A 115,162-nucleotide genomic window follows, 5' to 3' on the forward strand; every position below is an offset into this window, starting at 1 on the left:
TTATTAAATGTTTTTTCACTAATCCCAGTCATCTGTCTCTCTCAGCATCTGTCTGTCTCAGCATCTGTCTGTCTCAGCATCTGTCTGTCTCAGCATCTGTCTGTCTCAGCATCTGTCTGTCTCAGCATCTGTCTGTCTCAGCATCTGTCTCAGCATCTGTCTGTCTCAGCATCTGTCTGTCTCAGCATCTGTCTGTCTCAGCATCTGTCTGTCTGAGCATCTGTCTGTCTCAGCATCTGTCTGTCTCAGCATCTGTCTGTCTCAGCATATGTCTGTCTCAGCATCTGTCTGAGCATCTGTCTGTCTCAGCATCTGTCTGTCTCAGCATCTGTCTGAGCATCTGTCTGTCTCAGCATCTGTCTGTCTCAGCATCTGTCTGTCTCAGCATCTGTCTGTCTCAGCATCTGTCTGTCTCAGCATCTGTCTGAGCATCTGTCTGTCTCAGCATCTGTCTGTCTCAGCATCTGTCTGTCTCAGCATCTGTCTGAGCATCTGTCTGTCTCGGCGTCTGTCTGTCTCGGCGTCTGTCTGTCTCAGCATCTGTCTGTCTCAGCATCTGTCTCAGCATCTGTCTGTCTCAGCATCTGTCTGTCTCAGCATCTGTCTGTCTCAGCATCTGTCTGTCTGAGCATCTGTCTGTCTCAGCATCTGTCTGTCTCAGCATCTGTCTGTCTCAGCATATGTCTGTCTCAGCATCTGTCTGGGCATCTGTCTGTCTCAGCATCTGTCTGTCTCAGCATCTGTCTGAGCATCTGTCTGTCTCAGCATCTGTCTGTCTGTCTCAGCATCTGTCTGTCTCAGCATCTGTCTGTCTCAGCATCTGTCTGTCTCAGCATCTGTCTGAGCATCTGTCTGTCTCAGCATCTGTCTGTCTCAGCATCTGTCTGTCTCAGCATCTGTCTGAGCATCTGTCTGTCTCAGCATCTGTCTGAGCATCTGTCTGTCTCAGCATCTGTCTGTCTCAGCATCTGTCTGTCTCAGCATTTGTCTGTCTGAGCATCTGTCTGTCTCAGCATCTGTCTGAGCATCTGTCTGTCTCAGCATCTGTCTGTCTCAGCATCTGTCTGAGCATCTGTCTGTCTCAGCGTCTGTCTGTCTCGGCGTCTGTCTGTCTCGGCGTCTGTCTGTCTCGGCGTCTGTCTGTCTCGGCGTCTGTCTGTCTCGGCGTCTGTCTGTCTCGGCGTCTGTCTGCCTCGGCGTCTGTCTGTCTCTGCGTCCGTCTGTCTCGGCATCCGTCTGTCTCGGCATCCGTCTGTCTCGGCATCCGTCTGTCTCGGCATCCGTCTGTCTCGGCATCCGTCTGTCTCGGCGTCTGTCTGTCTCGGCATCCGTCTGTCTCGGCATCTGTTTGTCTCGGCGTCTGTCTGTCTCGGCATCTGTCTGTCTCAGCATCTGTCTGTCTCAGCATCTGTCTGTCCCAGTCATCTGTCTGTCTCAGAGAGACATCTGTCTGTCTCGGCGTCTGTCTTTTTTCGGCGTCTGTCTGTCTCGGCGTCTGTCTGTCTCGGCGTCTGTCTGTCTCGGCGTCTGTCTGTCTCGGCGTCTGTCTGTCTGAGCGTCTGTCTGTCTGAGCGTCTGTCTGTCTGAGCGTCTGTCTGTCTGAGCATCTGTCTGTCTCAGCATCTGTCTGTCTCAGTATCTGTCTGTCTCGGCGTCTGTCTGTCTCGGCGTCTGTCTGTCTGAGCATCTGTCTGAGCATCTGTCTGTCTGAGCATCTATCTGTCTCAGCATCTGTCTGTCTCAGCATCTGTCTGTCTCAGCATCTGTCTGTCTCAGCATCTGTCTGTCTCAGCATCTGTCTGTCTCAGCATCTGTCTGTCTGAGCATCTGTCTGTCTGAGCATCTGTCTGTCTCAGCATCTGTCTGTCTGAGCATCTGTCTGTCTGAGCATCTGTCTGTCTCAGCATCTGTCTCAGCATCTGTCTGTCTGAGCATCTGTCTGTCTGAGCATCTGTCTGTCTCAGCATCTGTCTGTCTCAGCATCTGTCTGTCTCAGCATCTGTCTGAGCATTTGTCTGTCTGAGCATCTGTCTGTCTCGGCGTCTGTCTGTCTCGGCGTCTGTCTGTCTCGGCGTCTGTCTGTCTCGGCGTCTGTCTGTCTCGGCGTCTGTCTGTCTCGGCGTATGTCTGTCTCGGCATCTGTCTGTCTCGGCGTCTGTCTGTCTCGGCGTCTGTCTGTCTCGGCGTATGTCTGTCTCGGCGTATGTCAGTATTGTTCTTAATGTCACTGTTAGTTACTGTATTACACTATGTTATTTTATTTATCTCTTTCACACGACTGATCGCCTGCAAGTGGATTCACCTTCCATCTGGTTGTATATATCCTTTTTATTTAGTGTGTCTTAGTGCCACACACACTCACACAGTTACACTGTAACACACACACTCACACAGTTACACTGTAACACCCACCCACAGTTACACTGTAACACCCACCCACCCACACAAAGTTACACTGTAATACACACACAATTACACTGTAACACACACACTCACACAGTTACACTGTAACACACACACTCACACAGTTACACTGTAACACACACACAAACACAGTTACACTGTAACACACACGCACACAGTTACACTGTAACACACCCACAATTACACTGTAACACACACACTCACACAGTTACACTGTAACACACCCACACAGTTACACTGTAACACACACACACACACTCACACAGTTACACTGTAACACACACTCACACTGTAACACACACTCACACAGTTACACTGTAACACCCACACAGTTACGCTGTAACACACACACTCACACAGTTACACTGTAACACCCACACCAACACAGTTACACTGTAACACACACACACACACACTCACACACACACACACACACACACACACACACACACACACACACACACACACAGTTACAGTACACTGTAACACACACACTCACACAGTTACACTGTAAAACACACACACAAACAGATACACTGTAACACACACACACACACACACACACACACACACACACACACACACACACACACACACACACTCACACACAGTTACACTGTAACAAACACACTCACACAGTTACACTGTAACACACACACCCACACAGTTACACTGTAACACACACACCCACACAGTTACACTGTAACACACCCACACAGTTACACTGTAACACACACACTCACACCGTTACACTGTCACACCCACACACACACAGTTACACTGTAACACACACAGTTACACTGTAACACACACAATTACACTGTAACACACACACACAGTTACACTGTAACACACAGTTACACACACACACACACACACACACACACACACACACACACACACACACACACACACACACACACACACACAGTTACACTGTAACACACACACTCACACAGTTACACTGTAACACTCACACAGTTACACTGTAACACACCCACACAATGTAAGCAAAGTACTTTGACAGAAATCTGTGCTGGTCCCAGATCCATCTTATCCTATACTGCTCCCTGCTGGTCTCAGCAGCACACAGCGCGCGGGGGGTGCTGGGAGTTGTAGTCCTTTCCCAGGAAGAAGAACTCTGCCGCCTGGTGCCGCAGGACTCCACGTCCCAGCATGCAGCGGGGCTCCTCCTCTATCCCCTGATGTCTTAATGCTGGGAACTCACAGATCCATCTACAGCAGCTCAGGGGGAGCACCATGTCTGCAGGGGGGAAGGTGAGGGGGAGCACCGTGTCTGCAGGGGGAGCACCGTGTCTGCAGGGGGGAAGGTGAGGGGGAGCACCATGTCTGCAGGGGGGAAGGTGAGGAGGGGGGAGACCCATGTTTGCAGGGGGGAAAGTGAGGGGGAGCACCGTGTCTGCAGGGGGGAAGGTGAGGGGGGGGGGAGCACCATGTCTGCAGGTGAGGAGGGGGGAGCACCATGTCTGCAGGGGGGAAGGTGAGGGGGAGCACCGTGTCTGCAGGGGGGAAGGTGAGGGGGGAGCACCATGTCTGCAGGGGGGAAGGTGAGGAGGGGGGAGACCCATGTTTGCAGGGGGGAAAGTGAGGGGGAGCACTATGTCTGCAGGGGGGAAGGTGAGGGGGGGGGGGGGGAGCACCATGTCTGCAGGTGAGGAGGGGGGAGCACCATGTCTGCAGGGGGGAAGGTGAGGGGGGAGCACCATGTCTGCAGGGGAGAAGGTGAGGGGGGAGCACAATGTCTGCAGGGGGGAAGGTGAGGGGGGTGCACCATGTCTGCAGGGGGGAAGGTGAGGGGGAGCACCATGTCTGCAGGGGGGAAGGTGAGGGGGGAGCACCATGTCTGCAGGGGCGAAGGTGAGGGGGGGAGCACCATGTCTGCAGGGGGGAAGGTGAGGGGGGGAGCACCATGTCTGCAGGGGGGAAGGTGATGAGGGGGGGAGCACCATGTCTGCAGGGGGGAAGGTGATGGGGGGGGGGAGCACCATGTCTGCAGGGGGGAAGGTGAGGGGGGGAGCACCATGTCTGCAGGGGGGAAGGTGAGGGGGAGCACCGTGTCTGCAGGGGGGAAGGTGAGGGGAGGGAGCACCGTGTCTGCAGGGGGGGAGCACCGTGTCTGCAGGGGGGAAGGTGAGGGGGGAGCACAATGTCTGCAGGGGGGAAGGTGAGGGGGGTGCACCATGTCTGCAGGGGAGAAGGTGAGGGGGGAGCACAATGTCTGCAGGGGGGAAGGTGAGGGGGGTGCACCATGTCTGCAGGGGGGAAGGTGAGGGGGAGCACCATGTCTGCAGGGGGGAAGGTGAGGGGGGGGAGCACCATGTCTGCAGGGGGGAAGGTGAAGGGGGGGGAGCACCATGTCTGTAGGGGGGAAGGTGAGGGGGGGGAGCACCGTGTCTGCAGGGGGGAAGGTGAGGGGGAGCACCATGTGCACCATGCCTGCAGCGGGGAAGGTGAGGGGGGGAGCACCATGTCTGCAGGGGGGAATGTGAGGGGGGGAGCACCATGTCTGCAGGGGGGAAGGTGAGGGGGGGGGAGCACCATGTCTGCAGGGGGGAAGGTGAGGGGGGGGAGCACCATGTCTGCAGGGGGGAAGGTGAGGGGGGGGAGCACCATGTCTGCAGGGGGGAAGGTGAGGGGGGGGAGCACCATGTCTGCAGGGGGGAAGGTGAGGGGGGGGAGCACCATGTCTGCAGGGGGGAGGTGAGGGGGGGAGCACCATGTCTGCAGGGGGGAGGTGAGGGGGGGAGCACCATGTCTGCAGGGGGGAAGGTGAGGGGTGGAGCACCATGTCTGCAGGGGGGAAGGTGAGGGGGGGGAGCACCATGTCTGCAGGGGGGAAGGTGAGGGGGGGGAGCACCATGTCTGCAGGGGGGAAGGTGAGGGGGGGGAGCACCATGTCTGCAGGGGGGAGGTGAGGGGGGGAGCACCATGTCTGCAGGGGGGAGGTGAGGGGGGGAGCACCATGTCTGCAGGGGGGAAGGTGAGGGGTGGAGCACCATGTCTGCAGGGGGGAAGTGAGGGGGTGAGCACCATGTCTGCAGGGTGAAGGTGAGGGGGGGGAGCACCATGTCTGCAGGGGGGAAGGTGATGGGGGGGGGAGCACCATGTCTGCAGGGGGGAAGGTGAGGGGGGGAGCACCATGTCTGCAGGGGGGAAGGTGAGGGGGGGGGAGCACCGTGTCTGCAGGGGGGGAGCACCGTGTCTGCAGGGGGGAAGGTGAGGGTGAGGGTGGGAGCACCATGTCTGCAGGGGGGAGGTGAGGGGGGGAGCACCATGTCTGCAGGGGGGAAGGTGGGGGGGAGCACCATGTCTGCAGGGGGGAAGGTGAGGGGGGGAGCACCATGTCTGCAGGGGGGAAGGTGGGGGGGAGCACCATGTCTGCAGGGGGGAAGGTGAGGGGGGGAGCACCATGTCTGCAGGGGGGAAGGTGGGGGGGAGCACCATGTCTGCAGGGGGGAAGGTGGGGGGGAGCACCATGCCTGCAGGGGGGAAGGTGGGGGGGAGCACCATGCCTGCAGCGGGGATGGTGAGGGGGGGAGCACCATGTCTGCTAACGGGAAGGAGAACCAAGACAAGTGTCCCAGAGTCTGTGGGGGGTCTGTATGCGCTGGAAGTTGGGCCCGTCCTCTGTGGTTCCTGCCGCTGGGCCCCTGCTCCCCGCCGCTGGGCCCCTGCTCCCCGCCGCTGGGCCCCTGCTCCCCGCCGCTGGGCCCCTGCTCCCCGCCGCTGGGCCCCTGCTCCCCGCCGCTGGGCCCCTGCTCCCCGCCGCTGGGCCCCTGCTCCCCGCCGCTGGGCCCCTGCTCCCCGCCGCTGGGCCCCTGCTCCCCGCCGCTGGGCCCCTGCTCCCCGCCGCTGGGCCCCTGCTCCCCGCCGCTGGGCCCCTGCTCCCCGCCGCTGGGCCCCTGCTCCCCGCCGCTGGGCCCCTGCTCCCCGCCGCTGGGCCCCTGCTCCCCGCCGCTGGGCCCCTGCTCCCCGCCGGTTCCTGCCGCTGGGCCCCTGCTCCCGGGCCCCTGCTCCCGGGCCCCTGCTCCCGGGCCCCTGCTCCCGGCTGGTTCCCGCCGCTGGGCCCCTGCTCCCGGGCCCCTGCTCCCGGGCCCGTGCTCCCGAGCCCCTGCTCCCAAGCTTCCTGCTCCCGGCTGGTTCCCGCCGCTGGGCCCCTGCTCCCGGGCCCCTGCTCCCGAGCTCCCTGCTCCCGAGCTCCCTGCTCCCGAGCTCCCTGCTCCCGAGCTCCCTGCTCCCGAGCTCCCTGCTCCCGGCTGGTACCCGCCGCTGGGCCCCTGCTCCCGCCGCTGGGCCCCTGCTCCCGCCGCTGGGCCCCTGCTCCTGGCTGGGCCCCGCCGCTGGGCCCCGCCGCTGGGCCCCGCCGCTGGGCCCCTGCTCCCGGCTGGTTCCCGCCGCTGGGCCCCTGCTCCCGGCTGGTTCCCGCCGCTGGGCCCCTGCTCCCCGCCGCTGGGCCCCTGCTCCCCGCCGCTGGGCCCCTGCTCCCCGCCGCTGGGCCCCTGCTCCCCGCCGCTGGGCCCCTGCTCCCCGCCGCTGGGCCCCTGCTCCCCGCCGCTGGGCCCCTGCTCCCCGCCGCTGGGCCCCTGCTCCCCGCCGCTGGGCCCCTGCTCCCCGCCGGTTCCTGCAGCTGGGCCCCTGCTCCCGGGCCCCTGCTCCCGGGCCCCTGCTCCCGGGCCCCTGCTCCCGGCTGGTTCCCGCCGCTGGGCCCCTGCTCCCGGGCCCCTGCTCCCGGGCCCCTGCTCCCGAGCCCCTGCTCCCAAGCTTCCTGCTCCCGGCTGGTTCCCGCCGCTGGGCCCCTGCTCCCGGGCCCCTGCTCCCGAGCTCCCTGCTCCCGGCTGGTACCCGCCGCTGGGCCCCTGCTCCCGGCTGGTACCCGCCGCTGGGCCCCTGCTCCCGGCTGGTACCCGCCGCTGGGCCCCTGCTCCCGCCGCTGGGCCCCTGCTCCCGCCGCTGGGCCCCTGCTCCTGGCTGGTTCCCGCCGCTGGGCCCCGCCGCTGGGCCCCGCCGCTGGGCCCCTGCTCCCGGCTGGTTCCCGCCGCTGGGCCCCTGCTCCCGGCTGGTTCCCGCCGCTGGGCCCCTGCTCCCCGCCGCTGGGCCCCTGCTCCCCGCCGCTGGGCCCCTGCTCCCCGCCGCTGGGCCCCTGCTCCCCGCCGCTGGGCCCCTGCTCCCCGCCGCTGGGCCCCTGCTCCCGGCTGGTTCCCGCCGCTGGGCCCCTGCTCCCGGGCCCCTGCTCCCGGGCCCCTGCTCCCGAGCCCCTGCTCCCAAGCTTCCTGCTCCCGGCTGGTTCCCGCCGCTGGGCCCCTGCTCCCGGGCCCCTGCTCCCGAGCTCCCTGCTCCCGAGCTCCCTGCTCCCGAGCTCCCTGCTCCCGGCTGGTACCCGCCGCTGGGCCCCTGCTCCCGGCTGATACCCGCCGCTGGGCCCCTGCTCCCGGCTGGTACCCGCCGCTGGGCCCCTGCTCCCGGCTGGTACCCGCCGCTGGGCCCCTGCTCCCGGCTGGTACCCGCCGCTGGGCCCCTGCTCCCGCCGCTGGGCCCCTGCTCCCGGCTGGTTCCCGCCGCTGGGCCCCGCCGCTGGGCCCCGCCGCTGGGCCCCTGCTCCCGGCTGGTTCCCGCCGCTGGGCCCCTGCTCCCGGCTGGTTCCCGCCGCTGGGCCCCTGCTCCCGGCTGGTTCCCGCCGCTGGGCCCCTGCTCCCGGCTTGTTCCCGCCGCTGGGCCCCTGCTCCCGCCGCTGGGCCCCTGCTCCCGGCTGGTTCCCGCCGCTGGGCCCCTGCTCCCGGCTGGTTCCCGCCGCTGGGCCCCTGCTCCCGGCTGGTTCCCGCCGCTGGGCCCCTGCTCCCGCCGCTGGGCCCCTGCTCCCGCCGCTGGGCCCCTGCTCCCGGCTGGGTCACCCAGAAGTCAGAACCAGCTTCCGGCGCACACCGGCGGGAGAGAGAGGCCGATGTGAGGAGAGCCGGGAGCTGGTGCCAAGAGGCGGCAGCCAGTGGTAATTGTATTTTGGGTGGGATCCGGGGGTAGTAGTGGTAATTGAATCTGGGGGGGGCAGTGGTAGTTGTATCTGGGGGACAGTGGTGTTTGCATCTGGGGGGGCAGTAGTGTTTGTATCTGGGGGGGCAGTGGTGTTTGTATCTGGGGGGGCAGTGGTGTTTGTATCTGGGGGGGCAGTGGTGTTTGTATCTGGGGGGGCAGTGGTGTTTGTATCTGGGGGGGCAGTGGTGTTTGTATCTGGGGGGGCAGTGGTGTTTGTATCTGGGGGGGCAGTGGTGTTTGCATCTGGGGGGGCAGTGGTGTTTGTATCTGGGGGGGCAGTGGTGTTTGTATCTGGGGGGGCAGTGGTAATTGAATCTGGGGGGGCAGTGGTGTTTGTATCTGGGGGGGCAGTGGTGTTTGTATCTGGGGGGGCAGTGGTGTTTGTACATGGGGGAAAAGTGGTAATTGAATCTGGGGTGGCAGTGGTGTTTGTATCTGGGGGGGCAGTGGTGTTTTGTATCTGGGGTGGGGGGCAGTGGTGTTTTGTATCTGGGGTGGGGGGCAGTGGTGTTTTGTATCTGGGGGGGCAGTGGTGTTTTGTATCTGGGGGGGGCAGTGGTGTTTTGTATCTGGGGGGGCAGTGGTGTTTTGTATCTGGGGGGGCAGTGGTGTTTTGTATCTGGGGGTGCAGTGAACCTGAACTGCAGGGACAGGTAAGAATTTATATTTAGTAATTACTAAATTGTTTTGCTTGACTTGTTTTCACATTAATCAGCGCTTTGTCGCACAGTTTTATATTTTCTTTCGAAGATAATAGTACAGACTGAAAAAACTTAAATGCATGCTTGCTAATGCAAGAAGCCTGACAGATAAAATGGGGGAGCTGGAATTAATAGCTGCAAGGGAGCAGTATGATATCATAGGCATTACTGAAACATGGTGGGATGAAACTCATGACTGGACAGTTAATTTAGAGGGTTATTCTCTTTTTCGGAAGGATCGAACAAATAGAAGAGGAGGTGGAGTATGTCTATATGTAAACCAGATCTAAAACCTATTATAAGGGGTGATGTCTATGAAGGGAATGATGAAAATGTAGAGACCTTGTGGATAGAAATTAGCAGTGGAGATAAAAGTATAAAGAAAATGTTTGTGGGAATATGCTATAAACCACCAAATATCTGTGAGATTGAGGAAGCTAAAATACTTTTGCAAATGGAGAAGGCATCAAAACTGGGTCATGTTTGCATAATGGGGGATTTTAATTATCCAGACAGACTGCGGCAATGAGATTAGCATTTTAATGAAAGGAAACAGGTTTTGGGTTGCTTAAAGACAATTATATGACCCAAATTATTGAGGAACCAACCAGGAGAGGGGCAGTTCTGGATTTGGTCATATCAAACAATGTAGAAGTAATAACAAATATTCAAGTCCTGGAACATTTGGGTAACATTGATCATAACATGGTCTCATTTCAAATAAATTATCAAAAAACAGATTACTTGGGTTCAACAAAGACTTTAAACTTTGGAAAGGTAGATTTTAATAAACTGAGGTCTAATCTAGTAGTAAAAACCAATGTGGCTAAATAAACAGGTAGGGGAGGAAATGGACAAGAAGAGGAAGGCGTTTAGATTCTTTAAGTCAGAAGGGACAGAGACATCGTATCAGAATTATAAGGAATGCAACAAAAATTGCAAAAGGGCAATCAAATTAGCAAAAATGGATAATGAAAAAAGGATTGCAATAGAAAGTAAGGTCAACCCTAAAAAATTCTTTAAGTACCTTAATAACAAAAAAATGAGAAAAGAAAATATAGGACCCTTTCAGTTTGAGATGGGTAGGCAGATTATTGGAGATAAGGAAAAAGCTGAGGTATTAAACAAATTCTTTGCCTCTGTGTTTACCAGGGAAGAATCAAGTTCAATAGTAGTGCCGCAGGAGGAAGCCACAACCTCCATATTAATGAACAATTGGTTAACTGAGGAAGAAGTTCATAGACCAGGGTAATGCAGTTGATGTGGTCTACTTAGATTTTGCAAAGGCTTTTGATACGGTTTTACACGAGGTTGGTGTACAAAATAAAGAAAATTGCACTCAGTAATAATATATGCACTTGGATTGAAAACTATTTAAAGGACAGAAAATAGAGAGTTGTAATAAATGGAACTTTTTCAGGTTGGGCTAAAGTCGTGAGTGGAGTACCTCAGGGATCGGTACTGGGACCCCTGCTTTTTAACTTGTTTATTAATGACCTTGAGGTTGGCATCGAGAGCAAAGTCTCCATCTTTGCTGATGACACTAAATTGTGTAAGGTAATAGAATCAGAGCAGGATGTAATTTCTCTTCAGAAGGACTTGGAGAGACTGGAAATGTGGGCAGGTAAATGGCAGATGAGGTTTAATACGGATAAATGTAAGGTTATGCATTTGGGAAATAAGAATAAAGTTTGCACACCCCTGACTTAGAGCACAAAAATTTGGAGAAAGCTTTGTATCACTCGTCCAAATGATGACATGCCCAGGGCCTTTGTAACAGCTAATGTGCTAAACTCGGATCCCGTTTTGCTGCAGCGGTGCTCAAGGCAGGGATGCCCACTCTCCCCAGTGCTATTTAACCTGGCGATAGACCCTCTAATACGACATCTTGAATAGATGGACAATTTTAAGGGCATACACATAGGCAGTGTTCGACAAATCCATTAAAATACAGGCCCGTGGCGACTGGATTTGACCCAGTGGCGACCTCCTCATGGCCAACTCCAAGCAGGGCGGGATTGGGAGCGGGACTAGGTGGCGAGTAGATTTTTTGGTTTGGCGAGTAGATTTTTGGGTGATTTGTCAACCACTGCACATAGGGAATCAGGGACTAAAAATAGCAGCTTTTGCTGATGATATGCTCCTTTTTTTTTATCTCAAACCCCAAAAAATCAATACCAGCCATCATTGAGAAAATACAGACATTCAGCAACATTTCTTATAACCATAAACTATAAACGATATAACCATAAACTTTGAAAAGTCAGAAACATTAGTGCTCTTTGACAAAAAGGAGACGAGGTAGAGGGTCCCTTTCCTTTGGGTGAATGGGTGAAAAAGCACATACAATTCCTAGGCACCCTCCTGCGTAATGACATGCAACAAGTGTGTGCAACGAATAAATAAGCAAATAGAAAAAGAATGAGGCCGCTAGTGTAATTATCTACAATATATTGGTTGAGTCTCAATTCCCTAAAGCAAGAGTAATACGAATAAACACCCAGCGCATGAGATTTTACCTATTAATTGAAACCTTGATGTTCGTTAGAAGCAATTTGTACCCGGATTTCAAAGAACAAAAGAATATGCAGATTCAAAATATAAAATGTAATAAAAAGCAATTTTACAAACATTGATAATGACAGACACCAAGCGTATGGTTTGGCTGTACCGAAGCCTGGTTCAAACCTGAACACAATTATTCACTGACAACAGCAACCAACAGATAAAACAAACATCGCATGACCTTCGTAATCACAGGAGGACCAGTACATGCAATTGTGTGGCACGTGGAAAATTAATTCCCAACATAGTCCTCACTGTTTGAAGATTTGTATGTTTGGCCCTATGACTCAATGTTAAAAGTATCAAATGTGAAAATGCCATTTCTTTCCACTTTGTGTTTCTGAATTGCAGTTTGTTTCCACTTTATCTTCAAAAAGGGGTTTAATTCCCTCTTTCCTGATTGTAGGGGAATAGGTGTTTTCATTTATTATGTTGTATAATTATACCTTGTGGTTATATTATAAGGTTCAGTGTGTTAGACTGCTTTTTTTTATGTCCAATTTGTAATATACAGTGGTGTGAAAAAGAAAGCTTTACTTTAGTACTTTAGGGTATTTGAGACATATGGTGGTGTGAAAAAGAAAGTACACCCTCTCTGAATTCCATGGTTTTACATATCAGAACATAATAACAATCATATGTTCCTTAGCAGGTCTTAAAATTAGGTAAATACAACCTCAGATGAACAACAACACGTGACATATTACACCGTGTGTGTGTGTGTGTGTGTGTGTGTGTGTGTACACACATGACATATTACACCGTGTCATGATTTATCTAACAACAATAAAGCCAAAATGTCACTATTTTTTCACGTAGCAGTTTTCACATCATGACACCCACTCCGTTGCCGTTCTACACTATAATTGTGTGTGTGTGTGTGTGTGTGTGTGTGTGTGTTACATACAGCAGTCATGAAGGGTAAAGGAACAGGGTCCCACGGATTTCTAGATGTAGCCGTGTCCCCTGATTCACCCCATTGAGCGGGAGGTGGTGTTTTATACATCATTAGATATTATTATTCATATTAGGTACCGGTTGGGTTACTGCTACTGGTCACTCCGTTAATATTGTTGCTTGCTGTCTATCCCTGACATCAATGTATTAGATGGTAATGTCAAAGACTTGGTTTGTTCTGTCATTGTCCTTTTCTATTATATGGCAGATATACCCTCCAGTTTATAATTATATGGTTATTGTGTGTTTGATAGATATACCCATTGTATGCTAACCATCATGTTTTATTCTGTTCTGTTGTTATGTTGCTGATACATGACGCGGTATATGAAATACTTTACTGCGCATGTCCGGGACCTTATAATGGTACCATGTACCTTTAAATCTTTTCCCATAAATACACGGACACACAGGGACTTTATTCATTCAATTTACCCCTGAGGAAGGAGGCAGAGGCTTCCGAAACGCGTTGGGTGGTCCCTGGTATCACTGAGACTGTCCTGATCCCGGCAAACCGTGCCGTGCGGCTGCTCCACCAAAGCATCTTTTGAATTTGCCGCCATAGATCTACACGCGACCGCGAGGAGCTGGTGAATCTGCGGCTTAATCCTCCTGGTGCCGGGCGCTTCTGCGCATGTCCAAACCACGGAGGACAGAGACACAGCATTCAGACAGCTTCCCCTGCTCCTGCGACAGCGTGGGCGGATGCTCTTTCCACTGACGGTATACACCACACGTGGCAGGCGCCGGAGAGACGTGCAGGAGCTGTGCCAGCGGTATGTGAGAGGGGATACTCTCTGAGTATCCACTGCCCATTACCATCCAGGCTCCGGTAAGCGGGCATTTCGGCCAGTTACAGGATATCGTTGGGACCTTTAACTTTGTCATATTTGTCTTATATGGTTTTATAACATATTAAATGTTTTTTATTAGTCATCTGTGTGATCAGCAACATTGTTAGTCATTGTCTGTGTGTTTGTCTTGAGTATGTTACAGTATTATACTATGTTTTCTTTTTCTTATATTTCATGGTTGATCACCATCTGCTGAGATCATCATTGAATTTTCCAATCGCCATCTGGTCGTATATATTTTATATTATATATATTTTTGATAGCGCCATTGATACCATTACAGTCCATTGCTCTGATCTTAATTTCCTTGTTATATATATATATATATATATATATATATATATATATATAACCTATTCTTATTAGCGCTACCTATTGTGTTTTACTTTCTTTACATCAGGTGACTGCCCAGGAGCTCATGGGAGTTGTAGTTTCTCCACGGAGCCTCTCTGCCTTAATCTGCACAGACACACAGCTATTACATCAGCCACTGCCTGTCTGACTCTGCTCTAACACACTGCAACACTGTTGCAGACACTCCACAGGCCTCTCACTGAACAGAGTCAAACACCAACTGAACACACATATGAGGTTCCTACCACATTCTTACATTCTCCCCCTTGCAGAATCCAACGACCCCGCTTGGGCTACACCTACATAACTATACACAGAATGTTATATAACCAAAAATAACGCAACACAGTACATCTTACTTATTGCTCTATATTAAATTGCACAGTTCAGTGAACATTACCACTACCGACTGTACTCTGCGGCGAGCCCACTGCTGAGCCTCATAATGGGGTACCCCAAATAGATCATAAGCCATCCTCATTGGAGGTTGACCAGCTCTTTGGCTTCTGCGAATTTGTTCTTCAGCTACCTCCTCTGGAGAGTAGCAATTCCCATTTGGCATTTCCAACTCTGCCCTTGAGGGGCTTGATAAGTCTACAAAGTCTTTGTGGCACAAAGCACGGGCTCTGTGGATCTAGCGGCTGGCTCATTGGAGTCAGCGTCTCTGTCGTTGGACCAAGGGGCTCTTTACCCGTAGCTCCTTCGGGAGATGCCCCCACGGCCGGAAGGCCCCTTTGAGAGGTTCCCTCCATAGGATTCTCAGAGGTGGCATTTATTACAGTCTCTGGGCCAACCTCTGTATTTTCATCTTCTCCATCTATTGAAACAGTGGGCACTTCCAATTCGTTGTCCCCTACTTGAGGTATGGGGAGCAGGTGATTCCTTTGCCATACCTTTACCCGGCCTTCTGAATCCTTGATGCGGTACACCGGGAGGCCAGGCATCTGTGATTCTACCTGATACACCCCATTTCTCCACCGATCAGCCAGTTTGTGCTTCCCAGGAATGCCTAAATTACGAAGAAGAACAGCATCCCCCGGGCAAATCTCTTTATGCCTCACCTTGTGGTCATAGCGTCTTTTGTTGCTTGCATTTAATTGCGCCGCCGTCTTTTCCGCCAATTTATAGGCCTGCTGTAGACTGTCTTGTAGTCTTTGTACATATCGGAAATGCGTCCTGTTGGATACCCCATCGGTAGATATCCGCAGTCGCACATCCACGGGCAGTCTAGCTTCCCTTCCAAACATCAAGAAGTATGGAGTATACCCGGTAGACTCGTGGCGAGTACAGTTATATGCATGCACCAGTGTCTCCACATGCTTGCTCCACTCCGTCATCTGAGAGCCTGTTAGTGTTCCCAGCATGTCAAGTAGCGTGCGGTTGAACCGTTCAGTCATAGCATCCCCTTCTGGGTGGTACGGGGTCGTTCGTGACTTAGTTATATTTAACAACTTCAGCAGTTCTCTAATGAGAGTGCTCTCGAAATCTCGGCCTTGATCCGAATGTAGCTGGTTCGGTAATCCATAATGAATGAAGTATTTTTCCCATAATACTCTAGCCACAGTCACCGCCCGTTGATCTTTGGTGGGGAATGCTTGGGCGTATCTTGTGTAGTGGTCCGTAATCACTAGTACATTACCGATGCCCCGGGAGTCCGGCTCGATGCATAAGAAGTCCATGCACACCAAATCCATGGGGCCGAGCTTTTCAAATGTGCCATGGGGTCAGCCCGAGTGGGGAGAGTCTTCCTCTGTATGCAGCGGGTACACTGTCGGCAATGCAATTCCACGGATTCTCTCATCTTCTTCGGCCAGTAGAATCGGTCCCGAAGTAACCCAAATCTTTTGTCGACACCCAGATGGCCATGATCATCATGTAGGGCGCTGAGGACCATATTCCGCAGAATCTTGGGCAGGAATAGCTGTCGCCGGTCGGGATGATTATGGTAGGGTATGACCCGATACAGGAGGCAATTGTCCAGTTCGAATTTCTCGAACTCGTTCAACAAGAGTTTCACCAATTCTCTGGGGGCTTACTTAAGAATAGAGGGGTTTCCTTGCTGCAGGGCTTGGCGAGCTAATTCTACCACAGGGTCTTGAATTTGATGCTGCACTAGCTCGTTCCAGGAGATAATTTTGTCTTCCGTGAGGTTCATTCCCTCCAAGCCTCGGTAGGCCCGAGGGACAGCACTGGATTGACACCCTAATGAATCGGCTACTCTTAGCTCCGAGAATGCGACCTGATCGTCGACTACTGCGGCTATGGAGCATAGAGCACGTATACCAGGCCCCGGAATTTCTTCCCACACCTCCTCATCCAGGACAGGCTGGAGCCCCGGTCTTCGTGACAAAGCATCGGCCCCTACGTTGGTGGGCCCTGGTTTATACTTGAGGTTGAAACGGTAGTTGGCCAGCGCCGCCAACCACCGATGACCTGTCGCATCTAATTTGGCGGACGTGTTAATGTACGTCATTGGATTATTGTCTGTCCGGACTTCAAACTGTACCCCATACAAGTAATCGTGTAACTTGTCCACTACTGCCCATTTGAGGACTAGGAACTCCAGCTTGTGGACAGGATAGTTCTGTTCACTTGGGGTCAAGCTTCGACTCGCATACGCCACGGGGCGGAGCCCTGTGTCATGTTTCTGGTGCAACACTGCTCCCAGTCCACTAAAACTGGCATCCACGTGTAGCACGTATTTGTGGTCAGGATCGGCATAGGCCAGTACTGGGGCCTGCGTTAGACTGGCTTTCAGTTTCAAGAATGCTTGCTCACAAGCAGGGGTCCATTTCTCTCCAAAGGGCGTGTGCGCCGTGATGTTTTTCTTGCCCGTATCCTCAGGATAGATCTTTAAAAGGTTATTCAGGAGCTTAGCTTTGCTTGAGTAGCCCTCCACGATGCGCCGGTAGTAGCCACAGAACCCCAGGAAGGATCGGAGTTCTTGGACGTTACTGGGCCTGGGCCAATTCACTACGGCCTCTATCTTCCCCGGGTCGGTGGATATCCCTTCAGCTGATACAATGTGGCCCACATAAGTCACGGACGTGCGGCAAAATTTACATTTATCCAGGGACAGTTTGAGTCCCTCCTTCTGAAGTCGATCCAACACCATTAACCGCTCCTCGTGCTTCTCCAACGTTTTCCCGAACACTATAATGTCATCCAAGTACACTAAGCATTCTTGCGGGTTCATGTCTCCCAGGGTCTGTTCCATTAACCTCTGAAAGGTGGCAGGGGCCCCGCAGATCCCTTGTGGCATGCGGGTGAACTGGTATAACCCTAGCGGACAGATGAAGCCTGTTCTCTCCTGGTCTTCCAGATCCATGGGCACTTGATAGCATCCCGACCTCAAATCTAGTACACTGAACCATTTACTTCCCGTCAAGGCGTTCAGAAGGTCCTCAATGCGTGGGAGGGTATACTGATCAGGTACCGTACGATTGTTCAGTGTCTTATAGTCTACGCATTCTTCGTGCGGACCACCACGATGGCAATTTCTTTCGTTCCAAGGACAATTTCTTTCATTTCCTTATCCCAGTGAGTGTGGTTTTAAGTGTATTCTGCAGTGTGTTTGTCTATTAAGGAAATAAATCACAATTTATTTTGCCACCTGTTCAATCAAGTACCCAGAAATATAAATGTATTGATAAAAGTTGATGTCATCGTGACAACTATGAGATCTGTATTGATTGGCTGTGGGGTTTTATTGTGAATACCAGTTACTTGTGAATTAGTATTATTGATTTGTTGTTGGTGGGGTGTGAGCTGGTTATTATATTATTGATTTGTTGTTGGTGGGGTGTGAGCTGGTTATTATATTATTGATTTGTTGTTGGTGGGGTGTGAGCTGGTTATTATATTATTGATTTGTTGTTGGTGGGGTGTGAGCTGGTTATTATATTATTGATTTGTTGTTGGTGGGGTGTGAGCTGGTTATTATATTATTGATTTGTTGTTGGTGGGGTGTGAGCTGGTTATTATATTATTGTATTGGCTTTCTCCCCCTTGTGTTTTCTTTTATACTTTGAATATTGGACACCAGGTTCTCAGCAGGTTAAGTCTCTGTGTTATAAAATGGCGGCTGTGTGGGACGTGGCTCCTTCTCTGTGTTATATAATGGCGGCTGTGTGGGATGTGGCTCCTTCTCGGTGTTATATAATGGCGGCTGTGTGGGACGTGGCTCCTTCTCTGTGTTATATAATGGCGGCTGTGTGGGACGTGGCTCCTTCTCTGTGTTATATAATGGCGGCTGTGTGGGACGTGGCTCCTTCTCTGTGTTATATAATGGCGGCTGTGTGGGACGTGGCTCCTTCTCGGTGTTATATAATGGCGGCTGTGTGGGACGTGGCTCCTTCTCTGTGTTATATAATGGCGGCTGTGTGGGACGTGGCTCCTTCTCTGTGTTATATAATGGCGGCTGTGTGGGACGTGGCCCCTTCTCTGTGTTATATAATGGCGACTCTGTGGGACGTGGCTCCTTCTCTGTGTTATATAATGGCAGCTGTGTGGGACGTGGCTCCTTCTCTGTGTTATATAATGGCGACTGTGTGGAACGTGGCTCCTTCTCTGTGTTATATAATGGCGACTGTGTGGGACGTGGCTCCTTCTCTGTTATGTAATGGTGGCTGTGTGGGACGTGGCTCCTTCTCTGTGTTATATAATGGCGACTGTGTGGAACGTGGCTCCTTCTCTGTGTTATATAATGGCGACTGTGTGGGACGTGGCTCCTTCTCTGTTATGTAATGGTGGCTGTGTGGGACGTGGCTCCTTCTCGGTGTTATATAATGGCGGCTGTGTGGGACGTGGCTTCTTCTCTGTGTTATATAATGGCGACTGTGTGCGACGTGGCTCCTTCTCTGTGTTATATAATGGCGGCTGTGTGGGACGTGGCTCCTTCTCGGTGTTATATAATGGTGGCTGTGTGGGACGTGGCTCCTTCTGTGTTATATAGTGGCGGCTGTGTGGGACGTGGCTCCTTCTCTGTGTTATATGAGATCTGTATTGATTGGCTGTGGGGTTTTATTGTGAATACCAATTACTTGTGAATTTGTATTATTGATTTGTTGTTGGTGGGGTGTGAGCTGGTTATTATATTATTGATTTGTTGTTGGTGGGGTGTGAGCTGGTTATTGTATTATTGATTTGTTGTTAGTGGGGTGTGAGCTGGTTATTGTATTATTGATTTGTTGTTGGTGGGGTGTGAGCTGGTTATTGTATTATTGATTTGTTGTTGGTGGGGTGTGAGCTGGTTATTGTATTATTGATTTGTTGTTGGTGGGGTGTGAGCTGGTTATTGTATTATTGATTTGTTGTTGGTGGGGTGTGAGCTGGTTATTGTATTATTGATTTGTTGTTGGTGGGGTGTGAGCTGGTTATTGTATTATTGATTTGTTGTTGGTGGGGTGTGAGCTGGTTATTGTATTATTGATTTGTTGTTGGTGGGGTGTGAGCTGGTTATTGTATTATTTATTTGTTGTTGGTGGGGTGTGAGCTGGTTATTGTATTATTGATTTGTTGTTGGTTGGGTGTGAGCTGGTTATTATATTATTGATTTGTTGTTGGTGGGGTGTGAGCTGGTTATTGTATTATTGATTTGTTGTTGGTGGGGTGTGAGATGGTTATTGTATTATTGATTTGTTGTTGGTGGGGTGTGAGCTGGTTATTGTATTATTGATTTGTTGTTGGTGGGGTGTGAGCTGGTTATTATATTATTGATTTGTTGTTGGTGGGGTGTGAGCTGGTTATTGTATTATTGATTTGTTGTTGGTGGGGTGTGAGCTGGTTATTATATTATTGATTTGTTGTTGGTGGGGTGTGAGCTGGTTATTATATTATTGATTTGTTGTTGGTGGGGTGTGAGCTGGTTATTATATTATTGATTTGTTGTTGGTGGGGTGTGAGCTGGTTATTATATTATTGATTTGTTGTTGGTGGGGTGTGAGCTGGTTATTGTATTATTGATTTGTTGTTGGTGGGGTGTGAGCTGGTTATTATATTATTGATTTGTTGTTGGTGGGGTGTGAGCTGGTTATTATATTATTGTATTGGCTTTCTCCCCCTCGTGTTTTCTTTTATACTTTGAATATTGGACACCAGGTTCTCAGCAGGTTAAGTCTCTGTGTTATAAAATGGCGGCTGTGTGGGACGTGGCTCCTTCTCTGTGTTATATAATGGTGGCTGTGTGGGACGTGGCTCCTTCTCTGTGTTATATAATGGCGGCTGTGTGGGACGTGGCTCCTTCTCTGTGTTATATAATGGCGGCTGTGTGGGACGTGGCTCCTTCTCTGTGTTATATAATGGCGGCTGTGTGGGACGTGGCTCCTTCTCTGTGTTATATAATGGCGGCTGTGTGGGACGTGGCTCCTTCTCTGTGTTATATAATGGCAGCTGTGTGGGACGTGGCTCCTTCTGTTATATAATGGCGGCTGTGTGGGACGTGGCTCCTTCTGTTATATAATGGCGGCTGTGTGGGACGTGGCTCCTTCTGTTATATAATGGCGACTGGTTGGGACGTGGCTCCTTCTCTGTGTTATATAATGGTGGCTGGTTTGGACGTGGCTCCTCTGTGTTATATAATGGCGGCTGTGTGGGATGTGGCTCCTTCTCTGTGTTATATGATGGCGGCTGTGTGGGACGTGGCTCCTTCTCGGTGTTATATGATGATGGCTGTGTGGGACGTGGCTCCTCTGTGTTATATAATGACGGCTGTGTGGGACGTGGCTCCTTCTCTGTGTTATATAGTGGCGGCTGTGTGGGACGTGGCTCCTTCTCTGTGTTATATAGTGGCGGCTGTGTGGGACGTGGCTCCTTCTCTGTGTTATATAATGGTGGCTGTGTGGGACGTGGCTCCTTCTCTGTGTTATATAATGGCGGCTGTGTGGGACGTGGCTCCTTCTCTGTGTTATATAATGGCGGCTGTGTGGGACGTGGCTCCTTCTCGGTGTTATATAATGGCGGCTGTGTGGGACGTGGCTCCTTCTCTGTGTAATATAATGACGCTGTGTGGGACGTGGCTCCTTCTCTGTGTTATATAATGGCGGCTGTGTGGGACGTGGCTCCTTCTCTGTGTTATATAAGGGCGGCTGTGTGGGACGTGGCTCCTTCTCTGTGTTATATAATGGCGGCTGTGTGGGACGTGGCTCCTTCTCTGTGTTATATAATGGCGGCTGTGTGGGACGTGGCTCCTTCTCTGTGTTATATAAGGGCGGCTGTGTGGGACGTGGCTCCTTCTCTGTTATATAATGGCGGCTGTGTGGGACGTGGCTCCTTCTCTGTGTTATATAATGGCGGCTGTGTGGGACGTGGCTCCTTCTCTGTGTTATATAATGGCGGCTGTGTGGGACGTGGCTCCTTCTCTGTGTTATATAATGGCGGCTGTGTGGGACGTGGCTCCTTCTCTGTGTTATATAATGGCGGCTGTGTGGGACGTGGCTCCTTCTCTGTGTTATATAATGACGGCTGTGTGGGACGTGGCTCCTTCTCTGTGTTACAGTATATAATGGCGGCTGTGTGGGACGTGGCTCCTTCTCTGTGTTATATAATGGCGGCTGTGTGGGACGTGGCTCCTTCTCTGTGTTATATAATGACGGCTGTGTGGGACGTGGCTCCTTCTCTGTGTTATATAATGGCGGCTGTGTGGGACGTGGCTCCTTCTCTGTGTTATATAATGGCGGCTGGTTTACATGCTGCAGCGCTGGGTAATGAGAGCAGCCCAAGTGATATATGTACGTGTGTCAGCGCTGCTTCACTCTCTGGCAGTTACCTGGGATTGAGCAGACGTAAAACGAGAAGACGGGCCCCAAGGTGACGAGGGCCCCCAGGTGACGAGGGGCCCCCAGGTGACGAGGGGCCCCCAGGTGACGAGGGGCCCCGGGGCAGGGTCTCTGTTTACCTTTTACTTTCTGCTCCTCTGCGCACTGAGTGTGCCTTATTTCCCCGTATTGTCATGGTTTGAGGCGCTGCCTATACTATATAAATACACGTCTGAGTACATACATGTGCTGTGTGTGTGTTGCAGGGGCCGGTGACGTTTGAGGACGTCGCGGTGCGTTTCTCGGAGGAGGAGTGGGAGTATTTAGAAGAATGGCAGAAGCAGCTTTATAAGGAGGTCATGGTGGACAATTACCAGACCCTCGACTCTCTGGGTAAGGGGAGGAGGTGTGTGTGTGTGTGTGTGTGTGTGTGTGTGTGTGTGTGTGTGTGTGTGTGTGTGTGTGTGTGTGTGTGTGTGTGTGTGTGTGTATCTGTCTCTCTGGGTGAGGAGGTGTGTGTGTGTCTCTGGGTGAAAAGATAGTGTGTGTGTTTGTGTGTGTCTGGGTCAGGAGGTGTGTGTCTGGGTCATGAGGTGTGTGTGTGTCTGTGTCTGTCTCTCTGGGTGAGGAGGTGTGTGTGTCTCTGGGTGAAAAGGTAGTGTGTGTGCCTGTGTCTGGGTGAGGTGTGTGGATGAGGAGGTCTGTCTGTCTGGGTGAGGAGGTGTGTGTGTGTCTCTGGGTGAGGAGGTGTGTGTGTGTGTCTCTGGGTGAGGTGTGTGTGTGTCTGGGTGAGGAGGTGTGTGTGTGAGGGTGTGTGTGTGTGTGTGTGTCTCTGGGTGAGGTGTGTGTGTGTGTGTGTGTATGTGTGTCTCTGGGTGAGGAGGTGTGTGTGTGTCTCTCTGGGTGAGGAGGTGTGTGTGTGTGTGTGTGTGTGTGTGTGTCTGGGTGTGTGTCTGGGTGTGTGTCTGGGTGTGTGTCTGGGTGTGTGTCTGGGTGAGGAGGTGTGTGTGTGTGTGTGTGTGTGTGTCTCTGGGTGAGGTGTGTGTGTGTGTGTGTGTGTGTGTGTGTTTCTATGGGTGAGGATCTGTGTGTGTGTCTCTGGGTGAGGATCTGTGTGTGTGTCTCTGGGTGAGGATCTGTGTGTGTGTCTATGGGTGAGGGTGTGTGTGTGTGTGTGTGTCTATGGGTGAGGAGGTGTGTGTCTATGGGTGAGGATGTGTGTGTGTGTGTGTGTGTGTGTGTGTGTGTGTGTGTGTGTGTGTGTGTGTGTGTGTGTGTGTGTGTGTGTATCTGTCTCTCTGGGTGAGGAGGTGTGTGTGTGTCTCTGGGTGAAAAGATAGTGTGTGTGTTTGTGTGTGTCTGGGTCAGGAGGTGTGTGTCTGGGTCATGAGGTGTGTGTGTGTCTGTGTCTGTCTCTCTGGGTGAGGAGGTGTGTGTGTCTCTGGGTGAAAAGGTAGTGTGTGTGCCTGTGTCTGGGTGAGGTGTGTGGATGAGGAGGTCTGTCTGTCTGGGTGAGGAGGTGTGTGTGTGTCTCTGGGTGAGGAGGTGTGTGTGTGTGTCTCTGGGTGAGGTGTGTGTGTGTCTGGGTGAGGAGGTGTGTGTGTGAGGGTGTGTGTGTGTGTGTGTGTGTCTCTGGGTGAGGTGTGTGTGTGTGTGTGTGTGTGTGTGTGTCTCTGGGTGAGGAGGTGTGTGTGTGTCTCTCTGGGTGAGGAGGTGTGTGTGTGTGTGTGTGTGTGTGTGTGTGTGTGTGTCTGGGTGTGTGTCTGGGTGTGTGTCTGGGTGTGTGTCTGGGTGAGGAGGTGTGTGTGTGTGTGTGTGTCTCTGGGTGAGGTGTGTGTGTGTGTGTGTGTGTGTGTGTGTGTGTGTGTGTGTGTGTGTTTCTATGGGTGAGGATCTGTGTGTGTGTCTCTGGGTGAGGATCTGTGTGTGTGTCTCTGGGTGAGGATCTGTGTGTGTGTCTATGGGTGAGGGTGTGTGTGTGTGTGTGTGTGTCTATGGGTGAGGAGGTGTGTGTCTATGGGTGAGGATGTGTGTGTGTGTGTGTGTGTGTGTGTGTGTGTGTCTATGGGTGAGGATGTGTGTGTGTGTGTGTTTCTATGGGTGAGGATCTGTGTGTGTTTCTATGGGTGAGGATCTGTGTGTGTGTCTCTGGGTGAGGATCTGTGTGTGTGTCTCTGGGTGAGGATCTGTGTGTGTGTCTCTGGGTGAGGATCTGTGTGTGTGTCTATGGGTGAGGGTGTGTGTGTGTGTGTGTGTGTGTGTGTGTGTCTATGGGTGAGGAGGTGTGTGTCTATGGGTGAGGAGGTGTGTGTGTGTGTGTGTGTGTGTGTGTGTGTGTGTGTGTGTGTGTGTGTGTCTATGGGTGGGGATCTGTGTGGGTCTCTTGGTATTCTGTTCTTCACATACACGCCACGTTGGGTCCTGAGTCTGTGAAGTGTAAATGTGTCTGACCTAGCTATTTTGCTGCAGACTGAAGCAGTGAAACCGGATTTGCCTGTAATTTATAATAAGGTGTGAGCTCAGGTCACTTCTCCCAAATATTACCTGTGTGCAAGGTGTGAGCTCAGGTCACTTCTCCCAACTATTACCTGTGTGCAAGGTGTGAGCTCACGTCACTTCTCCCAACTATTACCTGTGTGCAAGGTGTGAGCTCAGGTCACTTCTCCCAAATATTACCTGTGTGCAAGGTGTGAGCTCAGGTCACTTCTCCCAACTATTACCTGTGTGCAAGGTGTGAGCTCAGGTCACTTCTCCCAACTATTACCTGTGTGCAAGGTGTGAGCTCACGTCACTTCTCCCAACTATTACCTGTGTGCAAGGTGTGAGCTCAGGTCACTTCTCCCAACTATTACCTGTGTGCAAGGTGTGAGCTCAGGTCACTTCTCCCAAATATTACCTGTGTGCAAGGTGTGAGCTCAGGTCACTTCTCCCAACTATTACCTGTGTGCAAGGTGTGAGCTCAGGTCACTTCTCCCAACTATTACCTGTGTGCAAGGTGTGAGCTCAGGTCACTTCTCCCAAATATTACCTGTGTGCAAGGTGTGAGCTCACGTCACTTCTCCCAACTATTACCTGTGTGCAAGGTGTGAGCTCACGTCACTTCTCCAAACTATTACCTGTGTGCAAGGTGTGAGCTCAGGTCACTTCTCCCAACTATTACCTGTGTGCAAGGTGTGAGCTCAGGTCACTTCTCCCAACTATTACCTGTGTGCAAGGTGTGAGCTCAGGTCACTTCTCCCAAATATTACCTGTGTGCAAGGTGTGAGCTCAGGTCACTTCTCCCAAATATTACCTGTGTGCAAGGTGTGAGCTCAGGTCACTTCTCCCAAATATTACCTGTGTGCAAGGTGTGAGCTCAGGTCACTTCTCCCAACTATTACCTGTGTGCAAGGTGTGAGCTCGGGTCACTTCTCCCAACTATTACCTGTGTGCAAGGTGTGAGCTCAGGTCACTTCTCCCAACTATTACCTGTGTGCAAGGTGTGAGCTCAGGTCACTTCTCCCAAATATTACCTGTGTGCAAGGTGTGAGCTCAGGTCACTTCTCCCAAATATTACCTGTGTGCAAGGTGTGAGCTCACGTCACTTCACCCAAATATTACCTGTGTGCAAGGTGTGAGCTCAGGTCACTTCTCCCAAATATTACCTGTGTGCAAGGTGTGAGCTCAGGTCACTTCTCCCAACTATTACCTGTGTGCAAGGTGTGAGCTCAGGTCACTTCTCCCAAATATTACCTGTGTGCAAGGTGTGAGCTCACGTCACTTCTCCCAAATATTACCTGTGTGCAAGGTGTGAGCTCAGGTCACTTCTCCCAACTATTACCTGTGTGCAAGGTGTGAGCTCAGGTCACTTCTCCCAAATATTACCTGTGTGCAAGGTGTGAGCTCACGTCACTTCTCCCAACTATTACCTGTGTGCAAGGTGTGAGCTCACGTCACTTCTCCCAACTATTACCTGTGTGCAAGGTGTGAGCTCAGGTCACTTCTCCCAAATATTACCTGTGTGCAAGGTGTGAGCTCAGGTCACTTCTCCCAACTATTACCTGTGTGCAAGGTGTGAGCTCAGGTCACTTCTCCCAAATATTACCTGTGTGCAAGGTGTGAGCTCAGGTCACTTCTCCCAAATATTACCTGTGTGCAAGGTGTGAGCTCACGTCACTTCTCCCAACTATTACCTGTGTGCAAGGTGTGAGCTCACGTCACTTCTCCCAACTATTACCTGTGTGCAAGGTGTGAGCTCAGGTCACTTCTCCCAAATATTACCTGTGTGCAAGGTGTGAGCTCAGGTCACTTCTCCCAACTATTACCTGTGTGCAAGGTGTGAGCTCAGGTCACTTCTCCCAACTATTACCTGTGTGCAAGGTGTGAGCTCAGGTCACTTCTCCCAACTATTACCTGTGTGCAAGGTGTGAGCTCAGGTCACTTCTCCCAACTATTACCTGTGTGCAAGGTGTGAGCTCAGGTCACTTCTCCCAACTATTACCTGTGTGCAAGGTGTGAGCTCAGGTCACTTCTCCCAAATATTACCTGTGTGCAAGGTGTGAGCTCAGGTCACTTCTCCCAACTATTACCTGTGTGCAAGGTGTGAGCTCAGGTCACTTCTCCCAAATATTACCTGTGTGCAAGGTGTGAGCTCAGGTCACTTCTCCCAACTATTACCTGTGTGCAAGGTGTGAGCTCGGGTCACTTCTCCCAACTATTACCTGTGTGCAAGATGTGAGCTCAGGTCACTTCTCCAAACTATTACCTGTGTGCAAGGTATGAGCTCAGGTCACTTCACCCAAATATTACCTGTGTGCAAGGTGTGAGCTCAGGTCACTTCTCCCAAATATTACCTGTGTGCAAGGTGTGAGCTCAGGTCACTTCTCCCAACTATTACCTGTGTGCAAGGTGTGAGCTCAGGTCACTTCTCCCAACTATTACCTGTGTGCAAGGTGTGAGCTCAGGTCACTTCTCCCAAATATTACCTGTGTGCAAGGTGTGAGCTCAGGTCACTTCTCCCAAATATTACCTGTGTGCAAGGTGTGAGCTCAGGTCACTTCTCCCAAATATTACCTGTGTGCAAGGTGTGAGCTCACGTCACTTCTCCCAAATATTACCTGTGTGCAAGGTGTGAGCTCACGTCACTTCTCCCAAATATTACCTGTGTGCAAGGTGTGAGCTCAGGTCACTTCTCCCAACTATGACCTGTGTGCAAGGTGTGAGCTCAGGTCACTTCTCCCAACTATTACCTGTGTGCAAGGTGTGAGCTCACGTCACTTCTCCCAACTATTACCTGTGTGCAAGGTGTGAGCTCACGTCACTTCTCCAAACTATTACCTGTGTGCAAGGTGTGAGCTCAGGTCACTTCTCCCAAATATTACCTGTGTGCAAGGTGTGAGCTCAGGTCACTTCTCCCAACTATTACCTGTGTGCAAGGTGTGAGCTCAGGTCACTTCTCCCAAATATTACCTGTGTGCAAGGTGTGAGCTCAGGTCACTTCTCCCAAATATTACCTGTGTGCAAGGTGTGAGCTCAGGTCACTTCTCCCAAATATTACCTGTGTGCAAGGTGTGAGCTCAGGTCACTTCTCCCAACTATTACCTGTGTGCAAGGTGTGAGCTCGGGTCACTTCTCCCAACTATTACCTGTGTGCAAGGTGTGAGCTCAGGTCACTTCTCCCAACTATTACCTGTGTGCAAGGTGTGAGCTCAGGTCACTTCTCCCAAATATTACCTGTGTGCAAGGTGTGAGCTCAGGTCACTTCTCCCAAATATTACCTGTGTGCAAGGTGTGAGCTCACGTCACTTCACCCAAATATTACCTGTGTGCAAGGTGTGAGCTCAGGTCACTTCTCCCAAATATTACCTGTGTGCAAGGTGTGAGCTCAGGTCACTTCTCCCAACTATTACCTGTGTGCAAGGTGTGAGCTCAGGTCACTTCTCCCAAATATTACCTGTGTGCAAGGTGTGAGCTCAGGTCACTTCTCCCAAATATTACCTGTGTGCAAGGTGTGAGCTCAGGTCACTTCTCCCAACTATTACCTGTGTGCAAGGTGTGAGCTCAGGTCACTTCTCCCAAATATTACCTGTGTGCAAGGTGTGAGCTCACGTCACTTCTCCCAACTATTACCTGTGTGCAAGGTGTGAGCTCACGTCACTTCTCCCAACTATTACCTGTGTGCAAGGTGTGAGCTCAGGTCACTTCTCCCAAATATTACCTGTGTGCAAGGTGTGAGCTCAGGTCACTTCTCCCAACTATTACCTGTGTGCAAGGTGTGAGCTCAGGTCACTTCTCCCAAATATTACCTGTGTGCAAGGTGTGAGCTCAGGTCACTTCTCCCAACTATTACCTGTGTGCAAGGTGTGAGCTCAGGTCACTTCTCCCAACTATTACCTGTGTGCAAGGTGTGAGCTCAGGTCACTTCTCCCAACTATTACCTGTGTGCAAGGTGTGAGCTCAGGTCACTTCTCCCAACTATTACCTGTGTGCAAGGTGTGAGCTCAGGTCACTTCTCCCAACTATTACCTGTGTGCAAGGTGTGAGCTCAGGTCACTTCTCCCAAATATTACCTGTGTGCAAGGTGTGAGCTCACGTCACTTCTCCCAAATATTACCTGTGTGCAAGGTGTGAGCTCACGTCACTTCTCCCAACTATTACCTGTGTGCAAGGTGTGAGCTCAGGTCACTTCTCCCAAATATTACCTGTGTGCAAGGTGTGAGCTCACGTCACTTCTCCCAACTATTACCTGTGTGCAAGGTGTGAGCTCAGGTCACTTCTCCCAAATATTACCTGTGTGCAAGGTGTGAGCTCAGGTCACTTCTCCCAACTATTACCTGTGTGCAAGGTGTGAGCTCAGGTCACTTCTCCCAACTATTACCTGTGTGCAAGGTGTGAGCTCAGGTCACTTCTCCCAACTATTACCTGTGTGCAAGGTGTGAGCTCAGGTCACTTCTCCCAACTATTACCTGTGTGCAAGGTGTGAGCTCAGGTCACTTCTCCCAAATATTACCTGTGTGCAAGGTGTGAGCTCAGGTCACTTCTCCCAACTATTACCTGTGTGCAAGGTGTGAGCTCAGGTCACTTCTCCCAAATATTACCTGTGTGCAAGGTGTGAGCTCAGGTCACTTCTCCCAACTATTACCTGTGTGCAAGATGTGAGCTCAGGTCACTTCTCCAAACTATTACCTGTGTGCAAGGTGTGAGCTCAGGTCACTTCTCCCAAATATTACCTGTGTGCAAGGTGTGAGCTCAGGTCACTTCTCCCAAATATTACCTGTGTGCAAGGTGTGAGCTCAGGTCACTTCTCCCAAATATTACCTGTGTGCAAGGTGTGAGCTCAGGTCACTTCTCCCAAATATTACCTGTGTGCAAGGTGTGAGCTCAGGTCACTTCTCCAAACTATTACCTGTGTGCAAGGTGTGAGCTCAGGTCACTTCTCCCAAATATTACCTGTGTGCAAGGTGTGAGCTCAGGTCACTTCTCCCAAATATTACCTGTGTGCAAGGTGTGAGCTCAGGTCACTTCTCCCAAATATTACCTGTGTGCAAGGTGTGAGCTCAGGTCACTTCTCCCAAATATTACCTGTGTGCAAGGTGTGAGCTCAGGTCACTTCTCCCAACTATTACCTGTGTGCAAGGTGTGAGCTCAGGTCACTTCTCCCAACTATTACCTGTGTGCAAGGTGTGAGCTCAGGTCACTTCTCCCAAATATTACCTGTGTGCAAGGTGTGAGCTCAGGTCACTTCTCCCAACTATGACCTGTGTGCAAGGTGTGAGCTCAGGTCACTTCTCCCAAATATTACCTGTGTGCAAGGTGTGAGCTCAGGTCACTTCTCCCAAATATTACCTGTGTGCAAGGTGTGAGCTCAGGTCACTTCTCCCAAATATTACCTGTGTGCAAGGTGAGTAATGCTCTTTATAGCACAGTAACTGACCAATCTTTTTATTTTATTTTTACATACCAGTTTTTTATTTTATTCAGGCCAAAAAGTGTCCACAGGGCAGTGTCACTAACCCTAACCCAGCTCCTAGTGATGGTACAGGCAGCGTCACTAACCCTAACCCAGCTCTTAGTGATGGTACAGGGCAGTGTCCCTAACCCTAACCCAGCTCCTAGTGATGGTACAGGCAGCGTCCCTAACCCTAACCCAGCTCCTAGTGATGGTACAGGCAGTGTCCCTAACCCAGCTCCTAGTGATGGTACAGGCAGCGTCCCTAACCCAGCTCCTAGTGATGGTACAGGCAGCGTCCCTAACCCTAACCCAGCTCCTAGTGATGGTACAGGCAGTGTCCCTAACCCAGCTCCTAGTGATGGTACAGGCAGCGTCCCTAACCCTAACCCAGCTCCTAGTGATGGTACAGGCAGTGTCCCTAACCCAGCTCCTAGTGATGGTACAGGCAGCGTCCCTAACCCTAACCCAGCTCCTAGTGATGGTACAGGCAGTGTCACTAACCCAGCTCCTAGTGATGGTACAGGCAGCGTCCCTAACCCAGCTCCTAGTGATGGTACAGGCAGTGTCACTAACCCTAACCCAGCTCCTAGTGATGGTACAGGCAGTGTCACTAACCCTAACCCAGCTCCTAGTGATGGTACAGGCAGTGTCACTAACCCTAACCCAGCTCCTAGTGATGGTACAGGCAGTGTCCCTAACCCAGCTCCTAGTGATGGTACAGGCAGTGTCCCTAACCCAGCTCCTAGTGATGGTACAGGCAGTGTCACTAACCCAGCTCCTAGTGATGGTACAGGCAGTGTCCCTAACCCTAACCCAGCTCCTAGTGATGGTACAGGCAGTGTCCCTAACCCTAACCCAGCTCCTAGTGATGGTACAGGCAGTGTCCCTAACCCAGCTCCTAGTGATGGTACAGGCAGTGTCCCTAACCCAGCTCCTAGTGATGGTACAGGCAACGTCCCTAACCCTAACCCAGCTCCTAGTGATGGTACAGGCAGTGTCCCTAACCCTAACCCAGCTCCTAGTGATGGTACAGGCAGTGTCACTAACCCTAACCCAGCTCCTAGTGATGGTACAGGCAGTGTCCCTAACCCAGCTCCTAGTGATGGTACAGGCAGCGTCCCTAACCCTAACCCAGCTCCTAGTGATGGTAAAGGCAGTGTCACTAACCCAGCTCCTAGTGATGGTACAGGCAGCGTCCCTAACCCAGCTCCTAGTGATGGTACAGGCAGCGTCCCTAACCCTAACCCAGCTCCTAGTGATGGTACAGGCAGCGTCACTAACCCTAACCCAGCTCCTAGTGATGGTACAGGCAGTGTCACTAAACCTAACCCAGCTCCTAGTGATGGTACAGGCAGTGTCACTAACCCTAACCCAGCTCCTAGTGATGGTACAGGCAGTGTCCCTAACCCTAACCCAGCTACTAGTGATGGTACAGGCAGCGTCCCTAACCCTAACCCAGCTCCTAGTGATGGTACAGGCAGTGTCCCTAACCCAGCTCCTAGTGATGGTACAGGCTGCGTCCCTAACCCTAACCCAGCTCCTAGTGATGGTAAAGGCAGTGTCACTAACCCAGCTCCTAGTGATGGTACAGGCAGCGTCCCTAACCCAGCTCCTAGTGATGGTACAGGCAGCGTCCCTAACCCTAACCCAGCTCCTAGTGATGGTACAGGCAGTGTCCCTAACCCAGCTCCTAGTGATGGTACAGGCAGCGTCCCTAACCCTAACCCAGCTCCTAGTGATGGTACAGGCAGTGTCCCTAACCCAGCTCCTAGTGATGGTACAGGCAGCGTCCCTAACCCTAACCCAGCTCCTAGTGATGGTACAGGCAGTGTCACTAACCCAGCTCCTAGTGATGGTACAGGCAGCGTCCCTAACCCAGCTCCTAGTGATGGTACAGGCAGTGTCACTAACCCTAACCCAGCTCCTAGTGATGGTACAGGCAGTGTCCCTAACCCAGCTCCTAGTGATGGTACAGGCAGTGTCCCTAACCCAGCTCCTAGTGATGGTACAGGCAGTGTCACTAACCCAGCTCCTAGTGATGGTACAGGCAGTGTCCCTAACCCTAACCCAGCTCCTAGTGATGGTACAGGCAGTGTCCCTAACCCTAACCCAGCTCCTAGTGATGGTACAGGCAGTGTCCCTAACCCAGCTCCTAGTGATGGTACAGGCAGTGTCCCTAACCCAGCTCCTAGTGATGGTACAGGCAGCGTCCCTAACCCTAACCCAGCTCCTAGTGATGGTACAGGCAGTGTCCCTAACCCTAACCCAGCTCCTAGTGATGGTACAGGCAGTGTCACTAACCCTAACCCAGCTCCTAGTGATGGTACAGGCAGTGTCCCTAACCCAGCTCTTAGTGATGGTACAGGCAGCGTCCCTAACCCTAACCCAGCTCCTAGTGATGGTAAAGGCAGTGTCACTAACCCAGCTCCTAGTGATGGTACAGGCAGCGTCCCTAACCCAGCTCCTAGTGATGGTACAGGCAGCGTCCCTGACCCTAACCCAGCTCCTAGTGATGGTACAGGCAGTGTCCCTAACCCTAACCCAGCTCCTAGTGATGGTACAGGCAGCGTCCCTAACCCTAACCCAGCTCCTAGTGATGGTACAGGCAGTGTCCCTAACCCAGCTCCTAGTGATGGTACAGGCAGCGTCCCTAACCCAGCTCCTAGTGATGGTACAGGCAGTGTCACTAACCCTAACCCAGCTCCTAGTGATGGTACAGGCAGTGTCACTAACCCTAACCCAGCTCCTAGTGATGGTACAGGCAGTGTCCCTAACCCAGCTCCTAGTGATGGTACAGGCAGTGTCCCTAACCCAGCTCCTAGTGATGGTACAGGCAGTGTCACTAACCCAGCTCCTAGTGATGGTACAGGCAGTGTCCCTAACCCTAACCCAGCTCCTAGTGATGGTACAGGCAGTGTCCCTAACCCTAACCCAGCTCCTAGTGATGGTACAGGCAGTGTCCCTAACCCAGCTCCTAGTGATGGTACAGGCAGTGTCCCTAACCCAGCTCCTAGTGATGGTACAGGCAGCGTCCCTAACCCAGCTCCTAATGATGGTACAGGCAGCGTCCCTAACCCTAACCCAGCTCCTAGTGATGGTACAGGCAGTGTCACTAACCCTAACCCAGCTCCTAGTGATGGTACAGGCAGCGTCACTAACCCTAACCCAGCTCTTAGTGATGGTACAGGGCAGTGTCACTAACCCTAACCCAGCTCCTAGTGATGGTACAGGGCAGTGTCACTAACCCTAACCCAGCTCCTAGTGATGGTACAGGCAGTGTCCCTAACCCAGCTCCTAGTGATGGTACAGGCAGTGTCACTAACCGTAACCCAGCTCTTAGTGATGGTACAGGGCAGTGTCCCTAACCCAGCTCCTAGTGATGGTACAGGCAGCGTCACTAACCCTAACCCAGCTCCTAGTGATGGGAGAGGCAGTGTCACTAAACCTAACCCAGCTCCTAGTGATGGTACAGGCAGTGTCCCTAACCCTAACCCAGCTCCTAGTGATGGTACAGGCAGCGTCCCTAACCCTAACCCAGCTCCTAGTGATGGTACAGGCAGTGTCCCTAACCCAGCTCCTAGTGATGGTACAGGCAGCGTCCCTAACCCTAACCCAGCTCCTAGTGATGGTACAGGCAGTGTCACTAACCCAGCTCCTAGTGATGGTACAGGCAGCGTCCCTAACCCAGCTCCTAGTGATGGTACAGGCAGTGTCACTAACCCTAACCCAGCTCCTAGTGATGGTACAGGCAGTGTCACTAACCCTAACCCAGCTCCTAGTGATGGTACAGGCAGTGTCCCTAACCCAGCTCCTAGTGATGGTACAGGCAGCGTCCCTAACCCTAACCCAGCTCCTAGTGATGGTAAAGGCAGTGTCACTAACCCAGCTCCTAGTGATGGTACAGGCAGCGTCCCTAACCCTAACCCAGCTCCTAGTGATGGTACAGGCAGTGTCCCTAACCCTAACCCAGCTCCTAGTGATGGTACAGGCAGCGTCCCTAACCCTAACCCAGCTCCTAGTGATGGTACAGGCAGTGTCCCTAACCCAGCTCCTAGTGATGATACAGGCAGCGTCCCTAACCCTAACCCAGCTCCTAGTGATGGTACAGGCAGTGTCACTAACCCTAACCCAGCTCCTAGTGATGGTACAGGCAGTGTCCCTAACCCAGCTCCTAGTGATGGTACAGGCAGTGTCACTAACCCAGCTCCTAGTGATGGTACAGGCAGTGTCCCTAACCCTAACCCAGCTCCTAGTGATGGTACAGGCAGTGTCCCTAACCCTAACCCAGCTCCTAGTGATGGTACAGGCAGTGTCCCTAACCCAGCTCCTAGTGATGGTACAGGCAGTGTCCCTAACCCAGCTCCTAGTGATGGTACAGGCAGCGTCCCTAACCCAGCTACTAATGATGGTACAGGCAGTGTCCCTAACCCTAACCCAGCTCCTAGTGATGGTACAGGCAGTGTCACTAACCCTAACCCAGCTCCTAGTGATGGTACAGGCAGCGTCCCTAACCCTAACCCAGCTCCTAGTGATGGTAAAGGCAGTGTCACTAACCCAGCTCCTAGTGATGGTAAAGGCAGTGTCACTAACCCAGCTCCTAGTGATGGTACAGGCAGCGTCCCTAACCCAGCTCCTAGTGATGGTACAGGCAGCGTCCCTAACCCTAACCCAGCTCCTAGTGATGGTACAGGCAGTGTCCCTAACCCTAACCCAGCTCCTAGTGATGGTACAGGCAGCGTCCCTAACCCTAACCCAGCTCCTAGTGATGGTACAGGCAGTGTCCCTAACCCAGCTCCTAGTGATGGTACAGGCAGCGTCCCTAACCCTAACCCAGCTCCTAGTGATGGTACAGGCAGTGTCACTAACCCAGCTCCTAGTGATGGTACAGGCAGCGTCCCTAACCCAGCTCCTAGTGATGGCACAGGCAGTGTCACTAACCCTAACCCAGCTCCTAGTGATGGTACAGGCAGTGTCCCTAACCCAGCTCCTAGTTATGGTACAGGCAGTGTCCCTAACCCAGCTCCTAGTGATGGTACAGGCAGTGTCCCTAACCCAGCTCCTAGTGATGGTACAGGCAGTGTCACTAACCCAGCTCCTAGTGATGGTACAGGCAGTGTCCCTAACCATAACCCAGCTCCTAGTGATGGTACAGGCAGTGTCCCTAACCCTAACCCAGCTCCTAGTGATGGTACAGGCAGTGTCCCTAACCCAGCTCCTAGTGATGGTACAGGCAGTGTCCCTAACCCAGCTCCTAGTGATGGTACAGGCAGCGTCCCTAACCCAGCTCCTAATGATGGTACAGGCAGCGTCCCTAACCCTAACCCAGCTCCTAGTGATGGTACAGGCAGTGTCACTAACCCTAACCCAGCTCCTAGTGATGGTACAGGCAGCGTCACTAACCCTAACCCAGCTCTTAGTGATGGTACAGGGCAGTGTCACTAACCCTAACCCAGCTCCTAGTGATGGTACAGGCAGTGTCCCTAACCCTAACCCAGCTCCTAGTGATGGTACAGGCAGTGTCCCTAACCCAGCTCCTAGTGATGGTACAGGCAGTGTCCCTAACCCAGCTCCTAGTGATGGTACAGGCAGCGTCCCTAACCCAGCTCCTAGTGATGGTACAGGCAGTGTCACTAACCCTAACCCAGCTCCTAGTGATGGTACAGGCAGCGTCCCTAACCCTAACCCAGCTCCTAGTGATGGTAAAGGCAGTGTCACTAACCCAGCTCCTAGTGATGGTACAGGCAGCGTCCCTAACCCAGCTCCTAGTGATGGTACAGGCAGCGTCCCTAACCCTAACCCAGCTCCTAGTGATGGTACAGGCAGTGTCCCTAACCCTAACCCAGCTCCTAGTGATGGTACAGGCAGCGTCCCTAACCCTAACCCAGCTCCTAGTGATGGTACAGGCAGTGTCCCTAACCCAGCTCCTAGTGATGGTACAGGCAGCGTCCCTAACCCTAACCCAGCTCCTAGTGATGGTACAGGCAGTGTCACTAACCCAGCTCCTAGTGATGGTACAGGCAGCGTCCCTAACCCAGCTCCTAGTGACGGTACAGGCAGTGTCACTAACCCTAACCCAGCTCCTAGTGATGGTACAGGCAGTGTCACTAACCCTAACCCAGCTCCTAGTGATGGTACAGGCAGTGTCCCTAACCCAGCTCCTAGTGATGGTACAGGCAGTGTCCCTAACCCAGCTCCTAGTGATGGTACAGGCAGTGTCACTAACCCAGCTCCTAGTGATGGTACAGGCAGTGTCCCTAACCATAACCCAGCTCCTAGTGATGGTACAGGCAGTGTCCCTAACCCTAACCCAGCTCCTAGTGATGGTACAGGCAGTGTCCATAACCCAGCTCCTAGTGATGGTACAGGCAGTGTCCCTAACCCAGCTCCTAGTGATGGTACAGGCAGCGTCCCTAACCCAGCTCCTAATGATGGTACAGGCAGCGTCCCTAACCCTAACCCAGCTCCTAGTGATGGTACAGGCAGTGTCACTAACCCTAACCCAGCTCCTAGTGATGGTACAGGCAGGGTCACTAACCCTAACCCAGCTCTTAGTGATGGTACAGGGCAGTGTCACTACCCCTAACCCAGCCCCTAGTGATGGTACAGGCAGTGTCACTAACCCTAACCCAGCTCCTAGTGATGGTACAGGCAGCGTCACTAACCCTAACCCAGCTCTTAGTGATGGTACAGGGCAGTGTCACTAACCCTAACCCAGCTCCTAGTGATGGTACAGGGCAGTGTCACTAACCCTAACCCAGCTCCTAGTGATGGTACAGGCAGTGTCCCTAACCCAGCTCCTAGTGATGGTACAGGCAGTGTCACTAACCCTAACCCAGTTCTTAGTGATGGTACAGGGCAGTGTCCCTAACCCAGCTCCTAGTGATGGTACAGGCAGCGTCACTAACCCTAACCCAGCTCCTAGTGATGGTACAGGGCAGTGTCACTACCCCTAACCCAGCCCCTAGTGATGGTACAGGCAGTGTCACTAACCCTAACCCAGCTCCTAGTGATGGTACAGGCAGCGTCACTAACCCTAACCCAGCTCTTAGTGATGGTACAGGGCAGTGTCACTAACCCTAACCCAGCTCCTAGTGATGGTACAGGGCAGTGTCACTAACCCTAACCCAGCTCCTAGTGATGGTACAGGCAGTGTCCCTAACCCAGCTCCTAGTGATGGTACAGGCAGTGTCACTAACCCTAACCCAGCTCTTAGTGATGGTACAGGGCAGTGTCCCTAACCCAGCTCCTAGTGATGGTACAGGCAGTGTCCCTAACCCAGCTCCTAGTGATGGTACAGGCAGCGTACCTAACCCAGCTCCTAGTGATGGTACAGGCAGCGTCCCTAACCCTAACCCAGCTCCTAGTGATGGTACAGGCAGTGTCCCTAACCCAGCTCCTAGTGATGGTACAGGCAGCGTCCCTAACCCTAACCCAGCTCCTAGTGATGGTACAGGCAGTGTCCCTAACCCAGCTCCTAGTGATGGTACAGGCAGCGTCCCTAACCCTAACCCAGCTCCTAGTGATGGTACAGGCAGTGTCACTAACCCAGCTCCTAGTGATGGTACAGGCAGCGTCCCTAACCCAGCTCCTAGTGATGGTACAGGCAGTGTCACTAACCCTAACCCAGCTCCTAGTGATGGTACAGGCAGTGTCACTAACCCTAACCCAGCTCCTAGTGATGGTACAGGCAGTGTCACTAACCCTAACCCAGCTCCTAGTGATGGTACAGGCAGTGTCCCTAACCCAGCTCCTAGTGATGGTACAGGCAGTGTCCCTAACCCAGCTCCTAGTGATGGTACAGGCAGTGTCACTAACCCAGCTCCTAGTGATGGTACAGGCAGTGTCCCTAACCCTAACCCAGCTCCTAGTGATGGTACAGGCAGTGTCCCTAACCCTAACCCAGCTCCTAGTGATGGTACAGGCAGTGTCCCTAACCCAGCTCCTAGTGATGGTACAGGCAGTGTCCCTAACCCAGCTCCTAGTGATGGTACAGGCAACGTCCCTAACCCTAACCCAGCTCCTAGTGATGGTACAGGCAGTGTCCCTAACCCTAACCCAGCTCCTAGTGATGGTACAGGCAGTGTCACTAACCCTAACCCAGCTCCTAGTGATGGTACAGGCAGTGTCCCTAACCCAGCTCCTAGTGATGGTACAGGCAGCGTCCCTAACCCTAACCCAGCTCCTAGTGATGGTAAAGGCAGTGTCACTAACCCAGCTCCTAGTGATGGTACAGGCAGCGTCCCTAACCCAGCTCCTAGTGATGGTACAGGCAGCGTCCCTAACCCTAACCCAGCTCCTAGTGATGGTACAGGCAGCGTCACTAACCCTAACCCAGCTCCTAGTGATGGTACAGGCAGTGTCACTAAACCTAACCCAGCTCCTAGTGATGGTACAGGCAGTGTCACTAACCCTAACCCAGCTCCTAGTGATGGTACAGGCAGTGTCCCTAACCCTAACCCAGCTCCTAGTGATGGTACAGGCAGCGTCCCTAACCCTAACCCAGCTCCTAGTGATGGTACAGGCAGTGTCCCTAACCCAGCTCCTAGTGATGGTACAGGCAGCGTCCCTAACCCTAACCCAGCTCCTAATGATGGTACAGGCAGTGTCACTAACCCAGCTCCTAGTGATGGTACAGGCAGCGTCCCTAACCCAGCTCCTAGTGATGGTACAGGCAGTGTCACTAACCCTAACCCTGCTCCTAGTGATGGTACAGGCAGTGTCCCTAACCCAGCTCCTAGTGATGGTACAGGCTGCGTCCCTAACCCTAACCCAGCTCCTAGTGATGGTAAAGGCAGTGTCACTAACCCAGCTCCTAGTGATGGTACAGGCAGCGTCCCTAACCCAGCTCCTAGTGATGGTACAGGCAGCGTCCCTAACCCTAACCCAGCTCCTAGTGATGGTACAGGCAGTGTCCCTAACCCAGCTCCTAGTGATGGTACAGGCAGCGTCCCTAACCCTAACCCAGCTCCTAGTGATGGTACAGGCAGTGTCCCTAACCCAGCTCCTAGTGATGGTACAGGCAGCGTCCCTAACCCTAACCCAGCTCCTAGTGATGGTACAGGCAGTGTCACTAACCCAGCTCCTAGTGATGGTACAGGCAGCGTCCCTAACCCAGCTCCTAGTGATGGTACAGGCAGTGTCACTAACCCTAACCCAGCTCCTAGTGATGGTACAGGCAGTGTCACTAACCCTAACCCAGCTCCTAGTGATGGTACAGGCAGTGTCACTAACCCTAACCCAGCTCCTAGTGATGGTACAGGCAGTGTCCCTAACCCAGCTCCTAGTGATGGTACAGGCAGTGTCCCTAACCCAGCTCCTAGTGATGGTACAGGCAGTGTCACTAACCCAGCTCCTAGTGATGGTACAGGCAGTGTCCCTAACCCTAACCCAGCTCCTAGTGATGGTACAGGCAGTGTCCCTAACCCTAACCCAGCTCCTAGTGATGGTACAGGCAGTGTCCCTAACCCAGCTCCTAGTGATGGTACAGGCAGTGTCCCTAACCCAGCTCCTAGTGATGGTACAGGCAGCGTCCCTAACCCTAACCCAGCTCCTAGTGATGGTACAGGCAGTGTCCCTAACCCTAACCCAGCTCCTAGTGATGGTACAGGCAGTGTCACTAACCCTAACCCAGCTCCTAGTGATGGTACAGGCAGTGTCCCTAACCCAGCTCCTAGTGATGGTACAGGCAGCGTCCCTAACCCTAACCCAGCTCCTAGTGATGGTAAAGGCAGTGTCACTAACCCAGCTCCTAGTGATGGTACAGGCAGCGTCCCTAACCCAGCTCCTAGTGATGGTACAGGCAGCGTCCCTAACCCTAACCCAGCTCCTAGTGATGGTACAGGCAGTGTCCCTAACCCTAACCCAGCTCCTAGTGATGGTACAGGCAGCGTCCCTAACCCTAACCCAGCTCCTAGTGATGGTACAGGCAGTGTCCCTAACCCAGCTCCTAGTGATGGTACAGGCAGCGTCCCTAACCCAGCTCCTAGTGATGGTACAGGCAGTGTCACTAACCCTAACCCAGCTCCTAGTGATGGTACAGGCAGTGTCACTAACCCTAACCCAGCTCCTAGTGATGGTACAGGCAGTGTCCCTAACCCAGCTCCTAGTGATGGTACAGGCAGTGTCCCTAACCCAGCTCCTAGTGATGGTACAGGCAGTGTCACTAACCCAGCTCCTAGTGATGGTACAGGCAGTGTCCCTAACCCTAACCCAGCTCCTAGTGATGGTACAGGCAGTGTCCCTAACCCTAACCCAGCTCCTAGTGATGGTACAGGCAGTGTCCCTAACCCAGCTCCTAGTGATGGTACAGGCAGTGTCCCTAACCCAGCTCCTAGTGATGGTACAGGCAGCGTCCCTAACCCAGCTCCTAATGATGGTACAGGCAGTGTCCCTAACCCTAACCCAGCTCCTAGTGATGGTACAGGCAGTGTCACTAACCCTAACCCAGCTCCTAGTGATGGTACAGGCAGCGTCCCTAACCCTAACCCAGCTCCTAGTGATGGTAAAGGCAGTGTCACTAACCCAGCTCCTAGTGATGGTACAGGCAGCGTCCCTAACCCAGCTCCTAGTGATGGTACAGGCAGCGTCCCTAACCCTAACCCAGCTCCTAGTGATGGTACAGGCAGTGTCCCTAACCCTAACCCAGCTCCTAGTGATGGTACAGGCAGCGTCCCTAACCCTAACCCAGCTCCTAGTGATGGTACAGGCAGTGTCCCTAACCCAGCTCCTAGTGATGGTACAGGCAGCGTCCCTAACCCTAACCCAGCTCCTAGTGATGGTACAGGCAGTGTCACTAACCCAGCTCCTAGTGATGGTACAGGCAGCGTCCCTAACCCAGCTCCTAGTGATGGTACAGGCAGTGTCACTAACCCTAACCCAGCTCCTAGTGATGGTACAGGCAGTGTCACTAACCCTAACCCAGCTCCTAGTGATGGTACAGGCAGTGTCCCTAACCCAGCTCCTAGTGATGGTACAGGCAGTGTCACTAACCCAGCTCCTAGTGATGGTACAGGCAGTGTCCCTAACCATAACCCAGCTCCTAGTGATGGTACAGGCAGTGTCCCTAACCCTAACCCAGCTCCTAGTGATGGTACAGGCAGTGTCCATAACCCAGCTCCTAGTGATGGTACAGGCAGTGTCCCTAACCCAGCTCCTAGTGATGGTACAGGCAGCGTCCCTAACCCAGCTCCTAATGATGGTACAGGCAGCGTCCCTAACCCTAACCCAGCTCCTAGTGATGGTACAGGCAGTGTCACTAACCCTAACCCAGCTCCTAGTGATGGTACAGGCAGCGTCACTAACCCTAACCCAGCTCTTAGTGATGGTACAGGGCAGTGTCACTACCCCTAACCCAGCCCCTAGTGATGGTACAGGCAGTGTCACTAACCCTAACCCAGCTCCTAGTGATGGTACAGGCAGCGTCACTAACCCTAACCCAGCTCTTAGTGATGGTACAGGGCGGTGTCACTAACCCTAACCCAGCTCCTAGTGATGGTACAGGGCAGTGTCACTAACCCTAACCCAGCTCCTAGTGATGGTACAGGCAGTGTCCCTAACCCAGCTCCTAGTGATGGTACAGGCAGTGTCACTAACCCTAACCCAGCTCTTAGTGATGGTACAGGGCAGTGTCCCTAACCCAGCTCCTAGTGATGGTACAGGCAGCGTCACTAACCCTAACCCAGCTCCTAGTGATGGTACAGGCAGCGTCCCTAACCCTAACCCAGCTCCTAGTGATGGTACAGGCAGTGTCCCTAACCCAGCTCCTAGTGATGGTACAGGCAGCGTCCCTAACCCAGCTCCTAGTGATGGTACAGGCAGCGTCCCTAACCCTAACCCAGCTCCTAGTGATGGTACAGGCAGTGTCCCTAACCCAGCTCCTAGTGATGGTACAGGCAGCGTCCCTAACCCTAACCCAGCTCCTAGTGATGGTACAGGCAGTGTCCCTAACCCAGCTCCTAGTGATGGTACAGGCAGCGTCCCTAACCCTAACCCAGCTCCTAGTGATGGTACAGGCAGTGTCACTAACCCAGCTCCTAGTGATGGTACAGGCAGCGTCCCTAACCCAGCTCCTAGTGATGGTACAGGCAGTGTCACTAACCCTAACCCAGCTCCTAGTGATGGTACAGGCAGTGTCACTAACCCTAACCCAGCTCCTAGTGATGGTACAGGCAGTGTCACTAACCCTAACCCAGCTCCTAGTGATGGTACAGGATGTGTCCCTAACCCAGCTCCTAGTGATGGTACAGGCAGTGTCCCTAACCCAGCTCCTAGTGATGGTACAGGCAGTGTCACTAACCCAGCTCCTAGTGATGGTACAGGCAGTGTCCCTAACCCTAACCCAGCTCCTAGTGATGGTACAGGCAGTGTCCCTAACCCTAACCCAGCTCCTAGTGATGGTACAGGCAGTGTCCCTAACCCAGCTCCTAGTGATGGTACAGGCAGTGTCCCTAACCCAGCTCCTAGTGATGGTACAGGCAACGTCCCTAACCCTAACCCAGCTCCTAGTGATGGTACAGGCAGTGTCCCTAACCCTAACCCAGCTCCTAGTGATGGTACAGGCAGTGTCACTAACCCTAACCCAGCTCCTAGTGATGGTACAGGCAGTGTCCCTAACCCAGCTCCTAGTGATGGTACAGGCAGCGTCCCTAACCCTAACCCAGCTCCTAGTGATGGTAAAGGCAGTGTCACTAACCCAGCTCCTAGTGATGGTACAGGCAGCGTCCCTAACCCAGCTCCTAGTGATGGTACAGGCAGCGTCCCTAACCCTAACCCAGCTCCTAGTGATGGTACAGGCAGCATCACTAACCCTAACCCAGCTCCTAGTGATGGTACAGGCAGTGTCACTAAACCTAACCCAGCTCCTAGTGATGGTACAGGCAGTGTCACTAACCCTAACCCAGCTCCTAGTGATGGTACAGGCAGTGTCCCTAACCCTAACCCAGCTCCTAGTGATGGTACAGGCAGCGTCCCTACCCCTAACCCAGCTCCTAGTGATGGTACAGGCAGTGTCCCTAACCCAGCTCCTAGTGATGGTACAGGCAGCGTCCCTAACCCTAACCCAGCTCCTAATGATGGTACAGGCAGTGTCACTAACCCAGCTCCTAGTGATGGTACAGGCAGCGTCCCTAACCCAGCTCCTAGTGATGGTACAGGCAGTGTCACTAACCCTAACCCTGCTCCTAGTGATGGTACAGGCAGTGTCCCTAACCCAGCTCCTAGTGATGGTACAGGCTGCGTCCCTAACCCTAACCCAGCTCCTAGTGATGGTAAAGGCAGTGTCACTAACCCAGCTCCTAGTGATGGTACAGGCAGCGTCCCTAACCCAGCTCCTAGTGATGGTACAGGCAGCGTCCCTAACCCTAACCCAGCTCCTAGTGATGGTACAGGCAGTGTCCCTAACCCAGCTCCTAGTGATGGTACAGGCAGCGTCCCTAACCCTAACCCAGCTCCTAGTGATGGTACAGGCAGTGTCCCTAACCCAGCTCCTAGTGATGGTACAGGCAGCGTCCCTAACCCTAACCCAGCTCCTAGTGATGGTACAGGCAGTGTCACTAACCCAGCTCCTAGTGATGGTACAGGCAGCGTCCCTAACCCAGCTCCTAGTGATGGTACAGGCAGTGTCACTAACCCTAACCCAGCTCCTAGTGATGGTACAGGCAGTGTCACTAACCCTAACCCAGCTCCTAGTGATGGTACAGGCAGTGTCACTAACCCTAACCCAGCTCCTAGTGATGGTACAGGCAGTGTCCCTAACCCAGCTCCTAGTGATGGTACAGGCAGTGTCCCTAACCCAGCTCCTAGTGATGGTACAGGCAGTGTCACTAACCCAGCTCCTAGTGATGGTACAGGCAGTGTCCCTAACCCTAACCCAGCTCCTAGTGATGGTACAGGCAGTGTCCCTAACCCTAACCCAGCTCCTAGTGATGGTACAGGCAGTGTCCCTAACCCAGCTCCTAGTGATGGTACAGGCAGTGTCCCTAACCCAGCTCCTAGTGATGGTACAGGCAGCGTCCCTAACCCTAACCCAGCTCCTAGTGATGGTACAGGCAGTGTCCCTAACCCTAACCCAGCTCCTAGTGATGGTACAGGCAGTGTCACTAACCCTAACCCAGCTCTTAGTGATGGTACAGGGCAGTGTCACTAACCCTAACCCAGCCCCTAGTGATGGTACAGGCAGTGTCACTAACCCTAACCCAGCTCCTAGTGATGGTACAGGGCAGTGTCACTAACCCTAACCCAGCTCCTAGTGATGGTACAGGCAGTGTCCCTAACCCAGCTCCTAGTGATGGTACAGGCAGTGTCCCTAACCCAGCTCCTAGTGATGGTACAGGCAACGTCCCTAACCCTAACCCAGCTCCTAGTGATGGTACAGGCAGTGTCCCTAACCCTAACCCAGCTCCTAGTGATGGTACAGGCAGTGTCACTAACCCTAACCCAGCTCCTAGTGATGGTACAGGCAGTGTCCCTAACCCAGCTCCTAGTGATGGTACAGGCAGCGTCCCTAACCCTAACCCAGCTCCTAGTGATGGTAAAGGCAGTGTCACTAACCCAGCTCCTAGTGATGGTACAGGCAGCGTCCCTAACCCAGCTCCTAGTGATGGTACAGGCAGCGTCCCTAACCCTAACCCAGCTCCTAGTGATGGTACAGGCAGCGTCACTAACCCTAACCCAGCTCCTAGTGATGGTACAGGCAGTGTCACTAAACCTAACCCAGCTCCTAGTGATGGTACAGGCAGTGTCACTAACCCTAACCCAGCTCCTAGTGATGGTACAGGCAGTGTCCCTAACCCTAACCCAGCTCCTAGTGATGGTACAGGCAGCGTCCCTAACCCTAACCCAGCTCCTAGTGATGGTACAGGCAGTGTCCCTAACCCAGCTCCTAGTGATGGTACAGGCAGCGTCCCTAACCCTAACCCAGCTCCTAATGATGGTACAGGCAGTTCACTAACCCAGCTCCTAGTGATGGTACAGGCAGCGTCCCTAACCCAGCTCCTAGTGATGGTACAGGCAGTGTCCCTAACCCAGCTCCTAGTGATGGTACAGGCTGCGTCCCTAACCCTAACCCAGCTCCTAGTGATGGTAAAGGCAGTGTCACTAACCCAGCTCCTAGTGATGGTACAGGCAGCGTCCCTAACCCAGCTCCTAGTGATGGTACAGGCAGCGTCCCTAACCCTAACCCAGCTCCTAGTGATGGTACAGGCAGTGTCCCTAACCCAGCTCCTAGTGATGGTACAGGCAGCGTCCCTAACCCTAACCCAGCTCCTAGTGATGGTACAGGCAGTGTCCCTAACCCAGCTCCTAGTGATGGTACAGGCAGCGTCCCTAACCCTAACCCAGCTCCTAGTGATGGTACAGGCAGTGTCACTAACCCAGCTCCTAGTGATGGTACAGGCAGCGTCCCTAACCCAGCTCCTAGTGATGGTACAGGCAGTGTCACTAACCCTAACCCAGCTCCTAGTGATGGTACAGGCAGTGTCACTAACCCTAACCCAGCTCCTAGTGATGGTACAGGCAGTGTCACTAACCCTAACCCAGCTCCTAGTGATGGTACAGGCAGTGTCCCTAACCCAGCTCCTAGTGATGGTACAGGCAGTGTCCCTAACCCAGCTCCTAGTGATGGTACAGGCAGTGTCACTAACCCAGCTCCTAGTGATGGTACAGGCAGTGTCCCTAACCCTAACCCAGCTCCTAGTGATGGTACAGGCAGTGTCCCTAACCCTAACCCAGCTCCTAGTGATGGTACAGGCAGTGTCCCTAACCCTAACCCAGCTCCTAGTGATGGTACAGGCAGTGTCCCTAACCCAGCTCCTAGTGATGGTACAGGCAGCGTCCCTAACCCTAACCCAGCTCCTAGTGATGGTACAGGCAGTGTCCCTAACCCTAACCCAGCTCCTAGTGATGGTACAGGCAGTGTCACTAACCCTAACCCAGCTCCTAGTGATGGTACAGGCAGTGTCCCTAACCCAGCTCCTAGTGATGGTACAGGCAGCGTCCCTAACCCTAACCCAGCTCCTAGTGATGGTACAGGCAGTGTCCCTAACCCTAACCCAGCTCCTAGTGATGGTACAGGCAGCGTCCCTAACCCTAACCCAGCTCCTAGTGATGGTACAGGCAGTGTCCCTAACCCAGCTCCTAGTGATGGTACAGGCAGCGTCCCTAACCCAGCTCCTAGTGATGGTACAGGCAGTGTCACTAACCCTAACCCAGCTCCTAGTGATGGTACAGGCAGTGTCACTAACCCTAACCCAGCTCCTAGTGATGGTACAGGCAGTGTCCCTAACCCAGCTCCTAGTGATGGTACAGGCAGTGTCCCTAAACCAGCTCCTAGTGATGGTACAGGCAGTGTCACTAACCCAGCTCCTAGTGATGGTACAGGCAGTGTCCCTAACCCTAACCCAGCTCCTAGTGATGGTACAGGCAGTGTCCCTAACCCTAACCCAGCTCCTAGTGATGGTACAGGCAGTGTCCCTAACCCAGCTCCTAGTGATGGTACAGGCAGTGTCCCTAACCCAGCTCCTAGTGATGGTACAGGCAGCGTCCCTAACCCAGCTCCTAATGATGGTACAGGCAGCGTCCCTAACCCTAACCCAGCTCCTAGTGATGGTACAGGCAGTTTTACTAACCCTAACCCAGCTCCTAGTGATGGTACAGGCAGCGTCACTAACCCTAACCCAGCTCTTAGTGATGGTACAGGGCAGTGTCACTAACCCTAACCCAGCTCCTAGTGATGGTACAGGGCAGTGTCACTAACCCTAACCCAGCTCCTAGTGATGGTACAGGCAGTGTCCCTAACCCAGCTCCTAGTGATGGTACAGGCAGTGTCACTAACCGTAACCCAGCTCTTAGTGATGGTACAGGGCAGTGTCCCTAACCCAGCTCCTAGTGATGGTACAGGCAGCGTCACTAACCCTAACCCAGCTCCTAGTGATGGGAGAGGCAGTGTCACTAAACCTAACCCAGCTCCTAGTGATGGTACAGGCATTGTTTCTAACCCTAACCCAGCTCCTAGTGATGGTACAGGCAGTGTCCCTAACCCTAACCCAGCTCCTAGTGATGGTACAGGCAGCGTCCCTAACCCTAACCCAGCTCCTAGTGATGGTACAGGCAGTGTCCCTAACCCAGCTCCTAGTGATGGTACAGGCAGCGTCCCTAACCCTAACCCAGCTCCTAGTGATGGTACAGGCAGTGTCACTAACCCAGCTCCTAGTGATGGTACAGGCAGCGTCCCTAACCCAGCTCCTAGTGATGGTACAGGCAGTGTCACTAACCCTAACCCAGCTCCTAGTGATGGTACAGGCAGTGTCACTAACCCTAACCCAGCTCCTAGTGATGGTACAGGCAGTGTCCCTAACCCAGCTCCTAGTGATGGTACAGGCAGCGTCCCTAACCCTAACCCAGCTCCTAGTGATGGTAAAGGCAGTGTCACTAACCCAGCTCCTAGTGATGGTACAGGCAGCGTCCCTAACCCTAACCCAGCTCCTAGTGATGGTACAGGCAGTGTCCCTAACCCTAACCCAGCTCCTAGTGATGGTACAGGCAGCGTCCCTAACCCTAACCCAGCTCCTAGTGATGGTACAGGCAGTGTCCCTAACCCAGCTCCTAGTGATGATACAGGCAGCGTCCCTAACCCTAACCCAGCTCCTAGTGATGGTACAGGCAGTGTCACTAACCCTAACCCAGCTCCTAGTGATGGTACAGGCAGTGTCCCTAACCCAGCTCCTAGTGATGGTACAGGCAGTGTCACTAACCCAGCTCCTAGTGATGGTACAGGCAGTGTCCCTAACCCTAACCCAGCTCCTAGTGATGGTACAGGCAGTGTCCCTAACCCTAACCCAGCTCCTAGTGATGGTACAGGCAGTGTCCCTAACCCAGCTCCTAGTGATGGTACAGGCAGTGTCCCTAACCCAGCTCCTAGTGATGGTACAGGCAGCGTCCCTAACCCAGCTACTAATGATGGTACAGGCAGTGTCCCTAACCCTAACCCAGCTCCTAGTGATGGTACAGGCAGTGTCACTAACCCTAACCCAGCTCCTAGTGATGGTACAGGCAGCGTCCCTAACCCTAACCCAGCTCCTAGTGATGGTAAAGGCAGTGTCACTAACCCAGCTCCTAGTGATGGTAAAGGCAGTGTCACTAACCCAGCTCCTAGTGATGGTACAGGCAGCGTCCCTAACCCAGCTCCTAGTGATGGTACAGGCAGCGTCCCTAACCCTAACCCAGCTCCTAGTGATGGTACAGGCAGTGTCCCTAACCCTAACCCAGCTCCTAGTGATGGTACAGGCAGCGTCCCTAACCCTAACCCAGCTCCTAGTGATGGTACAGGCAGTGTCCCTAACCCAGCTCCTAGTGATGGTACAGGCAGCGTCCCTAACCCTAACCCAGCTCCTAGTGATGGTACAGGCAGTGTCACTAACCCAGCTCCTAGTGATGGTACAGGCAGCGTCCCTAACCCAGCTCCTAGTGATGGCACAGGCAGTGTCACTAACCCTAACCCAGCTCCTAGTGATGGTACAGGCAGTGTCCCTAACCCAGCTCCTAGTGATGGTACAGGCAGTGTCCCTAACCCAGCTCCTAGTGATGGTACAGGCAGTGTCCCTAACCCAGCTCCTAGTGATGGTACAGGCAGTGTCACTAACCCAGCTCCTAGTGATGGTACAGGCAGTGTCCCTAACCATAACCCAGCTCCTAGTGATGGTACAGGCAGTGTCCCTAACCCTAACCCAGCTCCTAGTGATGGTACAGGCAGTGTCCCTAACCCAGCTCCTAGTGATGGTACAGGCAGTGTCCCTAACCCAGCTCCTAGTGATGGTACAGGCAGCGTCCCTAACCCAGCTCCTAATGATGGTACAGGCAGCGTCCCTAACCCTAACCCAGCTCCTAGTGATGGTACAGGCAGCGTCACTAACCCTAACCCAGCTCTTAGTGATGGTACAGGGCAGTGTCACTAACCCTAACCCAGCTCCTAGTGATGGTACAGGCAGTGTCACTAACCCTAACCCAGCTCCTAGTGATGGTACAGGCAGCGTCACTAACCCTAACCCAGCTCTTAGTGATGGTACAGGGCAGTGTCACTAACCCTAACCCAGCTCCTAGTGATGGTACAGGCAGTGTCCCTAACCCTAACCCAGCTCCTAGTGATGGTACAGGCAGTGTCCCTAACCGAGCTCCTAGTGATGGTACAGGCAGTGTCCCTAACCCAGCTCCTAGTTATGGTACAGGCAGCGTCCCTAACCCAGCTCCTAATGATGATACAGGCAGTGTCCCTAACCCTAACCCAGCTCCTAGTGATGGTACAGGCAGTGTCACTAACCCTAACCCAGCTCCTAGTGATGGTACAGGCAGCGTCCCTAACCCTAACCCAGCTCCTAGTGATGGTAAAGGCAGTGTCACTAACCCAGCTCCTAGTGATGGTACAGGCAGCGTCCCTAACCCAGCTCCTAGTGATGGTACAGGCAGCGTCCCTAACCCTAACCCAGCTCCTAGTGATGGTACAGGCAGTGTCCCTAACCCTAACCCAGCTCCTAGTGATGGTACAGGCAGCGTCCCTAACCCTAACCCAGCTCCTAGTGATGGTACAGGCAGTGTCCCTAACCCAGCTCCTAGTGATGGTACAGGCAGCGTCCCTAACCCTAACCCAGCTCCTAGTGATGGTACAGGCAGTGTCACTAACCCAGCTCCTAGTGATGGTACAGGCAGCGTCCCTAACCCAGCTCCTAGTGACGGTACAGGCAGTGTCACTAACCCTAACCCAGCTCCTAGTGATGGTACAGGCAGTGTCACTAACCCTAACCCAGCTCCTAGTGATGGTACAGGCAGTGTCCCTAACCCAGCTCCTAGTGATGGTACAGGCAGTGTCCCTAACCCAGCTCCTAGTGATGGTACAGGCAGTGTCACTAACCCAGCTCCTAGTGATGGTACAGGCAGTGTCCCTAACCATAACCCAGCTCCTAGTGATGGTACAGGCAGTGTCCCTAACCCTAACCCAGCTCCTAGTGATGGTACAGGCAGTGTCCATAACCCAGCTCCTAGTGATGGTACAGGCAGCGTCCCTAACCCAGCTCCTAATGATGATACAGGCAGTGTCCCTAACCCTAACCCAGCTCCTAGTGATGGTACAGGCAGTGTCACTAACCCTAACCCAGCTCCTAGTGATGGTACAGGCAGCGTCCCTAACCCTAACCCAGCTCCTAGTGATGGTAAAGGCAGTGTCACTAACCCAGCTCCTAGTGATGGTACAGGCAGCGTCCCTAACCCAGCTCCTAGTGATGGTACAGGCAGCGTCCCTAACCCTAACCCAGCTCCTAGTGATGGTACAGGCAGTGTCACTAACCCAGCTCCTAGTGATGGTACAGGCAGCGTCCCTAACCCAGCTCCTAGTGACGGTACAGGCAGTGTCACTAACCCTAACCCAGCTCCTAGTGATGGTACAGGCAGTGTCACTAACCCTAACCCAGCTCCTAGTGATGGTACAGGCAGTGTCCCTAACCCAGCTCCTAGTGATGGTACAGGCAGTGTCCCTAACCCAGCTCCTAGTGATGGTACAGGCAGTGTCACTAACCCAGCTCCTAGTGATGGTACAGGCAGTGTCCCTAACCATAACCCAGCTCCTAGTGATGGTACAGGCAGTGTCACTAACCCTAACCCAGCTCTTAGTGATGGTACAGGGCAGTGTCACTAACCCTAACCCAGCCCCTAGTGATGGTACAGGCAGTGTCACTAACCCTAACCCAGCTCCTAGTGATGGTACAGGGCAGTGTCACTAACCCTAACCCAGCTCCTAGTGATGGTACAGGCAGTGTCCCTAACCCAGCTCCTAGTGATGGTACAGGCAGTGTCCCTAACCCAGCTCCTAGTGATGGTACAGGCAACGTCCCTAACCCTAACCCAGCTCCTAGTGATGGTACAGGCAGTGTCCCTAACCCTAACCCAGCTCCTAGTGATGGTACAGGCAGTGTCACTAACCCTAACCCAGCTCCTAGTGATGGTACAGGCAGCGTCCCTAACCCTAACCCAGCTCCTAGTGATGGTAAAGGCAGTGTCACTAACCCAGCTCCTAGTGATGGTACAGGCAGCGTCCCTAACCCAGCTCCTAGTGATGGTACAGGCAGCGTCCCTAACCCTAACCCAGCTCCTAGTGATGGTACAGGCAGCGTCACTAACCCTAACCCAGCTCCTAGTGATGGTACAGGCAGTGTCACTAAACCTAACCCAGCTCCTAGTGATGGTACAGGCAGTGTCACTAACCCTAACCCAGCTCCTAGTGATGGTACAGGCAGTGTCCCTAACCCTAACCCAGCTCCTAGTGATGGTACAGGCAGCGTCCCTAACCCTAACCCAGCTCCTAGTGATGGTACAGGCAGTGTCCCTAACCCAGCTCCTAGTGATGGTACAGGCAGCGTCCCTAACCCTAACCCAGCTCCTAATGATGGTACAGGCAGTTCACTAACCCAGCTCCTAGTGATGGTACAGGCAGCGTCCCTAACCCAGCTCCTAGTGATGGTACAGGCAGTGTCCCTAACCCAGCTCCTAGTGATGGTACAGGCTGCGTCCCTAACCCTAACCCAGCTCCTAGTGATGGTAAAGGCAGTGTCACTAACCCAGCTCCTAGTGATGGTACAGGCAGCGTCCCTAACCCAGCTCCTAGTGATGGTACAGGCAGCGTCCCTAACCCTAACCCAGCTCCTAGTGATGGTACAGGCAGTGTCCCTAACCCAGCTCCTAGTGATGGTACAGGCAGCGTCCCTAACCCTAACCCAGCTCCTAGTGATGGTACAGGCAGTGTCCCTAACCCAGCTCCTAGTGATGGTACAGGCAGCGTCCCTAACCCTAACCCAGCTCCTAGTGATGGTACAGGCAGTGTCACTAACCCAGCTCCTAGTGATGGTACAGGCAGCGTCCCTAACCCAGCTCCTAGTGATGGTACAGGCAGTGTCACTAACCCTAACCCAGCTCCTAGTGATGGTACAGGCAGTGTCACTAACCCTAACCCAGCTCCTAGTGATGGTACAGGCAGTGTCACTAACCCTAACCCAGCTCCTAGTGATGGTACAGGCAGTGTCCCTAACCCAGCTCCTAGTGATGGTACAGGCAGTGTCCCTAACCCAGCTCCTAGTGATGGTACAGGCAGTGTCACTAACCCAGCTCCTAGTGATGGTACAGGCAGTGTCCCTAACCCTAACCCAGCTCCTAGTGATGGTACAGGCAGTGTCCCTAACCCTAACCCAGCTCCTAGTGATGGTACAGGCAGTGTCCCTAACCCTAACCCAGCTCCTAGTGATGGTACAGGCAGTGTCCCTAACCCAGCTCCTAGTGATGGTACAGGCAGCGTCCCTAACCCTAACCCAGCTCCTAGTGATGGTACAGGCAGTGTCCCTAACCCTAACCCAGCTCCTAGTGATGGTACAGGCAGTGTCACTAACCCTAACCCAGCTCCTAGTGATGGTACAGGCAGTGTCCCTAACCCAGCTCCTAGTGATGGTACAGGCAGCGTCCCTAACCCTAACCCAGCTCCTAGTGATGGTACAGGCAGTGTCCCTAACCCTAACCCAGCTCCTAGTGATGGTACAGGCAGCGTCCCTAACCCTAACCCAGCTCCTAGTGATGGTACAGGCAGTGTCCCTAACCCAGCTCCTAGTGATGGTACAGGCAGCGTCCCTAACCCAGCTCCTAGTGATGGTACAGGCAGTGTCACTAACCCTAACCCAGCTCCTAGTGATGGTACAGGCAGTGTCACTAACCCTAACCCAGCTCCTAGTGATGGTACAGGCAGTGTCCCTAACCCAGCTCCTAGTGATGGTACAGGCAGTGTCCCTAACCCAGCTCCTAGTGATGGTACAGGCAGTGTCACTAACCCAGCTCCTAGTGATGGTACAGGCAGTGTCCCTAACCCTAACCCAGCTCCTAGTGATGGTACAGGCAGTGTCCCTAACCCTAACCCAGCTCCTAGTGATGGTACAGGCAGTGTCCCTAACCCAGCTCCTAGTGATGGTACAGGCAGTGTCCCTAACCCAGCTCCTAGTGATGGTACAGGCAGCGTCCCTAACCCAGCTCCTAATGATGGTACAGGCAGCGTCCCTAACCCTAACCCAGCTCCTAGTGATGGTACAGGCAGTTTTACTAACCCTAACCCAGCTCCTAGTGATGGTACAGGCAGCGTCACTAACCCTAACCCAGCTCTTAGTGATGGTACAGGGCAGTGTCACTAACCCTAACCCAGCTCCTAGTGATGGTACAGGGCAGTGTCACTAACCCTAACCCAGCTCCTAGTGATGGTACAGGCAGTGTCCCTAACCCAGCTCCTAGTGATGGTACAGGCAGTGTCACTAACCGTAACCCAGCTCTTAGTGATGGTACAGGGCAGTGTCCCTAACCCAGCTCCTAGTGATGGTACAGGCAGCGTCACTAACCCTAACCCAGCTCCTAGTGATGGGAGAGGCAGTGTCACTAAACCTAACCCAGCTCCTAGTGATGGTACAGGCATTGTTTCTAACCCTAACCCAGCTCCTAGTGATGGTACAGGCAGTGTCCCTAACCCTAACCCAGCTCCTAGTGATGGTACAGGCAGCGTCCCTAACCCTAACCCAGCTCCTAGTGATGGTACAGGCAGTGTCCCTAACCCAGCTCCTAGTGATGGTACAGGCAGCGTCCCTAACCCTAACCCAGCTCCTAGTGATGGTACAGGCAGTGTCACTAACCCAGCTCCTAGTGATGGTACAGGCAGCGTCCCTAACCCAGCTCCTAGTGATGGTACAGGCAGTGTCACTAACCCTAACCCAGCTCCTAGTGATGGTACAGGCAGTGTCACTAACCCTAACCCAGCTCCTAGTGATGGTACAGGCAGTGTCCCTAACCCAGCTCCTAGTGATGGTACAGGCAGCGTCCCTAACCCTAACCCAGCTCCTAGTGATGGTAAAGGCAGTGTCACTAACCCAGCTCCTAGTGATGGTACAGGCAGCGTCCCTAACCCTAACCCAGCTCCTAGTGATGGTACAGGCAGTGTCCCTAACCCTAACCCAGCTCCTAGTGATGGTACAGGCAGCGTCCCTAACCCTAACCCAGCTCCTAGTGATGGTACAGGCAGTGTCCCTAACCCAGCTCCTAGTGATGGTACAGGCAGCGTCCCTAACCCTAACCCAGCTCCTAATGATGGTACAGGCAGTTCACTAACCCAGCTCCTAGTGATGGTACAGGCAGCGTCCCTAACCCAGCTCCTAGTGATGGTACAGGCAGTGTCCCTAACCCAGCTCCTAGTGATGGTACAGGCTGCGTCCCTAACCCTAACCCAGCTCCTAGTGATGGTAAAGGCAGTGTCACTAACCCAGCTCCTAGTGATGGTACAGGCAGCGTCCCTAACCCAGCTCCTAGTGATGGTACAGGCAGCGTCCCTAACCCTAACCCAGCTCCTAGTGATGGTACAGGCAGTGTCCCTAACCCAGCTCCTAGTGATGGTACAGGCAGCGTCCCTAACCCTAACCCAGCTCCTAGTGATGGTACAGGCAGTGTCCCTAACCCAGCTCCTAGTGATGGTACAGGCAGCGTCCCTAACCCTAACCCAGCTCCTAGTGATGGTACAGGCAGTGTCACTAACCCAGCTCCTAGTGATGGTACAGGCAGCGTCCCTAACCCAGCTCCTAGTGATGGTACAGGCAGTGTCACTAACCCTAACCCAGCTCCTAGTGATGGTACAGGCAGTGTCACTAACCCTAACCCAGCTCCTAGTGATGGTACAGGCAGTGTCACTAACCCTAACCCAGCTCCTAGTGATGGTACAGGCAGTGTCCCTAACCCAGCTCCTAGTGATGGTACAGGCAGTGTCCCTAACCCAGCTCCTAGTGATGGTACAGGCAGTGTCACTAACCCAGCTCCTAGTGATGGTACAGGCAGTGTCCCTAACCCTAACCCAGCTCCTAGTGATGGTACAGGCAGTGTCCCTAACCCTAACCCAGCTCCTAGTGATGGTACAGGCAGTGTCCCTAACCCTAACCCAGCTCCTAGTGATGGTACAGGCAGTGTCCCTAACCCAGCTCCTAGTGATGGTACAGGCAGCGTCCCTAACCCTAACCCAGCTCCTAGTGATGGTACAGGCAGTGTCCCTAACCCTAACCCAGCTCCTAGTGATGGTACAGGCAGCGTCCCTAACCCTAACCCAGCTCCTAGTGATGGTACAGGCAGTGTCCCTAACCCAGCTCCTAGTGATGGTACAGGCAGCGTCCCTAACCCAGCTCCTAGTGATGGTACAGGCAGTGTCACTAACCCTAACCCAGCTCCTAGTGATGGTACAGGCAGTGTCACTAACCCTAACCCAGCTCCTAGTGATGGTACAGGCAGTGTCCCTAACCCAGCTCCTAGTGATGGTACAGGCAGTGTCCCTAACCCAGCTCCTAGTGATGGTACAGGCAGTGTCACTAACCCAGCTCCTAGTGATGGTACAGGCAGTGTCCCTAACCCTAACCCAGCTCCTAGTGATGGTACAGGCAGTGTCCCTAACCCTAACCCAGCTCCTAGTGATGGTACAGGCAGTGTCCCTAACCCAGCTCCTAGTGATGGTACAGGCAGTGTCCCTAACCCAGCTCCTAGTGATGGTACAGGCAGCGTCCCTAACCCAGCTCCTAATGATGGTACAGGCAGCGTCCCTAACCCTAACCCAGCTCCTAGTGATGGTACAGGCAGTTTTACTAACCCTAACCCAGCTCCTAGTGATGGTACAGGCAGCGTCACTAACCCTAACCCAGCTCTTAGTGATGGTACAGGGCAGTGTCACTAACCCTAACCCAGCTCCTAGTGATGGTACAGGGCAGTGTCACTAACCCTAACCCAGCTCCTAGTGATGGTACAGGCAGTGTCCCTAACCCAGCTCCTAGTGATGGTACAGGCAGTGTCACTAACCGTAACCCAGCTCTTAGTGATGGTACAGGGCAGTGTCCCTAACCCAGCTCCTAGTGATGGTACAGGCAGCGTCACTAACCCTAACCCAGCTCCTAGTGATGGGAGAGGCAGTGTCACTAAACCTAACCCAGCTCCTAGTGATGGTACAGGCATTGTTTCTAACCCTAACCCAGCTCCTAGTGATGGTACAGGCAGTGTCCCTAACCCTAACCCAGCTCCTAGTGATGGTACAGGCAGCGTCCCTAACCCTAACCCAGCTCCTAGTGATGGTACAGGCAGTGTCCCTAACCCAGCTCCTAGTGATGGTACAGGCAGCGTCCCTAACCCTAACCCAGCTCCTAGTGATGGTACAGGCAGTGTCACTAACCCAGCTCCTAGTGATGGTACAGGCAGCGTCCCTAACCCAGCTCCTAGTGATGGTACAGGCAGTGTCACTAACCCTAACCCAGCTCCTAGTGATGGTACAGGCAGTGTCACTAACCCTAACCCAGCTCCTAGTGATGGTACAGGCAGTGTCCCTAACCCAGCTCCTAGTGATGGTACAGGCAGCGTCCCTAACCCTAACCCAGCTCCTAGTGATGGTAAAGGCAGTGTCACTAACCCAGCTCCTAGTGATGGTACAGGCAGCGTCCCTAACCCTAACCCAGCTCCTAGTGATGGTACAGGCAGTGTCCCTAACCCTAACCCAGCTCCTAGTGATGGTACAGGCAGCGTCCCTAACCCTAACCCAGCTCCTAGTGATGGTACAGGCAGTGTCCCTAACCCAGCTCCTAGTGATGATACAGGCAGCGTCCCTAACCCTAACCCAGCTCCTAGTGATGGTACAGGCAGTGTCACTAACCCTAACCCAGCTCCTAGTGATGGTACAGGCAGTGTCCCTAACCCAGCTCCTAGTGATGGTACAGGCAGTGTCACTAACCCAGCTCCTAGTGATGGTACAGGCAGTGTCCCTAACCCTAACCCAGCTCCTAGTGATGGTACAGGCAGTGTCCCTAACCCTAACCCAGCTCCTAGTGATGGTACAGGCAGTGTCCCTAACCCAGCTCCTAGTGATGGTACAGGCAGTGTCCCTAACCCAGCTCCTAGTGATGGTACAGGCAGCGTCCCTAACCCAGCTACTAATGATGGTACAGGCAGTGTCCCTAACCCTAACCCAGCTCCTAGTGATGGTACAGGCAGTGTCACTAACCCTAACCCAGCTCCTAGTGATGGTACAGGCAGCGTCCCTAACCCTAACCCAGCTCCTAGTGATGGTAAAGGCAGTGTCACTAACCCAGCTCCTAGTGATGGTAAAGGCAGTGTCACTAACCCAGCTCCTAGTGATGGTACAGGCAGCGTCCCTAACCCAGCTCCTAGTGATGGTACAGGCAGCGTCCCTAACCCTAACCCAGCTCCTAGTGATGGTACAGGCAGTGTCCCTAACCCTAACCCAGCTCCTAGTGATGGTACAGGCAGCGTCCCTAACCCTAACCCAGCTCCTAGTGATGGTACAGGCAGTGTCCCTAACCCAGCTCCTAGTGATGGTACAGGCAGCGTCCCTAACCCTAACCCAGCTCCTAGTGATGGTACAGGCAGTGTCACTAACCCAGCTCCTAGTGATGGTACAGGCAGCGTCCCTAACCCAGCTCCTAGTGATGGCACAGGCAGTGTCACTAACCCTAACCCAGCTCCTAGTGATGGTACAGGCAGTGTCCCTAACCCAGCTCCTAGTGATGGTACAGGCAGTGTCCCTAACCCAGCTCCTAGTGATGGTACAGGCAGTGTCCCTAACCCAGCTCCTAGTGATGGTACAGGCAGTGTCACTAACCCAGCTCCTAGTGATGGTACAGGCAGTGTCCCTAACCATAACCCAGCTCCTAGTGATGGTACAGGCAGTGTCCCTAACCCTAACCCAGCTCCTAGTGATGGTACAGGCAGTGTCCCTAACCCAGCTCCTAGTGATGGTACAGGCAGTGTCCCTAACCCAGCTCCTAGTGATGGTACAGGCAGCGTCCCTAACCCAGCTCCTAATGATGGTACAGGCAGCGTCCCTAACCCTAACCCAGCTCCTAGTGATGGTACAGGCAGCGTCACTAACCCTAACCCAGCTCTTAGTGATGGTACAGGGCAGTGTCACTAACCCTAACCCAGCTCCTAGTGATGGTACAGGCAGTGTCACTAACCCTAACCCAGCTCCTAGTGATGGTACAGGCAGCGTCACTAACCCTAACCCAGCTCTTAGTGATGGTACAGGGCAGTGTCACTAACCCTAACCCAGCTCCTAGTGATGGTACAGGCAGTGTCCCTAACCCTAACCCAGCTCCTAGTGATGGTACAGGCAGTGTCCCTAACCGAGCTCCTAGTGATGGTACAGGCAGTGTCCCTAACCCAGCTCCTAGTTATGGTACAGGCAGCGTCCCTAACCCAGCTCCTAATGATGATACAGGCAGTGTCCCTAACCCTAACCCAGCTCCTAGTGATGGTACAGGCAGTGTCACTAACCCTAACCCAGCTCCTAGTGATGGTACAGGCAGCGTCCCTAACCCTAACCCAGCTCCTAGTGATGGTAAAGGCAGTGTCACTAACCCAGCTCCTAGTGATGGTACAGGCAGCGTCCCTAACCCAGCTCCTAGTGATGGTACAGGCAGCGTCCCTAACCCTAACCCAGCTCCTAGTGATGGTACAGGCAGTGTCCCTAACCCTAACCCAGCTCCTAGTGATGGTACAGGCAGCGTCCCTAACCCTAACCCAGCTCCTAGTGATGGTACAGGCAGTGTCCCTAACCCAGCTCCTAGTGATGGTACAGGCAGCGTCCCTAACCCTAACCCAGCTCCTAGTGATGGTACAGGCAGTGTCACTAACCCAGCTCCTAGTGATGGTACAGGCAGCGTCCCTAACCCAGCTCCTAGTGACGGTACAGGCAGTGTCACTAACCCTAACCCAGCTCCTAGTGATGGTACAGGCAGTGTCACTAACCCTAACCCAGCTCCTAGTGATGGTACAGGCAGTGTCCCTAACCCAGCTCCTAGTGATGGTACAGGCAGTGTCCCTAACCCAGCTCCTAGTGATGGTACAGGCAGTGTCACTAACCCAGCTCCTAGTGATGGTACAGGCAGTGTCCCTAACCATAACCCAGCTCCTAGTGATGGTACAGGCAGTGTCCCTAACCCTAACCCAGCTCCTAGTGATGGTACAGGCAGTGTCCATAACCCAGCTCCTAGTGATGGTACAGGCAGCGTCCCTAACCCAGCTCCTAATGATGATACAGGCAGTGTCCCTAACCCTAACCCAGCTCCTAGTGATGGTACAGGCAGTGTCACTAACCCTAACCCAGCTCCTAGTGATGGTACAGGCAGCGTCCCTAACCCTAACCCAGCTCCTAGTGATGGTAAAGGCAGTGTCACTAACCCAGCTCCTAGTGATGGTACAGGCAGCGTCCCTAACCCAGCTCCTAGTGATGGTACAGGCAGCGTCCCTAACCCTAACCCAGCTCCTAGTGATGGTACAGGCAGTGTCCCTAACCCTAACCCAGCTCCTAGTGATGGTACAGGCAGCGTCCCTAACCCTAACCCAGCTCCTAGTGATGGTACAGGCAGTGTCCCTAACCCAGCTCCTAGTGATGGTACAGGCAGCGTCCCTAACCCTAACCCAGCTCCTAGTGATGGTACAGGCAGTGTCACTAACCCAGCTCCTAGTGATGGTACAGGCAGCGTCCCTAACCCAGCTCCTAGTGACGGTACAGGCAGTGTCACTAACCCTAACCCAGCTCCTAGTGATGGTACAGGCAGTGTCACTAACCCTAACCCAGCTCCTAGTGATGGTACAGGCAGTGTCCCTAACCCAGCTCCTAGTGATGGTACAGGCAGTGTCCCTAACCCAGCTCCTAGTGATGGTACAGGCAGTGTCACTAACCCAGCTCCTAGTGATGGTACAGGCAGTGTCCCTAACCATAACCCAGCTCCTAGTGATGGTACAGGCAGTGTCCCTAACCCTAACCCAGCTCCTAGTGATGGTACAGGCAGTGTCCATAACCCAGCTCCTAGTGATGGTACAGGCAGTGTCCCTAACCCAGCTCCTAGTGATGGTACAGGCAGCGTCCCTAACCCAGCTCCTAATGATGGTACAGGCAGCGTCCCTAACCCTAACCCAGCTCCTAGTGATGGTACAGGCAGTGTCACTAACCCTAACCAGCTCCTAGTGATGGTACAGGCAGCGTCACTAACCCTAACCCAGCTCTTAGTGATGGTACAGGGCAGTGTCACTACCCCTAACCCAGCCCCTAGTGATGGTACAGGCAGTGTCACTAACCCTAACCCAGCTCCTAGTGATGGTACAGGCAGCGTCACTAACCCTAACCCAGCTCTTAGTGATGGTACAGGGCAGTGTCACTAACCCTAACCCAGCTCCTAGTGATGGTACAGGGCAGTGTCACTAACCCTAACCCAGCTCCTAGTGATGGTACAGGCAGTGTCCCTAACCCAGCTCCTAGTGATGGTACAGGCAGTGTCACTAACCCTAACCCAGCTCTTAGTGATGGTACAGGGCAGTGTCCCTAACCCAGCTCCTAGTGATGGTACAGGCAGCGTCACTAACCCTAACGCAGCTCCTAGTGATGGTACAGGCAGCGTCCCTAACCCAGCTCCTAGTGATGGTACAGGCAGCGTCCCTAACCCTAACCCAGCTCCTAGTGATGGTACAGGCAGTGTCCCTAACCCTAACCCAGCTCCTAGTGATGGTACAGGCAGCGTCCCTAACCCTAACCCAGCTCCTAGTGATGGTACAGGCAGTGTCCCTAACCCAGCTCCTAGTGATGGTACAGGCAGCGTCCCTAACCCAGCTCCTAATGATGGTACAGGCAGCGTCCCTAACCCTAACCCAGCTCCTAGTGATGGTACAGGCAGTGTCACTAACCCTAACCCAGCTCCTAGTGATGGTACAGGCATCGTCACTAACCCTAACCCAGCTCTTAGTGATGGTACAGGGCAGTGTCACTAACCCTAACCCAGCTCCTAGTGATGGTACAGGCAGTGTCACTAACCCTAACCCAGCTCCTAGTGATGGTACAGGCAGCGTCACTAACCCTAACCCAGCTCTTAGTGATGGTACAGGGCAGTGTCACTAACCCTAACCCAGCTCCTAGTGATGGTACAGGCAGTGTCCCTAACCCTAACCCAGCTCCTAGTGATGGTACAGGCAGTGTCCCTAACCCAGCTCCTAGTGATGGTACAGGCAGTGTCCCTAACCCAGCTCCTAGTGATGGTACAGGCAGCGTCCCTAACCCAGCTCCTAGTGATGGTACAGGCAGCGTCCCTAACCCAGCTCCTAGTGATGGTACAGGCAGTGTCCCTAACCCTAACCCAGCTCCTAGTGATGGTACAGGCAGCGTCCCTAACCCTAACCCAGCTCCTAGTGATGGTACAGGCAGTGTCCCTAACCCAGCTCCTAGTGATGGTACAGGCAGCGTCCCTAACCCTAACCCAGCTCCTAGTGATGGTACAGGCAGCGTCCCTAACCCAGCTCCTAGTGATGGTACAGGCAGTGTCACTAACCCTAACCCAGCTCCTAGTGATGGTACAGGCAGTGTCACTAACCCTAACCCAGCTCCTAGTGATGGTACAGGCAGTTTCCCTAACACAGCTCCTAGTGATGGTACAGGCAGTGTCCCTAACCCAGCTCCTAGTGATGGTACAGGCAGTGTCACTAACCCAGCTCCTAGTGATGGTACAGGCAGTGTCCCTAACCCTAACCCAGCTCCTAGTGATGGTACAGGCAGTGTCCCTAACCCAGCTCCTAGTGATGGTACTGGCAGTGTCCCTAACCCAGCTCCTAGTGATGGTACAGGCAGCGTCCCTAACCCAGCTCCTAATGATGGTACAGGCAGCGTCCCTAACCCTAACCCAGCTCCTAGTGATGGTACAGGCAGTGTCACTAACCCTAACCCAGCTCCTAGTGATGGTACAGGCAGCGTCCCTAACCCAGCTCCTAGTGATGGTACAGGCAGCGTCCCTAACCCTAACCCAGCTCCTAGTGATGGTACAGGCAGCGTCCCTAACCCAGCTCCTAGTGATGGTACAGGCAGTGTCACTAACCCTAACCCAGCTCCTAGTGATGGTACAGGCAGTGTCACTAACCCTAACCCAGCTCCTAGTGATGGTACAGGCAGTTTCCCTAACACAGCTCCTAGTGATGGTACAGGCAGTGTCCCTAACCCAGCTCCTAGTGATGGTACAGGCAGTGTCACTAACCCAGCTCCTAGTGATGGTACAGGCAGTGTCCCTAACCCTAACCCAGCTCCTAGTGATGGTACAGGCAGTGTCCCTAACCCAGCTCCTAGTGATGGTACTGACAGTGTCCCTAACCCAGCTCCTAGTGATGGTACAGGCAGCGTCCCTAACCCAGCTCCTAATGATGGTACAGGCAGCGTCCCTAACCCTAACCCAGCTCCTAGTGATGGTACAGGCAGTGTCACTAACCCTAACCCAGCTCCTAGTGATGGTACAGGCAGCGTCACTAACCCTAACCCAGCTCTTAGTGATGGTACAGGCAGTGTCACTAACCCTAACCCAGCTCCTAGTGATGGTACAGGGCAGTGTCACTAACCCTAACCCAGCTCCTAGTGATGGTACAGGCAGTGTCCCTAACCCAGCTCCTAGTGATGGTACAGGCAGTGTCACTAACCCTAACCCAGCTCTTAGTGATGGTACAGGGCAGTGTCCCTAACCCAGCTCCTAGTGATGGTACAGGCAGCGTCACTAACCCTAACCCAGCTCCTAGTGATGGTACAGGCAGCGTCCCTAACCCAGCTCCTAGTGATGGTACAGGCAGCGTCCCTAACCCTAACCCAGCTCCTAGTGATGGTACAGGCAGTGTCTCTAACCCTAACCCAGCTCCTAGTGATGGTACAGGCAGCGTCCCTAACCCTAACCCAGCTCCTAGTGATGGTACAGGCAGTGTCCCTAACCCAGCTCCTAGTGATGGTACAGGCAGCGTCCCTAACCCTAACCCAGCTCCTAGTGATGGTACAGGCAGTGTCACTTACCCAGCTCCTAGTGATGGTACAGGCAGTGTCCCTAACCCAGCTCCTAGTGATGGTACAGGCAGCGTCACTAACCCTAACCCAGCTCCTAGTGATGGTACAGGCAGCGTCCCTAACCCAGCTCCTAGTGATGGTACAGGCAGCGTCCCTAACCCTAACCCAGCTCCTAGTGATGGTACAGGCAGTGTCCCTAACCCTAACCCAGCTCCTAGTGATGGTACAGGCAGCGTCCCTAACCCTAACCCAGCTCCTAGTGATGGTACAGGCAGTGTCCCTAACCCAGCTCCTAGTGATGGTACAGGCAGCGTCCCTAACCCTAACCCAGCTCCTAGTGATGGTACAGGCAGCGTCCCTAACCCAGCTCCTAGTGATGGTACAGGCAGTGTCACTAACCCTAACCCAGCTCTTAGTGATGGTACAGGGCAGTGTCCCTAACCCAGCTCCTAGTGATGGTACAGGCAGCGTCACTAACCCTAACCCAGCTCCTAGTGATGGTACAGGCAGCGTCCCTAACCCAGCTCCTAGTGATGGTACAGGCAGCGTCCCTAACCCTAACCCAGCTCCTAGTGATGGTACAGGCAGTGTCCCTAACCCTAACCCAGCTCCTAGTGATGGTACAGGCAGCGTCCCTAACCCTAACCCAGCTCCTAGTGATGGTACAGGCAGTGTCCCTAACCCAGCTCCTAGTGATGGTACAGGCAGCGTCCCTAACCCAGCTCCTAATGATGGTACAGGCAGCGTCCCTAACCCTAACCCAGCTCCTAGTGATGGTACAGGCAGTGTCACTAACCCTAACCCAGCTCTTAGTGATGGTACAGGGCAGTGTCACTAACCCTAACCCAGCTCCTAGTGATGGTACAGGCAGTGTCACTAACCCTAACCCAGCTCCTAGTGATGGTACAGGCAGCGTCATTAACCCTAACCCAGCTCTTAGTGATGGTACAGGGCAGTGTCACTAACCCTAACCCAGCTCCTAGTGATGGTACAGGCAGTGTCCCTAACCCTAACCCAGCTCCTAGTGATGGTACAGGCAGTGTCCCTAACCCAGCTCCTAGTGATGGTACAGGCAGTGTCCCTAACCCAGCTCCTAGTGATGGTACAGGCAGCGTCCCTAACCCAGCTCCTAGTGATGGTACAGGCAGCGTCCCTAACCCAGCTCCTAGTGATGGTACAGGCAGTGTCCCTAACCCTAACCCAGCTCCTAGTGATGGTACAGGCAGCGTCCCTAACCCTAACCCAGCTCCTAGTGATGGTACAGGCAGTGTCCCTAACCCAGCTCCTAGTGATGGTACAGGCAGCGTCCCTAACCCTAACCCAGCTCCTAGTGATGGTACAGGCAGCGTCCCTAACCCAGCTCCTAGTGATGGTACAGGCAGTGTCACTAACCCTAACCCAGCTCCTAGTGATGGTAAAGGCAGTGTCACTAACCCTAACCCAGCTCCTAGTGATGGTACAGGCAGTTTCCCTAACACAGCTCCTAGTGATGGTACAGGCAGTGTCCCTAACCCAGCTCCTAGTGATGGTACAGGCAGTGTCACTAACCCAGCTCCTAGTGATGGTACAGGCAGTGTCCCTAACCATAACCCAGCTCCTAGTGATGGTACAGGCAGTGTCCCTAACCCTAACCCAGCTCCTAGTGATGGTACAGGCAGTGTCCCTAACCCAGCTCCTAGTGATGGTACTGGCAGTGTCCCTAACCCAGCTCCTAGTGATGGTACAGGCAGCGTCCCTAACCCAGCTCCTAATGATGGTACAGGCAGCGTCCCTAACCCTAACCCAGCTCCTAGTGATGGTACAGGCAGTGTCACTAACCCTAACCCAGCTCCTAGTGATGGTACAGGCAGCGTCACTAACCCTAACCCAGCTCTTAGTGATGGTACAGGGCAGTGTCACTAACCCTAACCCAGCCCCTAGTGATGGTACAGGCAGTGTCCCTAACCCTAACCCAGCTCCTAGTGATGGTACAGGCAGCGTCCCTAACCCTAACCCAGCTCCTAGTGATGGTACAGGCAGTGTCCCTAACCCAGCTCCTAGTGATGGTACAGGCAGCGTCCCTAACCCAGCTCCTAATGATGGTACAGGCAGCGTCCCTAACCCTAACCCAGCTCCTAGTGATGGTACAGGCAGTGTCACTAACCCTAACCCAGCTCTTAGTGATGGTACAGGGCAGTGTCACTAACCCTAACCCAGCTCCTAGTGATGGTACAGGCAGTGTCACTAACCCTAACCCAGCTCCTAGTGATGGTACAGGCAGCGTCATTAACCCTAACCCAGCTCTTAGTGATGGTACAGGGCAGTGTCACTAACCCTAACCCAGCTCCTAGTGATGGTACAGGCAGTGTCCCTAACCCTAACCCAGCTCCTAGTGATGGTACAGGCAGTGTCCCTAACCCAGCTCCTAGTGATGGTACAGGCAGTGTCCCTAACCCAGCTCCTAGTGATGGTACAGGCAGCGTCCCTAACCCAGCTCCTAGTGATGGTACAGGCAGCGTCCCTAACCCAGCTCCTAGTGATGGTACAGGCAGTGTCCCTAACCCTAACCCAGCTCCTAGTGATGGTACAGGCAGCGTCCCTAACCCTAACCCAGCTCCTAGTGATGGTACAGGCAGTGTCCCTAACCCAGCTCCTAGTGATGGTACAGGCAGCGTCCCTAACCCTAACCCAGCTCCTAGTGATGGTACAGGCAGCGTCCCTAACCCAGCTCCTAGTGATGGTAGAGGCAGTGTCACTAACCCTAACCCAGCTCCTAGTGATGGTACAGGCAGTGTCACTAACCCTAACCCAGCTCCTAGTGATGGTACAGGCAGTTTCCCTAACACAGCTCCTAGTGATGGTACAGGCAGTGTCCCTAACCCAGCTCCTAGTGATGGTACAGGCAGTGTCACTAACCCAGCTCCTAGTGATGGTACAGGCAGTGTCCCTAACCATAACCCAGCTCCTAGTGATGGTACAGGCAGTGTCCCTAACCCTAACCCAGCTCCTAGTGATGGTACAGGCAGTGTCCCTAACCCAGCTCCTAGTGATGGTACTGGCAGTGTCCCTAACCCAGCTCCTAGTGATGGTACAGGCAGCGTCCCTAACCCAGCTCCTAATGATGGTACAGGCAGCGTCCCTAACCCTAACCCAGCTCCTAGTGATGGTACAGGCAGTGTCACTAACCCTAACCCAGCTCCTAGTGATGGTACAGGCAGCGTCACTAACCCTAACCCAGCTCTTAGTGATGGTACAGGGCAGTGTCACTAACCCTAACCCAGCCCCTAGTGATGGTACAGGCAGTGTCACTAACCCTAACCCAGCTCCTAGTGATGGTACAGGGCAGTGTCACTAACCCTAACCCAGTTCCTAGTGATGGTACAGGCAGTGTCCCTAACCCAGCTCCTAGTGATGGTACAGGCAGCGTCACTAACCCTAACCCAGCTCCTAGTGATGGTACAGGCAGCGTCCCTAACCCAGCTCCTAGTGATGGTACAGGCAGCGTCCCTAACCCTAACCCAGCTCCTAGTGATGGTACAGGCAGTGTCTCTAACCCTAACCCAGCTCCTAGTGATGGTACAGGCAGCGTCCCTAACCCTAACCCAGCTCCTAGTGATGGTACAGGCAGTGTCCCTAACCCAGCTCCTAGTGATGGTACAGGCAGCGTCCCTAACCCAGCTCCTAGTGATGGTACAGGCAGTGTCACTAACCCAGCTCCTAGTGATGGTACAGGCAGTGTCCCTAACCCAGCTCCTAGTGATGGTACAGGCAGTGTCACTAACCCTAACCCAGCTCCTAGTGATGGTACAGGCAGTGTCACTGACCCTAACCCAGCTCCTAGTGATGGTACAGGCAGTATCCCTAACCCAGCTCCTAGTGATGGTACAGGCAGCGTCCCTAACCCTAACCCAGCTCCTAGTGATGGTACAGGCAGTGTCCCTAACCCAGCTCCTAGTGGTGGTACAGGCAGTGTCCCTAACCCAGCTCCTAGTGATGGTACAGGCAGCGTCCCTAACCCAGCTCCTAATGATGGTACAGGCAGCGTCCCTAACCCTAACCCAGCTCCTAGTGATGGTACAGGCAGTGTCACTAACCCTAACCCAGCTCCTAGTGATGGTACAGGCAGTGTCACTAACCCAGCTCCTAGTGATGGTACAGGCAGCGTCCCTAACCCAGCTCCTAGTGATGGTACAGGCAGTGTCACTAACCCTAACCCAGCTCCTAGTGATGGTACAGGCAGTGTCACTAACCCTAACCCAGCTCCTAGTGATGGTACAGGCAGTGTCCCTAACCCAGCTCCTAGTGATGGTACAGGCAGCGTCCCTAACCCTAACCCAGCTCCTAGTGATGGTACAGGCAGCGTCACTAACCCTAACCCAGCTCCTAGTGATGGTACAGGCAGCGTCCCTAACCCAGCTCCTAGTGATGGTACAGGCAGCGTCCCTAACCCTAACCCAGCTCCTAGTGATGGTACAGGCAGCGTCACTAACCCTAACCCAGCTCCTAGTGATGGTACAGGCAGCGTCCCTAACCCAGCTCCTAGTGATGGTACAGGCAGCGTCCCTAACCCTAACCCAGCTCCTAGTGATTGTACAGGCAGTGTCATTAACCCTAACCCAGCTCCTAGTGATGGTACAGGCAGTGTCCCTAACCCTAACCCAGCTCCTAGTGATGGTACAGGCAGTGTCCCTAACCCTAACCCAGCTCCTAGTGATGGTACAGGCAGCGTCACTAACCCTAACCCAGCTCCTAGTGATGGTACAGGCAGTGTCCCTAACCCTAACCCAGCTCCTAGTGATGGTACAGGCAGTGTCACTAACCCTAACCCAGCTCCTAGTGATGGTACAGGCAGAGTCCCTAACCCAGCTCCTAGTGATGGTACAGGCAGTGTCCCTAACCCAGCTCCTAGTGATGGTACAGGCAGCGTCCCTAACCCAGCTCCTAGTGATGGTACAGGCAGCGTCACTAACCCTAACCCAGCTCCTAATGATGGTACAGGCAGTGTCACTAACCCTAACCCAGCTCCTAGTGATGGTACAGGCAGTGTCACTAACCCTAACCCAGCTCCTAGTGATGGTACAGGCAGTGTCCCTAACCCAGCTCCTAGTGATGGTACAGGCAGCGTCCCTAACCCTAACCCAGCTCCTAGTGATGGTACAGGCAGTGTCACTAACCCAGCTCCTAGTGATGGTACAGGCAGCGTCCCTAACCCAGCTCCTAGTGATGGTACAGGCAGCGTCCCTAACCCTAACCCATCTCCTAGTGATGGTACAGGCAGCGTCCCTAACCCTAACCCAGCTCCTAGTGATGGTACAGGCAGTGTCACTAACCCAGCTCCTAGTGATGGTACAGGCAGCGTCCCTAACCCAGCTCCTAGTGATGGTACAGGCAGTGTCACTAACCCTAATCCAGCTCCTAGTGATGGTACAGGCAGTGTCACTAACCCTAACCCAGCTCCTAGTGATGGTACAGGCAGTGTCCCTAACCCAGCTCCTAGTGATGGTACAGGCAGCGTCCCTAACCCAGCTCCTAGTGTTGGTACAGGCAGTGTCACTAACCCAGCTCCTAGTGATGTTACAGGCAGCGTCCCTAACCCAGCTCCTAGTGATGGTACAGGCAGCGTCCCTAACCCTAACCCAGCTCCTAGTGATGGTACAGGCAGTGTCCCTAACCCAGCTCCTAGTGATGGTACAGGCAGCGTCCCTAACCCTAACCCAGCTCCTAGTGATGGTACAGTCAGTGTCCCTAACCCAGCTCCTAGTGATGGTACAGGCAGCGTCCCTAACCCTAACCCAGCTCCTACTGATGGTACAGGCAGTGTCACTAACCCAGCTCCTAGTGATGGTACAGGCAGCGTCCCTAACCCAGCTCCAAGTGATGGTACAGGCAGTGTCACTAACCCTAACCCAGCTCCTAGTGATGGTACAGGCAGTGTCCCTAACCCAGCTCCTAGTGATGGTACAGGCAGTGTCACTAACCCTAACCCAGCTCCTAGTGATGGTACAGGCAGTGTCCCTAACCCAGCTCCTAGTGATGGTACAGGCAGTGTCACTAACCCTAACCCAGCTCCTAGTGATGGTACAGGCAGTGTCACTAACCCTAACCCAGCTCCTAGTGATGGTACAGGCAGTGTCACTAACCCAGCTCCTAGTGATGGTACAGGCAGCGTCCCTAACCCAGCTCCTAGTGATGGTACAGGCAGCGTCCCTAACCCTAACCCAGCTCCTAGTGATGGTACAGGCAGTGTCCCTAACCCTAACCCAGCTCCTAGTGATGGTACAGGCAGCGTCCCTAACCCTAACCCAGCTCCTAGTGATGGTACAGGCAGTGTCCCTAACCCAGCTCCTAGTGATGGTACAGGCAGCGTCCCTAACCCTAACCCAGCTCCTAGTGATGGTACAGGCAGTGTCACTAACCCAGCTCCTAGTGATGGTACAGGCAGCGTCCCTAACCCAGCTCCTAGTGATGGTACAGGCAGTGTCACTAACCCTAACCCAGCTCCTAGTGATGGTACAGGCAGTGTCACTAACCCTAACCCAGCTCCTAGTGATGGTACAGGCAGTGTCCCTAACCCAGCTCCTAGTGATGGTACAGGCAGCGTCCCTAACCCTAACCCAGCTCCTAGTGATGGTACAGGCAGTGTCACTAACCCAGCTCCTAGTGATGGTACAGGCAGCGTCCCTAACCCAGCTCCTAGTGATGGTACAGGCAGCGTCCCTAACCCTAACCCAGCTCCTAGTGATGGTACAGGCAGTGTCCCTAACCCTAACCCAGCTCCTAGTGATGGTACAGGCAGCGTCCCTAACCCTAACCCAGCTCCTAGTGATGGTACAGGCAGTGTCCCTAACCCAGCTCCTAGTGATGGTACAGGCAGCGTCCCTAACCCTAACCCAGCTCCTAGTGATGGTACAGGCAGTGTCACTAACCCAGCTCCTAGTGATGGTACAGGCAGCGTCCCTAACCCAGCTCCTAGTGATGGTACAGGCAGTGTCACTAACCCTAACCCAGCTCCTAGTGATGGTACAGGCAGTGTCCCTAACCCAGCTCCTAGTGATGGTACATGCAGCGTCCCTAACCCTAACCCAGCTCCTAGTGATGGTACAGGCAGTGTCACTAACCCAGCTCCTAGTGATGGTACAGGCAGCGTCCCTAACCCAGCTCCTAGTGATGGTACAGGCAGCGTCCCTAACCCTAACCCAGCTCCTAGTGATGGTACAGGCAGTGTCCCTAACCCTAACCCAGCTCCTAGTGATGGTACAGGCAGCGTCCCTAACCCTAACCCAGCTCCTAGTGATGGTACAGGCAGTGTCCCTAACCCAGTTCCTAGTGATGGTACAGGCAGCGTCCCTAACCCTAACCCAGCTCCTAGTGATGGTACAGGCAGTGTCACTAACCCAGCTCCTAGTGATGGTACAGGCAGCGTCCCTAACCCAGCTCCTAGTGATGGTACAGGCAGTGTCACTAACCCTAACCCAGCTCCTAGTGATGGTACAGGCAGCGTCACTAACCCTAACCCAGCTCTTAGTGATGGTACAGGGCAGTGTCACTAACCCTAACCCAGCCCCTAGTGATGGTACAGGCAGTGTCACTAACCCTAACCCAGCTCCTAGTGATGGTACAGGCAGCGTCACTAACCCTAACCCAGCACTTAGTGATGGTACAGGGCAGTGTCACTAACCCTAACCCAGCTCCTAGTGATGGTACAGGGCAGTGTCACTAACCCTAACCCAGCTCTTAGTGATGGTACAGGGCAGTGTCCCTAACCCAGCTCCTAGTGATGGTACAGGCAGCGTCACTAACCCTAACCCAGCTCCTAGTGATGGTACAGGCAGCGTCCCTAACCCAGCTCCTAGTGATGGTACAGGCAGCGTCCCTAACCCTAACCCAGCTCCTAGTGATGGTACAGGCAGTGTCACTAACCCTAACCCAGCTCCTAGTGATGGTACAGGCAGTGTCACTAACCCTAACCCAGCTCCTAGTGATGGTACAGGCAGTGTCCCTAACCCAGCTCCTAGTGGTGGTACAGGCAGTGTCCCTAACCCAGCTCCTAGTGATGGTACCGGCAGCGTCCCTAACCCAGCTCCTAATGATGGTACAGGCAGCGTCCCTAACCCTAACCCAGCTCCTAGTGATGGTACAGGCAGTGTCACTAACCCTAACCCAGCTCCTAGTGATGGTACAGGCAGTGTCACTAACCCAGCTCCTAGTGATGGTACAGGCAGCGTCCCTAACCCAGCTCCTAGTGATGGTACAGGCAGTGTCACTAACCCTAACCCAGCTCCTAGTGATGGTACAGGCAGTGTCACTAACCCTAACCCAGCTCCTAGTGATGGTACAGGCAGTGTCCCTAACCCAGCTCCTAGTGATGGTACAGGCAGCGTCCCTAACCCTAACCCAGCTCCTAGTGATGGTACAGGCAGCGTCACTAACCCTAACCCAGCTCCTAGTGATGGTACAGGCAGCGTCCCTAACCCAGCTCCTAGTGATGGTACAGGCAGCGTCCCTAACCCTAACCCAGCTCCTAGTGATGGTACAGGCAGCGTCACTAACCCTAACCCAGCTCCTAGTGATGGTACAGGCAGCGTCCCTAACCCAGCTCCTAGTGATGGTACAGGCAGCGTCCCTAACCCTAACCCAGCTCCTAGTGATGGTACAGGCAGTGTCATTAACCCTAACCCAGCTCCTAGTGATGGTACAGGCAGTGTCCCTAACCCTAACCCAGCTCCTAGTGATGGTACAGGCAGTGTCCCTAACCCTAACCCAGCTCCTAGTGATGGTACAGGCAGTGTCCCTAACCCTAACCCAGCTCCTAGTGATGGTACAGGCAGTGTCCCTAACCCTAACCCAGCTCCTAGTGATGGTACAGGCAGTGTCACTAACCCTAACCCAGCTCCTAGTGATGGTACAGGCAGAGTCCCTAACCCAGCTCCTAGTGATGGTACAGGCAGTGTCCCTAACCCAGCTCCTAGTGATGGTACAGGCAGCGTCCCTAACCCAGCTCCTAGTGATGGTACAGGCAGCGTCACTAACCCTAACCCAGCTCCTAATGATGGTACAGGCAGTGTCACTAACCCTAACCCAGCTCCTAGTGATGGTACAGGCAGTGTCACTAACCCTAACCCAGCTCCTAGTGATGGTACAGGCAGTGTCCCTAACCCAGCTCCTAGTGATGGTACAGGCAGCGTCCCTAACCCTAACCCAGCTCCTAGTGATGGTACAGGCAGTGTCACTAACCCAGCTCCTAGTGATGGTACAGGCAGCGTCCCTAACCCAGCTCCTAGTGATGGTACAGGCAGCGTCCCTAACCCTAACCCATCTCCTAGTGATGGTACAGGCAGCGTCCCTAACCCTAACCCAGCTCCTAGTGATGGTACAGGCAGTGTCACTAACCCATCTCCTAGTGATAATACAGGCAGCGTCCCTAACCCAGCTCCTAGTGATGGTACAGGCAGTGTCACTAACCCTAATCCAGCTCCTAGTGATGGTACAGGCAGTGTCACTAACCCTAACCCAGCTCCTAGTGATGGTACAGGCAGTGTCCCTAACCCAGCTCCTAGTGATGGTACAGGCAGCGTCCCTAACCCTAACCCAGCTCCTAGTGTTGGTACAGGCAGTGTCACTAACCCAGCTCCTAGTGATGTTACAGGCAGCGTCCCTAACCCAGCTCCTAGTGATGGTACAGGCAGCGTCCCTAACCCTAACCCAGCTCCTAGTGATGGTACAGGCAGTGTCCCTAACCCTAACCCAGCTCCTAGTGATGGTACAGGCAGCGTCCCTAACCCTAACCCAGCTCCTAGTAATGGTACAGTCAGTGTCCCTAACCCAGCTCCTAGTGATGGTACAGGCAGCGTCCCTAACCCTAACCCAGCTCCTAGTGATGGTACAGGCAGTGTCACTAACCCAGCTCCTAGTGATGGTACAGGCAGCGTCTCTAACCCAGCTCCAAGTGATGGTATAGGCAGTGTCACTAACCCTAACCCAGCTCCTAGTGATGGTACAGGCAGTGTCCCTAACCCAGCTCCTAGTGATGGTACAGGCAGTGTCACTAACCCTAACCCAGCTCCTAGTGATGGTACAGGCAGTGTCACTAACCCAGCTCCTAGTGATGGTACAGGCAGCGTCCCTAACCCAGCTCCTAGTGATGGTACAGGCAGCGTCCCTAACCCTAACCCAGCTCCTAGTGATGGTACAGGCAGTGTCCCTAACCCTAACCCAGCTCCTAGTGATGGTACAGGCAGCGTCCCTAACCCTAACCCAGCTCCTAGTGATGGTACAGGCAGTGTCCCTAACCCAGCTCCTAGTGATGGTACAGGCAGCGTCCCTAACCCTAACCCAGCTCCTAGTGATGGTACAGGCAGTGTCACTAACCCAGCTCCTAGTGATGGTACAGGCAGCGTCCCTAACCCAGCTCCTAGTGATGGTACAGGCAGTGTCACTAACCCTAACCCAGCTCCTAGTGATGGTACAGGCAGTGTCACTAACCCTAACCCAGCTCCTAGTGATGGTACAGGCAGTGTCCCTAACCCAGCTCCTAGTGATGGTACAGGCAGCGTCCCTAACCCTAACCCAGCTCCTAGTGATGGTACAGGCAGTGTCACTAACCCAGCTCCTAGTGATGGTACAGGCAGCGTCCCTAACCCAGCTCCTAGTGATGGTACAGGCAGCGTCCCTAACCCTAACCCAGCTCCTAGTGATGGTACAGGCAGTGTCCCTAACCCTAACCCAGCTCCTTGTGATGGTACAGGCAGCGTCCCTAACCCTAACCCAGCTCCTAGTGATGGTACAGGCAGTGTCCCTAACCCAGCTCCTAGTGATGGTACAGGCAGCGTCCCTAACCCAGCTCCTAGTGATGGTACAGGCAGTGTCACTAACCCAGCTCCTAGTGATGGTACAGGCAGCGTCCCTAACCCAGCTCCTAGTGATGGTACAGGCAGTGTCACTAACCCTAACCCAGCTCCTAGTGATGGTACAGGCAGTGTCCCTAACCCAGCTCCTAGTGATGGTACATGCAGCGTCCCTAACCCTAACCCAGCTCCTAGTGATGGTACAGGCAGTGTCACTAACCCAGCTCCTAGTGATGGTACAGGCAGCGTCCCTAACCCAGCTCCTAGTGATGGTACAGGCAGCGTCCCTAACCCTAACCCAGCTCCTAGTGATGGTACAGGCAGTGTCCCTAACCCTAACCCAGCTCCTAGTGATGGTACAGGCAGCGTCCCTAACCCTAACCCAGCTCCTAGTGATGGTACAGGCAGTGTCCCTAACCCAGCTCCTAGTGATGGTACAGGCAGCGTCCCTAACCCTAACCCAGCTCCTAGTGATGGTACAGGCAGTGTCACTAACCCAGCTCCTAGTGATGGTACAGGCAGCGTCCCTAACCCAGCTCCTAGTGATGGTACAGGCAGTGTCACTAACCCTAACCCAGCTCCTAGTGATGGTACAGGCAGTGTCCCTAACCCAGCTCCTAGTGATGGTACAGGCAGCGTCCCTAACCCAGCTCCTAGTGATGGTACAGGCAGTGTCACTAACCCAGCTCCTAGTGATGGTACAGGCAGCGTCCCTAACCCAGCTCCTAGTGATGGTACAGGCAGCGTCCCTAACCCTAACCCAGCTCCTAGTGATGGTACAGGCAGTGTCCCTAACCCTAACTCAGCTCCTAGTGATGGTACAGGCAGCGTCCCTAACCCTAACCCAGCTCCTAGTGATGGTACAGGCAGTGTCCCTAACCCAGCTCCTAGTGATGGTACAGGCAGCGTCCCTAACCCTAACCCTAACCCAGCTCCTAGTGATGGTACAGGCAGTGTCACTAACCCAGCTCCTAGTGATGGTACAGGCAGCGTCCCTAACCCAGCTTCTAGTGATGGTACAGGCAGTGTCACTAACCCTAACCCAGCTCCTAGTGATGGTACAGGCAGTGTCCCTAACCCAGCTCCTAGTGATGGTACAGGCAGCGTCCCTAACCCTAACCCAGCTCCTAGTGATGGTACAGGCAGCGTCACTAACCCAGCTCCTAGTGATGGTACAGGCAGCGTCCCTAACCCTAACCCAGCTCCTAGTGATGGTTCAGGCAGCGTCCCTAACCCAGCTCCTAGTGATGGTACAGGCAGCGTCCCTAACCCTAACCCAGCTCCTAGTGATGGTACAGGCAGTGTCACTAACCCAGCTCCTAGTGATGGTACAGGCAGCGTCCCTAACCCAGCTCCTAGTGATGGTACAGGCAGCGTCCCTAACCCTAACCCAGTTCCTAGTGATGGTACAGACAGTGTCCCTAACCCTAACCCAGCTCCTAGTGATGGTACAGGCAGCGTCCCTAACCCTAACCCAGCTCCTAGTGATGGTACAGGCAGCGTCCCTAACCCTAACCCAGCTCCTAGTGATGGTACAGGCAGTGTCCCTAACCCAGCTCCTAGTGATGGTACAGGCAGCGTCCCTAACCCTAACCCAGCTCCTAGTGATGGTACAGGCAGTGTCACTAACCCAGCTCCTAGTGATGGTACAGGCAGCGTCCCTAACCCAGCTCCTAGTGATGGTACAGGCAGTGTCACTAACCCTAACCCAGCTCCTAGTGATGGTACAGGCAGCGTCCCTAACCCAGCTCCTAGTGATGGTACAGGCAGTGTCACTAACCCTAACCCAGCTCCTAGTGATGGTACAGGCAGTGTCACTAACCCTAACCCAGCTCCTAGTGATGGTACAAGCAGTGTCCCTAACCCAGCTCCTAGTGATGGTACAGGCAGCGTCCCTAACCCTAACCCAGCTCCTAGTGATGGTACAGGCAGTGTCACTAACCCAGCTCCTAGTGATGGTACAGGCAGCGTCCCTAACCCAGCTCCTAGTGATGGTACAGGCAGCGTCCCTAACCCTAACCCAGCTCCTAGTGATGGTACAGGCAGTGTCCCTAACCCTAACCCAGCTCCTACTGATGGTACAGGCAGCGTCCCTAACCCTAACCCAGCTCCTAGTGATGGTACAGGCAGTGTCCCTAACCCAGCTCCTAGTGATGGTACAGGCAGTGTCACTAACCCTAACCCAGCTCCTAGTGATGGTACAGGCAGTGTCCCTAACCCTAACCCTGCTCCTAGTGATGGTACAGGCAGTGTCCCTTACCCAGCCCCTAGTGATGGTACAGGCAGCGTCCCTAACCCAGCTCCTAGTGATGGTACAGGCAGCGTCCCTAACCCAGCTCCTAGTGATGGTACAGGCAGCGTCCCTAACCCAGCTCCTAGTGATGGTACAGGCAGCGTCCCTAACCCAGCTCCTAGTGATGGTACAGGCAGTGTCCCTAACCCAGCTCCTAGTGATGGTACAGGCAGTGTCACTAACCCAGCTCCTAGTGATGGTACAGGCAGTGTCACTAACCCAGCTCCTAGTGATGGTACAGGCAGTGTCACTAACCCTAACCAAGCTCCTAGTGATGGTACAGGCAGCGTCCCTAACCCAGCTCCTAGTGATGGTACAGGCAGCGTCACTAACCCAGCTCCTAGTGATGGTACAGGCAGCGTCCCTAACCCAGCTCCTAGTGGTGGTACAGGCAGCGTCACTAACCCTAACCCAGCTCCTAGTGATGGTACAGGCAGTGTCACTAACCCTAACCCAGCTCCTAGTGATGGTACAGGCAGTGTCACTAACCCAGCTCCTAGTGATGGTACAGGCAGCGTCCCTAACCCAGCTCCTAGTGATGGTACAGGCAGTGTCCCTAACCCTAACCCAGCTCTTAGTGATGGTACAGGCAGCGTCCCTAACCCAGCTCCTAGTGATGGTACAGGCAGTGTCCCTAACCCTAACCCAGCTCCTAGTGATGGTACAGGCAGCGTCCCTAACCCTAACCCAGCTCCTAGTGATGGTACAGGCAGTGTCCCTAACCCAGCTCCTAGTGATGGTACAGGCAGCGTCCCTAACCCAGCTCCTAGTGATGGCACAGGCAGTGTCCCTAACCCAGCTCCTAGTGATGGTACAGGCAGTGTCCCTAACCCTAACCCAGCTCCTAGTGATGGTACAGGCAGCGTCCCTAACCCTAACCCAGCTCCTAGTGATGGTACAGGCAGTGTCCCTAACCCAGCTCCTAATGATGGTACAGGCAGCGTCCCTAACCCAGCTCCTAGTGATGGCACAGGCAGTGTCCCTAACCCAGCTCCTAGTGATGGTACAGGCAGTGTCCCTAACCCAGCTCCTAGTGATGGCACAGGCAGTGTCCCTAACCCAGCTCCTAGTGATGGTACAGGCAGTGTCCCTAACCCTAACCCAGCTCCTAGTGATGGTACAGGCAGCGTCCCTAACCCAGCTCCTAGTGATGGTACAGGCAGTGTCCCTAACCCTAACCCAGCTCCTAGTGATGGTACAGGCAGCGTCCCTAACCCTAAACCAGCTCCTAGTGATGGTACAGGCAGTGTCCCTAACCCAGCTCCTAGTGATGGTACAGGCAGCGTCCCTAACCCAGCTCCTAGTGATGGCACAGGCAGTGTCCCTAACCCAGCTCCTAGTGATGGTACAGGCAGCGTCCCTAACCATAGCCCAGCTCCTAGTGATGGTACAGGCAGTGTCCCTAACCCAGCTCCTAGTGATGGTACAGGCAGCGTCCCTAACCCTAACCCAGCTCCTAGTGATGGTACAGGCAGCGTCACTAACCCTAACCCAGCTCCTAGTGATGGTACAGGCAGCGTCCCTAACCCAGCTCCTAGTGATGGTACAGGCAGCGTCCCTAACCCTAACCCAGCTCCTAGTGATGGTACAGGCAGCGTCACTAACCCTAACCCAGCTCCTAGTGATGGTACAGGCAGCGTCCCTAACCCAGCTCCTAGTGATGGTACAGGCAGCGTCCCTAACCCTAACCCAGCTCCTAGTGATGGTACAGGCAGTGTCATTAACCCTAACCCAGCTCCTAGTGATGGTACAGGCAGTGTCCCTAACCCTAACCCAGCTCCTAGTGATGGTACAGGCAGTGTCCCTAACCCTAACCCAGCTCCTAGTGATGGTACAGGCAGTGTCCCTAACCCTAACCCAGCTCCTAGTGATGGTACAGGCAGTGTCCCTAACCCTAACCCAGCTCCTAGTGATGGTACAGGCAGTGTCACTAACCCTAACCCAGCTCCTAGTGATGGTACAGGCAGAGTCCCTAACCCAGCTCCTAGTGATGGTACAGGCAGTGTCCCTAACCCAGCTCCTAGTGATGGTACAGGCAGCGTCCCTAACCCAGCTCCTAGTGATGGTACAGGCAGCGTCACTAACCCTAACCCAGCTCCTAATGATGGTACAGGCAGTGTCACTAACCCTAACCCAGCTCCTAGTGATGGTACAGGCAGTGTCACTAACCCTAACCCAGCTCCTAGTGATGGTACAGGCAGTGTCCCTAACCCAGCTCCTAGTGATGGTACAGGCAGCGTCCCTAACCCTAACCCAGCTCCTAGTGATGGTACAGGCAGTGTCACTAACCCAGCTCCTAGTGATGGTACAGGCAGCGTCCCTAACCCAGCTCCTAGTGATGGTACAGGCAGCGTCCCTAACCCTAACCCGTCTCCTAGTGATGGTACAGGCAGCGTCCCTAACCCTAACCCAGCTCCTAGTGATGGTACAGGCAGTGTCACTAACCCATCTCCTAGTGATAATACAGGCAGCGTCCCTAACCCAGCTCCTAGTGATGGTACAGGCAGTGTCACTAACCCTAATCCAGCTCCTAGTGATGGTACAGGCAGTGTCACTAACCCTAACCCAGCTCCTAGTGATGGTACAGGCAGTGTCCCTAACCCAGCTCCTAGTGATGGTACAGGCAGCGTCCCTAACCCTAACCCAGCTCCTAGTGTTGGTACAGGCAGTGTCACTAACCCAGCTCCTAGTGATGTTACAGGCAGCGTCCCTAACCCAGCTCCTAGTGATGGTACAGGCAGCGTCCCTAACCCTAACCCAGCTCCTAGTGATGGTACAGGCAGTGTCCCTAACCCTAACCCAGCTCCTAGTGATGGTACAGGCAGCGTCCCTAACCCTAACCCAGCTCCTAGTGATGGTACAGTCAGTGTCCCTAACCCAGCTCCTAGTGATGGTACAGGCAGCGTCCCTAACCCTAACCCAGCTCCTAGTGATGGTACAGGCAGTGTCACTAACCCAGCTCCTAGTGATGGTACAGGCAGCGTCTCTAACCCAGCTCCAAGTGATGGTATAGGCAGTGTCACTAACCCTAACCCAGCTCCTAGTGATGGTACAGGCAGTGTCCCTAACCCAGCTCCTAGTGATGGTACAGGCAGTGTCACTAACCCTAACCCAGCTCCTAGTGATGGTACAGGCAGTGTCACTAACCCAGCTCCTAGTGATGGTACAGGCAGCGTCCCTAACCCAGCTCCTAGTGATGGTACAGGCAGCGTCCCTAACCCTAACCCAGCTCCTAGTGATGGTACAGGCAGTGTCCCTAACCCTAACCCAGCTCCTAGTGATGGTACAGGCAGCGTCCCTAACCCTAACCCAGCTCCTAGTGATGGTACAGGCAGTGTCCCTAACCCAGCTCCTAGTGATGGTACAGGCAGCGTCCCTAACCCTAACCCAGCTCCTAGTGATGGTACAGGCAGTGTCACTAACCCAGCTCCTAGTGATGGTACAGGCAGCGTCCCTAACCCAGCTCCTAGTGATGGTACAGGCAGTGTCACTAACCCTAACCCAGCTCCTAGTGATGGTACAGGCAGTGTCACTAACCCTAACCCAGCTCCTAGTGATGGTACAGGCAGTGTCCCTAACCCAGCTCCTAGTGATGGTACAGGCAGCGTCCCTAACCCTAACCCAGCTCCTAGTGATGGTACAGGCAGTGTCACTAACCCAGCTCCTAGTGATGGTACAGGCAGCGTCCCTAACCCAGCTCCTAGTGATGGTACAGGCAGCGTCCCTAACCCTAACCCAGCTCCTAGTGATGGTACAGGCAGTGTCCCTAACCCTAACCCAGCTCCTAGTGATGGTACAGGCAGCGTCCCTAACCCTAACCCAGCTCCTAGTGATGGTACAGGCAGTGTCCCTAACCCAGCTCCTAGTGATGGTACAGGCAGCGTCCCTAACCCAGCTCCTAGTGATGGTACAGGCAGTGTCACTAACCCAGCTCCTAGTGATGGTACAGGCAGCGTCCCTAACCCAGCTCCTAGTGATGGTACAGGCAGTGTCACTAACCCTAACCCAGCTCCTAGTGATGGTACAGGCAGTGTCCCTAACCCAGCTCCTAGTGATGGTACATGCAGCGTCCCTAACCCTAACCCAGCTCCTAGTGATGGTACAGGCAGTGTCACTAACCCAGCTCCTAGTGATGGTACAGGCAGCGTCCCTAACCCAGCTCCTAGTGATGGTACAGGCAGCGTCCCTAACCCTAACCCAGCTCCTAGTGATGGTACAGGCAGTGTCCCTAACCCTAACCCAGCTCCTAGTGATGGTACAGGCAGCGTCCCTAACCCTAACCCAGCTCCTAGTGATGGTACAGGCAGTGTCCCTAACCCAGCTCCTAGTGATGGTACAGGCAGCGTCCCTAACCCTAACCCAGCTCCTAGTGATGGTACAGGCAGTGTCACTAACCCAGCTCCTAGTGATGGTACAGGCAGCGTCCCTAACCCAGCTCCTAGTGATGGTACAGGCAGTGTCACTAACCCTAACCCAGCTCCTAGTGATGGTACAGGCAGTGTCCCTAACCCAGCTCCTAGTGATGGTACAGGCAGCGTCCCTAACCCAGCTCCTAGTGATGGTACAGGCAGTGTCACTAACCCAGCTCCTAGTGATGGTACAGGCAGCGTCCCTAACCCAGCTCCTAGTGATGGTACAGGCAGCGTCCCTAACCCTAACCCAGCTCCTAGTGATGGTACAGGCAGTGTCCCTAACCCTAACTCAGCTCCTAGTGATGGTACAGGCAGCGTCCCTAACCCTAACCCAGCTCCTAGTGATGGTACAGGCAGTGTCCCTAACCCAGCTCCTAGTGATGGTACAGGCAGCGTCCCTAACCCTAACCCTAACCCAGCTCCTAGTGATGGTACAGGCAGTGTCACTAACCCAGCTCCTAGTGATGGTACAGGCAGCGTCCCTAACCCAGCTTCTAGTGATGGTACAGGCAGTGTCACTAACCCTAACCCAGCTCCTAGTGATGGTACAGGCAGTGTCCCTAACCCAGCTCCTAGTGATGGTACAGGCAGCGTCCCTAACCCTAACCCAGCTCCTAGTGATGGTACAGGCAGCGTCACTAACCCAGCTCCTAGTGATGGTACAGGCAGCGTCCCTAACCCTAACCCAGCTCCTAGTGATGGTTCAGGCAGCGTCCCTAACCCAGCTCCTAGTGATGGTACAGGCAGCGTCCCTAACCCTAACCCAGCTCCTAGTGATGGTACAGGCAGTGTCACTAACCCAGCTCCTAGTGATGGTACAGGCAGCGTCCCTAACCCAGCTCCTAGTGATGGTACAGGCAGCGTCCCTAACCCTAACCCAGTTCCTAGTGATGGTACAGACAGTGTCCCTAACCCTAACCCAGCTCCTAGTGATGGTACAGGCAGCATCCCTAACCCTAACCCAGCTCCTAGTGATGGTACAGGCAGCGTCCCTAACCCTAACCCAGCTCCTAGTGATGGTACAGGCAGTGTCCCTAACCCAGCTCCTAGTGATGGTACAGGCAGCGTCCCTAACCCTAACCCAGCTCCTAGTGATGGTACAGGCAGTGTCACTAACCCAGCTCCTAGTGATGGTACAGGCAGCGTCCCTAACCCAGCTCCTAGTGATGGTACAGGCAGTGTCACTAACCCTAACCCAGCTCCTAGTGATGGTACAGGCAGCGTCCCTAACCCAGCTCCTAGTGATGGTACAGGCAGTGTCACTAACCCTAACCCAGCTCCTAGTGATGGTACAGGCAGTGTCACTAACCCTAACCCAGCTCCTAGTGATGGTACAAGCAGTGTCCCTAACCCAGCTCCTAGTGATGGTACAGGCAGCGTCCCTAACCCTAACCCAGCTCCTAGTGATGGTACAGGCAGTGTCACTAACCCAGCTCCTAGTGATGGTACAGGCAGCGTCCCTAACCCAGCTCCTAGTGATGGTACAGGCAGCGTCCCTAACCCTAACCCAGCTCCTAGTGATGGTACAGGCAGTGTCCCTAACCCTAACCCAGCTCCTACTGATGGTACAGGCAGCGTCCCTAACCCTAACCCAGCTCCTAGTGATGGTACAGGCAGTGTCCCTAACCCAGCTCCTAGTGATGGTACAGGCAGTGTCACTAACCCTAACCCAGCTCCTAGTGATGGTACAGGCAGTGTCCCTAACCCTAACCCTGCTCCTAGTGATGGTACAGGCAGTGTCCCTTACCCAGCCCCTAGTGATGGTACAGGCAGCGTCCCTAACCCAGCTCCTAGTGATGGTACAGGCAGCGTCCCTAACCCAGCTCCTAGTGATGGTACAGGCAGCGTCCCTAACCCAGCTCCTAGTGATGGTACAGGCAGCGTCCCTAACCCAGCTCCTAGTGATGGTACAGGCAGTGTCCCTAACCCAGCTCCTAGTGATGGTACAGGCAGTGTCACTAACCCAGCTCCTAGTGATGGTACAGGCAGTGTCACTAACCCAGCTCCTAGTGATGGTACAGGCAGTGTCACTAACCCTAACCCAGCTCCTAGTGATGGTACAGGCAGCGTCCCTAACCCAGCTCCTAGTGATGGTACAGGCAGCGTCACTAACCCAGCTCCTAGTGATGGTACAGGCAGCGTCCCTAACCCAGCTCCTAGTGGTGGTACAGGCAGCGTCACTAACCCTAACCCAGCTCCTAGTGATGGTACAGGCAGTGTCACTAACCCTAACCCAGCTCCTAGTGATGGTACAGGCAGTGTCACTAACCCAGCTCCTAGTGATGGTACAGGCAGCGTCCCTAACCCAGCTCCTAGTGATGGTACAGGCAGTGTCCCTAACCCTAACCCAGCTCTTAGTGATGGTACAGGCAGCGTCCCTAACCCAGCTCCTAGTGATGGTACAGGCAGTGTCCCTAACCCTAACCCAGCTCCTAGTGATGGTACAGGCAGCGTCCCTAACCCTAACCCAGCTCCTAGTGATGGTACAGGCAGTGTCCCTAACCCAGCTCCTAGTGATGGTACAGGCAGCGTCCCTAACCCAGCTCCTAGTGATGGCACAGGCAGTGTCCCTAACCCAGCTCCTAGTGATGGTACAGGCAGTGTCCCTAACCCTAACCCAGCTCCTAGTGATGGTACAGGCAGCGTCCCTAACCCTAACCCAGCTCCTAGTGATGGTACAGGCAGTGTCCCTAACCCAGCTCCTAATGATGGTACAGGCAGCGTCCCTAACCCAGCTCCTAGTGATGGCACAGGCAGTGTCATTAACCCAGCTCCTAGTGATGGTACAGGCAGTGTCCCTAACCCAGCTCCTAGTGATGGCACAGGCAGTGTCCCTAACCCAGCTCCTAGTGATGGTACAGGCAGTGTCCCTAACCCTAACCCAGCTCCTAGTGATGGTACAGGCAGCGTCCCTAACCCAGCTCCTAGTGATGGTACAGGCAGTGTCCCTAACCCTAACCCAGCTCCTAGTGATGGTACAGGCAGCGTCCCTAACCCTAAACCAGCTCCTAGTGATGGTACAGGCAGTGTCCCTAACCCAGCTCCTAGTGATGGTACAGGCAGCGTCCCTAACCCAGCTCCTAGTGATGGCACAGGCAGTGTCCCTAACCCAGCTCCTAGTGATGGCACAGGCAGTGTCCCTAACCCAGCTCCTAGTGATGGTACAGGCAGCGTCCCTAACCATAGCCCAGCTCCTAGTGATGGTACAGGCAGCGTCCCTAACCCAGCTCCTAGTGATGGTACAGGCAGCGTCCCTAACCCAGCTCCTAGTGATGGTACAGACAGCGTCCCTAACCCTAACCCAGCTCCTAGTGATGGTACAGGCAGTGTCCCTAACCCAGCTCCTAGTGATGGTACAGGCAGCGTCCCTAACCCTAACCCAGCTCCTAGTGATGGTACAGGCAGTGTCCCTAACCCAGCTCCTAGTGATGGTACAGGCAGCGTCCCTAACCCTAACCCAGCTCCTAGTGATGGTACAGGCAGTGTCACTAACCCAGCTCCTAGTGATGGTACAGGCAGCGTCCCTAACCCAGCTCCTAGTGATGGTACAGGCAGTGTCACTAACCCTAACCCAGCTCCTAGTGATGGTACAGGCAGTGTCACTAACCCTAACCCAGCTCCTAGTGATGGTACAGGCAGTGTCCCTAACCCAGCTCCTAGTGATGGTACAGGCAGCGTCCCTAACCCTAACCCAGCTCCTAGTGATGGTACAGGCAGTGTCACTAACCCAGCTCCTAGTGATGGTACAGGCAGCGTCCCTAACCCAGCTCCTAGTGATGGTACAGGCAGCGTCCCTAACCCTAACCCAGCTCCTAGTGATGGTACAGGCAGTGTCCCTAACCCTAACCCAGCTCCTAGTGATGGTACAGGCAGAGTCCCTAACCCTAACCCAGCTCCTAGTGATGGTACAGGCAGTGTCCCTAACCCAGCTCCTAGTGATGGTACAGGCAGCGTCCCTAACCCTAACCCAGCTCCTAGTGATGGTACAGGCAGTGTCACTAACCCAGCTCCTAGTGATGGTACAGGCAGTGTCACTAACCCTAACCCAGCTCCTAGTGATGGTACAGGCAGTGTCACTAACCCTAACCCAGCTCCTAGTGATGGTACAGGCAGTGTCCCTAACCCTAACCCAGCTCCTAGTGATGGTACAGGCAGTGTCCCTAACCCAGCTCCTAGTGATGGTACAGGCAGTGTCCCTAACCCTAACCCAGCTCCTAGTGATGGTACAGGCAGTGTCCCTAACCCAGCTCCTAGTGATGGTACAGGCAGCGTCCCTAACCCAGCTCCTAGTGAGGGTACAGGCAGCGTCCCTAACCCAGCTCCTAGTGATGGTACAGGCAGTGTCCCTAACCCAGCTCCTAGTGATGGTACAGGCAGTGTCACTAACCCAGCTCCTAGTGATGGTACAGGCAGTGTCACTAACCCTAACCCAGCTCCTAGTGATGGTACAGGCAGCGTCCCTAACCCAGCTCCTAGTGATGGTACAGGCAGCGTCACTAACCCAGCTCCTAGTGAGGGTACAGGCAGTGTCCCTAACCCAGCTCCTAGTGGTGGTACAGGCAGCGTCACTAACCCTAACCCAGCTCCTAGTGATGGTACAGGCAGTGTCACTAACCCTAACCCAGCTCCTAGTGATGGTACAGGCAGTGTCACTAACCCAGCTCCTAGTGATGGTACAGGCAGCGTCCCTAACCCAGCTCCTAGTGATGGTACAGGCAGTGTCCCTAACCCTAACCCAGCTCCTAGTGATGGTACAGGCAGCGTCCCTAACCCAGCTCCTAGTGATGGTACAGGCAGTGTCCCTAACCCTAACCCAGCTCCTAGTGATGGTACAGGCAGCGTCCCTAACCCTAACCCAGCTCCTAGTGATGGTACAGGCAGTGTCCCTAACCCAGCTCCTAGTGATGGTACAGGCAGCGTCCCTAACCCAGCTCCTAGTGATGGCACAGGCAGTGTCCCTAACCCAGCTCCTAGTGATGGTACAGGCAGTGTCCCTAACCCTAACCCTAACCCAGCTCCTAGTGATGGTACAGGCAGCGTCCCTAACCCTAACCCAGCTCCTAGTGATGGTACAGGCAGCGTCCCTAACCCAGCTCCTAGTGATGGTACAGGCAGTGTCCCTAACCCAGCTCCTAGTGATGGTACAGGCAGTGTCCCTAACCCAGCTCCTAGTGATGGTACAGGCAGTGTCCCTAACCCAGCTCCTAGTGATGGTACAGGCAGTTTCCCTAACCCTAACCCAGCTCCTAGTGATGGTACAGGCAGCGTCCCTAACCCAGCTCCTAGTGATGGTACAGGCAGTGTCCCTAAACCTAACCCAGCTCCTAGTGATGGTACAGGCAGCGTCCCTAACCCAGCTCCTAGTGATGGTACAGGCAGTGTCCCTAACCCAGCTCCTAGTGATGGTACAGGCAGCGTCCCTAACCCAGCTCCTAGTGATGGCACAGGCAGTGTCCCTAACCCAGCTCCTAGTGATGGCACAGGCAGTGTCCCTAACCCAGCTCCTAGTGATGGCACAGGCAGTGTCCCTAACCCAGCTCCTAGTGATGGTACAGGCAGCGTCCCTAACCATAGCCCAGCTCCTAGTGATGGTACAGGCAGCGTCCCTAACCCAGCTCCTAGTGATGGTACAGGCAGTGTCCCTAACCCTAACCCAGCTCCTAGTGATGGTACAGGCAGCGTCCCTAACCCTAACCCAGCTCCTAGTGATGGTACAGGCAGTGTCCCTAACCCAGCTCCTAGTGATGGTACAGGCAGCGTCCCTAACCCAGCTCCTAGTGATGGCACAGGCAGTGTCCCTAACCCTAACCCAGCTCCTAGTGATGGCACAGGCAGTGTCCCTAACCCTAACCCAGCTCCTAGTGATGGTAAAGGCAGTGTCACTAACCCTAACCCAGCTCCTAGTGATGGTAAAGGCAGTGTCACTAACCCTAACCCAGCTCCTAGTGATGGTACAGGCAGTGTCCCTAACCCAGCTCCTAGTGATGGTATAGGCAGTGTCCCTAACCCTAACCCAGCTCCTAGTGATGGTACAGGCAGTGTCACTAACCCTAACCCAGCTCCTAGTGATGGTACAGGCAGCGTCCCTAACCCAGCTCCTAGTGATGGTACAGGCAGTGTCCCTAACCCTAACCCAGCTCCTAGTGATGGTATAGGCAGTGTCCCTAACCCTAACCCAGCTCCTAGTGATGGTACAGGCAGCGTCCCTAACCCTAACCCAGCTCCTAGTGATGGTACAGGCAGCGTCCCTAACCATAGGCCAGCTATGGGGGCCACGACTCCAACATGCCTTCATGCCGCCTCCTGCGCTCCCTCACCGGTGTAAGGCTGCTGTCCCAGTGACTGCTACAGCGCACAAGTACCGCCCCCCAATGGGGCTGGGCCCCGTACGCACCTTCCCGCTGAAGGTGCCGCCGCGCTGTACTGCCGGGTTTTTTAACCTCGATGAAATTGAGTATAGAACTTGCGACGGAGGCGTGGCCACGCCCCTGCCAGCGGTTCACCCAATGAGGGCGAACCAGCCGCGTAAGCTAATGGCCACGCCCCCGCAAATCCCCCACCACGCCCCCTCCCATCGCAATCTCCCTGCAGATCGCGGTTAGCGCTGTGCAATCGCCCCCCCCCCCTGCCGCGGCAGCGCAGGGTGACGTCACAGAATAGCGCTGCTGCCTTGCAACACTTGGGATAATGTCAGCCTAAGACTGTCCCCAAGGACTTCTTCATACTTCCATATACGGATCTATCCTGCAGTATATTCAGTGTGCAATGTCACATGAGACTGCCCTCTATATAGAGTGCATGTATACTAAGCCTCTAAAACATTTCATTTTTAATAAAATACTTGGTTACCCCATATGTTTTCCTGCCCAGATATACAGTCATCGTTATAATGGTGGGTACAATTAATTAAACCCTCAATTTCAACAGGATTTTAAAAATCTTGCGACACACCTGGCATTAATAAACATGCAACGGGGTATCAGAAATCCCGTGTTGGGGAGATGTGGTGAAATGTCTCAAAATATGTTTGAATAAATCTAACATAAAATGATGTGAGTATTAGAGTATTTTTGGTATTCAGTGACTATGGAAAAGTAATCCCAAGAGACAATGGGGGAACAGAAAGGACCTATTGTGCATTTTAACCTGAAATCCGTGATCTGTCTTCATCAGAAATAAATGCATTTTGTAGCACCATTGTTTTATTCGTGTTTATAAACATTAAAATGTTGCTTTGCATTTATTTTGTCATCTACAGGGGACGGGTCTATCGCGGAAAAGGAGCTGAGAAAATATCCCTTGTTTATAGACTCCTTGGTTCATCAATCAATTCAAGGCAATTATATAGTCCCATCTAATCAATTGGACCAAAGCTTCAGGAACTGTAAGCCGATGTACAGAGAATGTGCAGATAGCATGTTGGAAGAGCCCAGCCTTGAAAGCATATATATGGAAGATAAACCCATTCTCGGTAATCTGTCAGCAGAATGCAGAGATCCACCACATAATAGGGAGGTTAATGTAGAGGGCAGTGTGAGAATTATCGCCAAAGAGGACAAGTCGGGCATGAAATCCCACAGTGACGAGAGCCCCTACAAATGTATTGAATGTGGAAAAACATTTGCTGGTTCCTCCCACCTGAAACTACATCAAAGAGTCCACGATGGAGATAAACCCTACAGCTGCTCCGAATGCGGGAAATGCTTTAAGTACATCTCAAACTTGGAAGCACATGAAAGAATCCATACAGGGGAGAGACCCTACAAATGCACTGAGTGCGGGAACAGCTTTACTCACACCTCACACTTGGAGACACATCAGAGAATCCACACGGGTGAGAAACCTTATACATGTGCTGAGTGTGGGAATAGGTTCAGACACAAGAGGAGTTATAAGAACCACGTGAGGCTTCACACGGGAGAGAAGCCTTACACGTGCTGTGAATGTGGAAAAGGTTTTATTCAGAGTTCGTCTCTTCTCACACATCTGCATATTCACACCGGAGTGAAGCCCTTTACCTGCTCCAAATGCGGGAAGGGCTTTACTGTAAATGCATCTCTTGTTCGACATGAGCTTAGGCACGTAGGAATGAAGCAGTTGACATGTTCCAAATGTGGAAAAGACTTCTCTGAGAGTTCATCTCTGGCAAGACATCGGTGCACACGCATGGATATGAAGTCCTTTATATGTTCTGAATGTGGGAAGACATTCAGTCAGGAAAAAAATCTCTGTAGACATCAAAAAATCCATACAGGAGAGAAACCCTATATATGCCACGAATGTGGTGAAGGCTTCAATCGGATAGATTGCCTCTCGGCACATCAGATAATGCACACAGGAGAGATGCCTTTTACTTGCACTGACTGTGGGAAAAAGTTTATTCATAGAAAAGCTCTTAGAGTGCATCAAAGAATACACACTGGAGAGAAGCTATTTAGTTGTAATGAATGCGGGAAGAGCTTTGCATGCAAGCAGACACTTATCACACATCAAAGAATCCACACAGGAGAGAAACCATATTTATGTACGGAATGTGGGAGAAGATTCACTGACTTGTCAGGCTACACAGTACACAAGAGATTACATACGGGAGAGAAGCCATATACGTGTGCGGAGTGCGGGAAAAGTTTTACGCGGAGTGGTGACCTGGTGACGCATAAGAAAATTCACACCGGAGACAAACTCTTCACTTGTTTTGAATGTGGGAAAAACTTTATACATAGAAAAAATCTGCTCATACATGAAAAATTCCATAAAGGAGAGCAGCAGCCTCCCTTTTCCGAGAGTGTCTGAGCCTGCAGTGATCCGCTGGGGTGTATAGTCTATAAGAATATAGAAACAGGAGATATAGGGCGATGCTGCCAGTGGTACTGTACTTAGTGAGTAACCGTGTGGGAAAAGACTGCCTAGTATTTAGTGCATTAGACAGCTGATTTATTTGTAGTTGGGAACATATAAACATTAGTATACAAATAACTATAAAGATATATCCAAGACTTAGAACAGAAAACAAAACAAAAGATATCTATACATATATATTGAGGCACTGTACAGTGTATAAGTTTCATTGGATGTGCACTGAGCTCTGTCTGTGTTTCATGTTTTTGCTCTGGTTTTAAATATTTGCCATGCTCAGTAGCACTCCTCTGTAACACGTATATACTTATATATATGTTGTGGTTATATTGGGGGTTCAATATGAGCTTGTAGGTGTTCTGTATCTTATACAAATAACTATAAAGATATATCCGAGACTTATAGCAGTTGTAGGGAATGGTATTTTCTCTTGTACTGTATGGTCATTATATCGCATTATAATTTGTAGCTTTAAGGAGTAGTCGTCTATTTGCAACACGTTACTTGTTATTTATGTCATGCTTCCCGTGTGTGGTCTGTCTGCCGCAGATTATTTGACAGTCAGTTTAACATGTTACATAGCAGAGTCCCTGTATTAATACTGAGCAGTGTCCCTGTATTAATACTGAGCAGAGTTCCTGTATTAATACTGAGCAGAGTCCCTGTATTAATACTGAGCAGATTCCCTGTATTAATACTGAGCAGAGTCCCCTGTATTAATACTGAGCAGAGTCCCCTGTATTAATACTGAGCAGAGTCCCTGTATTAATACTGAGCAGAGTCCCTGTGTTAATACTAAGCAGAGTCCCTGTGTTAATACTGAGCAGAGTCCCTGTGTTAATACTGAGCAGAGTCCCTGTATTAATACTGAGCAGAGTCCCTGTGTTAATACTGAGCAGAGTCCCTGTGTTAATACTGAGCAGAGTCCCTGTATTAATACTGAGCAGAGTCCCTGTGTTAATACTGAGTGGAGTCACTGTATTTATACTGTATTGATACCGAGAGGAGTACCTGTATTGATACCGAGAGGAGTCCCTGTATTGATACCGAGAGGAGTCCCTATATTGATACCGAGGGGAGTCCCTGTATTGATACCGAGGGGAGTCCCTGTATTGATACCGAGGGGAGTCCCTGTATTGATACCGAGGGGTATCCCTGTACTGATACTGAGGGGAGTCCCTGTATTGATACCGAGGGGAGTCCTGTATTGATACCGAGGGGAGTCCTGTATTGATACCGAGGGGAGTCCCTGTACTGATACCGAGGGGAGTCCCTGTATTTATACCGAGAGGAGTCCCTGTATTGATACCGAGGGGAGTCCTGTATTGATACCGAGGGGAGTCCTGTATTGATACCGAGGGGAGTCCCTGTACTGATACCGAGAGGAGTCCCTGTATTGATACCCAGAGGAGTCCCTATATTGATACCGAGGGGAGTCCCTGTATTGATACCGAGGGGAGTCCCTGTATTGATACCGAGGGGAGTCCCTGTATTGATACCGAGGGGTATCCCTGTACTGATACTGAGGGGAGTCCCTGTATTGATACCGAGGGGAGTCCTGTATTGATACCGAGGGGAGTCCTGTATTGATACCGAGGGGAGTCCCTGTACTGATACCGAGGGGAGTCCCTGTATTTATACCGAGAGGAGTCCCTGTATTGATACCGAGGGGAGTCCCTGTACTGATACCGAGGGGAGTCCCTGTATTGATACCGAGGGGAGTCCCTGTATTGATACCCAGAGGAGTCCCTGTATTGATACCCAGAGGAGTCCCTGTATTGATACTGTATTGATACTGTATTGATACTGAGAAGACTCTGGTTCTTGCATCTTATGATTTTGCTTTCATTCTCCTAGAAAAAAATAGTCAAAAAGTCCTTTTTGTCCAAAACCCTACACGAGTGTTAATAATGGGAGATTGGTCTTCGTTGAAGGCAAACTCCTGACACTTGTCAACATGTATATCGTCGTCGTACCGGTAAACGTCACTAACTACATTCTTTGAGTACTGAGCAAAAGACGATTTAAATGTTCTTTTTGACATTATTTCAAAATCATACTTAATGAGTTTTATGTTTTGGTAACTCTGATCTATGACTAATTAAGCACTTAATGAGTTAGCAATAGAAGTATCAAGACATTCCAAGTCCGGAAGAAGGGCATTTAGTGCGTTTTCCCCATAAATGCACTTAATGTATTGTATCTGTACATCATCTATATGTCCCTAAGGAGAGTACCAGGAAGTGTTTTAACCCGTTCAGTGCTGAGGGGTTTTGCTATATACTGTACTTGTTTGATTCCGGTGAGCGGCTCTATATGTTAATATGAAGACAGTATGTAGTTTTTTATCCAGCACAAGTTGAGCTTTTGCTTGTTACCTGTCTCGGGTTAAAATGCACATCATGTAACATACATGTACAATGTCATAAATATGAAAAGTTTAAATAAATATAAGAAAAATAAAACTACTCAATATTAATAATAACTTTATTTCATACAGCGTTTTTACTCCCAATGATACGGAAAGCGTGTCACAGTTACAGTATAGTGCGTGGTACATGGGAATTTTTAGAGATCGTCCCTGCCCAGATGAGCTTACAATCTATAATTATAGAGTTCACGTATACCAAGCTTCTAAAACATTAGATTTCAAATAAAATACTTGCTAAACCCATATGTCTACCTGCCCAGACATAAAGGACAGGGCACTACGGATTTCAGAATAAAATGTTATTGCCAAAAGATTCGACGTAACGTTTTGGCCTTACGTGGTATATCGTTTTTCTCTTGATAACGTTTCGGCCTTACGTGGTATACTATTTTTCTCTTGATAACGTTTCGGCCTTACGTGGCCTTTATGTCGAATCTTTTGGCAATAAAATTGCATTCTGGAATCCGCAGTGCCCGTTCTTTATACCTTCCAGTGATCAGTGGATTACTACACAGAGTCCTGAACCAGGAGCACCGGGATTTGTATTTATTTATTGAACTGCTACAGGTGTGCACCGGTCCCTCTATCTTACCTGCCCAGATATACAGTCATCATTGTGTGTGTGTCCTTGGGGGGCTGCCGTGTGTGTGTTTCATAGGAGGGGGGCATTGAGTGAGTGAGCGAAAGAGGGGGTGTAAAAGAAGTAGAGGAGAGAGGGGGAATGTGGGAGGTGGAGAGTGGGTTAAGAGGGGGGGAGTGTCATGATGACACCAACTTTTATCAACACATTTATATTTCTGGGTACTTGATTGAACAGAACAAGTGGCAAAATAAATTGTGATTTATTTCCTTAATAGACAAACACACGACATCTGCAGAATACACTTGAAAACAACACTTACGGGAATCAGGGAATTAAAGAAATTGTCCTTTGAAACAAAAGAAATTGTCCTCTGCTTGCAAGCGCAAGAAATGCAGCCTTGGTTTTAAAAGTCCTGTGGTTATGTGGTTATTAACCCCTTCACTCCTGGACTGGTTGCTGCTGTACTGGAACAAAGTCTTGCATCTTTACATCATGGATTAAAATTCAGGAATCACACTGGGGATACCTGGGGGAGCCACAGTTATAGACTGCCCAAAGCTATCTTTAACATGTGGATCCAATCCCCTCGTGGGAAAAAAAAAACTACGAATAGCCAAGTTACACACAGTTCATAAGACAGGTCAAAAGGGCTGTCCGGTGGGCAGGGTGCATGGGTCAGGTTGACGCCCATGCCACTTAGCATACCTAGGCTACACCCATAACTTGGTGCCACTGTGTCTGGTTTCTGACTCAAAGGTGTCACTAGCCTGACATCTGCTGTGCATCTGTATGCCAGTATTGTATACATTATGGGTCTCTGGGTCTTTTCATAATTGACACTCTTTTAGACAGGGGGACTCTAAATCTGTGAGAGCCTTTTGAGGCTCCGTCATAAAAATAACTACAGCCCTTTGAGGCTTGGTCATAAAAATAGCCCCAGCTCATTCACCCATATCACAGCTGGATGTCCAAGTAATTCCTGCTTGGACTTACAAAAAAAAATACCTCCTGCCTTACATTTAAGATCTGCCATCATGTGTCGGTTAGAGGGTATGGCAAGCAATGCATCTTGTCTTTTACCCTCGCAGACAGGGAATAGCCTGCAAATGGGGAATAAAAATGGTGGGGACAGGGCAACAACAGTAATGCATAGCAAATCAGGTATTAACCCTTTCCTCCCCGTCACAGAGAGAGTTGGGGGTTACGTGACAGAGAGGTGGAAGAGAGAGGAGGGTAGAGACAGAAAAAAGATTTTAGGTCTGAATAAGGTATATAGTCATCCAGAATCACGTGGACGGACGTGCCCCCATCCACTTCAAGGACTCAAACGGAGTTCCAGCAAATGCCTCTATGGATTTCCGAAATTAGAGTTCTATCATTTTCAAGTTTACCTTGAGATCTGGTGAGTATAGTAGATCAAAGTCAGATAAAACCCATATAGATCTTATTGTTTACCGGGTGGATTGTTTGCCACCTTCGTCTATAGCCCGGAATGATTTGGAGATTTGTCTCCGTGTTACCTGGTATCAGAAGCTGCAGTAGATGGATCCTTTCTCTATAATGCTTCAAAAAGGAACTGTCAGCCACCTCTCTGAGGAATAGCACAACCTGTGTACTGACTTGTTATACGATTAGCAGCTCTGAGGGATTCCCTTTTGTCCAGAACAAGGACAGATCCTGTCTAAAGTGTCTGAGAATCGCAATTTATATATAATAGATATTTGCTCCATCCACGACAGTCTATTAATGCAGATAATACATTGATAGTCAATATCGGGACATAAAGTGCAGAAGACCTCAGCCACGGTCACAGGAGACCAGGCAAAATACACCTTTATACTGGGATCTTATCATTGAGCAGAGCCAATAAGTCAAATAAGTTGTAATTTATTCCATAGAATCAGGCAAACACACATTGAATTACAATAGACAGTAAAAGATACACTTACTGGGGTGGACAATCTGACTTTCCAAGTTGAAATAAAGTCTTTAAAACAGTCCAGTGCTGAAGTGGGGACTTAGAAAACATTCTGGTTTAAAAAGTCCTGCAGCCTTCCTCCATGCAATCGCAGCAAGGCGTCTCTGGGCCCGGTCCGATCCGTTCCTGCCCTTATGGCAAATTGGACTTCTGGAATCACTTGGGAACATACAGTAGAACCACATTGGAACACCCAAGAAAGAACAACAGCAGAGAGAGTTCTGGGAGGGCGACTAGCTGTCTTATACACTTTGGGACACGCCGTCCCACCACTTGCCCTCAAACCAGTGGCGTGGGAATTTCATCCCTAGCCACTTACACACTTTGACAGGTTTGTGAAGGCTGGCACCTCTGGCTTCAGAACAGTGAGAGAGCATGTGCACAAAACGCCATTTTGCCCACTCACTATTCAAAACCCCCCTCCGGCTCAATGCCACTAAGTCTGGGCTAGGCCACATGGCCCCTTTGAGGTGAGGATGTGGGTGCTTCACTTAGCCCTCCTTGCTAATAAAGGGTTCACACCTCTAGCATCTCTGAGGCTTTCAAGTCCTGGCTTCCTCGCAGACGCATAGGCACCGAGCCTAGTAGCCATGACTTCGAAATCCCACAGTTCATTTACTGGTTACCAGTACATATAGCTATTAAATATAATTCTTTAATAAAAAAAATACTGTGTCCTGTCTTATGTGTGGTAAAATATATAAGTCTTTGTTCTGGTGTCAGGGATGGAGTGAGTGTATAATTCACCTACCCTCATGAGCCTCAGTCTTGGCACACATTAGAAAAATTACTTTTAAAACTTTTACACACTGCAAACATGCTCAGCTTTATCACCTAGCTGGAGCACCCCCTGAACCCCTATACTCGGCTCAGGGTACCTGGGCATGTATGTGGATACCTCTGAGACGCTGGGGAGCCCCTGCTATACTAAGGACTATGTATACCTGCAGATATCTTTTAACCCCTTCACGCCCAGTTACCTTTTCTGGACGATGCTGCAGCAGGGATCTTGGCGATGAGTTGCAAGAACGCTTTTCATGGTAGGGTTTTGACCGGAGCACTGCGCTTCAATGTAGCCGGGAATCTAACCTGAACCCTGGGTACATTTTTAGGGTCTCCAGTAACTTGGAACCCCGCTAAATAGACGCAATCTGAAAGAAGTTTCTCCGTCAAACCCACCCTGAAACTCACAGCCTAGCAATCTCCCGGTCCCAGCACCCCAGGAAAGGCAAAACACACAGGAATCTTTAATGGCGCATAATTTGCACACAGTCACAGTTATGCATTTGGGACATCTGGGTCCAAGAGCTAACACTCTAGGACCCCAACACACGGATCAGGGGTAACCAAGTGGGCTTGACCTTCATTGATGAGCCTGGTTAACCCCTTCACCGTCACAGCCACAAGGTACACAGCTTGGACGTACGTTTCGCCATGCAAGGTGGTTTATGACGTATAAATACACCACATACTAACACCACATGATCTACAACAGCCTGTCGCATATCATCTCCGTATATACACGTTTAAACAACCAAAGTTACAAGAATTCATGAAAAAAATTATTTACAAAAACAAACATTTTAACTCCTCATTTAAATTCTTTGGTGCACGAGTGTCACGGCGATTATATATCCATTTGTTTCTATGACAATTTTTTTTTAAAGGTCTCCTCTGATGTGAAACAAAGTGAATGAAGTGCGCTGCTACAATCAAACTCTATAATAAACCACAAAATAACCCAAGTGAGATAAGTGGTAATACAGAAGGTACTGATATAAAAATAACTATTACGTGATTCTAAGTGTATTTGAGGAGAGCGTCTGCAGCTGTAGAAGCAGGAGTGGCTCAAACACCCCCTAACTAAGACAGAGAAAAACCACAAAAAAACAGCGCACAACGCTCATAGTGCATTAAATAAAATATTATTGGGTAACACAATAAGGTAAGTATTCTGCGTACATCAGGGCTGAATTAAAACAGCATTTCAAGGGATATTGTTACCCAAGCGCCAACCAGCAGGACCAGGTCTCTCCATCGAGATGTCATCTGGTGTGTCCACAGGTATTCACTGGCAAATCCAGAGTTGTCACACTGATACCATTTGTCAGTGCCTGTGGTAGGTCCGTGGCTTAGTTGCCAGTCCTGTTCCACACTTGAAGTGCGATATACAGGTGAGGGTGTCCCAATGTTGCAGTTCTACTGCTAGTTGATGGTAAAGAGTCCGTTAGTGGGACTAGTGTGACGGCGGTGCTTCACTGCATGTCTGCATCCGACCGTCTCTCCGTCTGACCGTCAATGACGTCACTCGGCTGCGACACCATGTACCGCACGCCCCGATCCTCTCACCGGTCAAACATCACTCCAGCAGCAGATAGTGGATGTCAAGCTCATCGGATCACTATGGTCTCAAGTCGCAGTACTATCCAACGCTTTTCGAAACCACAAGGTTTCTTCATCTTCATCAAACAACCAAAGTTACAAGAATTCATGAAATAATCTGACTTGAAAAATTAATTTACAAAAACAAACATTTTAACTCATTTAAATCCTTTGGTGCACGAGAGTCAAGGCGATTATATATCCATTTGTTTCTATGACAATTTTTAAAGGTCTCCTCCTCTGATACCAGAATGCAGCAGAGCTAGATTAAGGTGCCTGTGACAGGGCAGAGCACCTGTCTAAAAGGGCTTCAATAAAACACCTGTACTGGTCTGAGCAATCCAGCAGGGAGCTGGTTAATTGCAACCCCAGGCAATTAACAAGTCTCCACCTGGCTCATCATACAGGTAGAAAAGCTCCTGCTTACACTGCAGCCTCCTCCCTTTTTTTTTTTTTCAACCAAAAATGTTTTTATTGAGAGCTTGTTACAATCATATAAATGTCTAATAACACATAGTCATATATTAAACATAACCACAGCAACTCAATTCTTTGTACGGTAACCAGATCTGACATACTGGGAAGACACACCGACGAACAAGACTATAGACAAAGACAATGGAGGGGGAGGGAGAGTGGGGGAGGGGATGGGAGGGGGCTGCAGTCTAGGAAAACTCTCTGACTCAGTTTCGCTGAGCAGGGCCCAATGGTTTTGATCCCTGGGAAGAGGTCCCGTCTAGAGGCACCATATCCTCACCTACCGGCTACTCTGTGTCCATGCTGTCGGGCCTATGTATCTATTCAGCCATCCAACCCCACTATCTCTTTTGGCCAGTCCAAGCATATCTATCTAAGCCTCCTCCCTTTTAAAGCTTTACACTCTTCTGCCCCTCCTTACATCTCATCCCTAATTTCTTGCTATACACCATCCAGATGTAGAACAGTGAAGGAAAAACGAAGCACCAAGTCCAGCCGTAGAACAGCAATGACACCAACAGGGATACGTACCAAAAATAAGCTGTTTAATTGGATCAGAACAAAATAACAAACACACCTACGCGTTTCGGACCTCTACAGTGCTTTATCAAGGTGAATACAACAGTAAACTATAGAGTGCAATTTATACTCACCACACACGCATGTAAACCAATAGCGGAGCACTTCCGTGTACGTCACGTGGGTCGGGTGGGTGACCCCTGACCTGTGACGCGCGGTCGCGTAGTCACGCTGCATATTCAGTAATCTGGGGCCGCGTCATGCGCAAAGGGGGTGGGAGAAACACTGCACGCGCGTATACACACGCACCCGTAGCTAGTGCCTCCCACTCCATGAGAAAATAGCGCATGACGTCACTCCGTCGACCGACATGTGACCAAGAAGGGTCAAAATGCTAAGCGTAGCTAGGCAACCGGGCCCAATGCGTCCCAAGGTGTGTAATACAGAACAAATTACAGTGTAGATCCCAGAAGGATCAGAAAAGGCTCCCTCATATGATAAGCACTCAATGTTAGTACACTGTGGTGAGACTTACAATAGTCTATCGGTATCAATACCTTAAGATAGAACAAAAAGGTGTGGCCCTTCTCGACCGGGTAAGTTCAGGAAAAATAATAAAATTTTATTAGTTCATTGTAGTTGATCAAGATTAAAAACACATATAAAACATTCAAACATTAAAAAAAACCCCGTATTGAAGTGGTTAGGTGAATTGGCAGTAAATTGCTATATTATGTTTCGCCATGGGCGTCTAAATAGCGATTATCACTGTTAGTGGACAAGCAGGTAAGTATGCTCCTTCAAACCTCAATGGCGGAAGGAGTATTTATCAGAGATGTAGTCTCTATATATATGCTGGTAAGTTGGCAAAAATACAGGTAACCTCTATCCAAGGGTGCAATGATAACTGTTCAAAAGTGTGTCTAGGGGCACTGTATAATTTTCAAATGAATAACACAGTGGTAGATTCTAATGCCTCTTTATGGAATGTGAACGATAAGATTGAAGCCCCCAACTGCGGGCAAAACCACTTGAGACACACTTGCAGGGTATGCTGGTTAAATGCAAGTCTGTATATAATACATTATTGTTCCTGCAGAGATATGATGGATACTGGTATCTCGTGTGAACAATAGATTGTATGATGAAAGCCCCCACTGCGGGCAAAACCGCTTAGATACACACACATACAAGGTATGCTCATTAGGTGTAAGCCTGTATACAAAACAATGTTGTCCCTACTTGCGGGTGTTGCCAAAACTAATGGTTTCACAGTCGGAATATTGATAGCTTAAGGATGTAATCATCCCGTAATTAATACAGTTAGCTCCGTTTCAGGGAGACTAAAACAGCGATATTGCAGGTTCAAATATCTCTTGTGTGTTCCGTTATATGCTGGAAGCCCCCACTGTGGGAATAGCCACTTAGCACACACATATAAGTCGCTGTACTCCTGCTATCAATACAAGCCTGTCTTCCCAAATGCTGCTGTCTCTGTTCGCTGACGCTGCCACTTCTGATGACGTCACTCGTGACGTCACCACGTCCCGACGATCGTTTCGCGTAGACTGACACGCTTCTTCAAGGGGAGGAGTGTGTTCCCTTACTATGCCGGTGAGTATTTATAGGGAAAAATATCCCGCCCCTCTAGGTCATGGGGGCGTGGTTTCTGCCCGAGATCCAATCGGGTCATGAGAGGGATACTTCACCATTATGCGAAGTGTCTAATGTCCCGTAGTGTTAACCTCTTGTGGGGCTTAATAGCATTAATATAGTTGTTGACTATGGAGCATATCAGGATTGAGACTTACTAATGTGTGTCTCAGAATGAACATCCAGTGGTCACATATATTAGTGGGTTGAACCAGAAGATGTAGTTGACTGATGAAATACTACTTGGTTGATAAAATGAGTCGTTCATAATGAATATATGCTTGTTTATTAATCTGATGTCTAATTATTTGGGTAGTATCTAGGGTAGTGATCAAACAGATGGAAATGAAACATTAATGTGAGATTAGTGAAGTACGTGAACTGTCTTGGAGTTATTGTAGATGGTTATAGGTCATTGTAAATGCTACTACATATAGCAATGTTATGATGTTGAAATGAATAATGTAAAATGAAACTGGTATAAGCTTGTGTAGGAGTGATCTATCCTAGAGACCTGCCCATAAGGTCAATACAGGTCCAAATTACTTAAGGTATATTTAACTACAAGACATTCTGGGCCGTTATTGTAGATGGTTATGGGTCATTGTAAATGTTAATACATATAGCAATGTTATTGTCATGATGTTGAAATGAATAATGTAAAATGAAACTGGTATAAGCTTGTGTAGGAGTGATCTATCCTAGAGACCTGCCCATAAGGTCAATACAGGTCCAAATTACTTAAGGTATATTTAACTGCAAGACATTCTGGTGTTGTGTTTCATGCTCTAAAAAATGTGAATATACATGTGACTAGGAATTAGCTAATTATAGTGAATAAGAACCTATATAAATAGTGAAATGATTGGAAGTGGTTAGCAACGGTATGTAAATGATGTAGGAATGATCTTTCAATAAGACCTGCCCTTAAGGTCAATACAGGTCAGAGTTACTTAAGGTATATTTAATCTCAGAGTAGATATCCCGCATCATGTACCATTGACCGTGAATATTGCTGTGACTTATAAAATGGTGTGTCCACTAACTAAAAGTGATAGTGGGTGTACTGCACCGACACACTTTATTCGAGCAAATACCCGGTATGTACCTGGCAGATACCTGGAATGCGCCGCTCCTCACCTCTGACAAGCCCCGTTGCATTTGCCTTCCCAGCCTGGGTTCATGCCTGGCTGATGGGCGGCTGATCTGTTAAATGAGGATGATTAGGATTTAATAGGCTGCAATGCTTCGCGTGTCTACCAGATGGCATAAATTCATGAATTGTAATGCAGTGTATATATATATACTGTGCAGTATTGCAGCCAGCGGGAATAAAATGCTTCAATCCCTGCCTGAAAAATAACTCAATGTACTCGGGCAGAAAACAGTCACAAACCTCAATACACCCGGGTATATCCGAATTCGTGGGACTAGCCAAGCTCGAATAAAGTGTGTCGCCAGTGTATATATATTTTCTATTGGGGTATATATATTTCATATTGGAATATATGACATGTGAGGGAAATAATAAATAATAGTGAATAAAAAATGTGTATTCAAATGTCTCGTTGTCATTTGTGATGAGTATGCTCTAGTTATAGACCATGGCTAAATATATAGAATTTGAAATAGAATGATTCATTTACATGGTCAGTATGATTTCATCAGTCAACATTATTATGAATACACCTTTTTGTTCTATCTTAAGGTATTGATACCGATAGACTATTGTAAGTCTCACCACAGTGTACTAACATTGAGTGCTTATCATATGAGGGAGCCTTTTCTGATCCTTCTGGGATCTACACTGTAATATATTCTATTTTTCCCTCAAAGCACCTGTTATATATCGCATTTAAGCACCAAATATAATACACGGACGAGCGGTTTATTCACCTTTTCTAATAATACAGAACAAACACATCTTTATTAACATAGACAATAAAAAATAAAAACACTCATAATGAGGAAAAACATAGAACTAATAAAACCAGTTAAAAAATGAATTAAAAACAATTAGAAGTAACCTAAGATATCAGATTATCAAGATCCTCATAGTTGGTTGTATTATATTGTAACGGTATAGTGGAAGCACATTGATATAACAAGTTAGTATAATCATACATAAAGTGATAGTTCCACTACCCAGAGAGATAATGAATAAAGAGACCTTTATCTAAATATAATGTAACCAATTATTATGTCTATATAGTGGACATTCTTTGTATACATGCCTAAGTTTAACAATATTACCTAATATATATTTTGCATATTTAGTCACATGTAAAGAATAGTGTTGCGCAAAGCTAAATATCAAACAGAAGAGTCCCAATATCCCAATCTGAATTTAAACCATATCCTCACCTACCGGCTACTCTGTGTCCGTGCTGTCGGGCCTATGTATCTATTCAGCCATCCAACCCCACTATCTCTTTTGGCCAGTCCAAGCATATCTATCTAAGCCTCCTCCCTTTTAAAGCTTTACACTCTTCTGCCCCTCCTTACATCTCAGCCCTAATTTCTTGCTATACACCATCCCAAGTCTTGCGTTCTGCTAAAGGATGTCTTCTCTCTACCCCCTTTATATCTAAAGCCCTCTCCCGCCTTAAAGCTTTCTCACTGACTGCTCCGCACCTCTGGAATGTCCTTCCCCTCAATAACCGACTAGCACCTTCTCTATCCACCTTGAAGCATATGAGTAGCTCCGTGGCTGATACTTCACACCTTATACATTAACCTTGGTCCCTTGCAGACGCACTTACCAGAACACCCTCCTACTCTCCCTGCACGTTCTTCCTACTTACCAATTCGATTGTGAGCTCTTCGGAGCAGGGACTCCTTTTCCTAAATATTACTTTTATGTCTAAAGCACTTCTTCCCTTTATGTGTTATTTGTACTATGAATCTATGGTATAGTATCTTGCAGGGTATTATATCATAGCGGGGAGGCTCTCAGTTCAGAGGTCCCCAAAGCGTGAGATAGCACACACACGAGTTAAAAGAGAAGCGAATAACACAGTCACACTTTGTACCCTCTTTTGTTGCCTGCGGGTGAATCATGGACAGACGAGCGGGACGGTTCCGGTCCTGGGATCGTGCTAGGCTTGTTGCCCGGTGTGAAGAATATGGGTTACCGACGGCTGGTCGGGCGAAGACAAGCTGGAAGAGGAATTGGAGCAGCATGAAGCAAACCTTTCTGTACTTTCCAGCCCGGCTCCGGTGACTGCAGCCACAGTGGAGTCCCTCCGGCACAGGGTGGCGGAATGATGCCACCCCTGGAGGAAGATGAACCAAATGAGGAAGAAGCTGCTCACCGGGATATTGGTGAAAGACTGGGTTTGGGGGTTGCGGGGAACATTATTGTGCCTGTAGTTCCAATTGTTCCTGTACCTGTGGAGACCTTAATTCTGGACTGATCGCACTTCTTGCCTCATGGGGGACAAACGCAACAGCGGATGAGCGGGTTCGCATGCTGGAAGCCGTTCACGGACAAGCGACCCCTCATGCTCACCTGGTGAACGGAGAGCAGCCTGTGCCCTAAGTTAACCATCACAGCGTTAACAAGTTCGTCTGATTGACGGTTTCCTATCAGACTTTGAGACACAGTGCTTAAGGTACCGAGTACCTCAAAGGGACTGGGTGCTGCGGTTACAACCCTTGCTGTCGGGCAAGGCAAAGGAAACCCTGCAGTCCACCCCACGAGCAGACCGGGATGACTATGAGCACCTCAAAGCGTTACTGCTGTTGCGGTATGCCCTCACCCCAGAAGCATACAGAGGAACGCCATCCTCAGGAGTCATACGTGAACTATGGTGCCCCCATGGCACTCCAGTGTACTCCGTGGGTGGAGGGTTGTGGTGCTACAACATACCACAAGCGCCTGGACTTAATGTGTCAGAAGCAACTACTACAGGAATGCCCCTCGGACGTGAGGGCATGGGTCTTTGATAAAATACCTAAGACTCATGAAGAAGCTGCCAGGATGGCTGACGAGTATATATGCAGCTGTGCCCTGATGGAGGAGAAAAGTGCTCCCTAAAGACCGGTGGTGGCAGCCAAGGGCACCACGCAGACTCCTCAGGGTGTACAGCAGCCTGCAGCAGCACCTAGCAGTTCTCAGCCTGCAGAATTCAGGCATGAGAAAAGGTGTTACCAGTGTAACAAAGTCGGTCACCTCAGACCAGACTGTCCGAACCGTGCCAGGTCCAGTGAACCCCATCTGGGGCAACGCTCACCAGCTGCGAGGCCGGTCGCCTGTGTGCGACTGGCACACACAGAGGAGTCAAGTCCAGATGTGGAATCAACCCACAGAGGGACGTCCACTGAGAGATCTGCGCTTGACCCTCAGGAACCAGCAGCGGAGACGGAGGGACATCAGATTGCATCAGTCGGGATGCAACCCAGTGATGTCCGGCAGAAACATCTGCAGAGGGTGACCATTGGGGATCGGAAAGCAGACGGCTTGCTGGACTCCGTGGCCACCGTTACCCTGGTTAGACTGGACATGGGAAGGGGTGCCTTCCAATGTAGGAAGGGAAGTGGCGGTGCACTGCGTCTCAACAATGAAAATTGCGTTCCAAGTGAAGGAAGTGCGACGGATGCTGGGCCTTCGTATCCAAAAAACGATTTATTGAACGTGTAGCAACATACAGGTAAAATACAGAGCCGTGGTTGCTTTTAATATTCTATCCGAACCCGAATGCCTCCAATACCGCTTCAAGGTAAGACCAGTCTATCCTATCAAAGGCTTTCTCGGCATCCAGACTCAACACCATGTCCGGCACCTTTTTTTTATTAGCCAATTCAATCAGATCAATTATGTGCCTGGTGTTGTCTGCCGCCTGCCTGCCAGATATAAAACCCACCTGATCTGGATGGACCAGTCTGGGTAGGATAAGACTCAACCTGCTAGCTATCAATTTGGAATAGATTGTAATGTCCGTATTAGTTAATGATATTGTATTAGTTAATGATATTGGCCTATAGCTTGTACAGATTGTTGGGTCCTTACCCTCCTTGAGTATCAAGGAAACAGAAGCCTGAAGCATCCGGTCCGGGAATGACGCTCCCGCCAACACTGCATTGTTTATCCTCAACAAATGTGGGGCTAATAATTTGTCAATTTTTTTATAATACAAATTGGAAAAACCATCATAGCCTGGGGCTTTAATCACCTCTAGTACCTCCTCTATGCTGAACTCTCTCTGCAGGTGTTCTCTCGCCTCTCTGTCCAGCTTCGGGAGGTCCGAATCTCTCAAAAAACCCCGTAAAGCGATCTCCGCTTTAGCTCCATGAGAAACGTTCTTCCCATTATATAGATTCTCATAGTAAGTTTTGAATTCTTCTATGACTTAGCTTCGGGTTGCAGGTCAGGACCCCATCCTTTCTGCGGATCGTATGTATATTATAATTTGGTGTCCTGTTTCGGATTTTACGGGCCAGCAGGGTATCTGGCTTGTTAGCTTTCTCATAAAATTTCCTCTTTGACCAACTCAGGGATTGCCTGGGAAGTAAGTAGCATGTTTAGTTCTATCCTTACATCTTTCAATTCTTTTAGGGTGTCTGCTCTTTTAGTTCGACTATGGAGACCCGAAAGCTCTTGCAGTTTTGTTCTAAGTTTGGACAACTTGGCTTCTCTTTGTTTCTCACGCCCAGCTGCTATATTAATGAGCGTACCCCTCAGTGTTGCCTTATGGGCTTCCCAAAGTGTTAGCCGCGATTCTACACTACCCGCATTAGTTCTAAAGAATTGTTCTATTTCCACCTTGAGAGTCTGGAGTACCTCTGGTATTTTAATAATTGACCCATTCAGCTTCCAATTTGCTCCTGGTCTGTCCAGATTAATTTGAGTTCTACCGGTGCGTGATCTGACCATGAAATATCAGGGATCCGTGATTCGGAGATCTTTGGATCCAGTCTATTCGATACAAAGAGGTAATCTACTCTACTATAACTGTCATGGGGATGAGAATAAAAAGTGTAACCCCGATCCCCTGGGTGTAACTCTCTCCAAATGTCTGTTAACTGACTTATCCCTTCAACCGCGTAGTAATTGACTTGCTACTTTCCTTCGCATCTGTTTGGGTCGAGCCGAGCTATCCTGCTCAGGATCCAGTACCAGATTGAAATCCCCCCCCCCCCCCCCCGGCCCACCCACTATTACATAGCCCTTAGAAATCCTGGCTAATGCGGCAAAGAAAGCCCCAAAAAAATTTGGATCGTGGTCACAAGGAGCATAAACGTTCGCTAGAGTCAACTACTGTCCCTGAAATTTCCCAACTAAAATGAGAACCCTCCCTTCTCGGTCCCTTTTAACTTATTCTGTAACAAATGGAAACCTATTGTTAAGCAATATTGCCCCCCCTCTCTTTTTTACAGCAGCCGAGGAGAGGTACCACTACCTGTATTGTTTCTCAAAGTAATTCGGGTGACTAGTAAACTAGAGTGGGTTTCCTGTAGTCGGATAACATCTGCCTTTTTCCTCTTATAGTCTGACAATGCTAACCGCCTCTTTCCTGGATTGTTCCGACCCGTGACATTATGGGGTATAATTACTAACTCTTTGACCTTATGGGATATAATTACTAACTCCGTGTCTGTGCGGGTGTGGAATTCTCTGTCCTACCTGTCTTCATATCCGGAGCGCACAGGTAGTGGGTAATAGGAGTGTCATGTAGCTACTGCAAATAAATACACTGCTCAGTTAAGTCTTATGATCAAATAACACTTACTGCTCTCCAGTTTAAACTTGACTACCAATGGCCTTCAGGCAAGTCAAGCAAACTATAGGGGTTAATTTTTCCACCTGAGCAGTGTATTTATTTGCAGTAGTTACGTGACACTCCTATTACCAGCTGCCATAGGGAATTTATTATTTACCCTTAAGAAACACTTCCTATCTCTCTGTATCCACATTGCCTATATCAACACAGGACACCTTTGTGCCACATTTAGTGCCTGTTTTTCGGTCTCTGAGTTATATGTGGCTATCCTGAACATACAATATTCCGGTTGATAGATTATCTATTACTATTATATATCTAAAGTCAGGTGAATAGCACACTCTTTCATGCACAGGAATGCTAGGACACCTTTAAGGGCACGAGGACGCTCACTACCCTTTTGGATCTGATACTGCTGTGTTTCAACTAGCTCTCTATAGGGCATTGACCCAGAGTTACCCTGAAAGGATTCTATCCACGTCAGGGTGGTTCACTTCTCTTTTGACCTCAGTGTGACTTACGCTAGGAAGGTTTCTCTCTGGTAAGGTCTAGAACTCCTCCCTACACCACACATCATACAATATAGGTTACGGGTTATCTGTCTCACTAGTTTTTCTTACCTTCGCTAACAGAAAACCTGGTCTGTACAGTAAGCGTTATATATAATGCCATCCATGGGATGTGAATCAACATGTAAATATAACCTTTGGATTTGAATAAGGTTTATATATATATATAATTCAAGCCCACTTGGCTATCAGTATGATTAAGGTGGTAGATCTTTATATCTCAATTCCCGATACATATTAAAGGCGCAGTTATTGTTCTTATTGGTCACTGTACCAGAGGTAGTTGAGTATTTATAAAAAACAACTGCCTCACGGATTTACAATATGCTGAGATTCACCATTGAATTTGGAGGATTCAGCTTGGCGGCGTTGTTCAAAACTTGTATATATTTTAATGATTCATCTAATAAAGTTATTTGTAATTATGTCATAAATACATCCACTCAGGGGACAGAGTGACCATAACTGGGTTTACTTTTCTGTATACAGTGTTCAGTACTTACCTTGATCCAGTGGAGCACCATCCCCCACTCAATTTTGAGCTGAGCGAGGGTACCCCTCTCTTTTTGTCTGCATGTAGAGTGTCAGCTCTGCAGCCCGGTATTAGCTGCAGTGTTGTGAATGTGTTATAATTGTGTGTGCCCCGCTAGGTGTAAGGGGACCACATTAATACCCTGAGTTAAACTGTATGTGTTGTAACAAGTAATGTATCAGTTATGTAGCATGTGTGTGCATTGCAACAGTGTTTCACTGCCAACCGCAGAAAGGAAAACAGTTTTTAAAACATGGCAGCTTGCTGCAGAGCGTATAAGCAGTGAGCTAACTTTGGCTGGGAGCTTCCTAGAGCGCTGAGTTTTGAGGTTAGCGCTGCTGAGGTAAAACCATTTAAAAGGTTATCACGCAATTTTTATAAAACCTTATAAAAATGGATGGATTAAAGTTATAATGGTTTAACTGGTTTAACATTATAGACATAAGGGGATTTTCATTCAGTCCAGAACAGGAGGTAACACTTAAGGTGTAAGTAGTATGCTTTAAAATGCATGGCAGGAAATCCCAGTGAGTAAGCAATGCATAATATGACTCGGGCTTCTAAGCCACCCTGCTGATTCGGTTCCCCTGCGTCTGGAAACAGGCCGTAGTTCAAAAGAATTAGCCAAGTCAAGTGTTAAGTGAGGAGGGGTAGATGCAAATACCTTCATCTTGCTAAGGCAGACAAAACGGCGTCAGGTAAGAGAGGCAGGGTCCCTTATGCTAAGTGACAAGTGAGGGAAGATGACATTTGTCACACATGCTCAGTTGCGTTACTGAAGCTTTGTGCCAGGTTTTGCAGGACTGGCAAAACTTTAGGATAGGAGGGAATATTTAGTTCCCATGCAGAGGTTGGCTGCAGAGCTTACAGATAGGAATGTTAACCCTATAAGAAGCTGTGCAGCCCCTCAGTTAACAGTTCCATCTAAGATTCATCATGCGGTAAAGAGTTCCATCTAAGATCTTTCCTGTAACCAGATTTAACATCGTAATTAAGTGTTTTTTCGTAGTATTTTGTAAATCAAGCTGTGTGTGTTCATTGTGTAAATAATTTACAATTTATTTTATCTTCTGCTTTGCTCAAAGTATCCGGGCATTAAGGTGTTAAAAGCATTGGTCTCCTGTGACATGTTAGTAATCATCCCGATCTTCTTGTGGGATGGACTGCAGGATTTCTTTAGCTATCCCAGACAACAAGGGACGCATTCTCAGCACCCAGTCCCGTTCTGGCACCCGGTATCTGAGACACTGTTTCAAAGTCCGTGAGAAAACCGTCGATTTTATCTTTGCCACAGACAAACTTGTTGAAACTGTGATGATCCACTTGGGGGACAGCCTGCTCTCCATTGACCAAGTGAGAGTACACTTGTATGTGTACAACTGCCAGCATCCAAATTCTCTCATCTGCTGTAGCTCTTTCCCCCCATGAGTCAAGAAGTGCTGTGAGTCCAGGGTTAGCGAGTCCAGTAGCCACGGGACTATCACTCCCGCACCCCCAAGACCTAGTCCTTCACCATTATCCCGGTAAGCACCCTTTCCCTCAACCTGTCTATCTCCCGCCAGGGCTGGAAGAATCTCCGGCACCCCGGGCTGAAGTGTAATCACTGCAGCTGCAGAGACGGGCTCCGTGCCCTCAGGATAAGCAATGCCTGCTTCATGCCATTCCAAATGCTCCTCCAGTTGCACCTTTGACCGACCAGCCATCGGTAAGCCATAACCCTCACACTGGACAACGATCTGGGCACAATTTCAAGTCCTGAATCGTCCTGCTCGCTTGTCCATGTTTCACCCGCAGGCATGGGTTACACCGACCTTATTGCACTCTACCAGCTCAGGGATGCCTTGCAAAAAAGCTACAAAGTAACTGGCACTACCAAGGATCTCAATCACTACAGATGCCTGCGGAACATGTGCACAAGGCAAACAAGGCACGCAAAAGCACAATATTACTCTGACACTCTCCTCCAGAATACATCAAACCCAGCTAACTTCTGGAAGATTATCAACAATATATTCCAGCCTCCTAACCATCAACAGCCAAGTACAGGCAGTCCTCAGTTATCCGACGCAATGCGTTACTCAAAATGGCGTCGGATAGCGAAACGTTGTAAAGCGAAACCCGTTTTCCCATAGGAACACTGTTTAAGTGAAACGTTCCGTTCCTGAAGGCATTTTTAATGCTAAAATACACAAAATATTTTACTCAAACAATAAGATTATGCTGCACACACATACATTATGATGTAAAGATTCTATTTATTGAATCCAGAACTGTATAATAAAACTGTTAGACATGTTTAAAGGCATAAATACCCCACTAAACCCTCACACAGACTGATCTGGATGATTTCCCTGACTGCAGCTTTCTGATTGGCATAATGTTGCAACTTTGCAAAGCGTCGTAAGAGCGTCGGATAAGCCATTTCGGCGTCGTAAAACCGGCCATAGGGATGCATTGGACAGCGTCGGATAAGCCATTCGTCATAAAGCGAAGCGTCGTAAAACGAGGACTGCCTGTAATATCATTAAGGGCGATATTACTCTGACAAACCCCACTGACATTGCAAATGCATTCAGTGATTACTTTGTAGGGTGTGCCACTAACCTATTAGCGAAACGCAGCACAAACCACAAACCTGAATCTCATCCTGGGAGTACCCACATAGCCCCACCCCCTCCCAACACTGCCCACAATTTTCCATTTGGCCCAGTATCTGAAGGGGAGATTACACAAGTGCTCCTCAAACTAAAACTAAGCAGCCAATGTGGACCTGACTTACTACAATCTACGTTCCTACGACTTGGTGCCCCAGCCATTGCCAAACCAATTGCGTCCATAGTCAACTCTATCCTGTCTGCAGGCCATATCCCTAAGACCTGGAAAACTGCCAGAGTTGTCCCAATCTTCAAAAGTGGGGACAAAAACACCGCCTCAAACTACAGGCCAATCTCACTTCTCCCAATTCTATCCAAAGTCATGGAAAAATGTGTCCACTCCCAATTAAGCGATTACGTAGTGCTTCGTCAGGAGATCACGTGATGACGCTGTCCCTGGAGTTAAGTAGAGAACCGCAGCCAATGAATGCCTAATACTTGGCAAATGAAAACACTCAAAATGCAATCGGCAATTCCAAACTTATTCGGGCGTTATTCCAGAAGAAAGATTTCTACAGAAAGATTATGACCAAAATCTCATAGATTGTGCTATGGAGAAAGTTAATCTTGCCAAAAGAAACAATTTATTAAAGAAAAAGAATAGAAAGCCCAGGAGATGTGACTCTAGAAATGGAGTTGACACTCAGACAACACATGTTGTGACAGAAACTACATCTATACTAGATGAGGTCACACGTGTTAGTCAAACAAAGAGTGGGAAGTTTCCAGTGTTTATCACTCAATTTAACGATCAACATAAGGCTATACAGCAGGCCATTGCTAAACACTGGAAAGTTTTATCCCTGGGCCCAGTGTTGGGTGCACAAATTTCATCTAAACTTAAAATCGTTTATAAAAAAGCTCAAAATCTAAAAGGATTAATACGTGCGAAACGCGTAGAGGTCACGTGAGACTGTTCCCGTGGAGTTTGCAGGTGGAGGGTGTTCAGGGCTCCTCACGTCCACTTGCCTGGTTGGGTATGTACTGAGATCGGCTCCGGATCCTTTCCTTGTACTGACGCGGACGCGTTATTGACCTGCCTCACGCCTCCGCCCCATGTTGGTTTTCAGCCAGCTATTTAAACCCTTCGTTTTACATTTTTAATTGTTGTATTTGTTAACGTTTGGTTGCCATTTGGCCTATACATACACTTATCTATATGGTGTTTGTTTTTAATATTAAAGATATAATATAGGGATAAACTCACAATGTAAACCCTAATGCCTATTATAGACAAGAGTATGAGAAACACTTGAATTAGCAAAAAAACTCTAAGACAGGCTATTGCAATACCAAGTAAATGAGACATGCATCTGATATATAACGTCCCTAAGGACATAGAGTGATTAACCAGTATATAAAATGCTACCTCATAAAGCATAAATTCCGCCTCTTAAAAGCAGATATATTTTAACCAAACCCACAGCAATTGGAGTCTCTGGGGGAAATTGGTAGCCGTGCTCAGAGGGTCACTCTATACATAGAACAGAATAACACGCGTGTGTCATGAAAGTTTGAGTGCTCTTAATGAACAGCCTGTATATGGCAAGCATAAGTATCAAACGCGTTTCAAAGTCCAGAAAAAATTATCACAGTAGTGTTAGGCAGCATAGTTACGTGGCTGCATAATTCAGAGGTCCTGCCTAGCACCCCCACTCCTACGCGTTTCGTCGGAGGACTTAAACTTGGAGTGGTGAGGAGGTTAGGACAACACACTGTTTAAAAAGGTGTATTTTCGCGCCAAAGAGGCCAAGGGAACAGCTATATGTACTTACTATCATGATTACTGGTCCGTACTTCCGCGTGTCAGAGTGACACGCATGACTAATGTGTTTAGTTCCGGTTTGGCGCCATGATGTACAATGCGCCAAACATCCAAAGATCGATTCTATATCCGCCGCAGATATACCATACAGATAGTGTACTCGAACTAATGAAAACACAATAAAAACATGCAATAAATCTTCTTATCAAGACAAACAGATCTTATAAGCATAGATATTTAGTGCTTCAAAAATGGTAATAAAGTCCAAACAACATTACCCAAGAACAGTAACGCAGAGAAAGTCTATAGACACATGGCAACGCCTATATAATCATTTAGACCTTTTGGGATCATGGAATCTATTTGCATGATCCATCTGGTCTCCCTTCGCAGAGGGGCCCTTTCAAGGTCTCTGCCACGTATGGCCAGCGTGACTTTTTCAATTGCGAAGGACCTCAGGAGCGTACTGTCCGCATTGTGCTTAATTAGAAAATGTCTAGCGACAGTTGTGATTTACTTGAAATTGTCAAGATCTTTTGTGCGTTTTTGACATTTCTAACATGTTCTAAAATCCGAAAGCGGACCTCCCTTGTGGTCATTCCGACATAGGGTAGATCACAGGGGCATAAAATGCAGTGAATAACCCCTTTGGATTTGCAATTAAGTGTGTTCTTAATTTTGTAATTATGGGTCTTCATACTGTTAGAAAAGGTAAGTGTATTCTCCATAAATTTGCACGCAGAACAGTTTAGGAACCTCATAAAACCCCTTCTTGGGGTAGTAGATAAAAATGTCTTACCAACATTAGGGACATAATGACTGTTCACCAAACTGTCCTTTAAATTTGGCGAGCGACGACTCGTCATAGTGACCTGTTTGCCCAAAACATGTGCTAGGTCTGGGTCGGTCAGTAAAACGTCCCAATGTTGGTGAAGAACATCACGCAATAATGGCCACTGTTTATTGTAGGTGCCCACAAAACGAATGACCTTCTGACCAGTTATTGTATGCTTAGGCTGTAAAAGTGAGGTGCGAGATTTTTTCACACTGTTGCGGAAAACTTTTTCAACAGTGGTCTTACTGTAACCACTCTGGGCGAATCTTTGTGTCATCTCCCCTGACCTTAATAAAAAGTCTGATCCGGGGACGAAACATTTCGTTTCAATCTGAGAAACTCGCTCGTAGGAATGCCTCTTACCTGATGGGCAGGATGGAGGCTAGTGGCGTGTAATATCGAGTTAGTGGCTGTTGATTTACGGAAAATATCCGTATTTAAAACACCTGCCTCACCAATACTGATAGCGAGATCCAGGAATTCAATCCTCGTGTAGCTAGGTTGAAAAGTCAACTGAATATTAAGGTCATTGTGGTTGAGGACATCGACAAATGTAGCGAACCCTCTAGCGGTACCCCGCCAGAGGATAAGCACATCGTCGATGTACCTCAACCACAACAAAACACACTGCGTGTGCACAATGTTATCCTCAGTGAAGACAACTTCTCTCTCCCACCACCCCAGGAAAAGGTTGGCATAAGAGGGTGCGCAGGTTGCACCCATTGCAGTCCCTCTCAGGAAATATCTGTTTTTAAAAATAAAATAATTGTGGGATAATACAAAATGTAACAAATTGAGGATTAGTTGAATAAGATCCCCAGAGAGATTCTGCATGGATAAATAAAATTTGGTAGCTTTTAAACCATCAGAGTGATGGATACAGGTGTTAAGTGATTCCACATCACAGGTCGCGAGGGGAACATCCTCGTCGACCGTGATGTGTTCCAACCTTGATAAAACATCCATGCTATGTCTTATGTATGCTGGTAACGTCTCCACAGATAATTGTAAAAATAAGTCGATAAATCTGCAAGTGGGCTCGCTCAACCCTCCTATGCCCGAGACTATAGGTCTACCTGGGGGGTAGGAGAGATTTTTATGCACTTTAGGCAGGATGTAAAAGGTGGGTACGACCAGACATTTGGACACTAGCGCTTCATAGTTATGCTGAGTAATCACTTGATCCACACCAGCAACTCGAAGTATACCATCGAGCTCTGCTTTAAACTTGATTGTTGGATCTCTAGTGAGCTCAACATAACACTGAATGTCCCTTAGTTGTTTTAAAACTTCGCCCTCGTACATCACTTTGGCCATATGATGACGTTCCCGCCTTTGTCACTTGGCTTAATTTCCACCTCCTTTAATTCTTGGAGTTCCGCAAGTGCTCGCCTCTCAGCTGCAGTTAGATTCTGTTCTCCTCTCTGGACATATAATTTGTTAAATCCTTCCATCCCCAATTTGGCAAAGACCTCCAACTGAGGACACGCTTGCCATGGTGGGCAGAATGTGGACTTGGGTCTCAACTTGGATAATATATTGCTCTCATTAACCTGAACCACACTTTGTTCACTATTGTATTGTATGTCTTTATTTATATAGTGCCATTAATGTACATAGCGCTTCACAGTAGTAATACACGTGGTTATCAAATAAATAACAGATAATATAAATAACAGATCATGGGAATAAGTGCTTCAGACATAAAAGTAATATTAAGGAAGAGGAGTCCCTGCCCTGAGGAGCTTACAGTCTAATTGGTAGGTAGGGAGAACGTACAGAGACAGTAGGAGGGAGTTCTGGTAAGTGCGTCTGCAGGGGGCCAAGCTTTATGTATCATGTGTTCAGAATATCCACAGTGCTATTCATATGCTTCTTTAAGCAAGTGTGTCTTAAGGTGGGTCTTAAAGGTGGATAGAGAGGGTGCTAGTCGGGTACTGAGGGGAAGGGCATTCCAGAGGTGTGGGGCAGTCAGTGAAAAAGGTTTAAGGCGGGAGAGGGCTTTAGATACAAAGGGGGTAGAAAGAAGACATCCTTGAGAAGAACGCAAGAGTCTGGATGGTGCATAACGAGAAATTAGGGCTGAGATGTAAGGAGGAGCAGAAGAGTGTAAAGCTTTAAAAGTGAGGAGAAGAATGGAGTGTGAGATGCGGGATTTGATCGGAAGCCAGGAGAGGGATTTCATGAGGGGAGATGCTGAGACAGATCTAGGAAAGAGTAGAGTGATTCTGGCAGCAGCATTTAGGATAGATTGTAGGGGAGACAGGTGAGAGGCAGGAAGGCCGGACAGCAGGAGGTTACAATAATCAAGACGGGAGAGAATGAGGGCCTGAGTCAGAGTTTTGGCAGTCGAGCAACAGAGGAAAGGGCGTATCTTTGTTATATTGCGGAGGAAAAAGCGACAAGTTTTAGAAATGTTTTGAATGTGAGGGGTGAATGTGAGAGAGGAGTCGAGTGTGACCCCTAGGCAGCGTGCTTGGGCTACTGGGTGAATGATCGTAGTTCCAACAGTAACATGGAAGGAGGTAGTAGGGCCAGGTTTGGGAGGAAGTATGAGGAGCTCTGTTTTAGCCATATTGAGTTTAAGGCGGCGGAGGGCCATCCAGGATGATATCGCAGAGAGACATTCAGAAACTTTGGTTTGTACAGCAGGTGTAAGGTCGGGTGTTGAAAAGTATATTTGTGTGTCGTCAGCATAGAGGTGATAATTAAACCCAAAAGATGTTATTAGGTCACCTAGAGAGAGTGTGTACAGAGAAAAGAGAATAGGTCCCAGGACAGAGCCCCGGGGTACCCCCACAGAGAGATCAATAGAGGAGGAGGAGGTGTTAGCAGAAGAGACACTGAAAGTACGATGGGAGAGGTAGGATGAGATCCAGGATAGAGCTTTGTTCCGAATACCAAAAGTATGGAAAATGTGAAGGAGAAGAGTGTGGTCCACGGTTTCAAATGCTGCAGACAGGTCGAGTAATATGAGCAGAGTGTAATGACCTCTGTCTTTGGCAGCATGGAGGTTGTTAGTTATTTTAGTGAGGGCTGTTTCCGTGGAGTGAGCAGTGCGGAAGCCAGATTGTAGAGGGTCTAGGAGAGAATGGGTGTTGAGAAAATGGAGCAAGCAAGAGAATACAAGACGTTCAAGGAGTTTGGAGGCAAAAGTCAGGAGGGAGTCAGGTCGATAGTTAGAAAGACAGGTAGGGG

The 115,162-nt window shown here is 51.3% G+C and overlaps 1 protein-coding gene across 3 annotated transcripts; it reads left to right on the forward strand.

The window, feature by feature from the left end:
• The first annotated feature begins 3,613 nt into the window (after window positions 1-3,613).
• LOC142473270 (uncharacterized) lies at window positions 3,614-91,976 on the forward strand. 3 transcript variants are annotated; one of them, XM_075580470.1, is made up of 3 exons: window positions 3,614-3,702; window positions 21,924-22,050; window positions 87,267-91,975. In XM_075580470.1, the coding sequence occupies exons 1-3, from the start codon at window positions 3,685-3,687 to the stop codon at window positions 88,799-88,801; spliced, it is 1,680 nt and encodes a 559-aa protein (XP_075436585.1). In that variant the 5' UTR covers window positions 3,614-3,684; the 3' UTR covers window positions 88,802-91,975. The 3 variants fall into 3 exon arrangements, with proteins under 3 accessions (XP_075436585.1, XP_075436587.1, XP_075436586.1); XM_075580471.1 differs by lacking the exon at window positions 3,614-3,702 and adding an exon at window positions 5,882-5,905 and having other exon boundaries at window positions 87,267-91,976; XM_075580472.1 differs by lacking the exon at window positions 21,924-22,050 and having other exon boundaries at window positions 3,625-3,702; window positions 87,267-91,976.
• Window positions 91,977-115,162: the final 23,186 nt, after the last annotated feature.

This window comes from Ascaphus truei, assembly GCF_040206685.1.
Source record: "Ascaphus truei isolate aAscTru1 chromosome 2 unlocalized genomic scaffold, aAscTru1.hap1 SUPER_2_unloc_2, whole genome shotgun sequence".
NCBI classification, from domain to species: domain Eukaryota; kingdom Metazoa; phylum Chordata; class Amphibia; order Anura; family Ascaphidae; genus Ascaphus; species Ascaphus truei.

What these genes read in the sequence shown, in the direction of transcription:
- LOC142473270 (XM_075580470.1), top strand. An exon ending in CCAGACCCTCGACTCTCTGG is followed by an intron (nt 22,051 to 87,266) that starts GTAAGGGGAGGA and finishes TGTCATCTACAG; the next exon opens with GGGACGGGTCTATCGCGGAA.